The sequence below is a fragment of the Sus scrofa genome, chromosome 6, assembly GCF_054392235.1.
Source record: "Sus scrofa isolate SSC_HxYL_T2T_F1_AM1 chromosome 6, Sscrofa_HxYL_maternal_Yorkshire_Landrace_v2.0, whole genome shotgun sequence".
Lineage (NCBI taxonomy): Eukaryota > Metazoa > Chordata > Mammalia > Artiodactyla > Suidae > Sus > Sus scrofa.
Genome location: NC_139388.1, coordinates 87,277,278 through 87,384,309, shown reverse-complemented (window position 1 = coordinate 87,384,309; position 107,032 = coordinate 87,277,278). Strand labels below are relative to the sequence as shown.

The 107,032-nt window shown below is 44.9% G+C and overlaps 5 protein-coding genes across 13 annotated transcripts; 4 read left to right on the top strand and 1 right to left on the bottom strand.

Moving 5' to 3' along the window:
- Positions 1-5,087: 5,087 nt before the first annotated feature.
- RHCE (Rh blood group CcEe antigens) lies at positions 5,088-49,739 on the top strand (the record flags this gene model as incomplete). Its single annotated transcript, NM_214378.1, is given in 10 exon segments — positions 5,088-5,235; positions 15,674-15,860; positions 19,830-19,980; positions 26,672-26,819; positions 28,056-28,222; positions 30,529-30,666; positions 33,320-33,471; positions 39,659-39,738; positions 43,282-43,355; positions 49,546-49,739. Coding segments are annotated over 10 exon segments (1,272 nt in total). The 3' UTR covers positions 49,573-49,739.
- A 1,529-nt stretch (positions 49,740-51,268) lies between these two features.
- Positions 51,269-68,644, bottom strand: TMEM50A (transmembrane protein 50A). Of its 3 annotated transcripts, none has more exon segments than NM_001243626.1 (7): positions 51,269-51,744; positions 56,522-56,582; positions 59,712-59,804; positions 60,995-61,062; positions 63,197-63,309; positions 66,459-66,571; positions 68,555-68,644. In NM_001243626.1, coding segments are annotated over 6 exon segments (474 nt in total). In that variant the 5' UTR covers positions 66,552-66,571; positions 68,555-68,644; the 3' UTR covers positions 51,269-51,698.
- Positions 68,307-72,174, top strand: LOC146402611 (uncharacterized). The gene is made up of 4 exons (XM_084965700.1): positions 68,307-68,370; positions 68,435-68,889; positions 69,474-69,606; positions 70,730-72,174. The coding sequence occupies exons 1-4, from the start codon at positions 68,307-68,309 to the stop codon at positions 70,876-70,878; spliced, it is 801 nt and encodes a 266-aa protein (XP_084821826.1). The 3' UTR covers positions 70,879-72,174.
- Positions 68,843-79,386, top strand: RSRP1 (arginine and serine rich protein 1). Of its 7 annotated transcripts, XR_014804941.1 has the most exons (7): positions 68,843-69,239; positions 69,380-69,676; positions 76,363-76,948; positions 77,336-77,484; positions 77,866-77,910; positions 78,138-78,788; positions 78,926-79,386. XR_014804941.1 is itself a non-coding variant. In XM_084958453.1 (5 exons), exons 2-5 carry the CDS (start codon positions 76,423-76,425, stop codon positions 79,043-79,045), a joined length of 879 nt encoding a protein of 292 aa, XP_084814579.1. In that variant the 5' UTR covers positions 76,049-76,075; positions 76,363-76,422; the 3' UTR covers positions 79,046-79,386.
- Positions 79,387-87,200: 7,814 nt separating this feature from the next.
- SYF2 (SYF2 pre-mRNA splicing factor) lies at positions 87,201-94,074 on the top strand. Its single transcript, XM_021095593.2, has 7 exons — positions 87,201-87,262; positions 87,489-87,599; positions 90,204-90,329; positions 90,730-90,847; positions 91,199-91,289; positions 92,005-92,103; positions 92,832-94,074. The coding sequence occupies exons 1-7, from the start codon at positions 87,236-87,238 to the stop codon at positions 92,995-92,997; spliced, it is 738 nt and encodes a 245-aa protein (XP_020951252.2). The 5' UTR covers positions 87,201-87,235; the 3' UTR covers positions 92,998-94,074.
- Positions 94,075-107,032: the final 12,958 nt, after the last annotated feature.

The window sequence follows — 107,032 nt, the reverse complement described above, 5'->3', positions numbered from 1 at the left end:
GCCTGACTCCAAAGCTCATGTGTGTTAAATGAATAAATGATTGACTTAGCCACACTTTAACCAGGCCTACCCAGAACAAGATCACACCCTTGGTGTGGACAAGCTTCCAGAGAGGCGATAGAGTCCTACCCATGACTGAGTTTTACAATACTTGACTCAGGTGAGGAGGGTGTGGTGAGTGTTTTCGTAGAGTCCTGTTTTTACAGAAAATGCATGATTACGCATGAAAGCTGCAATCTCTCTGACTTGATTCATCATACCTAGAGGAAGTCTGGCCGCCCAGACCAGGATGTCACAATCATGGCACCACTTGCCCACCTTAATTTCCAACACGCAGGTTGCCAAGCATGCTTATATAGTCTCATATTCATAATAACTCTGGGAGGAAAGCAGAGCAGCTCATCTTATTTGACACATAAGAAAATTGAAACAGTGAGTCGTTTAGTTAATGGAAGGCAGAATTGCAAAGCAGTTAACAGCACAAGCTGTGGCATCAGATGAATGCGGGTTGGGTTCCAACTTAGCTGCTTATTAGCTGTGTGACTTTGGGCACTCACACCACCTCTCTGAACAGCAGTTTTCTCACCCGTGAAATGGGAGCGGTGATGCCCATATTCACAGGCTTGAGGGGAAGAGTAAGTAAAATAATGTATGCAAAATGCTTGTTCCAGTGTATGGAATTCCAGAAATGGCAGCTGTTATTCAGTCAGTAGATATTTACTGAGCACCTGCTACAGACCAAGCACCAGATGCTGAGGATACAACAGTCAAAAGTCCTGGTCAGAACGGCCATCATCAGAAAGTCTACAAATAGTAAATGCTGGAGAGGGTGTGGAGAAAAGGGAACCCTCCTACACTGTTGATGAGAGTGTAAATTGATGAAACCACTATGGAAAACAGTATGGAATTTCCTTTAAAAACTAAAAATAGGAGTTCCCACTATGGCTCAGCAGAAACGAATCTGACTAGCATCCATGAGGACACAGGTTCGATCCCTGGCCTCTCTTAGAGGGTTAAGGATTCAGCATTTCCCTGAGCTGTGGTGTAGGTCGCAGACATGGCTCAGATCCTGCATTGCTGTGGCTGTAATGTAGACCAGCAACTACAGCTCTGATTCAAACCCTAGCATGGGAACCTCCATATGCCGCAGGCCCTAAAAAGACAAAAAAAGAAAAAAAAAAAAAACTAAACTAAAAACAGAACTACCGTATGATCTAGCAATCCAACTCCTGGACATACATCTGGAGAAAACTGTACTTTGCAAAGATACATGCACACCAATGTTCATTGCAGCCAAGACATGGAAACAGCCTAAATATCTATTGACAAAGAAATGGATAAAGAAGGTGTGGTATATATACAGTAGAATATTACTCAGCCATTAAAAAGAATGAAATAATACCATTTGCAGCAACATGGATGGACCTAGAGATTATCATACTGAGTGAAGTAAGTCAGAGAAAGACAGTTTTACCATGTGATATCACTTATATGTGGAATCTAATAAAAATGATATCAAAAAAATACACAACAGAAAAAAAACTCACGGATTTCAAAACCAATCTTAGGGTTACCATAGAGGAAACTGTGGAGGGGAGGGAGGAACTAGGAGGATGGAAGTAACACACACACACTACCGTATAAAATAGATAATTAACAAGAACCTACTGTGTAGCACAGGGGAATAGTTTCTAATAGCCTATAGGGGAAAAAAGAATGGAGATATATATATATATATATATATATGCACATATATATTTGTATAACTGATTGGCTCTGCTGTACACCTGAACCTAATACAGCATTGTAAGTCAACTATACTCAGATACTTTTTTTTAAATATCCCTGGTCTCATGTCGCTTAGATCTGAGTTGGTGAGGGCAGGAGCATACAGATGTCTGCGAGGAGACCTGCTTTAGGCACAGGAAACAGCAGGTTCATACAGAGCTTTTCTCCCCAACATTTCATTATGAAAAATTTCAAACATACACCCCAAAAAGTTCAAGGCAATGTGCAGAGAATAGTCATTCCCCTGCCACCTAAAGTTAACAATTAACATTTGATTTATTTTATGACATTCCCGCCCTAGATCACCTGTGCTTTTTTTGTACCAGGGGACCTGCCTTGAAGATTTGGAGGCAGACTATCGGGAACTGTAGTCAGAGAACAGGGGCCTTTTGCAAGAGTCAGAGAGGGAAAGAGAAAACTTTCATTTTGACCATTATTTTAGGAGAGGCTACTTGTGGGGGGCACCTCCCTTTATAAAAGAAAGCCTTTCTGTTCAGAGAGAAGCTTGGCCCCCACCAAGCAGTCAGTCCCTCACTGAGACAGGATCAGAAAACACAGGGGTTTACGATGCCCCCATGGAAACCAGCTTGCCATCATCACTGGGTTTGCCAGCTAGTAAAAACAACCATCAGGGGTTCCAGGTACAGGGGCTGGCAGGGACTGGAAATCGTCAGTGCTCCTCTGCTTGACCTTTGCTGGCCCTGGGCAGGTGAGTCTGGCTGCTTGGTTTATAAGCAGCTGGTATAGGATCCAGGCCAGCAAGGTCACATTTACTCATTCCCCTCACTGAGGAGTCTGGTCCCCCCCCCCCCGCCCCCGCCCTGCTTAAGGAAACAGTTCATAACAAGTGCTGATGACCAGAAAAAAGCCAAAAATCAGAACCAAGGCTGACCACGAGGGCTGACTTCTAAAGATCAGGGCACCTAGGAGTTCCCGTTGTGGTGCAGCAGAAACGAATCCAGCTTGCATCCATGAGGATGTGGGTCTGATCCCTGGCCTCTCTCAGTGAGGGTTAAGGATCCAGCATTGCCGTGAGTTGCAGTGTGGGTTGCAGACTCCACTTGGATCCCAAGTTGCCCTGGCTATGGTGTAGGCCAGCAGCTACAGCTCCAATTTGACCCTAGCCTGGGAACTTCCATATGCTATGGGTGCAGCCCTAAATGAAAAAAAAACAAAAACAAAAAAACCAACCAGGGCTCTTACTCCCTTATATACTGTGAAGATAGCAGGAGACTTGGAATCTTACATTCCCAGACTTTGAGAAATAGTCTTCACCAAATAATATATCTTCTGTGCCATCTTTGATAAACCTGAAAGCATTTTCCTCTGGATTTTTCCGCACATTCAGTACCACCACACTGGTGGCAAGCTGTATGTCCTGGAGTTTACTTAACCATTTCCCAACTGTTGGACATTTAGGTTATTCTTCAGGTTTTCCTTCTTTACATAAAGCTGCGCTGAGCAAGAAGTGACGGATGCCAAACACTGTATGACTTTGGGCATGACCTTCTGGGTCTGAGTTTCTTCATCGAAAAACAAAATGACAAGATTCTACCAGGTGATTAAAATCTCCCATGATCCACATATGAATCACTTGCAAGACATCTCTGACAGCTTCTGTTTGCATTCTCCTAGTGACAGAGTGCTCACTATCTCATGAATGGTCAGAAAGTATCCACTCGTGTTGGGCCAACATCTGCCTCCCTGCACCTCCTCGCCTAATTTTATTCTCCGGGCCTCCATAAATTCAGTCTATACTCAGTGGCCAATGGCTGGGGCCAATGTAGAGGGTAGGAACACTTTGACTCCTCCCTTCCTTTCTTCCTTCCTTCCACCCTCCCTTCATCTCTTGATGGTTGTTATACATCAGACCTTCTGCTAAGCACATGCATTTGGTTATAGGAAATGTTAACTCCGAGGTCAGAACTAGATCCCAGGTGCCCTAAATCCTATTCCAGGACACTGTCCTCCACTATGTGGTGGGGGTGCTGAGGCCAGTGGCCTTCCTCAAATGCACTGGATTGCTTGTGCCCTCAGCAGAGTTCTGGGCTGTTCTGTGAGGGGGTGACCAGAGTTGGGGGGCTGAATCGGGACTCCTGCTGGGGTTTTACTAGAGCTGGACCCAAGCAGCCTTTCTTTCCCCCCTACCTGCCTATAGAGATTTGAAACAGGTAGATTTAATACAAATTCAAATATAAATAATTTCACCTGTGTAGCTCTGAGGCATTTGTTCTCTATAGGTCCTGTCTATGTGTCCCCCAGGACTTGGTCCTGTTCTTTGGTTTCATTCATTCATTCATTCTTTCCATACATCCTTTTTAAGAGCCTACTGAGCGCCCTCTCTGACATGTGATAAGGTTTTTTTTTCTTTTTCTTTTCGCAGCTATGGCATATGGACGTTTCCAGGCTAGGTGTCGAATCTGAGCCAGAGCTGTTGTCTATACCACAGCCACTGCAATGCCGGATCTGAGCCACATCGGCAGACTACATCGCAGCTTGAGGACATGCCAGATTCTTAACCCACTGAGCTATGTCAGGAATCCAACCTGCATCCTCACGGACATGACGTCAGGTTCTTAACCCACTGAGCTACAATGGAAACTCCTGAGCTAAGGTTTTAAAGAGAAATTTTGCCAGTCCAAAGCCTTATCTGAGCCTTGGTTTTCCCATCTGTAAAATAGCAGTTTTTATCTATTCTGTTTTGCAAGGATATGGTGAGGGCAAATGGAAATAATGGATAAAGGAGGATTCTTTCTTCTTCTTTTTTTTTTTTTTTTGGTCTTTTTGCCTTTCCTAGGGCCGCTCCTGCAGCATATGAAGGCTCCCAGGCTAGGGGTCTAATCTGAGCTGTAGCTGCTGGCCTACATCAGAGCCACAGCAATGCGGGATCCGAGCCTCCTCTGCGACCTACACTACAGCTCACAGCAACGCCGGATCCCTAACCCACTGAGCAAAGTCAGGGATCGAACCTGACACCTCATGGTTCCTAGTCAGATTTGTTAACCACTGAGCCACAACGGGACCTCCAAGGAGGATTCTTATGTTTGGGTGTTGATCCATGTTGAATGAATAACTAAATGAGTGATTGAATGAATCAATTAACATTGGAATAAATGCATTTCTCCCTTCTCGCTGTCATAGGCCTTCCTCTGTTCCTCTGTTAACTCCATAAACAGGCTGGCAGAGCCGGCCTTGCAGCCTGAGATAAGGCCTTTGGCGGGTGTCTCCCCTATCGCTCCCCCGAGTGGGGGACCAAGGGGTAGTGCCTGGTGCTGGTGGAACCACTGAGCAGACACAAGATGGGCTCTAAGTACCAACGGTCTGTGCGGGGCTGCCTGCCTCCATGGATCTTAACGCTGGAGGTGATTCTCTTTCTTGTCTTCTTCTTTTTCACCTCCTATGACACTTCTTCAAAGGCTCAGAAGGAGTTCCTGGGGACCTATCAAGGTGAGTGTCCAGAGGGGAGGTGGTCACCAAGGCGAATAGTAGGGATAGGGGAGGAGGAAGTCTGTGGTCCTCTAGGACCCTAGGTGTTCCTTTCCTCAAAGCCTCTGAGAAGGGCTTCCCTCATCTTCTTCCGTTCCTTGCACAAAGACCCAGCCAACAATGCAGTCTCTTCTTTAGCACCAGCATGGACATCCCCTCTTCCATGAAGGCTTCCATGATTTATCAGGGCAGAGTGAGGGGCTTCCTTTTCTGTGTTCCCAGAATTCCCTTTGCCAAATGGTCTTTATAATTCTCTGCTTCTCTGCTACTCGCCTCATGCCCTCAACAACAAGGAATTTCATGTTGTTGTTGGGTTTGGAGTTTTTTGTTTCTTTTCTCTTTTCTTTTTCTTTTTGATGTCTCTTTTTCTTATTTCTATACCACCTTCCTTTTGCAAACTTTTGTATCACTTAGGGGCTGGGAAGTCTGCATTCTGTCTGCAAATCCAGAGCCGTACGCTATGGCTGGAGAGGGAATGTAGGATGGCTGTTCTTTTACACGCATCTAAAAATATTCATATACTGTGATAAGGATACCTGTAAACAGGACAGATGTCCACAGTGGTGTGGCTTTTGCTTATTTATTTTTTTTTAAGTTGAGATGCATTTTCAAGTATATCAGTGGGCTGATATGTTGTTTCTGATAATGGCAGGGCCTCCTTGAGTGATGTCCCTGAGACAAAGCTGAAGCTTGAGCCTGGTTGAGAGTTTGCTTGTTTCTAAGAGATATTCACTAACCGGAAGCAAAGGGAAGGCATCCAGGGGACCTCAGCAGTGGAAAGAAGGACAGGAGATGACTTAAGGAGGGAAGTTCCTACCCTGCTTACTGGGTGAGCCCAAAGCGGTCCAGACTAGCAAGGCCTGGGTACAACTTTAATTCAGTTCAATTTACTTGCATTCTTTTTAATCCAGTACAATGTAATTCAATGCATTCATTCATTCATTCACTCATTCAAACCTGTATTACAAACTATGTGGGGTCCAGACATATACTAATTAGAGCTGATATTTATTGGTTACTTACTATGTACTAAGCAGGCTTCTAAATGCTTTACATGGTACCCTCACGATAACCCTACAAGATAGGTACTATTATGATCTCTGCTTTTCATATGAGGAAACCAGACACTTGGACATGGAGTGATTTGCCCAAGGTTGCTCAGCTAGCAAGAGCACAGCAGATTTAAACTTAGGCAGCCTGATTTTAGTTTCCATGCACTGAACCATGATGCTTCACGGCCCCATTTTAGGCTGAGGTTGAGTCGCTTGTCATATAACTAGTAGGTGTAGGAGCCAGTATTCCAATTTTGTAGTTTGGATCCAGAGTCCATGTTCTTTACTCCTAGGCTGTGCTGATAACATAGGTATAAAGTGTCCTCAGATGCTCACTTTATATGGGAGCATAGGGGAGGCAACCCAAGCAGGGAGATGGTGACGTCAGGAAAGGCAAGGGAAGTGACTGTCCAGCCAGGTCTTGGTGGCTCAGTAGGAGTAACTATGTGAAAATGGAGGCTCAAGAGCATAGCAGGAACCGTTGTGTGCCGTGCTCCTTGGACTGGACCAGGCTAGGGTTTAACACAGCAGTGTTGTTGGAACATAAAGAGGGAAGCAGGGAGTAGTAGACCCGTTTCGATGAGTAAGACGTTTGCCCTTCATTCTTTTGATCTGATAGGAAGCAGAAGTGTGATCAGCTTGGGTTTGGGTTACAGAGAAAGCCATTCCAGGGCTGGAATGAGGATGGGGAAAGGGGTATGACTTGAGGTGGGAGGCCAGTGAGGAGGCTGTAGCATCATATGGATCAGAGGGTTTCACACTTTTCTGGTCGTGCACAACACTTTTCAAGCATGCACTGTATTTATATGTTATACCTAAGTATTGCGACACTGATACATTTTGCACATTATAATACATGCACACAAACTAGAAAATTTCATAGCGATCAAAACGATATATAATATTTTCAAATTTCTGATCACGATGGTGTCAATCACTCTTAAGGCAAGGTCCATTGCGACCATTAATGATGGCGGATGCAAATCCATTCCTCAGAGTCTTCCTGATAATTTCAAATTATCCTGCTTGACTTCTTGTCAGATATGATTAGACTGCCTTTTTAAAAAAAAATTTTTTTTTTTTTGTCTTTTTACCTTTTGTAGGGCTGCTCCCACAGTATATGAATGTTCCCAGGCTAGGGGTCGAATTGGAGCCGTAGCCACCAGCCTACACCACAGCCCACAGCAACAGGGGATCCGACTGCGTCTGCGACCTACACCACAGTTCACGGCAACGCAGGATCGTTAACCCACTGAGCAAGGCCAGGGATCGAACCCACAACCTCATGGTTCCTAGTCAGATTCGTTAACCACTGCGCCACGACGGGAACTCCTAAAAAGTTTTTTTTTTAATTTTTTAGTTTTTTGCTTTTTAGGGCGACCTTCACGGCATATGGAAATTCCCAGACTAGGGGTCAAAACGGAGCTACAGCTGCTAGCCTATGCCACAGCCATAGCAACGCAGGATGAGCTGCGTCTGCGACCTACCCCACGGCTCACAGCAATGCCACACCCTTAACCCACTGAGTGAGGCCAGGGATTGAACCATCATCCTCTTGGATACTAGTTGGATTCGTTTCTGCTGCACCACAGTGGGAACTCCTAGAATGACTTCTTAACAATTTTGAATGTGACAGACACAGAGTCTGCAGAAGGAGAAGCATTGCTCTACCCTTTTGTTTCTGTATAGCTTGCCCGCCGTTATTGTTTTGTCTTCAATCTATGTTTTGGGGCAGGAGTTGCTTGAGACATTAGTCCATTTTGTGAAGGCTAGTTGAGCTAAAACTAGGTAACAATCTGTCAATCCACTTAATCTAATACAGTCCATGTAAATGATAAATTACTTAAACCAGTAAATTCTAAAAAAAAAAAGACATTTTTGAGACAATATGGAAATCTAAATAAAATGAATATTACATAGTATACAGAAATTATTGTTAGTTTTGTTAGGTGTGATACTAGCATAGCGGGTGCTTATAAAGGTCCTATATGTTAGGGAAGCATACTGAAATGGAATGATGTCTGGAGTCTGCTTCATGTCAGAAAAAAAGAAAAAAACAAATGGAGAAGGATAATAAAAATAAGACTGACTTTATGTGAAAATCATCAAAGCTGGGAATGGGTACATGAGGTTCACCATGATACTCACTCCATTTTCGTGTGTGCCTAAACTTTTCCATAATCAAGAGGTACATTTTAAAAAACAAAAACCAAAACTCTGTCACTAGTTGCCACATGATGACTACGGAGAAACACATGTCATCGCCTTCTCAGTGGCCCAATATTCCCTTAGGACACCTTCCAAAGCTAGGAGACTCCTCTGTCCGACATCCTGACCAAGTGAGAAGAGGTTCTGAATTAATCTGAACATCAAATGCTTGCAGAGTTGCAAACTTTGCCAAGTGCCTTTAGGGGTAGGAAAGCACATTTTTGAGATCATTTAGATTGATGGTCTCAAAATGCGATCCCCAGGCAGCCCACCTCAAGGTCCCCTGGGAACTTGTTAGAAATTCCCGGGCTCCTGCCTATACCTACTGATCCGAAACTCTAGGGTGGGGCCCAGCAATCCATGTTTCACCAAGCCCTCAAGTGACTCTTATGCTCTTGGAAGTTTGAGGGCTACTGGCACTGGACTGATTCAAATCTTCTTTTTGCCTTTTTTGGCTGCACCTGCAGCATATGGAAGTGCGGCCAGGGATCGAATCTGCCAGACCCTTAACCCTCTGTACCAGGCTAGGGATCTAACTGGTGCTGCCACAGAGACAAGCCAGATCATGAACCCACTGTGCCACAGCCAGAACTTCTAATTCAGATCTTGCCTCTGCCTCTTCTTAGCTGTAAGATCTTGGGCAAATCGCTCAACCTCTCTCTGCTTTCATTTCAACCTATGTCACTTGATGATAGTACTTAAGTTGTTGAAAGGATTGAAAGAATGAACACATTAAATAAGACTGATAAAAAAGAATGTTAGCTTTTATTATTATTATTATTTTGTCTTTTTAGGGCCACGCACATGCCATATGGAGGTTCCCAGGCTAGGGATTGAATTGGAGCTGTAGCTGCTGGTCTACACCACAGCCACAGCAATGTAGGGTCAGAGCAGTGTCTGCGACCTATACCACAGCTCCTGCAATGCCAGGTCTTAACCCACTGAGCAAGGCCAGCGATAGAACCCTCATCCTCATGGATACTAGTAAATTTCGTTAACCAGAGCCGAGACGGGAACTCTGCTTTTGTTAATAAACTTTAATTTCTTAACTTTTTTAGTAAAAGTGAATAGAACTAGAAAGCTGCTATCTTCTTCCAGCAGCCCCTGTGGATTATCTGGAACATCTTCTGAGAGGTGTGTTTCCTACTCTAATGACCAGTGGCCTGGATGACGTGTGATGAGGCCAGATGGGCAGGGGCAGGAGAGGAGAAGCAAAGAGTCAAATTCAAGAGATATTTAGGAGATAAATATCAGCTGTTCTTGGTGAAAATGAGGAAGGAGTCGAGGATGGCTTCAGATGTGTGATTTGGCAGATGGAGGTGCCCATTCCTGAGATGAGAAGCACAAGGGGAAAGGCAGATTTAGGGATAAATGAACAATGATAAGTTAACTCGAGGCTTGGGGCTGAGGTGCCTGTGAGATGCTTAGGGGAAGCAAGCATGTCTGTTATTTGCATAACAAACCACCCCCAAGCTTAGTGGCTCAAAATAGCAATCATCTAATTTGCTCCTGATCGTGATTCTGTGGTTCAGCAATTTCAGCTCGGCAATGCAATTCTACTGTCCATTTCACCTAGGGTCACCGTGCACCTCTAGCCTGGAGGTTTGACTGCAGCTGCACAGCCTCAGATGATCTCGTTCACATGTTGTGCTGGCTGGCGGGGAACCCACGACGTTCCAGCAAACTAGCCCAGACTTTTCACATGGCAGCAGCCAAGTTGCCGCAGTAAGAGAGGGCAAGCCCCAGTGCACGAGTGCTTTTCAAGCCTCAGCTTGCATCCTGCTTGCTAATGTCCCACTAGCCAAAGCCAATCGCCAGGCCCAACTCAGGTGGGAGGGGTCTATACAGGAAGGCATGATTCACCGGAGGCCATTACCATGACAATCTATCACACAGAGCCTGCTCCAAGTTGCCAAACTGGGGGACCATCCTGGGCCCTGCACTGTGACTATCACCCAGTTTCCCCCATACTCATTAGAAGCAGGAAGGAGCGCTGTCAAAAGAGTAGATGGGGAGTTCTCTTCATGGCTCAGTGGGTTAAGAATCTGATTAGTATCCATGAAGATGCAGGTTTGATCCCTGGCCTGGCTCAGTGGGTTAAGGATCCAGCATTGCCATGAGCTTCAGTATAGCTTGCAGATGAGGCTCAGATCTGGTGTGGCTGTGGCTGTGGCTGTGGCCGGCAGCTACAACTCCAATTTGACCCCTAGCCTGGGAACTTCCATATGCCATGGGTACAGCCCTAAAAAGACCAAAAAAAAAAAAAAAAAGGGTAGAAGGGCTTTACTCCCAAGTCCTGGTACCTTCCACATCTTAGCCTTGGCTGCCCCTTGGATTGGGCAATCTTTTTCTCTTCCAGGCTGTGTAGGAGAGGCTGTGGGAGGTGGGAGAGCAGCGTGAGGCTCCATGGATGGTCCCAGACCAGGGCTGCAGAGGGCCTCCTCGTCAGTGGTGGGGAGCACAGTGTGGAGGTCGAACCCAGGGCCTGAGGGCCAGGCCTCAGAGGTGATGTTGCTGAAACATCTGCAGGCTGGAGGGAGGGGCAAGGGTGGTGACCCAGAGCTGGACTCCCAGGCACAGCCAGGCTGAAAGAGTCGGAGGACAGTCTTGCCCAAAGTAGCTAACAAGTGGCAAGCTTGGGATAATAGTTACTAGCACTTACTATGTGCTCAGTGTTTGGCTAAGCGATCTGTAGGAGCCAGCAAGCCCACTACTCCTAACAAACCTCGGAGCAGGTGCCATTGTTTCAGACCCTCTTACAGACTAGGAAGCAAGAACACAGAGGTAGAGCCAGGCTCTGAACTCTTGCCAACCTGACTCAGAGGCCCACACTGTTCATTTGACCCTGTGAAGAGTGAAAGATATATGGAGACACAGGATGGTGAAGTGGCTAAACCCAGAGAGTCAGGATTCAGATCTGCAGCTACCATTTACTAGCTATGTGACCTGGGCTAATTACAGCACCTCTCTGTGCCTCCCTTTCCCCATTTTTAAAGTGGGGATGATAAATAGTACCTCCTGCATGGGGTCGTTGTAGGTTACGGCTGGCAGGCACTTGGAACAGTACCTGGCACGTGGAGGGCACCGTATATGTGACCGCTGTTACAATGATGGTAATTACTGCCCTGAAGAACTCCCAGGTTAGACTTTCTCTAAATCATGGGACTTTTGTAAAGTTCTGGGAGTTCCTGACGTGGCTCAGCAGTTAACGAATTTGACTAGCATCCATGAGGACACAGGTTCGATCCCTGGCCTTGCTCAGTGGGTTAAGGATCCGGCGTTGCCATGAGCTGTGGTGAGGGTCACAGACACGGTTCAGATACCACATTGCTGTGGCTATGGCGTAGGCCAGCAGCTACAGCTCCAATTGGACCCCTAGCCTGAGAACCTCCAGATGCCACGGGTGCAGCCCTCAAAAGCAAAATAAAAGGTTTTCCTAAAGACCTGCCTTAGACGGTTAAACTCCCTTCTGGGGCTCAGTCGTTGGGGCTCCTGCAGCCATCCACTCTTTATCACCCCTGGACACCTTAGAGCCCATTATCTTATCAGACCAGATGCTCAAGTGGGGCCCAGTGCAGGCTCTGAGAGGTGGAGGCTGACAGTGGGGATGCCCCCAGCTGGGACCCAGAGCTGAACTTGAGGACAGGGCAGGGAGGAGCAGGGATGGGCCAGAGCCCCAGGAAGCTGGGAGAGGGAGTGGGAGGATGCAGGGGGTGAGAGGAGAGGGGCAAGTTTGGGATAATAGTTACTAGAATTTACTATGTGGGTAAACTTACTAAACTGGAATTTACTGACCAGTTTGGGGTGAGTGGGATCTGTCGATGACTCCCAGAAACTCTCTGACTGAAGCACAACCCCTCCATCAGGGCCTTGGGTGAGGGGTCCTGTGTTCCTATACCTGGTAGCAGCTGGCCTGAAAAAACCCCCCAGCTAAGAGGTTCTGATGCTCTAATCTTTATTTTTTTTTTTTTTTTTTGTCCTTTTTGCTATTTCTTTGGGCCGCTCCCGCGGCATGTGGAGGTTCCCAGGCTAGGGGTTGAATTGGAGCTGTAGCCGCCGGCCTACGCCAGAGCCACAGCAATGCGGGATCCGAGCCGCGCCTGCAACCTACACCACAGCTCACGGCAACGCCGGATCGTTAACCCACTGAGCAAGGGCAGGGACCGAACCCGCAACCTCATGGTTCCTAGTCGGATTCGTTAACCACTGCGCCACGACGGGAACTCCTGATGCTCTAATCTTTAGATCCCCACCTCTGCCCTAATCCTGGTGACCCCCTCCCCACCCACTGATCCCCTCCTCTGAATATGCTAGAGCAGTAAGTCCTTAGAGGGTATCAGGTCTGATTCCCATGTGTTACAGATAGGGAAACTGAGGCCCAAAGAAGGCAAGGGACTTGCCTAAGGTCCCTTAGTGAGGTGAGGGCAAGCAAGAACAAGAGACAGCCTAGCTGGTGGAAGTACCAGGAGTCCAGACCTTGGCTCTCCTCCTGATGTGCTGTGTGGCCTTGAGGAAATCACAGGCTCTCTCTGATCCCCTTCTGTAGAATGAGAGGAAAATGGAAGGGTCCCCATACTCATGGAACCTTCATAAGTCCAGACCCTTTGCACAGAGCATTGCTGCAAAATGGTTTCTTTGAACACCAGTGTTTTAAGAAAAGATTAAACTTGGAGCTTCTGTTGTGGCTCAGCAGGATAAGGATCCGACATTGTCCCTGTGAGGATGCAGGTTCTATTCCTGGCCTTGCTCGGAATACTTAACATGGGTTAAGGATCCTGTGTTGCTGCAAGCTGCAGCACAGGTCACAGCTGTGGCTCAGATCCAGTGTTGCCGTGGCCATGGCACAGGCCAGCAGCTGCAGCTCCAATTTGAACTTCCATTTGCTGCAAGTGTGGCCTTAGAAAGAAAAGAAAAAAAAAAAAAAAAAAGAAAGAAAAGATTGAGTATCTAAAGTTGGGCATGCAGGCTCCAATTGGCCACAAGCCTCATCACTCCCTTGTACCCTTCATACATACGGTTTGCTGCTTTGCTCCTGAAGGAATTTGAGCCACCCCAGGAGGAACCCCTATACAAGATGTGCCCTGCCCATACCCATTCCAAACTGGATTCCTAAGGGGATGCAAGCCGAAAGCTGAAGCACTGCCTATACCTCCCCCTCTCTTCTGTCAGAGAAAAAGGTGCGGGGAAGTTGAATCCTCCTGAATATCCACTTCTCACCCACCCCCAAAGTCCCCAGACCCCAAGGAGGTGCTCGGGTCTCCTACAGCCCGGTGTTGTCAGACTGATCCGGGATCATCAGCACCCACCCAAGTCCTATATGCAAGATCCTAGTTATGTGTGGTTTTCAATGAAAGTGAATTTAGGTGTTAGATTGAAGAGGCTTTGGAGAGTTCTGGAAAGGAGAGCTTCCTCATTGTTATCAGAGCCAAGGCAGGAGACCAGGTGAGTTTTAATGCTGTGATGGTGGTGATGGCGGTGGTGAACAGCCCCCATTTACTGAGTTTTCTCTGTGTGCCAGGCCCTGTGCTAAGCTCTTGAACAAAATATGACTTCCTTTGGATCTCTCAGCAACCCCGAGGGGAGCATAATTGCCCTTATGCAGCTGATAGGGAAAATAAGCAACCCGCAAGGCTGTACAGCTAAGGGGTGGAAATAAAAATTGCTGTTTATATTTGCTCAAAATGATCAAATGTTGGCAATTTAATATGGCTTGAATTAATAGGGAATAATAGAGCCAGGGTTAAACCGAACTGTCTAACCTCAAAGCCCATGTTTTTTCCTTAAAAAAAAAAATTCTTTACTGTCTTTACACTGGTTGCATAAAATTTTAACAAAGTGAAAACTCCTAAACCCTGAAATAATCTCCACTAGTTGGGGTGGGGGGCGGGCAAATTCCGTCAAGATCTCTTGCCAGGCATTTAAACACATGTAAAAATAGTGGATGTTTGTTGATAAAATATAGTCTGTACTCTTCCGAGCAATAATGTGCATTATACCTTTAGATTCCGGCAGTGGGACAGAGGGAGGTATGATTCTTTTTCCCATTTAATAGGTGAGAAAACCACCAGGGGGCAAAGAGTGTGGTTGTTCAAGGCACAGACGCCAGAGCAGACCGTGTAGGTTTAAATTACTACTCTATGCACTGGAGCAAGCTACTTAATCCCCTGCGCCTCAGTTTTCCTATCTGTAAAATGGCGATGATAACAGCAGCCTCCTCGAAGGGTGGTTGTAAGACCCAAATGAGTGGTTCAAACAGTGTTGACCCTCGGTAAACGCTTAATAAATGCAGGTTGTTATTAAAGCTCAGAGACATTTAAAGAACTAGATTAAGCCACACAGCTGGGAAATGCCAGAGCCCTGATATGACCCCAAGCTTATCTAGTTCCAGAGCCTACACTGTGACCCATGTTTCAAACCTGGAATTGATTCAAAGCATCTACCCCTTTTTTTTTTTTTTGGCTGGTCCCCTCAAGAATATTAGCTAAGTCCCTTGCGCTCATCTGCCACAGCAGCCCCTGCACAGGGTCTGAGGCTGGGAAAGGCGAGGGTTATCCAAGTGGCCCTGGTGCTTTCTGCCCACGTACCAGGTCCCTCTCAGCAGAGGCCAAAGGGAGAGAGCTGTTTTCTGCAAGAACCAAAGATAATTTGGCTCTTGCGTATGAATCTCTGGACCCTTTTCTGCCTGCTATTTTCTGCATAACCTGAGCCAAGTCACCACCTTCTGTGGCCTTTTATTCTCATGCATGTGATCACGAGGTTGAACCCGATTCTCAGTAGCAGGAGTCATCACCTTTACTGAGTGTCAACGATGTGCCAAGGACGGGTCGTGACGCTCTACACGTGTTCATATCATTAAGTTTAATAATAACAATAATAGCTGCATTTCCTGAACACTCACCATGAGCCAGGCCCTGCATTGACTCAGTTAATCCTTCCCTCAACTCTGCATGGTATGTCCGTGTTTCCCCCATTATTCAGACGAGGAAACTGAGGCTCAAAGAAGGCCAGTAACTTGACCAAGCACCTTTAAACGATCCCTAATGTCCCTTCCAGGGGCAGTTCTGTAGAACTCTAATTTCACAAGATCCTCCACCTCATCTTCTTCCCTTCCTCCTTCCCAACATCTCTTCCCTGAGCAGGCTTCCAGGATGTGGTCATCATTGCAGCCCTTGGCTTGGGCTTCCTCAATACATCTTTGCGGAGACACTGCTGGAGCAGCGTGGCCTTCAATCTCTTTCTGCTGGCTCTCGGGGTACAGTTGACGCTCCTGCTGGATGGCTTCCTGAGCCCGACCTTTTCCAGGAAGATGAGCATCAATCTGACTAGGTAACTGGATGGATCCCTTCTGGGTCCTTGGAGATGTGGGGCCCAAGAGGGCAGATTCTCAGAAAAGCTTGGATGTCCCCTTCTCTTTCCAGCCCTGACACCATGCAATATTCAGGACTTTTTTTTTTTTTTTTCATTTTTTTCCTTTTTAGGGCCACACCTGAACCATGTGGAAGTTCCCAGGCTAGGGATCACATCAGAGCTGTAGCTGCCAGTGTACGCCACAGCCATGTGGGATCTGAGCCACATCTGGGACCTACACCACAGCATATGGCAACACCAGATCCCTAACCCACTGAGTGAGGCCAGGGGCTGAACCTGCATCCTCATGGTTACTAGTTGGATTCGTTACCACTGAGCCATGGCAGGAACTCCCAGGACTTCTTTATACTAACAAAAAATTCAGATTTCACTGGCATCCTCTGTCTCATCTGACAACTCTACTCTGTGGTCTAACAAGGGGCCCAGATCTACTGCCCTCACTGTGTCCTTTCTTTTTTTATTGATTTTGATTTTGTAAACTTTCACATTAAATATAATTTCAAAGAAAAATGCCTGGAGATAAGACCAAAAGAAATCTCACACTCAGAGAAACAGTCACTTGAAAAGTACTCTCAGTCCTCAAATGCTGGTGGACAAAAGAGCTATCCAAGTTAAATGAACTTTGATCTATTTAGCTAGCTTTGCAAGAAATTCTAAGAACTAGCCAAATTAACTTGTGTTACCAGAAGTCAGAATAATGGTTACCTGGGCAAGGTGTTCATTGATTAAGAAGGGGCCCAAAAAAAGCTTATGGGGTTCAGTAAACATTCTCTCTGTTACCCTGGGTGATGGTTACACAAGAGTACATGTGTACATATACACACATATATACATGCATGTCATTATACATACATGGATGCTATGGATCCGGTGTTGCTGTGAGCTGTGGTGTAGGTTGCAGACTCGGCTCGGATCTGGTGTTGCTGTGACCGTGGTGTAGGCTGGCAGCTATAGCTCCTATTAGACCCCTAGCCTGGGAATCTCCATATGCCTCAGGTGCGGCCCTGAAAGGACAAATGACAAAAAAAAAAAAAAAAAATCGTTTTTTGATTTTATCCAATTCTGAATCCCTATCTTGCCCAGATGATGGTAAATCCCATCTCAGGTGTCTTGGGGACCCCATCACGTTTCCAGGCCACTCTACCTTCCCCTCTGGGCACTGCTGCTGAACACCCTTCCATGAGCCAGGCTCTGTGCTGTGTTTGTAAAGTCACAAACATTATTTGTTTAACCCTTCTGAGTAGGGGGTCTGAACTAAATGCTCAGAGATCCTAAGACATTTGCCTGGGATCACACACCCAGCTGCGTGGTGGACATGGCTTCAGTTTTAACTCTCTGTAACCTTCCCCACACACTCCAGAGTGATCATGACAAGAAACATAATCTAGCCAGCTCCCTACTAGCCCAGAAACAAACTCCACCCGAGCATGATAATGTGAGAAAAAAGAATGTGTACATGTATGGTGACTAGGTCACCATGCTGTACAGTAGAAAATTGACAGCACACTGTAAACCAGCTATAATGGGGAAAAAAATCATTATATAAAAGAAAAAAAAATAAAACCACTTTAGAGCTGATCCCCATGGGGATTCAATAACCGCCCCCAGTAACCGCCCAGGAAGTGACAAAGGGCACTCTGGGGGAGCTCTGACAGGATGGGCCTCAGCTCAAGGCCACACATGCCTTTGGCCTCCTGCACTAAGTTTCCAGACATTTCCAGGCTGCCCTCTTCTGACATCCTGCCTGCAGGGATCCGTTTGCTCTTGACTCAATCTGGAAAGACAAGCAGAGGCCATTTATGGCCTGAGTGAACGCCCCTGTCCCGCCCTGACCACGTGGGTCCTCCCAGCTGTGACCCCCAGAAGGACTGGCCCCACAGATTTGAACAATGGGCTCCTTCCTGGCCTTTCCTGCTCTGGCTGGGCTGGTGGGCGGTGCCCGGGCTCACCTCCCAGACAGGCCCTCTCCCTCCCCCGTGGCCTCACCCACACCATGCGGCCTGACTTGGCACCGCCTTGGTTCTGCCTTGAGTCACCGACGACCAGTCCCTGCACGGCAAAGGCCTGTCTTATTCAGCTTTGTTTTCCTCACCTAGTAAGGACTTAGTGAATGGTTGTTGGAACAAAGATGAAAATAAAAAGAACCCTAGAAGGTGTGATGTTTTTCATGCCTTATGTTGAAAGGCCCAGGAGGGTCTGTCATAGCAATAACCAGCCCCCTTATTGGGCTTAACTCACTTTGCCCTCCCAACAGCTCTGTAAGCCTTGCCCCTGCCTCACAGATGAGGATGCTGAAACACAGAGTGGTGAAGTATTTGGCTCAAGACCACACAGCCAGGAAGTGGCTGGGTCAGGATTGCAACCCAGGAAGCCCAGACAGAGGCGGGTCCTAAGTCCTGTACTTCACGTTCTCCACACCGCCCTGATCCCATCTGGCCCCTGGGGGGCTGCAATCTCGCCACTGGCACACAATCTCTTGAATTAGACCTTTGCCAGTTAAATGAGCACTCCCCCAAAGGTATCACCTGACCAGCCACGGCAAAACACGGGGTGACCCTCCAGTCCAAATAAGTCCTGGTACCTGGGAGGCTTCTTCCCCATATCCTTCCCTGCAAAGTGCCTTAAGCAAGACACAGCATTGGCAGCCAACACCGGGAAGGCCGGATCCAAACTTCAGAGCACAGGCTTTGGATCCAGGGCAACTGGGTAGGTTTAAGCCTCACATTTGTCATTAACGAGCTATGTGGCCATTACCCAAAAAGTGACTCCTTCTCTTTTCAATGTCCTCTCCTATAGAATGGAGGTGCCAAATGGTACCCTAGCACCATTTACAGAGGGTTCCTTGGTTTCAAATATAAACGACCTGATGGATTTGCAAGTCTGTTGAACACAAAGCTGAATAGATGATGATGGTGATAGCAGTGGTCGTGGTTTGTCATCAACTCCCAGGGGGAAAGGTGCCCAGAAGAGGGTCAGTTTAACAACCATGGATTGTCTGGCTCCGTGCCACCTCCCCCAGGAAGCCCTCCCTGATGAGTCCAGTTTACAGTGCTCTCTCCCTCCAGTGACCCCCTCTCGCCTCGTGATATCACAGATGGTCTGAATCGACTGGGTCGTGATGTCAGCCTTGTCACCCCGGTTGAATCATAAATGCCTTGAAAACGAAAAGCGTTTTCTCCTTCAGAATCCCCACCCTAAGCTTGCTCATTCGTCAAGAGAAGGAGGAATCCGTAATAGTCCTGAGTTAGCTCTCTGTGCCCGTCATGGTGTGCTGGACACACATGCATATGACTCCTTTCTGATCCCCCACAGCCCTCCCATGAGATAAGTATGACCATCATTCTTCTTTTACAGATGGAGAAACAGGCTCAGTGAGATTAAATAGCTGCTCGAGTGGCAAAGCTGGACCTGGAAACCAGGCTTGTCCTGCTTCCAAACCCAGTCTCTTTCCACTACATGGAGAAGGAGAGATGAGGGTGGCCTGTGACTGAAGGACAGGCAGGCTGGCGAGTAAAGAGCGCCCTCTATTGAGCATCTGTGAGTGATGCCGCCCAAGAGATGGTGAGGGCGGAATCCCAGTTAACAGATCCCAGAGGGGGGACCCTCGGGGAACCACCAGCCTCTGTTAACACACCCTGACCTTCCCATGAGAACCTCAGCGCACCCTCACAACAGATGAGTGTGTGTAGGTCCATCTCGCAGAGTGTGGCTGCCACCCCAATGGGGGAAGGGGACAAAGGAGACCCCAGGCTGGGTAGCATCTAGCCTCATGAGAGTAGGAAGTTTGTCTACTCATTCTCTTACTCCAGTTTCTCGGACAGTGTTAGGCAGAGAGCAGGTCCTCAACAAGTGTTTGTTGAATGAGTGAATGAAGGCGCGAGAGGCATTCTTCCTCCTTAGTCATCGCTGTCTTTCCCCCCTCCCCAGTATTCAGAGAGCCACCGTGAGCGCTACGTCTGTGCTGATCTCAGCGGGTGCCATCCTGGGGAAGGTCAACCTGGTGCAGCTGGTGTTCATGACAGTGATAGAGGTGACCGCCTTCAGCACCACAAGGATGGTGGCCAAGAGATTCCTCAATGTGAGTCACGGCGCTTGGGAGGAGGGGCCTCGGGGATGAAGGGTGAGCAGGTGGGAGAGGAGGGCTCTGTCTCCATTTGGTAAAGTTTCTGGGACTAAAATAAAAAAGAGACAGGCCAAAATAGGGCTCTGAAAGTGTGGTCTATACCAGCATATAAACAACATCCAAAATATGATATATAAGATTGTACTCTTCAAAGGATAATTATGGGATGGATACAAAGACAGTTAATTCCTGGGGTCCCATGGGCAGTGGTCTCGAAGGTTACAGTGGCCAGTGTCTTCTTTCAAACCAGGCAGTGTGTGTCAGGAAGAGGACACACAATCTAACTGGGGGAGACAGTCAGAAGCCTACAGCTGAGGCCAGCTGTGAAGGTGAAGTTGGTCCAGATGGCTCTCCTGGCTCCTCTGCCATAGCCCTGACCCTGAGGTCAGGTACAATGAAGTGAGATGGGAGCTGATTGCAAGGGGAAAAGCAGATGCCCTGAGAGGGAAAGTGATGGCTTAAGAGCACACAGCAAGGTAGTAAAAGAACCCAGATGAGAAAAAGAGCTCAGCCTGGTTCAGGAGAAAGAGAGCTGGACTTGGAGTCAAAGATTGAGGTTGGTCTCCCAGCTATGCCCTCAATGCCCCCCGTGACTCTGGGATAGACAGGTTTAGCTTCTTCATCTGCAGTGTGAGGATACCATTGCTACCACATAGGGCTTGGGCAGTAATGGAATTAATTAAATGAGATGATGCATGCTTGTTCACTTGGTTTTTTGTTGTTGTTTTGGTTTGTTTTATTTGCGAGGCCTCAATATCCCAGAGAAAAGACTTCAGATTTTACTCTGAGAAATTCGGGGAGCACTGTGGGAGTTTTCAGCAAAGGAGAGATAGGATCTGACTTATGTTTTAAGAGAGTCTCTCTCTGATTTCTGGGTTCAGAAAAGACCATGAGGGGGCAAGGATGGAGCAGGTAGAGACCAGAGAGGAAGCTATTGCAACAATCTAGGTTTGGATAAGATGATAACCGTGAGGGTGGAGGAAAGGCTGGATCCCGGCCACACTTTGAAGGCAGGACGGACAGAACTTGCTGATGGACTACACTGAGTGTGAGTAAGAGAAGGGTCAAAAATGATTCCAGGAGTTCCCGTCGTGGCACAGTGGTTAACGAATCCGACTAGGAACCATGAGGTTGCGGGTTTGATCCCTGGCCTTGCTCAGTGGGTTAAGGATCCCACATTGCTGTGGCTCTGGTGTAGGCCGGCGGACCCCTAGCTTGGGAATCTCCATATGCCATGTGAGCAGCCCTAGAAAAGGCAAAAAGACCAAAAAAAAAAAAAAAAAAAAAGACTCCAAAATTCAAATCTGGAGCATCTGGGTAGATGACAGTGTCGTTTACTGAGATGGGGCATGTTGGGGTGAGGTAGATCCAGGGGTGGGGGTGGCATCCAGAGCTCAGCTTTGAGTGAGGTAGGATGAAGGTGAGGGCTAGAGACATGTACCATCATTCCAGGGAGTTGCTAAGTGGAAATATACAAGTCTGGAGCTTAGAAGAGAGCCTGGGGCTGGGGGTGTACATTTTAGAGTTGTTAAGGTATAGATGGTATTTAAAGCCAAGGATCGTAGGAGAGCCCCTAGGACCTGTGGGTAAACAGAGATGAGAAGTCTCAGCATTCTATGATAATCCAGGTGGGAAAAGAACCTGAGAGAATGGACATGTGCCTGTGTATGACTGGGTGGCTTTGTTGTAGAGCAGAAATGATCGCTGCCTTGTAAATTAACTACACTTCAATAAAAACTTAAACAAGAAGTCTTAGGACTGAGAAATGACCACTGGGTTCAGTTTGGGAAAAGGTCGGAGGCAAAAGCCTGACTTGATTATTTTAAGAGAGAGTTGGAAATGAGGAAATAGAGGCAGCGTGTAGAGGCAAACTTTCCAAGGAGTTTTGCTATCAAGGGGAGTGGAGATAAAAACTAGAGGGCAGAATGGGGTCAAGGGAGATTGTGGTTGTTCATTTGTTTACTTCCAAGATAGCTGATATTTCTATCCCAGCTGGAATAAGTCAGTAGAGAGAGGAAAACTGATAATGCAAAAGGGGAATGGGCTTTCCCTTTGTAGCTCAGCAGTTAGCGAACCTGACCAGCATCCATGAGGGCATGGTTTCGGTCCCTGGCCTTGCTTGGTGGGTTAAGGATCTGGCTTGCTGTGGTTGTGGCGTAGGCCAGCGGCTACAGTTCTGATTGGATCCCTAGCTTGGGAACCCCGTATGCTGAGGGTGTGGCCCTAAAAAGGAAAAAAAAAAAAAAAATAGAGAGAGAGAGAGAGGAAGTGTAAGATTTTAAGTCTTTGAGTTGGAAAGAGGGCGTGGGATTCTGGGCACCCGTGGCAGGTGCATGGAGAGCTTTTCTTCATAACAGGAGGGAAGTCTGGGACTGTGGGTCAGCTGGCAGATTTGGTGGTGTGTTCCACAGCTCCTGTCTCCGGCCAGGAGAAAATTCTCTACTTGCTGCTTGTATTTTCTCAAAGATGCAAGAGGCAAAGTCATCAGCTGAGTGTTGAGGGGAGAGGGGAGGTGTGGGTTTGAGGAGAGGTGAGTTGTGACATGGGCCTGAGAGTGGAAGACTGGGAGGACCAGAGAGATGCAGTAGGACTGCCGGGCAGCACCCAAGGTCCCCTTTGGGGTTCGTGGTCATGTGGGCGATGCACATGTGACCAGGGCTGTGTACAGTTTTCCTGCTCCTTCCATAGCTCTTTCCCTCCCTGCGAAAGAAGCAGGGAGTTGCATGTGACTAGCCTGGGGTTCTGCACAGAGAGAGCCAAGGAGACCAAGAAAGGCCAGAAATGGGGCTATTTGCAAGGGAGGGAATATGGTGGTGGATCACAGGATCTAACCTGGTTAAGGAAGGGGTGAGAAGGTGACTTTGATGATGGCCAGCAAAAGCCGGCGGCCTTTGGGTGAAGAGCACTCTGGAGAGATTCTGTAGCCAGTCAGCTTGGGTTCAAATCTCAGCTTAAGGGAGTTCCCTTAGTGGCTCAGCGGTTAACACATCTGACTAGGATCCATGAGGATGAAGGTTTGATCCCTGGCCCTGCTCAGTGGGTTAAGGATCCAGCATTGCCATGAGCTGCGGTGTAGGTCACAGACACAGCTTGGGTCTGGCGTTGCTGTGGCTGTGGCATAGGCTGGCAGCTACAGCTCCGATGTCACCCCTAGCCTGGGAACTTCCATGTGCTGCAGGTGCGGCCCTAAAAAAAAAATCTCAGCTCAAGCCACACTAGCTGAGTAATTGTGGGCAACTCAGTTGCCTCTCTGTGCCTCAGTTTTCCTATCTGCAGAATGGAGATAATAAGAATGCTTATTGGAGTTCCTGTTGTGGCGCAGTGGAAACAAATCCAACTACTATCTATGAGGATGTGGGTTTGATCCCTGGCCTTGCTCAATGGGTAGGGAATCCCGTGTTGCCATGAGCTGTGGTGTATGTCACAGACATGGCTCGGATCTGGCGTTGCTGTGGCTGTGACTGTGGCCAGCAGCTGTAGCTCTGATTTGACCCCTAACCTGGGAACTTCCATATGCCACAGGTGTAGCCCTAAAAAATGCAAACAAACAAACAAATAAAACCAAAAAACAAAAAAAAAACACTTACTTCCTAAGGCCATCATGAGGATTCAACAAGTTAACATACATGATGTGTTTAGAGCAGCATCTAGCAAAATGCTGTAACAGTGATGTTATTTTCATCATTGTTATCATTATTATCAGGATCAATTGACTAGAACTGTTGGCATGAAGATACTTAAGGAGGTGAGCTGGACCAACAGGAGGTGGTGATTGTGATAAGATGGGAGGCTTGAAATTGAGATTTTAAAGATTGCACAGTTACTGTTAATGACAGGATCGAAGGCTTGACAGTGGATGTGGGTGGAAGAAGTATACTGTCTTAAAAGATGTTAGAAGAATAAACGTCAAAGAACAAAGAGTAGGTTGCTGGAGGGACTAAGATGATGACTTGAAGGAGGGATGGAGAGAAAGACGGTAAGGCAGGCGCTGAAAACCTCAGGGACTGAGAGGCAGGTAGGTAACCTCGGCAAGGAGAGCAGAGTCTGCTGGTATGGTCTTCAAGAGAGCTGGGGATATTTGGGGAGGAAAAAGGAACAATGGTCTAAGAGGTAGTATGGGAATCTCTTATTATCTGCTAATTTTTGGTTCTTTTCACTTGTATATATGACTTTTTTTTTTTTTTTTGGTTGTTGTTGTCTTTTTCCTATTTCTTGGGCCGCTCCCGTGGCATATGGAGATTCCCAGGCTAGGGGTCTAATCGGAGCCGTAGCCACCAGCCTACACCAGGGCCACAGCAATGCGGGATCCGAGCCGCATCTGCGATCTACACCACAGCTCACCACAACGCCGGATCGTTAACCCACTGAGCAAGGGCAGGGACCGAACCCGCAACCTCATGGCTCCTACTCGGATTCGTTAACCACTGCGCCACGACGGGCACTCCTTGTATACATGACTTTATTTTAATCCCTAAATACTTTAATGTGTATTTCCTTTATGCAACGGTATTCTCTTACATAACCATTGTTCAGTTACCAAAATTGGGAAATTAACATTGATCCAATCTTCAAATTATTGTCTTATTCAAATTTCATCAAATCTCCCTCTCAGCCCTCCACTTGTTTCTGCATTTCTATGTCCCAGATCTCACAGAAAATGTGTCTTCTCTCTCAGAAAGTTTCAATTCTATAATCCAGGAAAAGAGAATCTGATTGGGCCCCTGGGTCATATACCTGCTCTGGTCCAATCAGCAACAACCAGCATGGAAAGTGGTTCCCACGGTAAAAACAGGGCTGTCAAGGAAAGAGGTTAATTCCCAGAGGTGAAACACTCCCTGGGGGCTGCGTGTTGTAAGTCTTTTCCTGCTTTGTTATGGTCTTCAGAGCAGTTGTTTTAAAAGGCTGCACTAATTCAAAGCCATCTCTGCTCTTCTCTGCAGCTTCAATGTGTTAGTTTAGCCGGTCCAAGGGAGGGTTTAGCACTGATTTTGTGCGTTCACTGCTTCTCCTCAAAACTTCAATTCAGCCTGGGTTTGTTGAGCGGAAGGGCTCAAGGGAAGCCAGAGCTAATTCAATAGAGGCAACTCAAGAAATGCGTATTCCGAGCTGATGATTCCCAAATGTGGTTTTTGGATTCCTGCAGTTCTTCAAAGAGATTGAGAATATAAGACCTCTTCAGTTCTTATAAGGGAATTCCACAGACTTTCATTTTTATGTGCGACTGAGATTTCCTTGCCGTTTGTTCATTCATTTCACGAATATTCTGAGCCTTTTATGCAATAGGCACTTTTCTAGGCAGTGGGAAAACGCCGCTGCCATGGAACTTCTATTCCAGAGGGAAAGAGCTGCCGTAAACACTAAACTAGGCAAAAGATATGTAGCATGTTAGATAGTGTCAAGTACCATGGAGAAAAAATAAAATGGAGAAAGGAGATATGAATGGTTGGAAGGGGAGCTCAAGCATTAGAAAGGGTGCCCAGGGAGGCTTCACAGGGCAAGTAATTTGTGAGCAAAGATCTGAAGGCATCAGGTGTGCAAGTCATGTGGATATCTGAGGACAGACAGAGGCAGATCAAGGGCAGGGCTGTGGAAGTGGTTTACCTCTTTCAGGAGGAGAGCTTATCACTGACCTGCTCAGAAATATTGGCACACAGTGATAATAAAAAGCAGACAGACTTTTAGTTGCTTTTCTTATTGTTCTAAATTCTCTACAGTCAACGCATCCCCTTATTGCCTGTACCCAGGGTGGACCACTGCCTCCACCCTGCCTTCCAGGCAATGGAACAGACAGTGCAAAGTGGTACTGCTGTGGGAACATGACTGGGGACTTGAGGAAGAGCAAGGGCAGTGTAGTGTGTACGGAATGAGCAGGAGGTGAATTCATAGAGGTTTGGGGAGGACAGAGGACCAGGATCCTGTAGGTCGTAGTCAGAACTCTGACATTGAGTGAGACAGGAGATTCTGAGCAGAAATGTGTCATGAACTTACTTAAGATTTTAACAGGGTCACTCTGACTGCTGCATGGAGAATAATCAGTTGGGGGACAAGGGTGGAAATGGGGAGGCCAGATGGAAAGTTATTGCAAAAATTTGGCAAAGCGCTGATGGTGCGGGTCTATGGGGCATGGTGGTAAAAATTCTGCCCAATCTGGATATTTTTTCTAAGGCATAGCTACCAGGACCCACCAGTAGCCCACTAAGGGAGTTATTAAGGCTTATGACATTTAATATTCATAAAGCAAAATGAGCACATAGCTGGAATTTTCTGAAGACTTTAGTTCAGTATTATAAGAAGTCTTGGCTGCTTCATGTTGTATAGGTTCTATCACTCATACTCCATGCAGAGTTGAAATTCTGCCAAAAAGTAAGAAGCAGTGGGTGCATGTCTACCTGACTTTTTCCCCACCTAGGTGGACCTCGACTGGAAGTATTTAAGAGCTAATGATGAGGCCAGCCAGCAACTTCCCTGGATTATATACACAGGACTCACAGGGCACCTCTGAACAGGGGACTGCTGGGCTGAGTCAGCCTCCTGACTTCAAGTCATGCCTCCCACATGAAGCGCAGAGCTTTGTCCAAGGAACATAGGGGTTTCCCTGTGGGCAGAGGATGCTGCCACTCACTGCTCCCGCCGGGTTTTGTTGCAGGTGGACAACCACGTAAACATGATGTACATCCATGTGTTTGCGGCCTATTTCGGGCTGACTGTGAGCTGCTGCCTCCCGAGGCCTCTGCCCACTAGAGGGAAGGAGAAAGACCAGACGGCCACGAGCCCCAGTTTGTTTGCCATGCTGGGTAAGAACGAGGCAGGTGTGGGTGGGCTCAGATCTGGGGTGAGCAAGAAGCTCCCAAACTGCTCTGTGGGGAGACCTTTCTCCTTTGCCAACCCTCCCTGAAGTCGCTCCCTTAGGACCCATCTCCTCAAATGGGGTTTGATGAGCCCATATCTTTGAAGGATGTGCTTCTCTCTAGGGAACTTCTCGTCATTCGTATCCAAAGGAGAGGAGAACCTCAGTGTGAACGGGGTTATCCAGTCCTTTTGTCCTCAACTTAAAGGAGGGAACTGGAGGGAGTTCCCCTGGTGGCTCAGCAGTAACGAACCTGACTAGTATCCAAAGGGGGTTCGATCCCTGGCCCTGCTCAGTGGGTTAAGGATCTGGTGTTGCCATGAGCTGTGGTGTAGGTTGCAGACACAGCTTGTATCTGGCATTGCTGTGGCTGTGGTGTAGGCCGACGGCCTGAGAACTTCCATATGTGGCCCTAAAAAGCAGAAAAAATAAAAAAATTAAAAAAAATAAAGAACAACCAACCAACCAAACAAACAAACCAAACAAACCCACAAAAAAACAGAGGAGTGATAATGTTGTATTTTGTCTTTTTTTTGGTCTTTTTCCAGGACCACACTCGTGGCCTATGGAGGTTCCAGGCTAGAGGTCTAATTGGATTGGTAGTGCCGGCCTACACCAGAGCCACAGCAATGCTGGATTTGAGCCGCATCTATGGTCTATACCACAGCTCACAACACCAGATCCTTAACCCACTGAGCAAGGGCAGGGATTGAACCCGCAACCTCATGATTCCTAGTTGGATTCGTTAACCACTGAGCCAGGACGGGAACTCCAATAATGTTGTATTTTGAAGAGCTCCAGTGAAAGTGTTAAACTTAGAGGCTGAGAGAGGATTAGAGAAAGGAAATCAGCCAGTGAGATTGCTAGCGGGTGGCTGAATCCCAGGCCAGGGGACCAAATGAAAAGAGACCCATTAATTTTTTAAAATAAGCATTTGGCCATCACAGGCAGAGGTCAGGAAGCCCAGAGTTTGGTGCTTTTAACTCTCTGGGCCTTGGTTTCCTCACCCATGAAGTATATTAGCTGGGCCCTACCAGCTTAAGAATTCAGGAAGGAGATGTGGCTTGCCTGAAGTCACAGGGCTAGAAAGTGACAGAGTTGAGACTTGGGATTCTCCTGTCTGATATCCCTGAGGCTTGGGCTTTGGGGCAGGAGTACTTTTCTGACCCTCTCTGACCCCCAGGCACCCTCTTCTTGTGGATGTTCTGGCCGAGTTTCAACTCCGCTCTGCTGGACATCCCAGACGAAAGGAAGAAGGCTATATTCAATACCTACTACGCCCTCGCGGTCAGCGCGGTGACAGCCATCTCAATGTCAGCCTTGATTCACCCTAAAGGGAAGATCAACATGGTGAGGCGGGGGCTGTCCGCTGGGCGGCACTTGGGTTCTCTGGGCCTGACACGTATCTTCATGCCCCCTCCCCCAGCATCAGCCCCATGAATTGGGACAGAGCACATGGGGCAATGGAGCCTTGTCTGCAGCATCATGGAGTATCAACCCAGACAGTGCTGGCTTGTCAAAATGGGCCTGGAACACAGGAGACTGTCAAATGATCAAAGGCTCTCTTGGGGAATGATTAAACTCATCCACGTTGACATCAAACATACCCTGCTAGTTATTAAAGGCAGCCCCCACGAGTGAGAGTCAGCAGAGAAAACTGGGATAGAGCGAGTCAGCCTCTCCCCCTTTCCCAAGAAATGTCAAAAATGGAATGTGTGGAGTTCCTGTTGTGGCTCAGTGGGTTAAGAACCTGACTATTATCCTTGAGGATGCAGATTGGATCCCTGGCCTCCCTCACTGGGTTAAGGATCCAGCATTGCTGCAAGCTGCAGCATAGGTCATGGATGTAGCTCAGATCTGGTGTGCCTGTGGCTGCGGAGTAAGCCTCCTGTAAGCTCCAGTTTAACCCTCTAGCCCAGGAATTTCTCTATGCCACAAGTGCGGCCATAAAAAAGAATTAAAAAAAAATGGAATGCACAGAATCAGAAATAAAGTACTAAGTTTCCCTAGCCATGTGACCTCTTAAACTTTTTGAGTCTCACTTGCCTGGTATATAAAGTGGCCGATTGAGAGACAACATACGTGAAGTGCTTCATGTGGAATCCATGCTGGGCAAATATTAGCTGCTCTTATTGGCATAGCTGGGAGACTGTGTGTATGAGTTTTGCAGGGAGAGACAGGTAAGAGGGTAGAGCGAAGACAAAACAAGTTCCCATGATGCTCGGGGCATGAGGTCAGCCAGCCAGAGAGGGCGGCGAAAAGCGTAGACAGACAGCAGGGGCTGGAGTGGAGAGAAGGTGGCTATGGATGACAGGTTAATAGCACGAAGGGGAGGTGAGCTCCATGGTGACAGGGAGTCTGGGATCAGACAAGGTGGGGACATCCAGGGTGGCAGGTGTAGGCTTTTCCGATTAGGAAAGCCCAGAAACTGGTCCCAGGCCCCAGAGCTCCAAGATCTGGGTAGAATTGAGAGGGGCAGAGGGCAGTAGCATAAGAGCAAGGTAAGGCCAGAGTTCCCTGGTGGCGCAGTGGGTTAAGGATCTGGTGTTATCACTGCCGTGGCTCTGGTTATAGCTGTGGCATGAGTTCGATCCCTGGCCCAGGATTTTCCACGTGTCATGAGTGCAGCCAAAAAAAAAATTTAAAAAAAAAAAAAAAAAAAAAAAAAAGCATGGTAAGGCCTCAGTTCCAGAGGAATGAAGGACAAAGCAAAGACATGACCCAGGAACAAGGGCCAGCTTACTGGGACTGGGTCCAATAATACAAGGTCACGTAGGCACCAAGCAGCCAAATAATAAAGACAAAAGTAGTAAAATCAGGAGTTCCCATTGTGGCTCAACAAAAACAAATCTGACTAGTGTCCATGAGGATGCAGATTCAATTCCTGGCCTTGCTCAGTGGGTTAAGGATCTGGTGTTGCCGTGAGCTGTGGTGTAGGTCGAAGATGCATCTCGGATCTGGCGTTGCCATGGCTGTGGTGTAGGCCAGCAGCTACAGTTTTGATTTGACCCCTAGCCTGAGAACCTCCATATGCCATGGGTGTGGCCCTTAAAAAAAAAAATGGTAAAATCAATAAGAACGGCTTTATTTATAGGGCATCTTCTCATGTTCAATACCAGGCATTGTGCTCAGAGTTTTACATACGGTACTTCACTTAATTCTCACAACAACTGTATCAAGCAAATACAATCAAAACTCCACTGGAATTCTTTTATGGCACGGTGAGTTAAGGACCTGAAGTCATCAATGCTGTGTCATGGGTGCGATCCTTGACCTGGGAATTTCCACATGCCTCAAGCTTGGCAAAACAAACAAACAAACAAACAAACATTCTTCTAGTGACAAAGTTGAAGCTCCGAGTTGTTAAATGCCCCAGGACACAGCACATTAAGTGTCAGGGTGGCCAAGATGCTGAGTAACTACACTTCCAAGCTAAATGAGCCACAATCAGGGTGACTGCTCCCTGAGCCTGAGAAGTGGGGTGAAATAAGACCATTGATGAGGTCCCAATGGGGGGGGGGAGGGGGAGGCTGGTCTTGGCATCAGAGAAGCAAGGGAGACATTACTGTGGTGTCTTGCTACCAGCTTTTCAGGTAACCTGGAGAGCTGCTGTCCCCTCTACCTCACTTCGTTCACGTGAAGCTATTTCTTTGCAGACTCACATCCACAATGCAGTGCTGGCAGGAGGTGTGGCTATGGGCATCCCCTGCTACCTGATCCATTCTCCTTGGCTTGCCATGGTGCTGGGCTTCATAGCTGGGCTGATCTCCATCGGGGGAGCCAAGATCCTGCTGGTAAGGAGCTGGGCAGCTAACACCTGCTGCCTTGGCTTACACCAAGGTCCAGGCCCCTGGGACCATGGTGGGCCATTATGTAATGCCATGGGCTGCCTTAGACAGCTGTTGGCACCTTTTCAATTTGGCTTCAGATCTTGGGTGAGGGAATGACCTGGGTTGGATGGTGCATTTGTTAGGATCTGGGAAGGAAATAACAGAATCCATTCAAGCTCACTCAGAAAGAAGGAGGATTTGTTTTAAGGCTACTGGGGTATTACAGAACCCAAGGACAGGAATGCTGCTGGGCGCCCAGGAATGGCTGGCACCAGGGGTGGGAATGTCGCGGGGGAGCTCAAGAAGTCCCTCCTCTTCTTTCTTTGCTTTTTCTGAGCATCTGCTTTATTCTCACTCTATATTCTCACTTCTCCTACTTCTACTCCACATGGTGAAATGTAGTCTCTCTCTTCAAGAGAGCAGCCAGGCAGAAGCTCTTGGCCCCAACCCCAAGGTCCTGGGGGAAGGGGCTCATTGGTCTAACTTGAATAACGTGGCCCGTCTTTGGCGGGGAGGGAGGGCACATCATATACATATGGCTGCTGTCCATGAACCAGTGAGAATGGGGGTGGGAAGGACAGCACCCACACAAGGGAGACTGGGCTGATACTCCAGGTCATGTCCACTTCTGATTGTTTAATTCTTCTTCTAAGTAGATGGATTTGTCTTCCTTTAATATTCAACAGATATTGATAATACCAGAATACCCCATTACAGCCAATTTGTTATAACACACTTCTAAGACAAATACTTAGGAACAGCAAATCTTCATAGGTTTGAAGGCTTGATGGAGGGAAGAAGAATAGAATTTTTGGGTGGCTTAAGAAGCTGAATTTGGATGAACTGTGGCTATTTAGGGAGGCGGTTTCAAGCCCAAATAAGGAAGCACTTACCAACAGTTTGATTTGACCAAAGATGGGGCAGTCTGCTTTTCATCTTTGGAGTGGAAACACCTCTTTTTTTTCCCCATTATAGCTGGTTTACAGTGTTCTGTCAATTTTCTACTGTGCAGCAGGGTGACCCAGTCACACATACACATATACATTCCTTTTTCTCACATTATCATGCTCCATCATAAGTGACTAGATGTAGTTCCCAGTGCTATACAACAGATCTCATTGCTTATCTATTCCAAAGGTAATAGTTTGCATTTATTAACCCCAAATTTCCAGTCCATCCCATTTCCTCCCCCTCCCCCTTGGCAACCACGAGTCTATTCTCCAAGTCCATGAGTTTCTTTTCTGTGGAAAGGTTCATTTGTGCTGTATATTAGATTCCAAATACAAGTGATATCATATGGTATTTGTCTTTCTCTTTCTGACTTATTTCACTTAATATGAGTCTCTAGTTCCATCCATGTTCCTGCAAATGGCATTATTTCGTTCTTTTTTATGGCTCAGTAGAATTCCATTGTGCATATATACTACATCTTCTTATCCATTCATCTGTTGAAGGACATTTAGGTGAAACACATATCTTTTATCTCCTCTGGCTTTGAGACCCTCTGATGAAAGCAAGACATGCACAGGAGTTCCTGTCTTGGCGCAGTGGTTAACGAATCCGACTTGGAACCATGAGGTTTCAGGTTTGATCCCTGGCCTTGCTCAGTGGGTTAAGGTTCCAGCATTGCCGTGAGCTGTGGTGTAGGTCACAGACTCGGCTCGGATCCCGTGTTGCTGTGGCTCTGGCATAGGCCAGCAGCTACAGCTCCGATTAAACCCCTAGCCTGGGAAGCTCCATATGCCTCGGGTGCGGCCTGAGAAAAGACAAAAAGATACACACACACACACACACACACACACACACACACACACACACACAAGACCATGGGGATTCTAAGGAGGGAACTAGCCTGAGCAATTTTGCGTTGGTCACCATCTCTGTTGGCTCATGGCCATCTGGGAAGTCAAGTGATGAAATGAAGGAGTGCTGAAGTGGAGTCTGGAGATGTGGTCAGATTCTTTTCTTTGAATCAACCATGTAGTCTCTTGGATGGCAGTTAAGTTTGGGCTAGACCAGTGGGTCTCCATCAGCCCCCAGGGACATTAGACAGTATCTGGAGACAGTTTTAGTTGACACAACTGGGTGAGGGGTATTACTGGCATCTAGAGGGTACAGGCCAAGGATGCTGCTAAACCTCCTACAGTGCACAGGACAGCCCCACACAACCCAGAGTTATCAGCCCAAAATGTGAGTAGTGCCCCTGTTGAGCAATGTGTGGACCAGCAGCATTAGCATCACCTGGGACTTTGTTAGAAATGCAGAATCTAGGAGTTCCCAGGTGGCCCAGGGGGTTAGGAGCCAGTGTTGTGACTGCAGCAGCTTAGGTCACTGCTGTGGTACAAGTTCAATCCCTGGTCCAAGAACTTCTATATGCTGAGGGTATGGCCCCCCAAAATGCAGAATCTCAGGTCCCAGATCCACTAAATCTGACTTTTGTACTTGAATGAGCTCCCTAGGTGATGTCACTGCACATTCAAGTCCAGAAGCACTTACTTCATTGAGCCCCAATGTCCATCCTGCCACTGGTGCCCCCAGATGCCAAGGGTCTGTGACAGGGTGGGTAAGGAGTATCAGTCCCACATGGAGATCTGCTGATAATGGTGTTTGTCCCCAGATGTGTCTTCAACACAAGCCTGACGTCTTTGGTATCTGCAACATCTATGACACATATGGCGTGCACTACACCTTCGGCTTGCCTGGTCTGCTCGGAGGGATCACCGACATCGTGCTGAAGGCACTTCAGGTCAAGTGGACCGAGGTTTCCATGTGAGTCTCTCAGCTCAGCCCCTGTCGCCCTATCCAACTCAGGCAGGAGTGTGCCCAGAGCCCTTGACTGGGGGGTTGGGGGGGCGTGCATTCAGGGCCAGGCACTCAGAAGGCCTCGGTGAATATTTCTGGACCAATTTATTCTGCAATTCTGCTCAGCCCCTAACTTGTATGGACTCATCACCTCTCCAGGCCACTTCTTTTTAAAGCAGGCGCTTAAGTGCAGGGCAAAGTCAGACAGTCCTGAGGCCTCCGAAAGCAGAGAGCAATCAGGTCCAAGCTGATTGAGTCCGGAGGTTTAGGCTGTGGTGAAGTGTGCCGTGGGGTCTGGTTGATCTTGTCCCCTTACTAACTAGGCCATGCTACCTAAGCTCTCCGCACCAGGGTGGCCCAATGGTAAATAGAGATAATGATAGGACCTGCCCTCATAGGTGCTGGAAGCTACCTGAGGCCAGGCAACCTGTGGTTAAGAGGCTTTAATATGTTAATGCAGGAAAAGGCTGAGCACAGCCAGTCACCCTTCAGGCCCCAGAGAGGGAAGGAGCTTGGCTGAGATCTCACAGGGAAGTGGGAACATGGGCCTCTGAACCAGAGTTGGGTCCTGTGTCCCCTGCCCAGCCCCTACCAGGCAATGGACAGCAATGACCAGGACCCTGGCCATCACCTCCCGGAAGTTGTTTCTCTACTGAACGTGGCTCACATAAGATGAAAGAGTGACTTGGACACAACACAGGGATAGATTTTTTTCCAGATGAAACAATATGATGATAATAATAGTATTACTGATGACAATCACTGATGTTTACTGACTGCTTTCTGAGTGCTGGGCATTAGGCTAAAATCATTACGTGCATCATCTCATTTAATCCCCACAACCTCCCTGTGAGATATTATTAACTTCCTCAAAGAAATGACATGCGGGAGAAGTTATCTGCCTATGACCACGTGGCTAGAACCTGCTGGAACAGTGGTGAGCACCTGCGCTGGGCAATGCAGGTTCATTGTGTTTGGAGGCATCTCAGAGAAGTCATGGAGGGCTGGGTCCCTTGTAGCTCCAACAACAGAGATGACCATAGCCCCAGTTTTAGGAACATCTATGAGTTGGTGAGACGTGCCTCCCTGAGCTGTCCAGGGTGAGGAGGACCCTCTTTGGAGGTGGGGAGGGGGCTGGTTTATGTGAAGCAAGGCATCTCAGGAATGGACTCCAATGATGTGTCTGCCATTGTTTTAATAGCTGTGTAACTCTCGGCAAATCTTTTCCCCTCTCTCTGAGCCTCTGCATTCCCCTCTGTAAAATGGGGGATTGGCCTAGCAGGGTCCTACATTCAGATGCCTGTAGGGGCCAGGCAGGTAAGGCGAAAAATGAGACCAGCGAGGGGAAGAAAGCTTGGGCAGTGGTTCTTCAGTGTCAGGCAGCTAGTACCATGCAGGGACCCGGGATCAGTGTCGCCAGACTCAAGAGGAGACAGAAATCCACAGTTATGCACATACTCTCCCAAGCATTGGCAAAAGATCAACGGAAACATCGTCTGAGCCAAATTCTGCACATGGACTCCCAACCTAGAACTTCTGGACCACCTACCCTTCTATCCCCCACATCCTATGATTCTGTGCCTCTCCTAGAACCGTGGTTCTCAACAGCATCCGTGTCACCTGAACCCATTAGAAATGCACATCCTCCCCACCCCAGACCCATTCGATTAGAAATCGGGGGAGGGGGGGGCCCTGCAGTCTGTGTTTTAACCAGTCCTCTGAGATTCTCTCTCCCATTTTTTTTTTTTTTTGTTGTTGTTCGTTTGTTTGTTTTTTTGGCCATGTACATGGCATGTAGAAGTTCCTGTGCCAGGGATTAAACCCGCACCACAGCTGCAACCCAAGCCACTGCAGTGACATGCTGGATCCTTAAGCTGCTGGGCCACAAGAGAACTCCTCTATGGGATTCTCATGCTCAAGTTTGAGAACTATTGGCGTACAGCAAAAACCAAAACCAAAGCAAAGCAGTCAAGCTACAGTGTGCCGCTAAAGGATTAACAACCAGCTCCCCAGGGGAACAAAGCCCTGACGTCTAACATGTGCTCATTTCTGTGGGACGAATACTCTCACCGTGGCCAGTTTCAAGCCACAAGGTGACATCACTGAACGTGGAGTTGAGACGAGATGAGAACCACTGAGCTGTGTGTCTGTGCAAGCTGGCTCCAGCTCCCCTCTGCAAGCCAGATCTCATCAGGATAAGACAACTGAGGACCAGGAAGTAGCCTAGCCTTGGCAGGAAGGTGGCAAAGGGAAAGGCACAGTGCCATCAGTGACCTCCCTCCAGCAGGCCTCTGGTCCGCCGGAAATAAAGGGCACAGGCTTCAGGGGTAAACAGACCAAGGTCCCATTTACCAGTTGTGTGGTCATGGGCATGACATTCAATCTCTCGTTAAATCTCAGCTTTCTATTTGTAAAATAGGCTAATAAGATCCTTGTCCCAGTGTTGCTGAGATGATTCAGCAACATATGCTCACTAAACGGCTCAGGACAGTGCTTGGCATGGAATAAGAACCTGGCCCTTTCTTCAGGATGGTTACTGATGCTGCTGCTTCCGTAGGAGGGGCATCTGGTTGTAGCGGAGAGATGGAGAAAGGACTGAGCTGGCAGGCAGACCCTTCCTGGGGAGTGTGGATCAGCTACTGTGTTAGCTCTGCGTCACCGGGCAAGTCAGCTGACTTTCCATTCATTCCACAAACAATATTTGCCCATTTCCTATTCGGGTGAGCAAGTGAATGTGTCAGATGCCATGCTCGGAGCGTGGATGAAGTGTTTTTTCACAAATGGTGGGATGTTAAGTGCTGCGAAGACACACTTAAAGAGCATTGACTCACACTGTGCACACACTCTTTTTTTCAATTCTCATTCCACCCCTTGATTATTTCAGGGAGGATGTCTCCCCACTCTTCCAGCACCCTCTGACCCCCGGTTTGAACAAGGGGGGAGGAACCGAGATTCGCCCAGGCTGCCACATCTGGGAGCCATTAAAGCAATGTGTTGTGTTCATTGTATCTTTTTTTATATTTATCTCTTATGTCTTTTCCATTTACATTAGTGACACAAAGTTTCCTTTTAAATACATTTATTTAAATGTGAAAAACAAAAGTCTATTTGAAGAAAAATATTTTTCTAAAAAATAGTATCTCTGGGAAGTTCCCATGTGGAGCAGCAGGTTAAGGAGCCCGTGTTGCCATAGCTGTGGCGCCGATTGCAACCGCATTTCAGGTTTGATCCCTGGCCCGAGCAGTTCCATGTGCCGCAGATGTGGCCAAAAAGAAAAAAGATAGCATCTCTGGAATGCTGATAGGGCCAAATTTGTGAAGGTAACCCTCGAAGGCTGAAATGTGGCCATCTCTGTGGGTAGACAGACCTGCCTTATTTGAATCCCAAGAGCCACCTGCTCCAAGCTCCACGGCAGTGGAGGCCTTGCTTCACCTTCCTGACCTGGACCTTGGCATGCAAAAGGGCTTGCTCACAGGCCTGCGGTGGCAAAAGGGCTTGCTCACAGGCCTGCGGTGAGGTTCACGTAAAATCAGACAGTAAACCACGGAGCCAAGCCCACCCTGTGTGGGGACTGTTACTATGACAATTCCGGCTTCATCCATGTCTGCTCTCAGATGGCATCAGGGCAGAGGGGATTGAGAGTTGGCAGTCAGCAGATTCAGGCTTAGTTTTTAGTCCAAAGAAATTTTTTAACTGTAGTATAATCTACAACCAGAATAGTCAAGTGTCATAAAGGTACTGCTCAATGACTTCTGACCCGTCCTGATAACCAGCATCCAGAACGCCTTCCTGTCCCTCCCAGGGGAATCACTAACCTTACTTCTAATAGGCATCAATCAGTTTTGCCTGCTTTTGTCCCTTATACACATGGAATCATACAGGAGTTCTGCTCTTGTGTGCTTGGCTTCTTTTACTAAGCATTGCCGTTGTGAGATTCACCCATGTTATTGAGTATCTCTGTAGATGGTTCATTTTCACGGGAGTAGGGCATTGAATTGTGCTTGGGTTTCATTTATAAAGGCAACTGAGTGACAACACGGAAGGTCAATGTTATTGAAAGGACGCTTTAATGTTGTTCATGGTTGCCCTGGAAATGAGAGGCATAGCATACTACGCAGGGACACATGATAGCTTATCACACGCAGGGACCAGGCAGCAGAGGGGCGGCAGAACGAGTCTTTAGGACTGTAGTGGCAGGGGAGTCATGCAGGGATGTCTCCTATTGGGCAGAAGTGAAAACACAAATATTAGCGTTTGTGGTTGGGGGGTTTATCATTTGAGTTTTGCACACCCATAAAAACTGACTTATAAGAAAGAGGGAGAAACAACTTTGGCCATAAGTTTGATCCTGTGGTAAGTGAGTGCTAAGTAAACAAATACAAAATCTAAGAAAACAGGAGTTCCCGTCGTGGCACAGTGGTTAACGAATCCCACTAGGAACCATGAGGTTAAGGGTTCAATCCCTGGCCTTGCTCAGTGGGTTAAGGATCTGGCATTGCCGTGAGCTGTGGTGTAGCTTACAGACGCGGCTTGGATCCCACGTTGCTGTGGCTCTGGTGTAGGCCAGTGGCTACAGCTCCGATTATACTCCTAGCCTGGGAACCTCCATATGCTGCGGGAAGCAGCTCTAGAAAAGGCAAAAAGACCAAAAAAAAAAAATCTAAGAAAATACAACATAGAGTTTCACTGTGTGAATATAACACAATTCATTTATCCATTATTGATGAGTATTTGGGTCATTTCTAGTTTGGAGCTGTTATGAACATTCTAGTGTTGCTGCTATAGCATTTTAGCCCTTTTCTTTTGAACATACAAATGCACTTCTGTTGAGTATGTGCCTAGGAGTGGAACTGTTGTCTCATAAAATATTCATCCGATCTGCTTCAGTGGATCCTCCCAGTTTTCCACTGGGGTTTGTGCAGTAGGACCTGAGAGTGCCCTTTAGCTCATACATTCTCTAACTCTCCCCTTTTCCCTTCTTTTTAATTTTAGCCATTTAGGCCTCAAACTCACTGTTTTAATTTTAATTTCCCTGATGACTAATTAAGTGAAATACTTTACATCTTCTTTTTTTTGGACCTTTGAATACCTTCTCTTGTGAAATGTCTGTGTAATTCCTTTTGCCCATTTTTTTGTTGTGTGTTCTTTTTCTTATTGATTTGTAGGAATTCTTTAAATATTCTGGATCTAGGTCCTTCGTCAGATATATGTACTGCCAATAGCTTCACACATTTTGTGGGTTGTGTTTCACTTTTGTCTTCTGATAAACGAAAGTTCGTTTTTATTTTTTATTTTTTGCTTTTTTTTTTTAGAGCCGTACTCATGGCATATGGAGGTTCCCAGGCGAGGGGTCGAATCAGAGCTACAGCTGCCGGCCTACACCACAGCCACAGCAACATGGGATCTGAGCTGCGTCTGTGACCTACACCACAGCTCACGGCAATGCTGGATCCCCAACCCACTTAGCAAGGCCAGGGATCAAACCTGCATCCTCATGGATACTAGCCAGATTTGTTTCCACTGAGCCATGATGGGAACTGCAGAAGTTCTTTAGTTTAATATAGTTCAGTTTATCATTTTTCTATGTTTAGCTCTTGTGTGTCCTGTTAAAGAAATTTTTGTCTCCTACTATGAGGTCACGCAGATGTCCTCCAAGGACCACTTAATAGTTTAAAGTGAAGCCCTGGGTTGTCTCGAAGGGAGCGGACAGGGAAGTATGTTCAAGGGGGTGGGCTGGGGAGATGGGACTGATGGCCAAGATGTACTCCATCTTGCCCTGATAGAAAAACAAGCTTCAGCTTTAATTGCCTAGTGAGGAAACTCAGGACTCTGAGAGAGTAAGTGCCTAGGGTCACATAGCTAGTGACAGAACTGGGACTCGAACTTGCGTTTTCTGACTTGAGGGCTTGTTCATGATCCATTGGGGTCTGAAAACTAAAGTAAGCCAAAGAGCATCTTGAAATCCCCTCCTTCTGCACCTCCGCATGGCTTTGTGGGAGAATGACAAGAGAATGGACCCCCTGGGGAGGGGACATGTGTTCTCCCGTGGCCCTTCCCTGATAACATCGCTATTGAAGCAAACAGTCCTTTTTGTCCCCAATGTCTTCTGCAGCCTGATGCCCAAATGTGACCACCTCTACTCTATCATTTCTAGGATCGGCTACCAGATACTCACTGACCTCGGGGTGCTCAGCTTCGTCATCGTTATGGGTGTGGCGTTTGGTCTTCTGACAGGTCAGTGTGAGACCACCCTTCCTCCACCACTGTCCCTGGCACAGGGTCTCCCCTAGAGTGCACCTGCCTCATGCCTGGACATGTGTGCACCCCTCCCCTTCCCCATGAACCCACCCCCTCAGCTCCAGTCAAATAAAGCAAAGGACTCAGACCTTGACTAAAAAGTAAATGAATGAAGAATCACAAAATGTCATAGTCGGTAAGGTCCTCAGAGGTCACCTGTGAGGTTATTGCAGCCTCCTGAGACCAGGGCTAGTGATTTTGCCAAATGTTATACAGCGGACCAAGGAAACCTTATGCTACAGAGCTTACCTTTTACTCCCTGAGAACACCTGCAATACTATTTTGTTCAGCAAATATTTGATCAATATCTCCTATGAGCCAGGCATTATTCTTAGGCACGTGGGATACAGGATGAGCAGACCAAATTCCTTGGCCTCATCGAGTTGACATTCTAGATGGGGAGGGGGCTTTTGCTATAAAGAGACAAACAAATACACACAACATCAGATGGTGATAAGCACTATGAAGAGAAATAAATCAGGGTAGGGGAACACAGAGTCCTTGTGAGGGTAGGGTGCTCTTTTAGAAAGGTTGTAAGGGAAAGCCTATCTAAGAAGCGGACCTTTAAGCGAGGACTTGAAAGCAGAGATGGAGACATACCATGTGCTTATTTGAGAAAAGAACATTCCAGGAAAAGGAGCAGCAAATGCAAAGGCACTGATGCAGGAGCAAGCTTTGCATGTTTGGGGAACAGCAAGGATGTTAGTGTGGGTGATGTGGGGGGCGTGAGGGGAAAGTGATGGGGGCTGAGGACAGAGGGGCAGCAAGGAGCCAGATGATTCTGAGAGATGGGAAGCCCATTAGAGATCCATAAACAGAGGACCGAGGTATGTTTTTGCTTCTGCAATATGATGGAACAGCAAAGAATCTTGGGCAGATACCAATTTGTCCGTCTTATAAGCTGGAGTGAAAATGTGCATTCGATTCAGAACTGTTCACTGTTAGTCTACATGCAAACCGCTTTTATTGGTTGGATGCTCCTATATTGGGGTCCTAAGCAGGGAGTGAATGCCAAATAAGACACAAACTAGCATAAGTGGACAACAGGGGTTATATAACATTGGGCATGTCACTTTACTCTCTCTGGGCATTGGCTGGCTTCTCTGGAAAATGAAAGGGCTGTGGTAACTAATCATTTGGCATCCTTTCAGCTCTAAAACACCTACTTTTTGTATTTCAAAATGAACTGAGTATCCCGTATTTTGTCTGGCAATCCCACCCCTGGGCTTTCACACAGTTCCCCACTGTCACTGGTGTGGACAAAGTGACATGGACTTGCACTGGCTTTTAAGCACCTGGGAGGACTTCCCACGCTTTACTGAGGTTAAGAAAGAGAGGAATTCCTGTTGTGGTTCAGCGGGTTAAGAACCCAACTAGTATCCATGAGGACTCAGGTTCGATCCCCGGCCTTGCTCAGTGGGTTAAGGGTCTGGCATTGCCATGAGCTGTGGTGTAGGTCGCAGATGCAGCTCAGATCTGGCATTGCTGTGGCTGTGGTATAGGCTGGCAGCCGCAGCTCCGATTCGACCCCTAGCCTGGCAACTTCCACATGCTGCAGGTGTGGCCCTAAAAAGCAAAAAAAAAAAAAAAATTTGGATAATGGGAAGTGTAAGAGGCCTCCAAGTGGCCAAGATGGCACCAAATTGACCCTCTAAAACCAAGCATTTTACTTGTTAAGAGACCTCCTACTGTGGAGCCTGTCTATATTACCTACGTATTTAAGAAACACTCTTATCAGGCATGATTTTGGGGTTTCTCAGTTCAGGAAGATTAGAAATAGCAGATCAGAGGAGGATAGGTTTCTAGAGGTAGGGCACACTGGTAGGAGTCAGACATGAAAGCAGAGAGCCTAAGAGGAGAAAAGGAATTCTTTTTTTTTTTTTGGTCTTTTTGCCTTTTTCTAGGGCCGCTTCCCACGGCATATGGAGGTTCCCAGGCTAGGGGTCCAATCCGAGCTGTAGCCACTGGCCTACACCACAGCCACAGGAATGCCAGATCCAAGCCGGGTCTGCAACCTATACCATAGCTCATGGCAATGCCGGATCCTTAACCCACTGAGCAAGGCCAGGGATTGAACCAGCAACCACATGGTTCCTGCTCAGATTGATTGACCACTGTGCCACGATGGGAACTCCAAGAAAAGGAATTCTTAAAACCAGACACAAGAACATGAGAAGCCTTGGCTGCTGGAGAACAGGCCCATGACCCTCAGAAGCTGTGGCCCTTCTCCACGTTACACAGCACATTTCTGGAAACAGTTCTAATGTAAAAAACAAACAACCCTCTAAGTGTGTTCAGAGTTGTCTCATAAGACAAGAAAATATAATACATTTTGTATAGATTTTCATAAGCCTCAACTATCTGGAAAATAGATGTAGGTGATAAAGATAATTTCTGAGTAATTCTAGCTCAATGCGTTGTGCTGATGGCACTCTCCATGCCAACGTTAGTTAAAGGCATGCACTATAAAAGGAAAATATGAATCAGCACACACCTACTCTTGTTCATCTTACTATTTAATACACTGAGGCTGATCATCATTAAAAATACACAGATAGGCGTTCTCATTGTGGCTCAGCAGAAACAAACCTGACCAGTATCCACAAAGACATGGGTTCGATCCCTGGCCTCACTCAGTGAGTTAAGGATCCTGCATTGCCGTGAGCTGTGGTGTAGGTCACAGACACAGCTCGGCTCTTGCATTGCTGTGATTGTGGCAAAGGCTGACATCTGCAGCTCCGATTAGACACCTAATCCAGAAACTTCCACATGCCACAGGTGTGGCCCTAAAAAGACAAAAAACAAAAACAAACAAACAAAAAACCCAAAAAACAAAAACACAGCTAAATCTCTCAATGGCGTTTACCTGCTTCATGGGAAAGGTTAGGCACTAATTTATGTACCAGAAATTCAGCAGACTTTGAGCAGCTGAAAGAATGTATAGGGGCCAAGTCCCCTGGGCAGGGGCAGGATGGATGAAAAGAACAGGTGCAGAAGCAAGTTGTTATAATCTACTTTCCTAACAAGTGGAATCTTGAGCTGAGGTCACTGGGACTTTATTGGAGCCAGTGAGGATGGACCGAAGGGGCGGCCAATTTGAGTTGCTTTCCATGGTAGCTCTTGCGTCTTAAATGGATCCGCTTTTAAGTAGGACACCATCTGATGGACCCCTTCTATTCCATCTTGAACCACTTGGCCATCCTGACAGCCAGACCCCTTCTATTCCATCTCAGGAAGCATACCTCTCTGTGTAATTTAAATCCGTCGAATGTAATTGCTCTCACCAGTTCCTTTTGAAAGATGTCTAGAGAATTAATTAAGCTGGTCCAGGAAGGGCAGTGCTTAAATTTGTCTATCTCCTGGTTGGGGAAGAAAAAAGGGTTTCTGTTGAGATACCAGAGGTGACTGATATTTTGATTGATTTTGAGATAGCAAATGCAATGCTCTAAATGTGTAACAAATAATTGTGAATTTCAACAGGTTTTCTCTTAAACTTGAACTGGTGGAAACCACCTTCTGTGACTAACTACTTTAATGACCAAACCTTCTGGAAGGTAAGATTTTTAACCTATTAATGTCATAGATTTTGAGTGAAGGAAGTTAAAAAGATAGCTGGGCGTATATATTAACTTGGTGTTTACGAGGCTAAAGTAAAAAACAAATGAAAATTAAAGAGTGTTGGAAGAGAAGCAAATCCATGGTGTGTGTGTGTGTGTGTGTGTGTGTGTGTGTGTGTGTGTGTGTGTGTGTTGGTGGGGGAGAGAATAAAAGTTCCCATTGCTCTGGTGCCTTGGAATACTGAGGATCAGGGGTTCGAGGACGGACTCACTGGCCACATGTCTCCTCCTGTCTGGAGCCACCAAAGTAAGCAATTGTTTGATGGGAAGGTGACAGAATCCTGCAGTGCAAGGACTGCAGGGGCCAGCGAGTCCAGTCCCCTCATTTGATTGACCTCCAAGTGGAGCCATGACTGTCCAAGTTCTCACAGGGAGTGAGTGGCAGAGCCAAATAAGTTACCGCTAGTGGACACGAGAGGACTTGCTGTCTAATGGCTCAGGGCATTTAGTCACGGGACATAAAGCTCAAAGAACTCAGCAGCTGCTGAGGGTCCGTCTGAAGTTGCGGTGTTTGTTGCCATGACTGGGCTGGAAAGAAAGTCAAGGCTTTTTCCTTGAGACCCCACTGCCCTCCTCCCTTTGACCTACACTCATAAATTGCAAAGCTCTCTGATGTGTGTGACCTTAGGTAATCTTCCAGTTGATGCTGAGGTTGGCTGGGTGAGCAGAGATGGATATTGCCAAGTTATAAATGGGAAGTGGGAGTTCCCATTGCCGTGCAGCATAAATGAATCTGACTAGTATCCATGAGGATGCAGGTTTGATCCCTGGCCTCACTCAGTGGGTTGGGGATCTGGCGTTGCCTTGAGCTGTGGTGTAGGCTGGCAGCCGTAGCTCCAATTTGACCCCTAGCCTGGGAACTTCCATATGCCAAGGGTGCAGCCTTAAAAAGCAAAATAAATAAATTAATAAATAAATAGGAAGTGGGAGCTGACAGAGGGCAGGCTAAGGCCCAGCATTATACCCTTGGAATGGAAGAGATAAGAACGGGAACCAGCCCTTCTGAGTCCCAGGCCCATCCTTTCTCCATCCAGCAGGCCAGGATACTGACGGCCAACAGGACAGAGGACCAGCCTTATTAGGGGCCTCGGCATTAGTGTCTGTAGGGGCCAAACAGAGAACCTACAGAGAAAACCCACCTCTTCTCCTGTACCTTGGTGTCTGTGGTCTTTCCTCCTCTTCCTCTTGAAACAGAGGAGGTATACTTGACCATGAACTGCACATATTGAAAGCAAACAATTTGATACATTCAAACTTTTTTTTTTTTTTGGTCTTTTTGCCTTTTCTAGGGCCGCTCCCACAGCATATGGAGGTTCCCAGGCTAGGAGTGTAATCGGAGCTGTAGCCGCCGGCCTATGCTACAGCCACAGCAACGGTGGATCCGAGCTGCGTTTGCAACCCACACCACAGCTCACGGCAACGCCGGATCGTTAACCCACTGAGCAAGGGCAGGGATCGAACCTGCAACCTCATGGTTCCTAGTCGGATTCATTAACCACTGCACCATGACAGGAACTCCACATTTAAACATATTGATACACTCCTGAAACCATGACCATAATAAAGGTAAGAACATCTCTATCCAAACATTTCCTGGTGCCGCTTTGAAACTGCTCTCTCCCTATTCCACCAGCTTCCGTTCCCAGGTGACCACTGAACTGCTTTCTGTCCCATAGGTTAGCTTACATTTTCTATAATTTTATATCAGATGGAACTACATGGCATGTACTCTTCTTCGTCTGGCTTCCTTTACTCAGCGTCATTATCCTGGGAGACCCCACGTGGTTGTGTATAAATCTGCCTCTTCTTGCACCAGCTTCTCTCTACAGCCCTTGGCTTCTCCCATTAGCCAGTCTCCCTGGTGCCCTGCAGGTGTTCTTGCCTCTTTAGCAGAAGCCAGGGTTATCTAGGGAAAGGACTCAGAAACCTAATTTAAACCCATCCATTTGGTCCACAAGTATTTATCGAGCAACTATTGTATGCCAAACACTCTGCTCATTAACCAGAGAAATCACAGATAGGACAAAAAGATCCAGCTCAGTTATCTGAGTTGTAGCGAATTCTCTCTGAATAAATGAGGGAAACCTGAGGAACCGCACCTTACACTAGCCCCTGCAGCAGCAGGTGAAATGGAGCAAGAAGACCTCAGAGTGACCGCTCTGCAAGGTACGATGTAGGCAAGTCCCGTGACCTCTCTCTCGCTGGTGAAATAAGAACAGTAAGCTTCGTCCTACCTCGCTGGGTTGTTTTGGAGATCATATGAAGTCCTCATGTCCGTAACTACATTCTATAACATGCAAACCAGCACGTGAAAGTGAAAGGTTATCACTAGGGGGTTAGACACCCACAAATGAATATGCAAGCCTGCTGCCCGCTAGCTGTCGTTTATTGCAAGCCTCCTGTTCCTGATTTTGTGCTGGGTGCTTTTCGACATTATCTTATTTTATCCTCACAAAATCCCTGTGTAAGGGTAAGTATCCTCAGCTGAAGATGAGTCATTTGTCCAAGATGACAAGGCTACTAAATGGAACAGAAGAAATTTGAATTGAATTGGTGTCTGTTTGGCTCCAAAGACACAGCAAGTATGTATGCATTGTGGGCAGCCGGAGAACTGTAATTTTTCCCCTAATCTTCTGAGATATACGTATGTGTATTTTTTTTTTTTTTACTGTTGATTAGAACCATTTTTTCAGCAGTATAGCACTTACAGCTTGCATTTGAAAAGCAAGAATACGAATTTCCAAAGTTGGAGCTCCTATTGTGGTGCAGTGGAAACAATCCATGAACCATGGATTGGAACCATGAGGTTTCGGGTTCAATCCCTGGCCTTGCTCAGTGGGTTAAAGATCAGGCGTTGCCATGAGCTGTGGCGTAGGTTGCAGACCCGGCTTGGATCTGGCATTGCTGTGGCTGTGGTGTAAGACGGAGGCTACAGCTCCAATTAGACCCCTAGCCTAGGAATCTCCGTACGCCACGGCGGCTGCCCTAAAGACAAAAAGATAAATTTCCAAAGCTGATAAATCCAGGGGTGACATTTTTTTTTTTTTTTTTGGTAAACCATGCAAAAGACATTTTATTTTTTATTTATTTTCTTTAGGGCCACACCTGAGGCATATGGAAGTTCCTGAGCTAGGGGTTGAATTGGAGCTGTAGTTGCCAGCCTACACCACACCAACAGCAATGCCAGATCTGAGCTGCGTCTGCAACCTACACCACAGCTCACAGCAACTTCAGCTCTCTAACCTACTGAGCCAGGTCAGGGATCGAACCCGCAACCTCCTAGTCCCTGGTCGGATTCATTAACCACTGAGCCACGACGGGAACTCCCACATTTTAAACACTATTGAATGCCCTTCTATACATCCTAGAATGAGACCACCGGAGGTTGGAAGGGGTATTTCTTCACCTGTTGCCCAGACCAGGCCCAGCATTTGGAGGGATGGGGGCACTCAGCACCCCCAAGGGCACCCATCGCATCTTTGGATGATTCTATTAAGACAGACTCATTCATTCACTAATTCCATAAATACAATGTCTGGTACGTGACAGACATTGTACGAGGAGCTGGAGAGACAAATCTAAAAAAATACTAGGTCTTAAGGAGCTGCGGATACTAGTCCTTTATCTTCCTGTAAATTACAACGATCCTAACCCAGACACCTATTTTCCAAAATCCAATTTATAATACGATTTTTCATATGCCTTCTGCCTTCACTAAAAGAATAAATTCTTGGCATTCCCTGGTGGCTCAGTGGGTTAAGGATCAGACATTGTCACTAGGCTCTGACAGTGGCTTGGGTTGCTGCTGTGGTGCTCCTGGCCCAGGAATTTCTGCATGCCATGAGTGTGGCCAAAAGAAAAAAGAATAAATTTTTTCAATTTTTATTTTCAATTTAATAAACCATGGATTTTATTTCATGCTTTCCAAGGCATAAGGACCCACTGACATCCACTTATTAAAATTAATCCCACCGTTCACCTTTCTGGAAAAAGTTACTTTTTTTGCAAGTCTCCTGTGGACAAGCCCCTGTTTGCGTATTGCATGGATATGAACAGAGACTGGAGGTCTCACCACGGCAGAGGACTGGATTTTTACCTGTGCACAGCTCTATCTATTTATTACTAAAATAGTAATCCTGGCGTTCTCCTTGTAACTCAGCAGAAACGAACCCGACTAGTATCCATGAGGATGCAGGTTTGATCCCTGGCCCCGCTTAGTGAGTTAAAGATCTGGCGATGCCATGAGCTGTGATGGAGGTCGCAGACACCGTTCGGATTCCGAGTTGCTGTGGCTGTGGTGTAGGCTGACATCTGCAGCTTCAATTCGATCCCTAGCCTGGGAACGTCCATATGCTGCAGATGTGGCCCTAAAAAGACAATAATAATAATAATAATAACCCCGGCAGTGCTGGCAGTGGCTACCAGAGGATTAGAGGAGGGAGAGGGCATGAGTTTAGTGACGTCAGGGAAAATGGAACTTGGAGTTGTGTTGGATTTGGCTAAATGACAGGAAGTGAAAGACATTCCAAGAAAGGGCAGGATTGTGGGCAAGAGCAGAAATGTGAAGCAACTGGCTCAGGGGCGAGGTGGTAAGGACCAGGACGAACAGTGGAGAGCCGCTTGAATAGTCCTTCAGGCAATGGGAAGCTCCTAAGGTAAGCGGAGAAATGGTGCCATGAACTGAATGTTCTAGGGGTGAGTGGTGATAAGATTAAGTACAGAGGATGAATTCTGAACTGACTGCAATATACTCAAGGTCCCCCATTGCTTTCTGAACAAGCATTCACAGTTTGTTTTTAAAACGATTGTATTGCCAAGAAATATAAACACTACTACTGTTCTGGCACAAAAACATGACAGGATGTGTTGAGTCCCTCTTGCTGTTTTATGCAAAACAGCAGAGCCTTGTCACACTGGTATCACCCCTGCTTCTGATTTAAAATAAATGTTCTAGACACACAGTAAGGGTCCAACAAATGCTCGTTCAATCAAAAAAATGAAGAGAGCTGGTTTTTAAAGTGAAGTAGGAAGACAAATCTGGAGCCTGCTGAGTCCTCCTGTCTGGGAGAAGCCCCATGAAAAGAACCTTGTCTGGGAGGCAGATCTGAATTGAGCCCTAGTTCACCCACTACAGGCTGGTGCCCTCAAGCAAGTCACTTTACCTCTAGAGGGTGGAGGGGGGCTCAGTTTCTTCATTTGTGACATGAGGTCAAATTCAACGTTCTGGAGTCAGACAGATCTGGCTCTTAGCACCCCTAGCTCTGTGATCTAGAACTTCAGTCTCCCCACCTCTGGAAATGAAGATAAATATGTCACTAAATTGGAAGAATTTAAAGGAGATAATGTGTGTGAAATGTTAGCACATTGGTCAATAGAAAATACCCCATAAATGTTAGCCACTCTGACTTTCATTCTAGAATTCTGGGATCCAAGGCTACTCAACATGCAGTGATGCTGTATGGCAGGATGGAACAGGGCACAGCCAAAGAAATGAGCATCTATTTATTTAGCTTGCAGAAGAGATACCCAAGGGAGACCTAAAAACAATCTTCAAATGCTTGGCTGTCATGTAGAAGAGGGAAAATATTCTTTCCCGTGCTTCTCCAAAGGATTTAACTGGGCCCAGTGAGCAATGCCATATAAATTGCTGACAATTTAGACTGTCTGCAAAATGGAATGAACTACTTCATATGGCAGTGAGTCTCCTGTCCCTGGAGGTATTCAAACAAAATCGACCTGTCAATGATCCATGTATAAAGCTATATGAAATGAGACCTAAGAGACCTTTCCATTTATATTTTTAAAATTTTTTAAAAAGAATTCAAGATTTACTTTAAAACTTTTTTTTTTCTTGGCTGCACCTGAAGCATACGGAAGTTCCTGGGCCAGAGATCCAACCCACACCATAGCAGTGACCAGAGCCACAGCAGTGACAATGCCAGAGCCTTAACCATTAAGCCACCAGGGAACTCTGCAATTTAGATTTAATGAAAGAACCTCTAAGGCCTTGGTGATGAAACATTTGGGCAACGTAAGTTTCAAAAGATCAAACCGGAATCAATATGTGTACAATTTTAAGAGTGTTAACGGTTCATCTGTAATAAAAATGTTTGCTTTCCTTTTACAGTTTCCACATTTGGCTGCTGGATATTAAGCAAAAGCATCCAAGAAAAAACAAGCCCTGTTTGAAAACAAGACAACTTCTTTCCCTGCTGCCCGCTATTTTTTGTGTGTGACAAACACTCATTAAGCCAAGTCTCCTTATGTACAATGAAACAAGGTCAGAGACAGATTGATGTGAGAAATAAAAGACTAAAACCTTAAGTGATAATTTTATAATAATTTTAAATAATTATGTTTGGCTTCCTTAAAGATGACACAATCAATATTTTCTTAGGTGCAGACACATAATTAAGGTTTTGGTTCAATTTTATTGACAATTCCTAGATTCTCTCTTGTGCTTAATAAAGGATTAAGCTGCCCAGTTAACTTGTCTGCATCCGCAGAGCACATGATGTAAAAGACGGAAAAATTCATAACTCACTCATATTTAGTTCTTGCGGACACTATGCTTTTATTCCACAGGTTTTACAAGGTAGTTCTTATCCCCTGAACACATCTTGAATTTAACTGTGGAGAAGACATTTGTGGTCAACTGTGGAGATATATTGCCTCAAGATTTTTTGGTTTTCGGGGTTTTTTATTCTTTAGCCGTATCCACAGCATAGGGACGTTCCTGGACCAGGGACTGAACCCAAGCTGCAGCTGCGACCTGTGCCACGGCTGCAGCAGTTCCCCATCCTTAACCCACTGTGTGGGCCAGGGATTGAACCTGCACCTCAACAATGACCTGAGCCACTGCAGAGACAAGGCTGGATCATTAACCTGCTGTGCCACAGCAGGAACGCCAAGATTTTAAAACGAGAGAAACATTTAAAAAATGACCTCAAGGTCATTTTCTGTGACCTTGAGGAAATCATTTACCTTTCCACGGCTTAGGTTTCCTTATCTGTCAAAAGAGAAGGTATGGACTTCAACCCCTAAGATCTCCTCCAATTCCTACAACCTACGGATCTGAACACTCACTGTGAGCGATTTACTGCGAGAGAGCAAAACAGAGTCATTTCTTGATGACCAGGCAACATTCAAAATGTACATCCTGGGAGAAAACTTGGCTGACACAGAAAAAGTACCCCAATTTCAACCACCTAAGGGCTATTCGGTGTTTAATGAATGGCTGATTGCAGCAAGTTTTATGAAAGAAAACACTTTAAGCTGTGGTTCTGAAGAACACATATTCCACAGTCAGTCAGTTCATTAAAGAAAAAAGAAATTCCCATTTTGCCAAAGTGGGGAGCCTGGGAGATAAGAGAATTCCAAAGAGGAACAGACCAAGCGGATTCCCAGTTGTTGACGTCTGCAATCACAAGGGAACTCTCAGGTCTACCTCGAGCTTTGTGGATCAGTACAGGGATACAATGAAACATGGAATCCAGTTTGTTATCAAGCCAACAACAAAAGAATTAGTCACCTGAGCAAAAACCAGTGTCAAGTCCCTGTCCTCTTCCTCTTTCTTCCCACGGTGGCTGTGGGGTGGCTGTCAGTGCCCCACCAGGACCGGCTGTCACAGCTGAGTTATTACCACTCTTCCCCCTGCCTCTAATCAGTGGCACTGGAGGGACATTTTTGAGGAGACTAGTGACTGGATCATGGGGCTTCCTCTTTCAACATGGTCACTCACCCCTTGGGGGTCCCTCAGTAGCTACTGACACTAAAATCTTTATAGGATTTTTGACAAAACCGTATAAACCAAAAGCAAAGTATAATGAGAAAGAATTCTGACCACTGAATAGCTTTTAAAAACAAGAATGTTTATATTTCATTTAGCACTTGACACAGAAGAGGCCACATTTAAATAAACACATTAAATCTTCAGAGCAGTTTTAATTGCATTTTGGACCTTGGACATGACAAATACTCATATAAGATGCTTCCATAATTTCTTTCGTGATTTATTTTTATTTTGACAAATTATACCATGATAAAACGTAATAAAAATTTCTCATGTGAAGTATTTTTCTTTAGCATTTTTACAAGTTCATCAAATGCATACAATAGAATTTGTTGTTTAAATAGGAAGTTCTCATGATTTTGTATTATACAAATTTAAGTTGAGACTACACTCAGAAATAAGTTTAGAAAATGGCATTACAAAAGACTGGGAGTGAGTAGTAAAAAATACCCATGCAGGGCTGCTGTGCAGTAATCAATCAGCTGTTTTCATTGCCATAAGTCTTCGGTGCGGCCAAACTTAAAAACCAGTCCTCTGTGAATGAAAGAAGAAACACCATGTGACCAGCTGAGTTTGGGAAAAGAAAGACTATGTGAGATTTCACACACAATCATGGGAAACTAGTAATAAAGGATAATTGATGAGCTGCATGAAAAAAAGAAAAAAAAAATGGGATGTTTCAGAACAGAAACTGATCATTCTAAGGTAGTAAATTCTTCCCTGTGCTCAACTGTGCTATTTCCCACCAGCTTCCTTGCATCCATAGCTTCTGAGTTTGGAGACATATGTCCTTCCTTTTTTGTTTTGTTTTTTTTTTTTGTTTTTTTGCCATTTCTTGGGCCGCTCCTGCTGCATATGGAGGTTCCCAGACTAGGGGTCTAATCGGAACTGTAGCTGCCAGCCTACACCAGAGCCACAGCAATGCAGAATCCGAGCCACATCTGCAACCTACACCACAGCTCACAGCAATGCCGGATGGTTAACCCACTGAGCAAGGGCAGGGATCGAACCCGCAACATCATGATTCCTAGTCGGATTCGTTAACCACTGCGCTGGGAACTCCCATATGTCCTTCTCAAAAAGTTAACCAGGAGTTCCTGTTGTGGCTCAGTGCTAACAAACCTGACTAGTATTCACGAGGATGCAGATTCCATCCTGGCCTCTCAGTGGGTTAAGGATCCAGCGTTGCCGTGAGCTGTGGCGTAGGTCACAGACTCTGCTCGGATCCCGAGTTGCTGAGGCTGTGGTGTAGGCCGGCAGCTGCAGCTCTGAGTCGACCCCTAGCCTGGGAACTTCCATATGCCACAGATGTGACCCTAAAAAAAAAGAAAAGAAAAAAACAAGAAGGAAAAGGATGGACGGAGGTGGTAACATTGGACTAACATTGAAGGCTAAGCAGGAGTTTGAATGGGAAGAGGAGCTGGGAGGCTGATGAAGGAAGATGTTCCAGAGATAGGAAACAGGAGATCAAAAGGCAAAGAGGAATAAAAGACCACGGGGCCTCAGGAAACGCCCAGGAGGTGGATGTGTCAAGAAATGCCCTCGGAGAGCTTACCACTGCTAAGTTTTAGGTTGGGAAGTGTTACAGACATATAGAAATATGTCCTCAAGGCTTCAGTTTAAGCGGGCAAAGGGCACTTATAAGAATATATATATTCAGGAGTTCCCGTCGTGGCTCAGTGGTTAACGAATCTGACTAGGAACCATGAGGTTGCAGGTTTGATCCCTGGCCTTGCTCAGTGGACTAAAGATCTGGCATTGCTGTGGCTGTGGCATAGGCCAGCAGCTACAGCTCCGATTAGACCGCTAGCCTAGGAACCTCCATATGCTGTGGTAGCGGCCCTAGAAAAGGCAAAAAAAGAAAAAACAAAAACAAAGAATATATATATATTCTTATATATGTCTTATATAAGATACACACACACACACACACACACACACTCAATGCAGATATCTGAGTAATCGTAGAACAGGCAGGAGGGAGTCCAACAGGGCTAGGTTATAGTTTGAGACAAGGAGGATAGGGAATGGAGGTGGTCCGGAAAGCCAATCGACCAGGGTGGCCTTTGGTGCCTTAGATGAGTCAAGGGGCAGGTGTACTCAAGGGGACAGTGGGTGCTCAGTCCCAGGCGATGCATGAGATGGGCACAAGGCGGAAATGTTCCCCCCACCCCATTAAAAGAAACAACTTCAACTCCAGCTGATTGTTGCCAAGCAGGGTTCAGGGTGGTCAGATCCTCCAGTTTTTCAAGAAAGGCCAAAAAAAGTTTGATTTGGGGGTAAAATTTCTTCATTTTTAAATGTCAGCTCAATAAAACAAAAAATACCTGGTAGGCTAAATGAAACAGAACTGTGGGCAGAAATTGGCTGAATGGCCACTAGGGGTGCTCTCCACTATAGACAGCTGGGAGTGGTGAAACATTTTAAGACGGGAAATGTCAGAATTAGAGCTATGTTTCAGAAGGGACACTGACCCAAGAAAACTGGGGCCCAAGAGAGGTACTGGTCAAGGATGTGAATGGCTCAGGAAGGGCTGAGGACGACTGAACATAAACACTGGAATGGACAAAGAGAGAACAGGCTTAGGACAATTCAGAAGCCTCATCACATGGGTAAGTGCAAGGGAGAAACCAAAGAGGGGCGCAAAGTCTCTGATGGCATCTGCTGGTTTTCATTTTGTTTTCTCATCTGCTTTCCAATCTCCAGTGTATCCTCAAGGTCAAGCCTGCAATCGGAATGGTCGACTGAAAGCAGGGTTTGTAGGCCTTTATAAAGGTAAACACTTGAATGCTTTTTTATGAAAACAAACAATGTAACTAGGGAGCCATCTATACTCTCCCTTGGACGTATGTGAATTTCTCTTTATAAAGGATTTTGTAAACCTCCAAAAGGTGATGTGATCTTTGCTCTTCTGGGTCATATCAAAACTAAAGCTCCAAAAAAGTAAAACCAAAGTCAGGTGTTAGGGGCCCCTACTCTCCAGATAGTTTAAAACACATGGTAACTTTAGGAGTTCCCAGCGTGGTGCAGTGGAAACGAATCTAACTAGGAAACACAAGCTGTGGTGTAGGTCATAGACATGGCTTGGATCTGGTGTTGCTGTGGCTATGGTGTAGGCCAGCAGCTACAGCTCCAATTCAACCCCTAGCCTGGGATCCTCCATACGCTGAGGGTGAGGTCCTAAAAAAAATAAATAAACATATACTACATTATCCTACAAAATAACAAATGTACCCAAATTTACCACATTTACATAAACTGAAGAATAAGATCTGTTCACTTTGTATTTTGCCAAGTATAGTGTTACACTCTTCAAGGTTAAAAAAAAAAAAAAAAGGGAGGAAGGAAACTGAATACCAAGCAACTGGCTGAAGACTCAACAAGAGAAGAAAATGTCAATTGAATTCATTCCAAATTTCCAATTTCATCCTCATAGTAACTGGAGCCTGAACGTCAGAGTCAGATAGCCTGAATTTTAGCCACGTCATCTCTGTGCCTGTTTCTCACATATAAAATGGGGATAATAACATAATAATGGAGCCACTTTCAGAGTTGTTTTGGGGATTAACTGAGAGCATACATGTAACATACTAGAATGATGCCTTTCATATAAAAACTGCTCAATAAACTTGGGTCATTATTATTTTCTGCACAAAAATCAATGGCTTAATATAAAAAAAAAAACAAAACACACTCGTTGGGTTTTCTCCACCAGTTTCAGGACACAAGGTACAACCCAAAGAGGGTATGTATCTTTTTTTTTTTTTTTTTTTAGCTTTTTAGGGCCACACCTGCGGCATACGGAAGTTCCCAGGCTAGGGGTCAAATTGGAGCTACAGCTGCTGGCCTATCCCACAGCAATGCAGGATCCGAGTCAAGTCTGTGACCTTTATACCACAGCTCACTGTAACACTGGATCCATTGATCCACAGAGAGAGGCCAGGGATCGAATCCGCATTCTCATGGATATTGGTCAGGCTTGTTGCCGCTGAGCCACAATGGGAATTTCTGAGGCTACGTATCTTGCCACATGTAAGTTCACATTTTCTTATTTCCACACTGATTTTGTAACAGTGCAAAAACGCTTTGTGGTGGAATGGAGTAAGTGTGCCTACTAACTGCTATTACTGAAGGTCAACCATTAGTACTTATGAATGATTCAAGTAAATATGAGCATCTATTTCCTTTTAGGAGGTGGTTGGTAAGGAACAGGGGAGGGTAAGTCCTAAAATAGACTTCCTGGAATATACAGCAGTTTTTTTAAAAAAACTTTTTTTATCTTAAGGAGATCTCTGAAAAATTGATAAAAGCCACAGACTCTTTCCAGAAACGGGCAGAAAAATCAGTGTCTTGTATACAGAAATGTCTGGTGGTTTCCAATCTTCAGAAGCCCACCCATGGAATGGGAGTTAAGAATTCCTGATACATAAGATAGAGTTTTGTTGTTGTTTTTTGGGCAGCTGGAGAGGGAGGCTAGGGATAGTGGGAAGGGCAGGCCCTAACTGTTCAGGAAAGACTGAACATTAGAAAAGATTACTGGGAGTTCCCATTGTGGCTCAGCAGAAACGAATCTGACTAGCATCCATGAAGACACAGGTTCAATCCCTGGTCTCACTCAGTGGGCTAAGGATCCGGTGTTGCCATGAGGTGTGGTTTAGGCTGAAGATGTGGCTTGGATGTGATGTTGCTATGGCTGTGATATACGCCAGCGGCTACAGCTCTGATTCAACCCCTAGCCTGGGAACCTCCATATGCCTCAGGGGCAGCCCTAAAAAGCAAATAAATAAATAAAGATTAGTGTTAAAAGTATTAAAGTTTTTAGTAATCTTTTGTCACTGCATTGGAAGGCTTAAAAAAATGTCATGGCTCTTCCTCCCCACCTCAAATAATCACACACAAATTCTAGTGACACCAACAACAGAAAGAACCATAGAATGCATCCAGAAACAAAATTTTAAGGAGATGTGGTTTTAAGCAGGCTTTCATTAAAAGCAATGGTTAGAGATACAGATTTAAAATGAACAGTGTCACTGTTATGTAACTAAATCTACACCAATCACAGTCTTTGTTATGGGAGGTGGTGGCAATTTTTAAAAATCAGTGTATGTTCCCAAGGTTGGCAGAAAACCAACCCACGTATTAAAAATCTTTCTCATTCTCATTCTTCACATTTTACGACAACAACACAACAGGGGGGAGGGGCATTAGACAGGGGTAAATTAAGCAACTAAATATAGTAAAGGACATAAAAGAAGCTATTATGTACATATAAAGGAAAAAAGATGGGATGAAGAATGAAAAACAAACTTACCCAAAAAAGATGAAGGCATTTTGGAAAAATACAGCAATTCCAGGGTATACTGTGGTTTTTTCTGTAAAAGGGATTATAATATTTAGTGGTTTAAGATTCTGAAACATTCAGTGTCTTTTTTTTTTTTTTTGTCTTTTTAGGGCCGCATCCTTGGCCTATGGAGGTTCCCAGGCTAGGAGTTTAACCAGAGCTGCTGCTGCCAGCCTACGTCAGAGCCACAGCAACGCCAGATCCGAGCCATGTCTGTGACCTACACCACAGCTCATAGCAACACCGGATCCTTAACCCACCAAGTGAGGCCAGGGATGGAACCCACAACCTCATGGTTCCTAGTCGGATTTGTTTCCGCTGCACCACAATGGGAACTCCAGGAAACATTCAGTTTTTGTTAAACTGGTGAATACCAGTTTTCTTGCCTAATAAAATTGATTTTTCTGGTAACTATGGTTGGTTTGGGTATTAAATGACATAATACATATGACAGAGTGTAGCACTGACTTAATAAGTGATAGCTCCCTTCATTATTTAACAAATACTGGTACACATGTGCCAGCACTGTTTAATGTGCTGAGAATATAGCAGTAAATAAAAGAGGCAAGATGTTCACCTTCATGGAGCTGGACAATACTGAAAACAAGTAAGAAAAAAGCAAAGCAGGAAAGGTATAGGAAGTGTACTAAAAGGTGATGTGTTAAACAGATGGCCAGGAAGGCCTCACGAGAAGGTGACTTCAGCATAAGGTCACGAAGAAGGAAGTGAGGGCAGGAGCCATGAGGAAGCAGCAGGACAGCAAGCACAAAAGCCTTGGCGTGGGAGCATGCCTGTACTTCAGAGGAGTGGTCATATGTGCAAAAGAGAGAAAAGCAGGAGACAGATCAGAGAAGTGCGAGGCGCAGGCTGGGGAGTCAAGAGCCTACAGAGCCTTGCAGTGGTGGTGAAGACTTTTGACTTTGACTCTGGGTGAGAGGTAAAGCCATTGGAAGGTTTTGGGAAGAAAAGTGACCTGAGCTGACTTTTTTTTTTTCTCTCTCACCCTTGGCATAAGGAAGTTCCAGGGCCAGGGATTATACCTGGTCAGGGATCAAACCTATACTACAGCAGTGACCAGAGCCACAGCAGTGACAACGCTGGGTCCTTAACCCCCTGAGCCACCAGGGAACTCCCAGATACATTTTAATGGGATCCTTCTAGCTGCTGTGCTGACAGCTGACTAAAGAAGATGGGGGAGGAGAGAAACAGAAACCAGTGAGGAGTCTAGTTTAGGAAATTAGACAAGAGACTAGATTGGACTGGACCAGAAGGAGAGCAATGGAGATTAAAAAGTGGTCAGATTCAAGCTACATTTGTTTTTTTGTTTGTTTGTTTTGTCTTTTTGCCATTTCTTGGGCCGCTCCTGCGGCATATGGAGGTTCCCAGGCTAGGGGTTGAATCGGAACTATAGCCGCTGGCCTACGCCAGAGCCAGAGCAACGTGGGATCCGAGCCACATCTGCGACCCACACCCCAGCTCACGGCAACGCCGGATCGTTAACCCACTGAGCAAGGGCAGGGATCTAACCCGCAACCTCATGGTTCCTAGTCGGATTTGTTAACCACTGCGCCACGACAGGAACTCCCTCAAGCTACATTTTAATGGCAGAATGAACAGGATTTGCTGATGGATTGGGGTGTGGGATGTGAAAGAGAGAGGTGCCATCTTTGACAGGCCTGGACTTCCCAGATTTCTGGTCTGAACATCTGAATGGAGAAAGTCGCTATTAACTAAGATGGGCAAGACTGCCAGAGGACCATTTCATCCCGATTTATCCTAGAATGAAGTGGAAATTCTCATAAATTTCTACTACTGGAGCTGTCAATGATTTCTCACTAATTGACAAACCAAGGCATGATGAATAACAGACAAATCATCACCTTTTCCTCAGAATAGCTTTAAATTAACCTGATGACCATAACGGCTTGTTTGTACATGCCTTCTCTACGAGAAGGCCACATGAACTATTTTACAATAAATAACTACTATCACTATGATGACTCATAAAGATCCTATATAAGGGCAAAAACTTTATAAAATTACAGATCTGCTGCTAGTAATTCTCAAAGCAAACCTCCTTTAGGAAAATAACTTAAAATTCTATCAGATGAACACATTCCTACAAAAAAGGGACTCTGCAGTAATAGTGGTGTCTAGGAAAGAAGAATTATCAATAATTTTATTTTCCTTTTTAAGCTTTTTATATTGTCAAGTTTTCTACAACAAACAAGCATTATGCAATTCACATGATTAAAAAAATAACATTTTTGTTTTTAAAATACCATGGTGATAGATTTTGTAGCAGCAAGAGACCTACTTACTGCATCATGTTAAATGCAAAAAGTCAGGTTCAAAATTACATTTAAACTTAAAAAGCACACACAAAAAGAAACAAAGAGAAATATACCAAACTATTGAAGAGCAGGTAATCAGTTTCTTTTTCTTTTTGTTGTCTTTTTTTCCAAGGCCACACCCGCAGCATTTTTTCATTTATTTATGTAATTTGCCATAAAACCATGTTACTAAAAATACACAAAAGAAAGACAAGAAAAGGAAACTACGGGAGTTCCTGTCATGGCTCAGTGGTAACGAACCCAGCTAGTATCCATGAGAACGTGGGTTCGATCCCTGGCCTTGCTCAGTGTGTTAAGGATCCACTGCTGCAGTGAGCTGTGGTGTAGGTAGCAGATGCGGCTTGGCTCTAGTGTGGCTGTTGCTGTGGTTACGGTGCAGGCTGGCAGCTAGAGCTTCACTTCGACCCCTAGCCTGGGAACCTCCACATGGCGTGGGTGTGGCCCTAACAAACAAACAAACAAAAAATTGCCGAATAGCTGAACAACATATATATTCCGCTTTTAATGTTTTTAGACGCTAAAGGAAGAGAAACAAGGTATGAAACTGTGTCCCCTGCCTCCCAGGCTCTAGATTAGAAGAAAGAATACAGAAAAAAGGAATATTAAACATGTACCAAACAAATAAAACAAATACAGATTGGGGAGGAGAGCTCCCAGGTACAAATGCCCTGCCAGTATTTAGCCAAACTATATGAAAAAAAAAAAACCAAAAAAACAAACAAAAAAAACAACCTTAATCTTAAAAAAACAACTTTCATGCAAAATGTCAGTATTTCACTGAAGTAAAATGTTGTGTTTTTTCTTACCTTTAGCAACGTACCCTCCAAAGAGAATCCACATTGATGCAATCAGAGAGCCAAAGGCCAACATGAAGCCAATGAACAGCCAAATGCGAGCACCTTAAGAGAAATAACAGTTTACCAGAATCTTTTCTCATATGACAGCAGTCAGTTCAATTAACTTTGCAAAAAGAAGAAAAAAACCCGAACAGAAAAAATGTGTAGTTGTCATTAAAGTCTAAGGACAGTGGAGGAGGATGTGCTGAGTGTTATCAGTACCCAAGTGGCCCTTTTTCCTCTTCACTGGTCTGTATGTTCTAAGTGCCTTCGTTTCCTTTCCCCAACCATGTACACTGAGGAAACTTTACTCACCTCTCCTATAAAAATTTCACAAAATATCTCATACCATACTTAGAAGCTCATCCTTCATATATCTTTAGACATTGTGCACTCCAAAGTTTAAAATCCGCCAAGAGAACTTTCAAACAATAACATAGGTACACTTAACAAAAAATTCATAGTCAGGGAGCTCCCATCTTGGTGCAGCAGAAATGAATCTGACTAGGAAGCATGAGATTTCGGGTTTGATCCCTGGCCTCGCTCAGTGGGTTAAGGATCCGGCGTTGCCATGAGCTGTGGTATACGTCACAGACATGGCTCGGATCCCACGTTGCTGTGGCTTTGGCATAAGCTAGTGGCTTCAGCTCTGATTTGACCCCTAGCCTGGGAACCTCCATATGCCACAGGTGCAGCCCTAAAAATTAAAAAAAAAAACAAAAAACACCCAGAAAACTACAATGCTAAGCTGATTTCAAAAATGCTAATTCAATCAAATAAGGTTGGAAAAAAGGGAAGAAAATAATTTATATGATATAGCTTCAGGTACTATAAATTCTATTTTGCATATGTACTCTTTATCAAACACTATTCTTTTTTTTTTTTTTTTTCTTTTTGGCAATGCCTAAGGCATGTGGAAGTTCCTGGACCAGGAACTGAACCCACACCATGGCAGTGAGTCCAGCCACTGCAGAGACAATGCCAGATTGTTAAGCCACTGTGCCATGAGGGAACTCCTCATATACTGCTCTTTACTGTATATTGTATACATTTACATCTACGTATTACTGCACAGCATTATATACGCAAAACTACACATTCTGCATTTCTCTGGCAAACTTTGACCAAATGCGACTTTTACTTTAGGAACCTATAACCTCTACTCAGATACTGAAGGTATCAGACAAGCAGCCCTCCCAAGTATAACTCTCATTTTAAGGGTGTCAAGTAAGATGCCGTTTGCACCTATTTACCTGTTTGACCCAGGCAACCTTCACTGTAGCTATCACCTCGGACTTGTCCATTCGATACTGCATTAATCCTGCATGAATACAATAAAACCAAGAGATCAGGGTCTCCGACTCTAAGAAGAAACTAACCATGACATCAAATCACCAGGTATAATAAGCTAGGGTTCTGCAGATTTAAGGTAAGTGTTCCTGAGTTTGGGTCATGGGTTCATATGACCTCAGGCAAGTCCCTTCATCCAGATACCCTGTAAAGCAATGGATATAGTCCCCAGACAGCAGAATCAGCATCACCTTGGAACTCTTTTGAAAGAAAATTCCCTGGCCCACGCCAATGGTGGAGAAACTTAATAAAGCAATAGGTATGGGGCTGGCAGTCTGAATTTTAACAACTCTTTGAGGTGATTCTGAGGCTTGTTAAAATTTGAGGGTGAAATTCTCAAAATTCTATCTTGCTAAGATTGGAACAATCTTTAGCTTGGTCCTGTCCAGTTTTCCATTTGTACACATCAGACTTACTCAACATAAAGAGATTAATAAAAAATCTTATTTTTTTCAATACCTATCACATATTCCAAACATTAGAAGTCTTTGGCTGACTTTTGCTCTGAATTGAGATAGCCTTGCTTTCTTTTAGAAGTATCCTTTTAAAATTCTGAAATGTCATGTGAAAATGTTCACGATATATCAGGTTAAGAAGTTAGAAAAATATATATATATACACACATGTGTCCATTTAATTATGTATGCGTGATGTGTGAGTATCTATCATTAGAACGTAAGCTTCATGAGGACAGGGGCTGTGTCTCATGTATCTCACTTTTTAGTCTCAGTGTCTAGCACAGGGCTTAGCACACAGTAGGTGCTCATAAATGTGCTAAATACATGAAGCCTAATTTTTTCACAATAACATAACATCTTAATTTATTCACTCAAATCTAAATTTTAGAATGATAAAATACTCATAATTATTTTCAGTGATCTCTAATTATTTGGTACATAAATACATCTTAAAACGAGCTTCATATTTTTAAACAATGCAGATGATCTTGGGTTAGTGGCGCTTGGCTCTTGAACACATTTCACATGGCTGTGGGACAGCCATGACCCTGCCTCGTCCGTCTTCACTATGAGGCATATTCTGGAATGAACAACCTCTTTTTTGTTCTCTGCTATGTTAGTTATACGCATAATCTCAATCTTATAGAAAGGTCAGCCAGTATAATTCAAACGAATCTGTTTTCCTGAAACATGTGAAAGTTGCCAACATGATGCCCCATAACCCCAGAAATGTGTATTTCCTACAAACAAGACAGTTCTACAGAACAAACAGCCATCAAGATCAGGAAATTAACGACGATCCATTACCCTTCTCTAAGCATCAGACCTCACTCAAATTCCCTGATTGTCCCAATAATGCTCTAAATAGCAGAAAGATCCTGTCCAGAACCATGAGGGACACTTTGTTCTCAAGTCTCTTTAGTCTCCTCAGTCTGGACAGATCTTCAATCTTCTCTGGCTTTTGCGACCTTGACCTTTACTACAGCCATGCTGGTCTCCTTGCCCTAGAGGCTCTGCACTTGCTCCTCCAACTGTGTGGAATGATCCTCTCTTAAATGTCTCCTTGATCAGTTGCTTCACTCATTCAAGACTTTACTTAAAAGTTACCTTTTTAGTAAGGCCTTCCTTGACTCTAGGTAAAATTTCTACACCCCCTGTTTGCATCTTGTATCTCCTTCATCTGCTTTTTTTCTCTAGCACTTATCATTATCTTACATGTTAGATACCTAATTTCTCTTTAGTTACAATCTGCCTCAGGCATTAAGGTATCAATGCCTTAAAGACCTTTACTGTAGTTCCTGTATCTAGAAGAGAGCCCGAGAATGTAAAAGCTTAATAAATATTTGTTGGATGAATGAATAAACAAACTCTTAAGACAAACTGCATGGTTTCTGAACCAAGAGTAAAATTATAAACACTAGCAGCACAGAAATAAAGAAGCTGGGAGGCAGATGTGGGGGAAGAGAGGTAGATGGGAGACCAGAAACGTTGCTTTTCTTTATAAGCCCTTCTCTATGACTTGACTTTTAAGCTATGTCCCACATGCTAATTTAGTAACATTTTAAAAATGTACCTCTACTCAACTATAGGTAAAACGTTTCTTTTGTGACCATCTATCCAAGCCGTCTCCCTAAGGATGACACTTACATTAGGAAGGCTATGGTTGCTATAACACCACAGGCGTGGTAGGAGTGGTTGAACTCTTCCATGCTGGGATAAATGACAGCGGCATCTATGATAATCCACCAGCCGGTAAAAAACTAAAACAAACAAATCACAAAAGGAGAAATCACAGTAATTTTGTACCTTACTGGCTAAAAAGAAAACAGGGTATCTAAGTGAAGAGATCCCTTCTGACAAAGCCCAAGATTTTCTTAAATGTTCCAGCAGTTTTTGCATATAATTGGCACACGGCTTAATAGGTGATGGAATATCAGATACCCTGATGTCCCACAGCAATTATTATTGATTAACATGAACTTCTTTTCTAAGTCTACTTCAGTCATTATTTTACACTGTCATATTAAAGTCTGTAATCTAATTTTGTAAACTAGAAATAAGTTGCCATATCTCAAGGCAGGGGAAAAGAAAGAGGTGATTCAGACTCCAACTGACCAGAGTGGTGGCTTGTTGCTGATATATTATAAGCCTCCAGAAAGATAGCATTATTGAAAATGAAAAAAAAAAAAAGAGGGTATTCAAAATAATATGGGGAATAATTATTGATAGAATTTTAGTTAGCCTCTTAGTGTTCTGAAATGAACAATAGCTCGGCAGTCCTGCTTTCCTTTTTGATGAATTATAGTACAGTCCACAGATGGTTTCAGGGGTTACACTAAACTGAATTTAAACACCACATTATGATTTATCTTAATTGATTTTGGTTCTAGATATTATCAAGGGCAAACATTATGAAAAAACATTAAAATTGCATACATTTTGGGGAGGCTGCACCTGCAGCATGTGTAAGTTCCTGGGCCAGGGATTGAACCCAAACCACGACAGTGATCAAAGCCACAGCAGTATCAGTGTTGTTTCCTTAACCTGCTGAGCCACCAGAGAACTCCAAAACTGCACAAATATTTTTTATCACCTGAGCAGAAACTTACAATTAGACGATATCAACCAAATTCTAACAAGTAGCTTAGAAGGTTTGGAAAGCAACCCCTCTGTCCTATTCCTATCCCCACTTCCAACCTTGACTCAATTAGCTCTGAGAACTACCATCTTCAGGCAATTATTTTAAAATAACTACTTTAAGCTAGTCAAATTATTTTTATCAGGTCATAGACAAATCCATATTCTATTAATGACATTTTTACAAGCTAGCATAAGTACTCTCTTTCACTGCTTTTTTTTTAACCCTTAGTTCAGTGTATTCAAGATATCTTCCTCATAGACTAAAACTTAAAACATTTTTTTTGATGTTTGTAAGAGCAGAATTTCTATAGTTTTATATTCTGATATTACTTTAGAAAAATATAGGATAATTATTTTTTATAGATTATAGCTGTCAGAAACTCAGCAAAGAGCACGTTTAAATTTAGATTTTTGTTTGTTTACTTAAAATTTACTCTTTAGAACATGTGACATGAGAGCACAAAACAACAAATATCAGATGCCTTGAAGGGTTTGTAATGTAAATAAGAATTTTATACTGTAAATTACTTCTAAGCAGTATTTTTTTTTTTTTTTTTTTGGTCTTTTTGCCATTTCTTGGGCCACTCCTGTAGCATATGGAGGTTCCTAGGCTAGGGGTCAAATCGGAGCTGTAGCCGCTGGCCTACACCACAGCCACAGCAAGGCCAGATCCGATCTGTGTCTGCAACCTAGATCACAGCTCATGGCAACACCAGATCCTTAACCCAACGAGCGAGGCCAGGGATCAAACCTGAGTCCTCATGGATCCTAGTCAGGTTCGTTTCTGCTGAGCTACAACTGGAACTCTGAGTTCTTTCTTTCTTTCGTTTTTTTGTTTTGTTTTGTTTTTTGTTTTTTTTAAGGGCTGCACCTACAGCGCATGGAGGTTCCCAGGCTAGGGGTCTAATTGGAGCTGTAGCTGATGGCCTAAGCCAGAGCCACAGCAACGTGGGATCCAAGCTGCATCTACGACCTACACCACAGCTCATGGCAACGCCAGATCCTTAACTCACTGAGCAAGTCCAGGAATCAAACCTGCAACCTCATGGTTCACAGTCAGATTCATTTCTGCTGAGCCAGAACGGGAACTCCTCTTTCTTTTTTTAATGAGACTGAGAAGGTTAACTTTGGACTGTGGAAAAATGCAATCATATCTCTTGAATGGTTCTGACCTGACTGTTTCTTGATGGGGTTGCTTTTTTTTTTGGTACTGAGCTGCAGAAGGTGTTTATAAATTTTGGAGATTAATCCCTTGTCAGTTGCTTCATTTGCAAACATTTTCTCCCATTCTATGGGTTGTCTTTTCATTTTGTTTAGGGTTTCCTTTGCTGCGCAGAAACTTTGAAGTTTAATTAAGTCCCATTTGTTTATTTTCATTTTTATTGTCATTAGGAGGTAAATCTGAGAAGATATTGCTGTGGTTTATGTTGGAGAGTGTTTGGCCTATGTTTTCCTCTAAGAGTTTTATAGTATCTGGTCTCATATTTAGGTCTTTAATCCATTTTGAGTTTATTTTTGTGTAGGTATTAGGAAGTGTTCTAATTTCATTCTTTTACATGTGGCTGTCCAGTTTTCCCATCACCACTTATTGAAGGCGCTGTCTTTTCTCCATTGTATATTCTTGCATCCTTTGTCATAGATTAGTTGACTGTGACCTGATGGTTTCTTAAACACTTCTTGATAACATATTCATCGAAGAGGAGGCATGACCCATGTAATGAATGAAAGTATAAAACATATAGTCTTTTTATAGATTTCTTTTCATACATTTAAAGAAAAACACTCAATCTACTAATCAAATGTCATGCCATAATGTCAACTCTTTAAATGGATTAAACTCCCTCAAAAATAAAACAAAATATCAACATTTATTTTAAAAAATTCAGTGGTCAGGAGTTCCCCTCATGGTGCAGCAGAAACAAATCTGGCTAGGAACCATGAGGTTGTGGGTTCGATCCCTGGTCTCGCTCAGTGGGTTAAGGATCTGGCGTTGCTGTGAGCTGTGGTGAAGTCGAAGACATGGCTTGGATCCTGTGTTGCTGTGGCTCTGGCGTAGGCTAGCAGCAACAGCTCTGATTAGACCCCTCGCCTGGGAACCTCCATACACTGAGGGTGCAGCCCTAAAAAGCAAATAAAAAAATAAAATAAAATAAAATTCAGTGGTCAAAGATAAGATACATAGTACACACCTTCAGGACACACAGAATTTAAAATACATAAAAACAAACACACCAAAATAACAAAGGCCCAAATTATCAAGGACACTTACTAGAACACCGGCGGCAATGGAAGCGATAGTATTTCGCTTTTCTCCCCAATCAATGCATTCTGAGCATCTCAAGCCTTCTAGAAATCCAGACATTTTTTTTTTTTTTCAGGTCACTTGAAAAAACAAACAAACAAAACCAACTAAAGAAAGTATTTCTATGGTGCCAGCACTGACCCATTGATCCCCCACCCCCACCCCCCAAAGAAACCAAGTATTTCTATTTATTTGCTTCAAACTTAACTTAGGCTTCCAGAAAATAATTAACTGTAATTTAATAAAAGTGAAGTTACAAATACTTGATTTGGCTACATACATCCCAGAATATTTAATTTAGCTTTTGAAGAATTTCCACCTAACTTTAGAAAACAAAATTTAGACTTTTTTTTTTAATTGAAAAGATGGTTTTGGTATATTTTAAGCAATAAACAAAACTGGGCATTCAAATATTGAAAAAAATTCTATGATTTTTAATTCCAAACTAATTTATTATATGATTTAGATATTTACAGTCCAGGAACACTAGCATAATGGAGAGACATGCAATAAAACGGGCTCTGAGTTAAAGCATGGACTCAGATGAAAAATATTTCTCTTAGCAATTAACACATTTTATCAAAGAACATGTTATCTCACACTCAGATTAGGAAATTAAACACTGTCCTCACATCAAATCCTTTCACTTCATTATTTTTCCTTCTCCAAGCCTGTCTTTTCATGTTATTTCTATGTAAAGAATACCCATTTAATTTTAAGCATCTCTGATTCTAAGATGTTTTCAAGTCAAATGAAAGCACAAAATTTAAGTCAATATTAATTCAGATAAAAAAAAAAGAAAATCCACTGCTAAATTATCATAAATTTCCACGGATAACAACTACATAAAACATTCCTTTGAACTGGGCTATACAGACCTGGTCTGAGACATATCCATATTATCACTATTTCAGAATATGAAAAAGTTTGCATTAAGTCTAACTTGTTAATAATCAAGCCAACTGGAGCTCCCGCGGAGGTGCAGCAATAACCAACCCTGGGAACTTCCGTATGCCAAGGGCACAGCCCTAAAAAGACCAAAAATAGTAAGAATAATCAAACACCCAAACTCCCGCAGCTAATTTTAACCGTCCGTGAAGCTAATCTGTAGCCAGCAATCATGGCTGCCCAAAAACACATCCTAAAAAAGAGCAATGAATCCAGCTGGAGCCTCCCTTTTAAAAATTAGACACTATATTGGAGTTCCGCTGTGGCTCAGTGGTTAATGAATCGGACTAGGAACCATGAGGTTGCAGGTTCGATCCCTGGCCTCGCTCAGTGGGTTAATGATCCGGTGTTGCCATGAGCTGTGGTGTAGGTCACAGACACTGCTCAGATCCCACATTGCTGTGGCTGTGGTGTAGGCTGGCGGCTACAGCTCCAATTAGACCCCCTAGCCTGGGAACCTCCATATGTTTTGGGAGCGGCCCAAGAAAAGACAAAAATAAATAAATATAAAAATTAGACACTATAAAAATTAAATATTAAAAACCGTGATTATAACTAGTGCTAATATGCCTTTAAGACAAGTCCAATGTTGAAAATTCACTCTTTTTATTCCTCCCTGGGAGGAAAAGCAATCAGTATGTTATTTTCGGTTCACTCCAGTGACCCCGCCCCAAACCATTTGTCTACGGTTAATTACCCGCACACTCAGGCCCAAACTCCGCCCTCCAGGCTCTGGGGATTTCAGGTGTAGAGTGGACTGGGACTGGGAAGAAGCGGGAACTAGTTCTAGCTCGGCCCCCTCCCTCGCTGAGTGAACCCGCAGGCTTACACTCCCTTCCGGAGTGTCAGTTCGCCCTAAAGGGGGGCATGGTGATTTTCAGGGATCCTGTGACGTCCTCGGGGAAGGCACGGTCGCCCCCTCCCGCCGCGGGTGGGACACGGGTGGGCAGGAAGTGGCCAGGAAGGGTCCAGGAAGGCACAGCCTGAGCCTACAGCTTCCCAGAGGGTGGGACGCAACGACCTGGTCAGCATCGGCCGGGCAGACAGTCCCGGGTCCGCACTTCATCCGGCCTGCGGCAGTGCCTCTCTTTCCCCCACTCCCGCCTGGCACTTACGTCCAGCCCCGCCCGTGCAGTCGGTCCGGAACCCGGTGTCGCCCCGCGCGGGGTTGCCCCACTTCCCCAGTTCCAGCCAAGAAAGCAAAACAGCCACAGGCCGCCGGATACCCGGATCGAACAGCACCGCCCCCGGGGCAGGAATGCGCATGCGGCTCCGGGGCGTAGGAAGAGGCCTGGGAAGGAAGGAAGATGGGCTCAGGAAGAGCCAGAGAGCCACGCCCACCACGCCGGTGTCTCTGCGCATGCTCGGAACGCGCCAGCTCGAGGGCCTATCCGCTGCGCTCTGTCCACAGCTGGATGTCGGAAATGGTAGTTGCGTGCAGCTTTCAAGGGTAGGTGTGAGAAGTTGCTCTTTGCTTTCAAAAGAAGGCGTTTGCTTGGGCTTTATATCCAGTCTTCAGAGAGGTGATTATTCTTCTAGTGCTGGAGCCCGTTCCGTAGTTGTCTCAGGTGCGGTGCAAAAGGTAGATCTGGCCCAACAGCTCTAATCCGGTTTTTAAGTCTTGTTTAAAATTTTTCTCAGAGCCGCCCCCGCCCTCGCGGAAACTTTGCATCTATAAGGGGCGGTTCCCGGAAGGCGGGTAACGCCGAGTTCTGCTAGCCTGCTACTTGGGAGACCCAGGTGCGTCCCGGCGCGGTGACCCACTTCTAGGAGTTGACGTTTTTTTCAGTTTGCTTGAAGGTAGGGTTTCTGAGCCTAGGTATTACTGACGTTTGGGACCAGACAATTCGGGGGGGAGGGCCTCTGTCCCGTGCTGCTGTAGCATGATTAATCTGCATCACCCGCTTTCCTCCACTTATAACAACCAAAAATGTCTCCAGACTGCCAAACACTCGCCCCTGGGGAAAAGCGACCGGCTTGAGAACCAATGTTTAGGAGATAATCTGGATTCTGAAGAAGTGACCCTTTTCACAGCCGGAGGCAATGGTGTCAGCTAAGAGAATGACTTGTGGCTGGGATCGTCCCTTCCAAGAAGCTCTCGGTCGCATTCCAGCGTCTCGGTGGAGTCGATGGTGGTACAAGAGTCATAGTCCGCTCCGGAGAAGAGGCAAGTCACAGTCTCGTTCCTGAAGGCGCCAGAAGAGAAATTACAGGCGCCGCTCGCTATTCTGCTGGAGGTACCTCTCTCAGGAAAGGTCGTATTACAGAAGGGCCTCTTTGATCACGCGCAGGCGATAGCACTAGGTCTTTTACCCTGTGGTGTATCCGAAAGAACAGAGCACCTGGAGGGAGAGTTCCAGGAAGAGGTCGCGGAGCAGAACCCGGTTTCACATAAGTAAAAGAGGTTAGGAAGGTTTTTTTTGTCGCTAAGAGAGGCGCACAGGTTCACCTCTTTTACATGTAGGGGTATATGTATGAGTAGACGAGGAAACCAAGGTTTTTGTGTCGTTTAATTTCTTTGATTTCTTTTGATGTATGAAATCTCCAGCTTTGGGTGAGGGATGGGCATTAGGTGATTAGTAGACAAAACTATGCAATAACAATCCATAGCCTATTTTTAAAGGGACATCATTCTTATTCCTTGGAATTAAAGAGTAATGGTGACTTTAAATGGTCCAGTGGAGGAATCTAGTGAGGGCAGTTCTTAATGGAACCTTTTAAATGTCTTTTTATTTTTTTTTTTTTGTCTTTTTGCCATTTCTTGGGCCGCTCTCGTGGCACATGGAGGTTCCCAGGCTAGGGGTCGAATCGGAGCTGTAGCCGCCGGCCTACACCACAGCCACAGCAACGCGGGATCCAAGCCACATCTGCAACCTACACCACAGCTCACGCCAGCACCAGATCCTTAACCCACTGAGCAAGGCCAATGATCGAACCTGCAACCTCATAGTTCCTAGTCAGATTCGTTAACCACTGAGCCACGATGGGAAACTCCTTAAATGTCTATTAATGACACAATAGTTTACCAGCTCTGAACAGCTTTAATTAATCTTGCCTTCAGCTTTTAATAAGGTAACTAATGACTGTGAGAGGAACGCATTAATCTTCCTTCCTCTTTGCATTTTCTGTCTCCACTCTTCTTTAAATTTACTGGCATAAGACTGTCAGATATTTTGTAAGTGAGCATCTTAATCTTGCTTGTGTAATAAAGTGCATCCTTAATTTGTCATTCTTAGCCTTTTGGGGGTATTCTATGGAATTAATGAGTGTTTGGTTTTTTTCCTTTGTAGATGAAATGGAGCTATTAGCACTAGCAAAAGCCTGCACAGCTAAATCCTTAGGAATAGCCAACCTTGACCTGCCAGCTAGTCTCAGAACTGTTACTGGAGTTAAAGAAACAGTGGAACAGCTGTACCAAATACCGCAAAGCTCGAAGTAAACCAGATTTATCCAAACAAAACTTTAAGAAAAACTACTCTTAGAAAGATCTGGTGAACCATTTTTGTTTGATTTACCTTAGGTTACACTCCTCAGAAAACCTAGCTGAATGTAATTTGCCAAAGTCAAAATAACAGATCTGAAAACAGTAGACAGGCTCTCACTCATGAAAGTGGAACAGTAACGAACTTTGTTTTGGGGAACCAACTGGAGCAGATTGGGACTGTTCCCGAAAGTCCCATTTTCTAAGACATCTGTCCTGGGTGAAAATGCCCTGGTTTTCAGCAGTGAGTGCAAATATTTGAGGGGAGCGCAGGGGTACAAAACCTATATTGTGGCCCTCCCAAGAGAGGCTGAAGACAACACCCTTTTTTATGAATGAATATGGTGATTGTCTGCCTTCTGTTAACCACTGATACCGGCAATCTGGATTTGTGTGGTTCACATAGTATATCTACATAACATAGCATTCTCTCAGAGCAGCTTAAATTCCAGACAGGAGCGTTAACAGGCCAGTTAACTTTTGTGCTTTGCATGGAGATAGTGCTCATGTAATTTTTAACTTTGTGAATATTGAGACCATGGTTTCTAAGAGTTCAGATATGAAAATGAGAATGAGTTCAATACCAATGCCAGCCTGACAGTACCAAAAAGAAGACTAAATGGCCCTGGTTTTTCTTTCTTTCTTCTTATTTCTTTCTTTCTTTCTCTCTTTCTCTCTTTCTCTCTTTCTCTTCCTCTCTCTCTCTTTCTCTCTCTTTCTCTCTCTCTCTCTCTTTCTTTCTCTCTCTCTCTCTTTTTAGGGCCACACTCGAGGCCTATGGAGGTTCCCAGGCTAGGGGTCCAATTGGAGCTGTAGCCACTGGCCTACGCCACAGCCACAGCAACTCCAGATCCGAACCTGTGTCATCATGAATACTAGTTGGGTTGGTTAACCACTGAGCCATGACGGGAACTCTGGCTCTGTTATTTTAATGACAGATAGAAGGACACTGGATTAGGGATGTAAATAATCCAGCATACTGTACAATATGCAGGAAAAGAATTTGGGGTTGGCCATGGTGGAGAAGGGGATGTGAAAACACGTATGGAGACTGAATCCCACAAGTCTGGAATGAGACAAGCAGGCACTTTTGAATCAATACAGTGTTTTCATTGCCCTGAAGGACACCAGCACTCAGTCAAAAATAGCAGCTGCTGAATTAGCTTGGGCATACCACGAAAGGATGAACATGCCTTGTCCTATTGCTCCCTTGATTGCTTAGTGAAACTGAATAAAGTTATATTTCCAGATTCAGAGGTTGCAAGTAAAATGTCCTGTGTGCGAACAAAAGGGGAGATCTTGATTACAGATGTGTAGGCTCCTTACGGTGTAGAGCTGATCCTGTCAGACCATGCTTTCTATGGTATTATCAAGTGATGTGTTGAATCATGGCAATAAAAAAGTGTTCCCCCTAGCTCTTAGGTACTTGGATTTGAGAAATGGAGTTTCAAACCATCTTCTTGATTTCTATGAAAATTTTAATGACACTTCAAAAAACATAAAACAGGAGTTCCCGTTGTGGCATAGAGGAAACAAACCCAACTAGGATCCATGAGGATGCAAGTTTGATCCCTGGCCTCAATCAGTGGGTTAAGGATCTGGTGTTGCCGGGAGCTGTGGTGTAGTTTGCAGATGCCGCTTGGATCTGGAGTTGCTGTGACTCTGGTGTTGCTGTGGCTCTGGCATATGCTCAGGCGTAGGCTGGCAGCTACAGCTCCGATTAGACCCCTACCCTGGGAACCTCCATATGCCTCCAGTGCGGCCCTAAAAAGACAAACAACAACAACAACAACAACAAAACAAAGTACCATATTTTTTATGTTTGAAAGAGTTTGAAAATGTTAACGTTGCTTACTTCTAAATTATGGGGAAGAAGAATGGAGGCGTCTTTTAGAGGATTCCATGCTTCCAGGGAATGGATTATTAGTTTTTTATGTATCTTTGGATTTCCTCATTTGTTACAAAATTAGCTGTCATTAAAATTAATTAGAAATTTTAATTTTGGTAGGGGAAAAAACTACTAAATCATTTCTTAACCTATCCCACAGCATATAATAAAATAAACATCCTATAAATATTTGTGGGAGAAGAGAAGGGGAGGAGGAACATTGAAGAACCTCTAAATGAATGGGCGGGAGGGAGGAAGAAAGAAGTACTTGATCAGACTGGCAGCATAATGGGAAAAAGTGAAAAAAAGCAAAGCAAAATAAAAAATAGGCATCAATGGAAGAGATAGGATCAACATTTCAGTTATTCCAATAAATGTCAGTGAGTTGAATTTACCTATCAAACAAAAAAAAAATCATTCCTATTGGATGTAAAAACTCAGCTACATGTTGTATAGCTTTCAAAACCTTTCTGGGGTGCCGTGTCTGGCACTACAGGGAAACGGGGAATTCTGGAAGAGGGACGGCGTGGTATAACAGAACACACAAGACTCTTACATTTAGAAAGTGGGGGACCAGGAGGCACTCTGTTCCCAGAACAAAGTTACCTAGGCTCCAGCCCATATCTTTTTATTAAGGAAGGTGAGGAGAGTATTATTGATGGGATTAACAAGATTAGTGGGCAGGGACAGGCATAGGTAATGACAAGATTATCTTCTCTGTAATATCGAAGGGGGTATCCTTAGAACAAGGGGGTATCCTTAGAACGGTAATGGAGCTGTTTATAGAATAACATGGTTAATGCATTAACAACTATAAATGTAACAAATTCATTGAATAATATTAAAAAACCACATGAAGTGAACGCTTAACAAAAAGGATCCTATTCACAATCTATAAATACCATCAAAATATTTCAGAATATACCTAACAAGACAAGTTAAGATGTGTTTGAAAAAAAGCTATAAATTCTAGGAGTTCCCTGGTGGCTCAGTGGGTTAAGAATCTGACATTGTCATTGCTGTGGCTCTGGTTACTGCTGTGGCACAGGTTCCATCCTTGGCCTGGAAACTTCTGCTTGCCCTGGGTGTGGGGTGGTGAGGTGGGGAAAGCTATACATTTTAGAGAATGTATTAGTTTTCTATTGCTTCAGTAACAAGTTGCCACAAACTTAGGCTTAAATCAACCCTAATTTATTATCTTACAGTTCTATAAATGAGATGTCTCACTGGGCTAAAGTCACGGTGTCAGCAGGGCTGTGTTCTTTTTAGAGGCCTATGGGAGAATCCCCAATACCTTGCTCATCCAGATGTTGGTGGAATTCAGTTTTGTGCAGTTGTAGGATTGAGATCTCTTTCCCTGGTGCTGTCAGCTGGTAGCTATCCTTAGCTTCTAGAGTCCTCTCTAGTGTCCTTGTAGATACTCGAGGTAACATTTCAGAAGCAGCAATAAGGTGTGGAATCCTTCACATGCTTTGACGTTCTCCTGTGATTAGACTGGGCCCATAAATGTCACTTTTTTTTTTGGTCTTTCCTAGGGTCCCACCCACAGCATATGGAGGTTCCCAGGCTAGGGGTCCAATTCCGAGCTGTTGCTGCCAGCCTACACCACAGCCACAACAACTCGGGATCCGAGCCTTGACTTTGAGCTACACCACAGCTCACGGCAACACCGGATCCTTACCCCACTGAGCAAGGCCAGGGATCGAACCTGCAACCTCATGGTTCCTAGTCGGATTTGTTAACCACTGAGCCACAACGGGGAACTCCGACTTTTTTTTTTTAGTTTTTAAAAATTTATTGGCGTTCCCATTAGGGTGCAGCAGGTTAACAATCTGACTCTAGTGGATTGGGTCACTATTGAGGTTCAGGTTTGATTCCCTGCCCAGTGCAGTGGGTTAAAAGATCTGGTTTTTGCCACAGCTGTGGCATAGGTCATACCTGTGGCTCAGATTCAGTCATGGCTGGGGAACTTCCATATGCTGCAGGTGCAGTCATAAAATACTTTTTTTCATTGACATATAGTTGATTTACAACGTTGTGTTAATTTCTGTACAACAAAATAAGGTGTGGAATCCTTCTCATGATTTGAATCTCTCCTGTGATTAGATTGGGCCCACTTTGTATAATCCAGGAGAAGTGATTTTGTTATCTCCGCCAAAGAAAGTGGCTTCTGTAAAAAATACCATTCTTGACTAGCAAAGAAGCTCAGAGAAAAACTAACTCTCCATATGGAAGTGGTGAAGTGGTTAGTTCATCCAGTGAAAACATATTTCAAGGCAATTGTCATAATTTATTACCAACCATAAGTTTGTTTGGAATGTAGTCTACTTTATAAATCTCTGGAAATAAAATAGTCACCATTGTTTAATTCCTGACACCAAGCACAGTCCTTGGAATAGACACCTCAGAAGTCATTCTGGCAGTTGCCATAATAGCGCAGTGGAAATGAACCCACTAGGAACCATGAGGTTGCAGGTTAGATCCCTAGCCTCGCTCAGTGGGGTAAGGATCCGGTGTTGCCTTGAGCTGTGGTGTAGGTTGCAGACCTAGCTTGGATCTGATGTTGCTATGGCTGCGGGGTAGGCCAGCAGCTGTAGCTCCGATTGGTCCCATAGCCTGGGAACCTCTAAAAAAGAAAAAAAAAAAAGTCATTCTCAACCCCTAGATTAAAGGTCAACTATGTGTGTCCTTGCATTCTTCCTGCACCTTTCTTACTTTTTCTAGCCAAAACTGGGGAGTGAAAAAAGGTTTTCTAAGATAATGCACTGACAGACAATCTGTGACTTTGCGGAGAAGGCGCTGTCCCGCTGCCGGGCGAGATCGGACCCGGTCGCTCTCTTCCACCCCCGCAGCGGGCTGCACACCCCTCCGGAGGAAGTGACCAGGAAGGGTCCAAGGAGGCACAGCCCCAGCCCGCAGCTCCCCAGAAGTAGAGGCAATGACCCAGTCAGGATCTTCGGGGCAGACAGTCTCAAGGTCCGGTGTCCACTGTAAGGAGGGTCCTCACCCCCAACCAGGTCCGGTGGAGAAAAACCAATCAGCCACAGGATACACCCATCGCAACCCAATCTGTGCAATTGCGCATCTCGGAGGCCTGTGGGCAAGGCGGAGGGTGGGGCTAAGAGAGAGAGGAGAGCGGCAGTTGGACGGAGTGGGGCCACGCCCACCGCGCCAACATCTTTGCGCATGCGCCAGGCGTCAGCTACTGGTATTTTCGGCGCGTTAGCGAGCGCACTGCTCAGTTCTTCTCTGGACGTCGGAGGTGCAGTTTGAGGCTCCGCGTTTCGAGAGCCGCTGCAAAAAGCCGCTCTTGGTGCTTGGTTTCGGCAGGAAGGCGTCTGTTGGGCCTTTCTCTCCTCGAGTGAGGCGTCGACGGCTTTTGGTGGGTTTTCCGGTGACCGGGTGGGTCACGCAGGTACCTCAAGGCGTGCACCGCGCGGCCAGTTCGGGCCCCGCCGGGCAGGGACGGTGGCGGGAAGGCCTGTGGCGGGCGGCGCGGCTCACTTCCGGGACCTCACTTATTTTGTGGTTTTCCCCCACTCGTTTGTTTTTAGGAAGTGAGTTTTCGGGAAGGGGTTCTCGAAGACAAAATAACTCCGAAGCCACCGACCGAGATGTCCAACTACGTGAACGATCTGTGGCCGGGCTCGCCGCACAAGGCCTCCCCTTCGTCATCGCAGTCGGGCCGGTCCAGCCGCCCGTCCTCGGCGTCCGGGAGCCGCTCTCCGTCCCGGTCCAGCGTCTCGAGCCGGATGTGGTCCCGGAACCGCAGCCGCAGCCGGAGCCCATCCCGGCGAAGGAGCCGGTCGGGGTCGCGCTCTCGAAGGCGCCACCAGAGGAGATACCGGCGCTACTCGAGGTCCTACTCGCGCAGCCACTCGCGGTCCCGCAGCCGCCGGTTCCGAGAGAGGCGCTACGGATCCTCCAGGAGGCCCGACCGCTCCCGCGGTCGCTCCCGCGGTCGCTCCCGCAGCCGCTCCCGCAGCCGCTCCCGCGGCCGCTCGTATTACCCGAGGGCCTACACCATCGCACGGGGCCGCCGCTACTATGGCTTCGGCCGCACCGAGCACCGCAGAAGCTGGAGGAGCCGATCCCGGACCAGGTCTCGGAGCCCAACCCCCTTTCGCTTGAGTGAAAAAGGTGAGTCGTCAAGGGAGGCTTTAGCAGGTTACTCGCTACGTTACAGTTGACGCCCAGTTTAAAATGGAGGGCATTCTTTCCCCATGGGATTGTCAACTGTGTTAACTGGCTCAGAGTGAAGGGCAGTTCTTGGTGGAGCCTTCAAACTCTTAGTGACTCAATTATTTACCCACCCCGGGCTTTTAATTGTTAGTTGTTCGGGCATATTTATTTTTCTCCTTAAAATAGGAAGGGAGCTTTATTTCCACGAACAGAGATGTATCTTACACATGGAGATGCATTAAGCGTCTTTATGTTACCAGTTTTTTTAAAATCACATATTTTGTGATTCTGAGCCTTCTTGGGTAATAATACAGGATTAATGAACATTTTGTGTTTATTTTGCAGATCGGATGGAGCTGTTAGAAATAGCAAAAGCCAATGCAGCGAAAGCTTTAGGAACAACCAACTTCGACTTGCCAGCTAGTCTCAGAACTGTTTCTGTATTTAAAGAAACAAACTCTGGAACAGCTGTCCTGAACGGTGCAAAGACTGAGGTAAGTAGTTTAGGTTCATCCGAATAAAATCTTCAGAAAATTACTGCCAGAAAGAGCTGATTAGCTTTTTTATTATTACTATTTGCCCTAGACTGCTCCTTGGAAAAGCTAGCTAAATATAATTTGTTAAAATATCAGGTCTGACAATACTAGACAAAGTCTCCCCCATGAAAATGGGAGACTTATAAACTTTCTTCTTAGTTGACATAGTATTACTTGTGTAATTATAGCTGGTACTTTGATGATTTTATATAGTTATCAAGTTTTTCTAGCTAGCTTTTACAGAGTATTTATCTATAGCTTTCATTTGCAGCATTAAGTTCCCACAGATTCTGTACTCAACATACAGTATAGTTTATCTGCTTTATTTCTGTCTTATAGAAATCATGAATGTGGTCTCCAGACATTGATGAAGAAAATCTGTTGGTAATTGATACATGGGCAAAAGCATCAGAGGTTTAACTAATTTGAAGTTTATGTGGACACACTGAAAGTTTAGTTTTTTGGTAGATCAATGTGCATGCTAGAAGTGGGGACAGGTACTATTTGGATAAGATACTAAAGACAATTTTTAAACTAAATGAAAGTATACTTTGTAATGGTGGGGCATCTGATATAGATGTCCCTTTCATAATATATGCAATATATTCCAGATGTTTTGAGAGATTACAGAAGAAGAGGCCTGCTTCACTTGCAGATAAGTTTATTATAATTCTCCAGAAATGTGCAGCACAAAATTCATTTAAAGGTTTAAGGTAGTTAGGAATTGACAGACTCAGTTAACAGGAAAGATGGGTTATCCTTGTCAATCAGACCCAGATGTGGGTTTGCATAAAATATTGGTGATGGACAAATAATATCTTAGTTGAGTTGCTTTTTCAGACCATTAGATTCCCAACTGGACTGACACATGCCCCAGATCTTGAAACTAGGTATTTTCTGGTATAACTTTATGTTCAAAGTTGTTTGATTTTGTTTTGAGGGATATAATACCGCTTTATGGGGAAGAGTGTTTTAAGCCTATCATTGAATTTATTTTGCTATGGGGAAAACTCAAAAGAGTATTATGTTGTTTATTTTAGGCTATAAATTATTTGGTTAAATCAAACTTGATTTGTGTTTCTACAACCAAGTTTATAATATATTTGGGCTGTTTTTTATACAGTTCTATAAACCCAAGGGAATTTTTTTTTTTAATTCACTTTTTCTTATCTCTCTAGCTGTCGGAAAAGTTGACAGAAAATGGAACTAAAAATCCCAATGGAAAGTCTTCCCAGCAAAAAAGCATAGCTTTTAGCTCTGATGTAAGTATATCTAAACATTGACCACTCAGAATTAATTAAGTTCTAATCTTAAATGGACTTATTTAATGTATTAAGTAAAAAGCAAGTATTTTAAGTATGTGTTTGGGAAGCTAACTTAAGAATTTGTTCTTTTACAGAATTCTGTAGCAAAGCCAGTGCTTCAGAAATCAGCTAAAGCTACTGCTGAAGAGACCTCTTCAGGAACCCCAAAGATAGATAAGAAGAAGAGTCCATATGGACTTTGGATACCGGTCTAAAAAAAGGCAAACCAGTGGCTAAAGTTGCCTAATGCGCACTTTATTGCAAGTTTGTGTTTCTAGCATTATTCTGTTTCGGTGCACCATTCACTGGTAATTGTTGCAGTGATAAATGACACAAGATGTAAATACTAATGTGTAAATATTAACATTTTAGATTTCTCTTGCAGATAGGAGATAGCACAAATGGACCAGAGGTTATGCACAGGTGGGGTTCTTATATGTATACTTGTAAATGTTTTATATAATACAGATTGTCTATGTAGAAAAGAAAATTTTAAAACAGTAATTTAACTGTGTTTATATATATTTTGTTAATAAAATGCATTTTGATGCTTTTAGTCTGTTTATTGTGTAAATTTTAGATAATGGGTTTTTATTTAGTTTTGAAAGAAATGAGCTTTCAAAGGGGCTGAAAGGGAATGTTTCATTGAGCTGTAAAGTCTGAGGTTTAGTTGCATTTTTTTCATTATGCTTTAAAGAGTTTATTCTAAGGAGTTCCCATCGTGGCTCAGTGGTTAACAAATCCCCGACTAGGAACCATGAGCTTGCGGGTTCCATCCCTGGCTCCTGGCCTCGCTCAGTGGGTTAAGGATCTGGTGTTGCCATGAGCTGTGGTGTAGGTTGCAGACTCGGCTCGGATCCTGAGTTGCTGTGGCTCTGTGGCTATGGTACAGGCCGGTGGCTACAGCTCTGATTTCGACCCCTAGCCTAGAAACCTCCATGTGCCACGGGAGCAGCCCAAGAAATGGCAAAAAGACAAAAAAAAAAAATTAGAAATATTTAGATGGCCTCTGCTGTTTGACTTTAATAGATCAAGTGTTTGAATTAAACATAAGAGGCGAGCTTAATGAATTTACTGTGCCTATGTGCTAGGCCTTAGCAATAGAGCATGTCTTACTAACCCTAAGCAAAAAATAAAAATCTTAGTAGACCAAGAACATGAAGTTTTAATTAAGTTTAGAAAATTGTGAAGTAGACTTCTAGTGGGCAGGAATAACAAGGTTAGAGGATAGAATGAGCATGATATTAGTGGCAGAACAACACATAACTAACTCAGGGAAACTAAAGCTGTGCTGTCCAGCATTTTACCTGCACTTTCCATTAAGACAGCCACTAGCCACATGAGGCTATTGACCACTTGAGCAGTGATTAGGCTTGAGGAATTGAATTTTAAGTAACCACTTAGTAGGAAGAGCAGATAATCTCTATCATAGAACATTGTATTGGATAGAACTGCTATTAAATTTGACCTAGCACTCTCTTCAGCTCTACAAAATCAAACTTTCTTGTTACAAGCACTTAACAGTATTGCTTGTTTGAATTAGTGGCTTTTACCACCACCCTAGCCTCACTCAGTGGGTTAAGGATCTGGCGTTGCCATGAGCTGTGGTGTGGGTTGCAGATGTAGCTCAGATCCCATGTGGCTATGGCTGTGGTGTAGGCCAGCAGCTGCAGTAGCTCTAGATTCGACCCCTAGCCTGGGAACCTCCATATGCTGTGGGTGCGGCCCTGAAAAGCTTTAAAAAAAAAAAAAAGGAAAAATAGAGCAAATGTTTTAACCTACCTTCTTCCAAGGAATATCTGCTTTTTGAAGGAGAGCATGGTATTTATAAAATGCCACTGGATGTACAGCAGAAATTGACAGAACAATGTAAATACAATAAAAAAAATTTTAAAATGCCATTGGAGAGTCAGTCTCCTACCCTCTATGCTTACTCCATAAATGCACCTGGGCCATGGGGTGGAATATGGGACAGATAAGCACCAGTTAATTGGGAATTCTTCTGGGGGGAGGGGCTAGGGTGAATTTCTAGTAGCCATTGTTACCTTCTTTTCACTCCTAACCATAGCTTACAAGAAAAATTAGTGCCAATTTAGCATCCAACCTCTGACCTCCCAAGTTCAATTCTAGGTCAGGTCAAACGTATGACAACCTTCAGCATGATGACTTGTTTGTATCTAAGGTTTTTTTTTTTTTTTTTTTTTTTTTTATCTTTGCCATTTCTAGGGCCGCTCCCAGGGTGTATGGAGGTTCCCAGGCTAGGGGTCTAGTCAGAGCTGTAGCTGCCAGCCTACACCTGAGCCACAGCAATGTGGGATCCGAGCCAAGTCTGCAACCTACACCACAGCTCATGCCAGCACCAGATCCTTAACCCACTGAACAAGGCCAGGGATTGAACCTGCAACCTCATGGTTCCTAGTCGGATTTGTTAACCACTGAGCCATGATGGGAACTCCTGTAACTAAGAATTTTAACCCTAACAGAGTGCAAACATTAAGCACACACTTTAAACAAAAACAGGACATTTTCCTAAAAGTGAATAATGTGTATGAAAATACATAGACATTTGTAGAATACTTTACAAATTATAAAAGAGTCCTGATTTACTGATACAATTTGGCAGTCAAAACAGTTCCCAAAGGAGATTAGACAGCAGTTCCTTTTTCCAAGTTTTGTTAAATTTCAGCTGTATTTTTTTTTTTTTTTCTTTTGCTTCTTAGGGCTGCACTTGCGGCATATGGAGATTCTCAGGCTAGGGGTCTAATAGCTACAGCTGCCAGCTTACACCACAGCCACAATAAGCCGAGTCTGTGATCTACACCACAGCTCACGGCAACACCAGATCCTTAACCCACTGAGCAAGGCCTGGGATCGAACCTGCAACCTCATGGTTCCTAGTCAGATTCGTTTCCGCTGCACCATGGCGGGAACTCCAAACTTAACTTTTTTCTTCTTCTTGCAATTCCCATTCCAAACAAGCTCTTTTAGCTTCCAGTTTGCAGGTAATTTAGGTCTTTTATCTTCCTCCATAATTTCCTGGTGATTTCATTTTTGAGCTTCATTCTACCACCAGGACACATAAAGTCTGTCAGCAAAAGTATGGAAACAAGTTCAAATGGATGTTACTTCTCTTGTTACACGGTAGGCCACCCAAAATGGACTTAAGGATCTTACCCTGAAAGGAAGGGCACCACACTGCGTGTGTGTACTGGGGAGATTTCATGTAGCGGGAGGAGATCCGGCAGACACCCAAACCTATACTTCTAAGGTTTCTTACTGCATCCAAGGAACCATGTGGTCAAGATGAAAAGAGCAATAATTTGGAAGTAGGAAGGCCTGAAACGGGGAGTTCTCGTTGCGGTGCGTCAGAAACAAATCAGCCTAGAACTCCATGAGGTTTCAGGTTCAATCCCTAACCTCCCTCAGTGGGTTAAGGATCCAACATTGCCATGGGCTGTGGTGTAGGTCACAAACGTGGTTCAGATCCTGTGTTGCTGTGGCTGTGGTGTAGGCTGGCAGCTGTAGCTCTGCTTCGACCCCGAGCTGATGAACTTCCATATTGCTGTGGGTGCGGTCCTAAAAAGCAAAAAAAGTAGGGCAAAAAAATATATACTGATTTGACTATTCCCTGGCTGTGTGACATAAGTCTCTCAGGACTGGACTGAAAGAACATTTCCCAAAGTACAAGTTCCACTGTACAGAGAAACTTGAGAGGATTTTAGGGATTGGCGAATGACACTGACTCACATACTGAGTCACCATTTTCATTCCTCTTTTAATTCAGATTGAGTTTTAGACAAAGTTTCAGTGACTAATAGCTTTAACACCTCTCAAAACACCTATCTTAACACGTCCTTTAATCTCCCTTTAAAAACAGGGTAGGAGGAGTTCCTGCTGTGTATCAGCAGGTTAAGAACCCAACTAGTATCCATGAGGATGCGGGTTTGATCCCTGGCCTTGTTCAGTGGATTAAGGATCTGGCATTGCTGCAAGCTGTGATGTGGATCAAAGATGTGGCTCAGATCCAGATCCAGCATCGCTGTGGCTGTGGGGTAGGCCATCAGGTGCAGCTTTAATTTGACCCTAGCCTGAGAATTTCCATATGCTGTAGGTGGGCCCCCCAAAAGACAAACAAACAAAAACAGGGTAGGAGACACCACCAGAATGCATCGGAATTCAAACCCAGACTGTGTGAAACTATAGGAAAAAAAAAATCTTTTTTTTTTTCCCCAACCTAGTAAACTGCCCCCCCCACCCTCCGAACCCAAAACTAAAGCTCACAAAACTGTAGAAACAAACAAACAAAAAAAAGAATGGAAAGAGAACCTAGAGAGTAAAAAGAGATTAAAATTTAAAATTCCCACATTAAATAGTAATATTACATTTAAATAGTAATTTAAAAAAACACTGAAAAATGGACAAATGGTGACACTTACGGTATAAATCATGAAGGTGGTATCCTCATTTCCCTACTGTCTATGAAGTTCAGAAAGTTTTAGGTCACAGTTACCGGAAGAGTTAGGCCAAGAACCCAAATTTCCTAATTTCTGGCTTTTTTCCCCTGAGCCGCATCTGCAACCTACACCACAGCTCATGGCAATGCCAGATCCTTAACCCACTGAGCAAGCGCAGGGATCGAACCTGCAACCTCATGGTTCCTAGTCAGATTCATTAACCACTGTGCCACGATGGGACCTCCATAATTAAAATTTTAATAAATATTATTGACTTTTTTTTTCTTTCTTTGTCTTTTTGCCTTTTCTAGGGCCGCTGCCACGGCATATGTAGGTTCCCAGGCTGGGGGTCCAATCAGGGCTGTAGCTGCTGGCCTACACCAGAACCACAGCAACGCCGCATCTGTGACCTACACCACAGCTCATGGCAATGCCCACTGAGCAAGGCCAGGGATCGAACCCGCAACCTCATGGTTCCTAGTCGGATTCATTAACCACTGAGCCACGACGGGAACTCCTGACTGACTTTTCTTAAAGGTAGAAATTCCCATTCCTACCAGCAATGCTTAGAAGTGCAGGTTTCTGGAATCTTCTCTATTATTTGTATTGGTCTTTTTATTTTTTGCCAATTTGAGAGAGGTACAACCACATGCAATTGTTTTTTCACATCCTTACCGTTGATATTAGTTTTCCCTCTTCTGTGAGATAGAAATCCAATTTTGTTTTGTCCAGATTTCAGCCAATCATGCAAGCAAGCACTATTCTATTCTAAAAGGTATCACTTTCTCGGAGTTCCCATCGAGGCTCAGTGGTTAACGAATCCGACTAGGAACCATGACGTTATAGGTTCGATCCTTGGCCTTGCTCAGTGGGTTAAGGATCCGGCATTGCCGTGAGCTGTGGTGTAGGTCGCAGATGCACCTCGGATCCCGCGTTGCTGTGGTTCTGGCGTAGGCCAGTGGCTACAGCTCCAACTGGACCCCTAGCTTGGGAACCTCCATATGCCGAGGGAAGCAGCCCTAGAAGAGGCAAAAAGACAAAAAAAAAAAAAAAAGTATCACTTTCCCACTAAATCCACTTGTGAACCTTCAATTCTGTTCCACTTGATTTATATGTCATTTTCTGTGCATTTAAAAATTTTTGTCTGAAGACTTTTATTAGGTTTTAATTCCTGGTAAGACAAATCTCTTTTCATCCCCCCCCTCCTCCAAATACCCCTGGCTATTTCTTCCATTCAAGTTCTAACCAGGCCTGACCCTGCTTAGCTTCTGAGATCTGATGAGCTAAAGCACATTCCCTGGCTATTTCTATAAAAAATTTAAAATTAACTTTTTTTTTTTTTTTTGTCTTTTGTCTTTTTGTCTTTTGTTGTTGTTGTTGTTGCTATTTCTTGGGCCGCTCCCGCGGCATATGGAGGTTCCCAGGCTAGGGGTTGAATCGGAGCTGTAGCCACCGGCCTACGCCAGAGCCACAGCAACGCGGGATCCGAGCCGCGTCTGCAACCTACACCACAGCTCACGGCAACGCCGGATCGTTAACCCACTGAGCAAGGGCAGGGACCGAACCCGCAACCTCATGGTTCCTAGTCGGATTCGTTAACCACTGCGCCACGACGGGAACTCCTAAAATTAACTTTTAATTTTGGAATTGGAAATATATTAATATGGTTCAAAATATTTTATATATGTATATATAAACACACACACATATAGTAACTCCCCACAAATAAATCACTTATATTAGCCCCTTGCAAACAAAAATATATTCCTAGTAACCCTAACCCTGTCCATTGTCCCTTAAATGTGGCATACTATAACTATATAACTATGCTATGTACCTTGCATTTTTCACTTAGTATATTTTGGACATTTTTCCAAATTATTATACAGAGAGCTGCCTTGTTCCTTTTTACAGCTTCACCGTGTTCCACTGAATGTACCATAATGTATTTAAGCAGTCTTCTATTGACAGATATTTGAGTTGTTTCCAATTTTTTTCTTTTACAAAAAACTGAAACAATTTTTGTTTTTGTTTTTATCTTTTTAGTGCCTTATCAGCTGCATATGGAGGTTCCTAGGCTAGGGAACTGAAACCTGAGACCTTCTGGTGCAGGGCTTGCACCTCGACCTCTCTTTGAGCAACAGCATACAAAGAAACTATAGGGGATTAAAAATAACTGGGGCAAATTGTGAACAAGATACAAAAAGACCAAAAACTCAACTGCCACTTCTGAGGTGCTGGGAGCAAAAGCAGAGTACTGTGCATGATCCCTGCACACAGCGCCACCAAGGGGCTGGGCCGACCACCTAGGCAGCCCCTTCAGCGGGGACACATGGATCAGCTCCTACCCTCACCCCAAATAAAGGACCAGCTCCCTGTCCCCCTCAGGGAACAAGCAAGGGCACCTATTTCTCGTTTTCACTCCTTCCTGCTGCAGTACAAATCCTAATAAAAGTCATGCCTGAATTTCTCATCTGTCCTCTTATCAATTTCTACTGATTACACAGTCTAAGAACCCTGGTCATTAACACTACCCGCAATATTTGTTTTGTTGTTGGTTGTTTTGGTTTTTTTAGGGCCGCACCCAAGGCATTGGAGGTTCCCAGGCTAGGGGTCCAATCGGAGTTACAGCTGCTGGCCTATATACCACAGCTCACGGCAACACCAGATCCTTAACCCACTGAGCGAGGCCAGGGATCGAACCCGTGTCCTCATGGATACTAGTTGGGTTCGTTAACCTCTGAGCCACGACGGGAACTCCGAACTTAAAGATTTTTGTCATGGTATTTTCCAGTTCCAAAAAACAAATCAATAACCCACTGAGATTCTGACAGAATAACATCACATTTATACTGAGATACCCTTGTACTATTATGTTTATATTTTGTCTTCCAACCAGAAATCCCTTCGTTATTAATGGAAATTTAACTTTTTTTTTTTCTTCTGTCTTTTTGCATTTTCTTGAGCCGCTCCTACGGCATATGGAGGTTCCCAGGCTAAGGGTCTAATCGGAGCTGTAGCCACCAGCCTATGCCAGAGCCACAGCAACGCAGGATCCGAGCTGTGTCTGCGCCCCACACCACAGCTCACGGCAATGCCGGATCCTTAACCCACTGAGCAAGGCTGGGGAACGAACCTGCAACCTCATGGTTCCTAGTGAGATTCGTTAACCATTGCGCCACGGCGGGAACTCCCTGGAAATTTAACTTTGTGTATTTCAAATTATTTCATTTCTTTCTTCCGGCTATCATTCAAATCTTATATCTAGGTATCTTTTCATTTGGAGGATTACTTTTTCATTTCCACCTCTAATTAAGTTTTAGTGAAGAAAAAATATTTTCGTATATTCCTCCTGTTTCCAGAATCTTACCGAATTATATTAATATCTTCAACTCTTATTAATTCTGGCTCAGTCTCCCTGCTAGGCACGGAAGAAGGAACAGGACGGGACAGGCCCTGCTCTCCTGCAGTTTATAACGTTGGGGGAAAAGAAAAAAGAACAGATGAGAAAAATATCTTAAAATACTGCCATATGACAGTTCCTAGGGCCTATGCGTATCAGCGTCGTCAGGGAAGACCTGCTTCGGAGGAGGTGACACGGAAGCTAAGCGCTAAAGGGAAAGCCCTTTCCGTTGAAGAGTACAATACACAGTTGAGGCGACTTTGCACCGTACCCCCATTAGGCCATTCCTACCCAGTCAATCTTTCCGCAACACTTCACACCCTTTTCCAACTCGCCCCTCCCCGTCCCCGGGCCTTTTGCGGCTGCGCAAAGCCTTGCCCAATAGAAAACCTCTCACGTCTGAAAGAGGCAAAGATTCGTCCCAATTGCCTGAGGCTTCCCGGAAGGGGCGGGACTTACGCTAGTTACAAACCTGTACTGACGCGGCAGTCCAAAGGCTGGCGGAAGTGCTCCGAGTTGTTGCCGGAAGTGGGAAAGGAAAGGCTGTAATGGCGGCTGCTACTCTGGTCGAGAAGGTAAGTGACGCCGGCCTTACCCAGGGGTTTTAGTTAGTGAGGGCGCCGGTGGTTGGCAAGGGCGAGAGGTGGAGGAGATGCTTGTGTTTCAGACTAGGAAAGTACAGCTACTGTGGGGTCTGGGTCGGCTCTGAGCTTCCGGCCTGGTGGGACTTGTGGGGAATCGCTTGGGCCTTCCGGGAAGAAGTCGAACTGGCCCCACTCTAGCCTGTCCTCCTCGCTGTAGGTGCCGGGGAACGGCGCAGAAGAGCAGCAGCCCCCACTGGGGCCCGAGGAGCTAGCCGCCCAGAAGCGCGAACAGAGACTGCGCAAATTCCGGGAACTGCATCTGAAGCGGGTGAGTAGCCAGAGAGGCCCGCTGAGACCTTTTACCCGGCCGGGCCCGTGCGCGTTTCTGGAGGGACGAGGAGGCCGCGCCCGCGCGTGTGACAGGCCCGCAGGGCAGGATAAAAGTTCCGTTCCGGTAGTTCTCAACCCTCGCAGTACATTGGAGTCACTTTTGGAAAGGGACATGCTCTCTCCAGCCCTCCTCCCACCCACATCTGTTTTAACTTAGTTGGGCTGGTTTGGGCATTTATCTTACTAACAACCTCCCTGCTGTGTGATTTGTATAAACTCTTCATTGTATCTAGGGAAATATATATGGAAGAAACTCGTCCATGTTAGCAAGAGTTGGTTGTCGCTTCATTGAAAAGTACTCAGCAAATCTCGGAAAGTCTGTAGGGTCAGTAGTTCAGCTAGTTGGTGGGGAACCAGATGAGTAAGATAAGGCCTCTGTTCTTAAGTCGAGGAGAGAATTTTCTGGCTAGAAATTACACTGTTGTTAAAAAATTATATTGTAAATATTGTTAAAAAATATATGTTGTAAAATTGAGATAGGAACAAAGAACCTTGGGAGTGCAGAGGAGGAGATATTGTTGCAGTTTGGGGGACCTCAGGGAGTGTCTCCTATAAGAGATGACACCTAAACTACTGCTTGAAAGATGATTAAGATATTAACAGAAAAATGAAATGTCCAAAATATTTACACAAAGGCGGAGTTCCCATTGTGGCTCAGTGGTTAACAAATCCGTCTAGGAACCAAGAGGTTGTGAGTTTGATCCCTGGCCTTGCTCAGTGGGTTAAGGATCTGGCGTTGCCCTGAGCTGTGGTGTAGGTTGCACACATGGCTCGGATCCCGCGTTTCTGTGGCTGTGGCGTAGGCCAGCAGCTACTTCTCCGATTCTACCCCCTAGCCTGGAAACCTCCATATGCTGCAGGAGCGGCCCTAGAAATGGCAAAAAGACAAAAACAAAACCAAAATATGTACACATAGGGAAGAAATGCAATGGAAGAGAATTCATATCTGAGATAGGAGTCCAGCAAACAATTGGCTACAGTTGGAGCCAAGAAACAAAAAAGCATTTCTTGACTGTTTCAACTCAGTGGCCTGACAGCTTTGCCATGGTTTCATAAAACTCCCAACATCACTCTATCAGAGTGTAACAAAAACAAGACTGTGCCAACCACAGAAATGACCACACAGCACCTTCTTCTGCTAACACCAGTGACAAGTACAACTAGTCTCACTCAGTTACCTTGGCTCCTATATGAAAACTAAAGATACCAATCATAGAATGCCCTGGCTTTCTTACAGTGCCTGATTCAGAGCAGAGCCATGCTTCTTTAAACCTTGTCCCCCTAGTCACCCAATACAAACTCAAACCCTGAAAATAGCTCCTTCTAACATCCTCTCACTGAAATGCCTACAGTTCTCCATGGTTTGCTGTTTCCTTGAGTGCAACACACACACCCCTTTGACTACATGTGTCTTTTCAACTGGAGGGCATTGCCAGAGTCAAGAGAGTGAGTGATGGTTATTGAGAAGAATCTCTCTCTTTACCTAGAAAAATTTAATAAAGAAAAAACAGGCTTAAATATTTACTCGGGAGTGTGTAAAGAACATGTGGTTGGAAATTAAGAGACATGTCTTCCTGGACTAACTGCCAGCAACCTGTGACCCAAGAAACATCTAACTTAAGTTGTCCTTAAGATGGTATACTCATTTTGCTTTATGCAGTTAAGATTATTTTAAAATAGACTCCTCATACAGTAAGTTAAATGGAAAATGCCTTTCTTTTTCTTTTTTTTGTCTTTCTGCCATTTTCTTGGGCCGCTCCCAGGGCATGTGGAGGTTCCCAGGCTAGGGGTCTAATCGGACCTGCAGCCACCAGCCTATGCCACAGCCCCAGCAACCGGGGACCCAAGCCGCGTCTGCAACCTACACCACAGCTCATGGCAACGCTGGATCCCTAACCCACTGAGCAAGGCCAGGGATCGAACCCGCAACTTCATGGTTCCTAGTCAGATTTGTTAACCACTGAGCCACGACAGGAACTCCGGAAAATGCCTTTCATTTGCCATAATGTAAAGTTAAAATATTTAAAGAGGAGGGGGGAGTTGGGAAAGATTTAATACCTACCTACTGAGATAGGTATTAAGGCCCCTAGCCCCAGATTGAGGCTTCTTCCTTGAATTAGGATTAAGGGAATTGAAAGTAGAATATTTTTCTCATCATGAGATGTAATGTTATTTCCTGCTATCTAAAGTCTACATAAGTGCCGCTGTAGTTTGCCTTCTGCATTTTGTGAAACCTTGTTCTGTCTAACTGTAAGGAACCTGCTTACAGGGACCACACAGGTAGATGGAGACAGAGCTGACTTTAACCCCCAGGCATCTGAATCAGCAAACCAGTGCAGTCCAGCACATTTCTTGACTGTATACAAATGCAGACCTAATTAGGCTGTTCCTGCTTAAAATTCTTTGATGGTGCTCTTGATTTTAGGATAACATGGAGTCCCCTTGTTAATGTGTCTTGCCTGACCTTCCTCAAAGAGGGAAGGATTTGTTTGGATTTATTTCCAAGTTTCAGCAGATAGTCTTTTTGTGTTTATGGTTTTAGAATGAAGCTCGTAAATTAAATCACCAGGAAGTTGTTGAAGAAGATAAAAGACTTAAGTTACCTGCAAATTGGGAAGCCAAAAAAGCTCGTTTGGAGTGGGAACTACAAGAAGAAGAAAAGAAAAAGGTTAGGAACTATTCTGCTGTTTTCATAAGTGGTTTATTCAGTCGTTCTGTTGTATTGAGACAGAAGAAAATGCTTTTTACCAGCCGCAGACCCTTTGGACGAGTAATTTAACCTCTCTGTGCCTATGTTTTCTCCTCTGTAAAATGGGGACTGTGATAATTGTTTGAGATTAATTATGAAATAAATGAGCCAGTGCATATAAAACAATTAAAAGAGGGTCTGAGTCCTGATAAATGTTGAAAAAGTATTATTTTTTAGATTGAAATACTCCATATATACCAGAGCAGATTTCCAAATTTCCTGGCTATTTTTAATGTACTGCTTGATATTTTTATTCAGTCTTTATTTAAAATAGATCAAATAATTGCATTAGGCTTTTTTTTCCCCCCCTGCTTTTTAGGAATGTGCAGCAAGAGGGGAAGACTATGAGAAAGTGAAATTGTTAGAGATCAGTGCAGAAGATGCAGAAAGATGGGAGAGGAAGAAGAAGAGGAAAAACCCCGATCTGGGATTTTCAGGTAAAACTGACCTTTACTTTATTGAATGGGGCTGGTGGATAAGCATTGCCTTCAAGTTTTTCTGGTTTTAAGAAAGGATATGCCGCTTCATGGAATGTTCTCTGAGAGGCTTACTCCCAAGAAAAATGCAAATATATCCCATAGGGCAGAAGTAAAAAAGGCTGTACTCAGTTGGATCCTTGTATTTGTTGTGGTAAAATTGAAGCCTGTGTTATCAGCATCTTCAGGATAGAACCTATGCGTAGATTATTGTCTTGTGCATATATTACTAATAATAATTTTGATTTTTTCTTTGAATAGTAGTGACCAAACAAGGAAATATATCATTTCTGATTCTCCTTTTATTTTTAGATTATGCTGCTGCCCAGCTTCGTCAGTATCATCGGCTGACCAAACAGATCAAACCAGACATGGAAACGTATGAGAGACTGAGAGAAAAGCAGTAAGTTGACGGGATTAGTGCAAGTCCCGACTTTGTCCTGAAATGATGTTGATGTATTTATTCGTGTATGTAAATGGACACACGTAAAGGCAGACACACTTGAGTGCCTGGCCGTGGGTTATCCAAGCTGTCTCAGAGTGGTTTCTCGTCTTGATGACACCATTTATTGCTCATCTGTAGCAGTTAATTAAGCCAACTCCTCATTAACTTTCTATCTGGGCGTGGAGAGTTTAATACCCAGCTTAATACTCAGATATTTTAGGAGGCAGGATGCTTTAGTGCCAGGGTGGGTGAGCTTGTGCTGTAAAGGACCAGATAGTAAAAACACTTATTAGGCTATGCGGTCTCTTGTGATGCGAAAGCAGCCATAGAGGCGACATGGGCATACAGGTGGGCTGTGTCCCTGTAAAACTGTTGACAAAAACAGATGCTGGAGTTTGCTGGCCTGCTATAGTGGAAAGAGAACCTGAGCCTAGAAGCAGGTCCTTTAACCCCTGGCCCTTGGCTCTTTCATCTGTAAAACAAAGGTGTTGGAGTAAGTGACTTCTTACTTCTGTCTCTTTAGGTTCTTTTTTTTTTTTTAAAGGTAAAGTAGAATCTCACAGTAAAGTTATGTAGGCATCTTACCTCTCATCTTGAATGGTAATTTAGTTTGAAATTTGAAAATGTGGCGCACTCGCAGTGTTATTCCAAGTCCATGTTGTCATATTTTCAGTGGAGAAGAGTTTTTTCCAACATCCAACAGTCTTCTTCATGGAACACACGTGCCTTCCACAGAGGAAATTGATAGAATGGTGGTAGATCTGGAAAAACAGTGAGTACTCCGTGCAGCAGCCCGGAATTTGAAATGTTTAATAACCAAATGGACATAATGTGCTTAGAATGAACTGAGAAGACAGATATCGTACTTGCCAATTTTTGACTTAGCATGTAGAGTGGTTTGGGGAACAGACAGCTCGTAGATGTTGAGTCCATATGATTTGAATGAGTATGCAAAATATTGATGGAATTGAGTTGTCAAAATCAAAAGTTATAAAATTAAGAAATTAGCCTTATTTTTACTTAAACTATCATTCACTCTTTGATTTGAAGAAGTATGAGTTTTCTCATGAATGTGCCTTTGTTGCATGTTTCTTGTTACCGATTTAATACTGATTAGGCAGAGCAGAATGGATTGATATTTTATGAGTTAATGCACTCAAGCATTAAGGGGAGTAATTTAGTACAAACTGTGTACTTTGTCCATGTTAGCTATGGTTATTATTAATTATTTTGTCATAATCATTTTTAAGTGATACTTCATGTGTCCGATTCCTAACAGTGTGTCCTTGCTCTTTGAGGAGTATTCTGAAGCTGAGTTTGTGTGTATTGAATTTCAGGTGCATGCCCAGGGTTGTGCTGTTGGATGGGCAGTTTCAGTTTTTTTCCCCTTGAAGGTGCTAGTTTAAGTGTACTGATGACATACTTAGCTATTTAGCCCTGTTTAATTCAGATCAAAAAAGAAGACAATTTTGAACTTTGTAAATTATTTTCTTCACCCAGAATTGAAAAACGAGACAAATATAGCCGGAGACGTCCCTATAATGATGATGCAGATATTGACTACATTAATGAAAGGAATGCCAAGTTCAACAAGAAGGCAGAAAGATTCTATGGGAAATATACAGCTGAAATTAAACAGAATTTGGAAAGAGGAACAGCTGTCTAATCCATTACTTCAGGAACTGTTTCGAGAAGCTTCAAAATGGAGGGGAAGTTTCTGTTAGCAAACTGATGTTGTCTTCAGTTATACCAGTGAGCCAGAGCTCCTTCTATGCTTTCCACTTAGCATTTAAAAATAAATGTTTTTTCTTAAACATACACTTCCACGTATGTTTTCCACAATTTTGTGCTTGGATATAAGATGTATTTCTTGTAGTGTACTTGTTTTGTAAAAATCTACTTTGTATAAATTCTAATTATATTATTTTTCTATGTATTTTAAATGTGTATGTTGAATCTTTGAAGCATTTTGGGTTCAAGAATGCCGGCAGCATATGTAAATGCAGTCATTGTTAACTTTGAATGTTGTTACGAATTTGACAAAGATCTGGAACGGGACTCAGGAACCATTTGGGGTTGTAGACTCTGAAGCTAAGGATGGCGGTGAGGGAGGTGGCAGTGGCTCTTGGAGGGTGGGTGCAGGCTCTACCCCGGGCTGCTTAGGACCAACTTGGAGAAGTAACAACTCTCCAGCCATGAATAGTGACCATGTACCGTCTCTCCTTCCCCACCCTTTTTTGGGGGTCATGCCTGAGGCACGCGTTAGTTCCTGGGCGAGGGATCCAACTCTTGTCGCAGTAGTAGCAATGGGTCCACCAGGGAACTCCCTGCAGTTCCCTTTTTAAAAAGTAAATACCTGTTGGAATAGAATACCCAGTAAATACTTTGTAAAACAAATATTTGTATTTGCCCATTTATATATAGACAGATATACACATAACATGCTTCCATTCTACAAATATTTAACCATTTTCTATTACAGGAAATTCCAAACATATTCAAAAGAAGACAGTAAAGTAGTATGAGTCCCATATACCTAGTACTCATCTTCAGTAATTATCAACTTAGGCCAATCTTTGTTTCATCTTTATTTCTATCTACTCTCTTAACTCTCATGTTACTTTGAAGGAAATAAATGTAAAATTTCATTTATAAATATTTCAGTATGTATCTGAAAGATAAAAACTTAAAAAGACCACAATACCATTATCACAATAGTTTTAATAAAAGTCAAGATATATAATTTTTTATATGGTATATTTTTTTTCTATGTGTTGATAAAAAGGCCAAGTACCTAAATTAGGACATTCCAAATTAATAAAAATCTGAAGCTCAGAGAAAATTTCACAGATACCAGCTTTAGTGTTTAATGAATATGGAATTACCACTGGTGATTATTCCCTTTAAAAGTTGATGTAGGGATTTCCCATTGTGGCTCAGTGGAAACCAATCTGACTAGTATCCAGGAGGATGCAGTTTCACTCCCTGGCCTCACTCAGCAGATAATGGATCCAGCTGTGAGCTGTGGTGTAGGTTGTAGATGCAGCTCGGATCTGATGTTGCTGTGGCTGTGGTATAGGCTGGCAGCTACAGCACTGATTCGACCCCTAACCTGGGAACGTCCATGTGCCGTGGGTGCGCCTCCCCCAAAAGTCAAAACGTTGTGAAACAGAATTTGGCAATATATTTAAAAGAATAGGGAGTTCCCGTCGTGGCTCAGAGGTTAATGAATCCAACTAGGAACCATGAGGTTGCGGGTTCGATCCCTGCCCTTGCTCAGTGGGTTAAGGATCTGGCGTTGCCATGAGCTGTGGTGTAGGTTGCAGACGCAGCTCGGATCCTGAGTTGCTGTGGCTGTGGTGTAGGCTGGTGGCTGCAGGTCCGATTAGACCCCTAGCCTGGGAACCTCCATATGCCCTGGGAGCGGCCCAAGAAATGGCAAAAAGACAATAATAATAATAATTCGCTTTGAGCCAGCAGGGTCTATTCTAAGAATGCAAGAATAGCTTGAGACCTGTTAGTTGCCTGTCCAATATCGATTCTCTTCATTACCATCCAGAACCCTGACTTTTTGTGTGTGTGTGAATTTGTGACAAAATCTCCAATTCAACATTTGCTTCCCCAAACTGACTGGTGTTCAGATATTACAGTTCTGGATAGTAAGACACAATCTGATTTATTCTGAGAACGCTCCTTTCCTGACAGGGGAGTTGCCACTCTCTGCTTCCCCCTTCCTTCTTCCTGCTTGGATTCCACATGTGAGGCCTGGAGTTGGAGTAGTCGTCTTATGCCATAAAGTAACAAGCATGAGGGCAAAAGTCATTGTGCTGAGGAGAGTGGAGCAGAGCTTGTGGCCCTGCTGGCACTGCAGAGCAGCTGCACCAGCCCTAGAAGCCTATCGTCTTCCTACTACTTGCTGTGGAATGAATGCATTTATGACCAATGTGTGCTTCCGTTTCAGGACAAATGTTATATATACAAAAATCAATAGTTTTTCTCCACGCTAGAAATAAGTACCTGGAAATGGAGATGGGAGGAAATCATTATTTGAGCAATAAAAATTAGAGTATATTTAGATACAAACTTAAAGAAAAAGCAGAGGACCTATGTGAAGACAATTATAAAATCTAATTGAAAGAGTAAACAGGAGACTTACACTTGCAGCCAAGATGGGGTGATGGGGATGGATTTACCTTTTGCCATTTGACACAAAAACAAGAAAACAAGGGGAGTTCCCGTCATGACTCAGCAGTAGTGAACCTAGACTAGGATCCATGAGGATTCGGGTTTGATCCCTGGCCTCACTCAGTGTGTCAGAGTTGTGGTGTTACTGTGAGCTGTGGTGGAGGTTGCACACGTGGCTTGGATCCCAAGTTGCTGTGCCTGTGGTGTAGGCCAGCAGCTATAGCTCTAATTCAACTCCTAGCCTGGGAATTTACATATCTTTAGAGTGCAGCCCTTAAAAAAAAAAAAAAAAGAAAAGAAAAAAAGCATATGTGAAATAGCAATTTCCAAGCTACTGGAGAGCAAGCTAGGAAGGCCAGTGGTTCATTAGGAGAGGAAACAAGCAAGGATAGCTCTATGATCACCCCCAGCTTACTGCCTTTAGAGAACTTCCTAGCTGTGCATGGGGGGAGAACCCAGGTGGAGCCCAGGGACACCTTTAGCAGAGGAGGTAAAACTGAAGCTCTGCAGAGATCCCAGTGGCAGGAGCTCAGGGTACAGAGTGCTGGAAAGAAAGGAGCTGCACCAACAACTCTGAAAATCTGCAGCGATCTCTTCAGGCATAAGGCAGAATACAAGCATGAGGAAACAACTTGAGGCTGAGGGAAGACGCACCTGACAAGATTAGAGGAAACAGCAGTCAATGCATTGGCAGGTACAGTGGTTTCTGCCACCTGAACTGGAAAACTTTCTTGGGCAGGTCCCCTGTATGGTTCGCCAGGATCGCCACAACACAATACTGGATGGCTTAAACTGCAGATGTGTCTTTGTTCACAGTTCTGGAGGCTGGAAGTCCAAGCTCAAGGTGTGGCAGGGTCAATTTCCAGATTCTCTCCTTGGCTTGTATGTAGATGGTGACTTTCTTGCTGTCCTAACGTGACCTTTTCTCTGTGCATGTGTATTCTTAGCATCTCTTCCTCTTCATATAAGGACACTAGTACTATTGGATTAGGGCCCCACCCCTATGACCTCATTAACATTTGTGACCTCCTTAAAGGCCACATCTCCAAATCTAGGCATACTGGGGGTTAGGGTTTCAGCCTATGAATCTGGGAGGACACAACTCTGTCCATAATGTCAGCCACCTGCTTTGCACTTCAGTTTCCCCAGCTCTAAAATCATTATTGATGCTTTCCTTGGAGCATCGTTGGGAGAACTGGATGAGTGTAACGCGCTTAGACATGTCTAGTTTATAGTGGGGTGGGGACCGTGTGAATTATAATAAGATAACAAAATGAATGAAGTACCATCCTCATACATTTCTTATATGTTGTCTGTTCTCTTTCCTCACCTCCAATTCAAGATAATGCCAAACTGAACACTCAGAAATCTCCAAGGGAGGTAGGATTTTCATGTGACTTGTTCCCTGCCCCCAAAGTCTTTTTTTTTTTTCTTTTTTTTTTTTTAAGGACCAGCAGAGACTTCCTCTTTTTTTGCCAGTCTGACGCTTTGAAGAGATAGGAAGCCCAGGAGCTTTGCAGCCCCCATTCCCCAGGCCCCTTCTCCTTCAGCACTGAGTGGTGCTCTGCCACACTGACCTTCCTCCTCCTGGGCTCTCTTAAGCTCACCGGTTATGCAGGATTAACCTTGCACTCTCCCTGGGCTGCTTCTTCAATCCAAGGCAGTCAGACTCAAAGTCCAGCTGCAGACAAATGGCAACTACTTGCCAAATCCAGGGATCTGAGGTCCCACCTGGCTTTTTGCTACAAAAGAACCAGCACTTATTGTCAAATCATTACAAAACAAACAAACCCCCCTTCTCTATAAAAATCATGTATGAATAGTTGAGCTTTGGATCCAGTCTTGCCCCTGTGGATGAGGTTGTGGCATTTTTGTTTGGAAATTTGCAGGCTTTTGGGAGCTTGACAGGCTGGAGGGACCACAAGAAACTAGGAGATACTGACCACATCTCACCTGGCTGAAACCTGTATGTGTATGTGTGTGTACATGTGTGTGTGTGTGTGGGGGGGGTATGTTCAGAAGGGCAGGCTTGTGTTTCTTCAGCTGGAAATGGCCCCCTGGGGAAAGATGCAGAAAATACTCAACAATCTCAAAAAGTATGCTCTACAATGTATGGCATCTTCCGTACATGGGTTATCATTCACCCCATATATGGAAAACATCTAAAATATACCACAATTTTGACAAAATCTTGCTTTGGCATTTCTCACACCCACCCCCCCTTTGCGTTTTAGTGCTGCACCTGTGGCATATGGAGTTTCCCAGGCTAGGGGTGGAATGGGAGCTACAGCCGCTGGCCTACGCCACAGCCACAGCAACTCGAGATCCAAGCCGCATCTGCGGCCCCCACCTCAGGTCATGGCAAAGCAGGATCCCCCACCCACTGGGTGAGGCCAGGGATAGAACACGCCTCCTCATGGATCCTAGTCAGATTCGTTAACTGCTGAGCCACGAAGGGAACTCCCCATACTTCTTGATATAATAGAAGCCCTCAGATAGGACCGGTCTAGCCCTCACCTCTTGCTTAGAGGCCAGTGTGAGCAGGGACAGAGCCTGAAAGCAGAATAGGGGTGGGGAAGGAAAGCAGCGACAATGAAACAGCCCTTTGGAGTGATCTCGGCAACTACTTAGCGCCCCCTTGTGGGATATTGGGAGCATAGCTTCAAAATCAGTCTTTTTTTTTTTTTTTTAACCCAAGAAGCAAGCATTAGATTTTTTCCTAGTTGTGGCATTAATCCAGAGTCACTCTAGAAAATTACTTCTTCTACTTGGGAGGTGGGGAAGGAAGTATGGAATTTTATTGGTTGATGAAGTCCTTGTGTGGGAACCACAGTACTGACTTAAACCTCTTTTTAAAAAACTGAGGTATAACTTACATGAAGTGCATACTTTTAACATGAATTTTTACATATATGTAAGCTTGTGCAACCATCAACCAGGTCAAGTCTAGGGGGTCCCTCATGACCTCACGCCATAACTGACCTCTCCCACCGATTAGTTTGCCAGTTTTGAGCTTTTCATAAATGGAATCATATAGGATCTAGTCTCCGGAGTCTGACTTTCCTCACTCAACACCGTGTCTAGAGTGAGATTTGCCCAGGTTGTGTGTGAGGTTGGTTTAAACTTTAAATCCCTTTCCAGCTTTGAGGTCTTCTATAAGGAGGGAGGAACACAATTGAGAGAGATCTTTGACCTAGTTTTAGAGAAGATGGTTTCAGGCTCTTGAGGAGAATGAGGAGAATGAAAAGGAGAAGAATTCCATGACCAGTCTTCTCATTGCCTATGGCTCCTGGGGGCAGGTAGATAACTGGTTTCTTTAATTGACGGCTCTTCAGATCCAGAGAAGCTGTGCTCATTGACTGTGCTCCAGAAGCCTCTTCTCCATCTGATTTAGATGAGATTCTGGTCTTTAATCTTGTGCTGTCATGGGATGAGACTTGGTGGTTCTGCAGAGGGGGCCTAGGGAGGCCAGAGGATGGGCTGTGGCAAGTTGCAGTGGCCAAAGAAACTACCCTACCTACTCCATTCTGCCTTCTCTTCTTACCGTCCATGGTCTTCCATCAAGAGGAGGTGGGTTAGTTTCCCAGGGCTGCTGTGATAAAGTACAGTCATCCCTCCATGTCTGGAGGGGATGGTTCTAGGACCCTCCATGATGCCAAAATCCAAGGATGCTCAAGTCCCAGAGTTTGCCCTCCATAGCTGTGGGTCCTGCATCCAGGGGTCTGGACTGAGGTACCACAAACAGGGTGGCTCACACCACAGACCCTTATTGGCTCACAGTTCTGGAGCCTGGATGTCTGAGATCAAGGCAGTGGCAGGGTTGGTACCTTCAGAGGGCTGAGGGAGAGTCTGCTCCATGCTGCTGGTCCAGCTCTGAGTGCTTTTCTGAAATTCCTTTTTTTTTTTTTTGCTGCTCCATGGCATATAGAAGTTCCTAGGCCAGGGACCAAATCTGAGCTGCAGCTATGACCACCTGTGCTGGGCCAGGAATCCAACCCTTACCTCAGCAGTGACCCAAGCTACTGCAGAGACAGTGCTGATCCTTAACCTGCTGCACCATATTAGGAACTCCTAATTTTTTTTTTTTTTGGTCTTTTTAGGGCTGCGCATGTAGCATATGGAAGTTCCCAGGCTAGGGATCAAATTTGAGCTGCAGCTGCTGGCCTACACCACAGCCACAGCAACACCAGATCCAAGCCATGTTTGCAATCTATACTGCTGCTCATGGCAATGCCAGATCCTTTAACCCACTGAGTGAGGCCAGGGATCAAACCCACATCCTCATGGATCCTAGTCACGTTCTTAACCCACTGAGCCACAACAGGAACTCCTGATTTTTTTTTTTTTTTGCCAGACATATGAAATGATGGGACTTTAGGAAATTCAATCATCTTTTCCTTTGTTGTGGATACGAACAACAACATCCAAGTTGATTAGGGTTTCATAATTGTTTATTATTACGGAAAAAAGAATTTTTGTTTCATTATGCAGTCTCACAAAAGTTTTCAGCAAAATTAACCTATACAAATAAGATCAAACTTATGTCTGTCCATTTTTCCAAAGAAGTTGCACAAAATGCCAATAAACACACAAAATGATGCTCAAAACCATTAGCCCACAGGGAAATGCAAAGTAGAACTGCACTGCGATACCACTTCACACCTGCTAGCTAATAATCAAAGAGGTAATAACAAGCGTTGGTGAAAAGATGGAGAAATCGGAAGCCTCCAGACACTGCTGGTGGGACTATAAAATGGGGCAGCTGCTTTGGGAAATGGTGTGGCAGTTCCTCCAAAAGTTAAACATAGGAGGTCCTGTTGTGGCTCAGTGGTTAGCGAACCCAACTAGTATCCCTGAGGACGTGGGTTCAATCCCTGGCCTCGATCAGTAGGTGAAGGATCCGGTTGCTGTGAGCTGCGGTGTACGTGGCAGACTGAGTTGCTGTGGCTCTGGTGTAGCCTGGGAGCTACTGCTCTGATTTGACCCCTAGCCTGGGAACCTCCATGTGCTGCAGGTTTGGCCCTAAAAAAAAAAAAAAAAAAAAAAAAAAAGGGTTAAACATAGAAGAGTTCCCGTTGTGGTACAGCAGAAATGAATCTGACTCGTATCCATGGGATGCAGGTTCGATCTTGCTCAGTGGGTCAGGGTTCCAGTGTTAGCTGTGAGTTGTTGTATAGTCACAGACTTAGCTCGGATCCTGAGTTGCTGTGGCTGTGGCGTAGGCTGGCAGCTGCAGCTCTGATTCGACCCCTAGCTTGGGAACTTTCATATACTGTGGGTACAGCCCTAAAAAAAAAAAAAAAAAAAAAGTTGAACATAGAGATACCATGTAACCCAATAATTCCATGCCTGGGTATGTGAGGAAGGAAGATGTAGTGTCACACAAAAAAATGCTAGCAAGTGTTCACAGCAGCATTCTTCATAGCAGCTAGAAAGCGGAAGCAATCAAATGACGAATGGGCAAAGATAATGTGGTACGTCCATGTAGTGGAATATTACTCAGCAATAAGAAGAACTAAACTACTGAGCCCTGCTACACCATGGATGAATCTTAAAAACATTTCGCTAAGTGACATAAGTCAGACACCAAAGACCACACGCATTGTATAATTCCATTTATATGAAATGCCCAGAATAGGCAGATCCATAAAGCCAGAAAGTAGGTTAGTGGTTGCCAGGGGCTGGGTGGGATGGGGGAGGGAGTGATGAGGAGTGACTGTTGGTGGTTCTGAGGTTTCCTTTGGGGATGATGAAAATGGCCTAAAATTATATTATGGTGATGGTTGCACAACCCTGTGAATATGCTAAAACCCACTGAACTCTACACGTTAAAAAGCGAATTTTATGGTATGACGATTACATCTCAATAAAGCTGTTCCGGTGTCTGTCTGTCATCATATCACGAGAAGACATCCATTGAGTTGGGAAGGTCTGTTTAAAGGGCAGGCTTCACAGAATTCACTTGGGCGTGATTTCCAGGAGGCTCTTGAGAAGACAGATTCCCAAGAGACACATGTGATGGCTTATCCGGATAAATATCAATGACTCAATTAAAATTTTCATTCAAAAGCTATACTGAGAACCTATGATATGCTAGGAAGTGTTCTAGAAGCTTGACTACATCAACAGACAACATTGAAGGGTTGATTTTAGTTGAGCTGCTTTTCACATGGGCAGTTCTAAACTGCTCTTTCCAGGGGCACAGGGGCAGTCGCCGCAGGTATTGATTGACGGATATTTGCAAGGATTTGTGACTTTTTCTCCTGCTATTCTGGAGAGATCTGGCCAATGTAAAGAAAAAAAGGAGATGTAAAGATATGGTATTTGTAAAAGTGTTTTTGCCATTCTTAAGAGAGTCAATAGCAGGTAAGAATGGTTTGGTCTAGAGTTCCCATCGTGGCTCAGTGGAAACACATCTGACTAGTGTCCATGAGGACCCAGGTTCAATTCCTGACCTCACTCAGTGGGTTAAAGATCCGGCGTTGCTGTGAGCTGTGGTGTAGATCACAGACACGGCCTCAGATCTGGCATTGCTGTGGCTGTGGTGTAGGCCAGTGGCTACAGCTCTGATTGGACTCCCTAGCCTGGGAACCTCCATATGCTGCAAGTGTGGTCCTAAAAAGACAAAAAAAAAAAAAAAAAAAAAGAATGGCTTTGCAAATAATGGAAATCCCAAGGAATGCTAGCTTGAACAAAGAGGAGATTGTTTTTCTTAAAAAATGCAGAGGTGGGCAATTGTTCAGTGGCTTGATGGGATCACCCAGGACCTCGGATTAGTCTTCCTTCTGCGTGTACATCCTCAGTGTGGTGGCCTTTTGTCTTTGTGTTCATTGCCTGTGGTCACCCGATGGTCCCCAGAACTGGCCTAACATCCTCTTATCAAGTGCCCATGGAGGAGAGGGGCAAGTTCCAAAAAGGTGTCTCCTCTGGAGGCTCGGTGTGTTCTGGAAAGCTCTCCTGGAGTATCACTGACTAGCCCATGAACATGAGTTGTAGCAGGGCATGATGTATAGAGAATGGAGTGGCCAGGGAGTGCTGATTAAGGCTGGGTGCTATTGGGCAGGCTCTGGACTTCAGTCTAGTCTGGGTTGGCTCCATGAATTTCCTGCTGGGGCCCATGAAGTCAAGGGGATACACCCAGGGCACAAGCACATGCCAAATCCCAGCCTGAATCATCTGGTGAGACATCCCATTGTCGAAGCAAGTCACATGGCCAAGCCCAAAGTCAGAGGGCTGGGAGACCCACTCAGTCCACTATGAGTCATGGTAGGGGTTGAAGTATAGTTCTACTTTTGGGGAGGGAAGGCCACACCTCCCTTTCCCTAGACCGGTCAATAGGGCTTGGATTGCCACCGATGGTTTAGACCAATCCTGGTTCATGAGATTGTAAGGTGTAGTGGTTAAGAGCCTGGTCTTTGGAGAAGGACTTTGGGGGTCAATCTCAGCTTCTCCACCTACCAGCTTTTTGACCTTGGGGCTATCAATTTCATGTCTCAGATTTCTCGTCAGTGAGATGAGGGTAATAACAGCCCCTGTTATGAAGACTTTAAGTCCTTTTAAAATGCTTAGCATGCAGCAGGGCTGCATAAGTGTTGCTCTAACCCTCTGGGGCCAGGACAGGGAGGGTCTTGATGCTCCTGCTTTGCCCCAGACTGTAGCTCTTTCTCATTCCTACCAAACAGCTCGCCAGCTAATGCACCACAATTGCTTTTTCATTAGTAGCCACGGAAGTCGAGTCCAGGAGCTCTCAGCCACTGACATTTGCTGTTAACGGTGGCCTCGTACATGGAAACATGAACCTGCACAATTTGCTCCAGCTTTGTGAGGCTGTAAGCAGCCGCTTGGATCAGGACTGTCCTGCAGGATCTGCTCTCCGGCCAAGCAGGAGAGAAAAAGACCGTATCACCAGATGGTCCACGTGCCGGGGCTCCAGACCTCTCAGGGGTTCCAAGTGTGTTCATTCCAGAGAATTCTCAATCAAAGCACAACCCCAGGCAGACACATTTTCACACTAGCATGCCCAGAGCATGTGTGGAAAAAAAAAAGGGAGGGATCCATGTAGATCTAAGTCAGACTAATTAGCTGTCAGCTGCATTGCATCTGGAGATCAAATATAAACTGTTGGCATCAAAAACCGTTCTGGTCCCTGTCATTTCCGTTCTCCTGGTACCACGCCATCCTTTGTAGCATGGCCCTAATATGTTTCTCCACGCTGACAGCAATCCAGCAGCCCGCCAAGCATGGAATCCCAAGTCATCTGCTGTTGGCAAGTGGAGCGTCCCTTCATTTTGTGCCAGGTGGAGTCAGATAAAACTAACAGGATGAATACAGGAGAGGGGGCAACTGCATTGTCAATAGGCTGGAATGCAAACATTTACACAGTTGCCCCAGAACACGGTTCTTCACCGTTGCTACTGTTCTATGTGAGCAAAGATCACAAAGTCCAGGGTCTGAAACAGACTTGTTTGGGTCAATCTCCTGCTGAATTTCATCAGTTACACCAGGTTCATCAATAGCGAGTTGGAAGGCTGGGGTGTGGATTTTTGCCTTTCAGGACAGATGTGTGCATCTGGCAATGGGAGAGGGGCCAGAGAACAGAGCCAGCGGTGGTTTTACTCTATTTAGATATTTAAAGTGTTTTTCCCCTGGTGGAAAATAATCTGTTTCTCGTTTAAGTTGATTTAAAATTGCTGCCATGTTATCGTAAACATGACACCTCACTTCTTTAAAGAAGCTTGGAATATGGTTGTGGAATCCCAAGTATAGAAGTGACAAATAAACTTTATGAATTTGCTTCTTCTCATGGCAAAATATGTGTAATTTTTAGTACTCTTTCAAGTCAGAATAGTTGGCATAGAGTTGGACTAAGAATTAAATAGTCCACTAGGTGGCAGTATACCTTTAGGGTTTTTTTTGTTTGTTTGTTTTTTTGTTTTTTTGTTTTTTTTTAAATTGTGTAACCCAGTGGTTGGCCAAGCCTGGTTCCCTGAGCAGCAGCATTGGCATTGCCTGGGATTTGTTAGAAATGTGTATCCCCTGGTTCCACCCCAGACCTACTGATTCAAAAAGTCTGGGAGTGAGTCACAGTAAACTGTGTTTTAACAAGCCCTCTGGGTGAGTCTGCTGTACTCTCAAGCTTGGGAGCCACTGATCTAACCAAGTTTGAGGTATTTTCTGAATCTGAAAATGCCACCATTGCAGGCCACAAGGTGTGGTGAGCTTTAGGCACAAGTGTTGTGACTGAGAGACACCAAAAGGCATCCATGTTTCAAGAATCTTTTATACCGGAATTTCCCCAGTGTCTAAAATGACTCCCATTGCCCATGACTTAGGGTTAAATTGTGAAAAGCCCCAGCAGAAAGCAAGAGCGTGAGCCTCTAGATCCACTATATTAACCATTATAAACCCCCTAACACTGGAGAACTATTTAGATTCTGGGCCAAATCTGCCCCATCACTTGCTTTTGCAAACAAATTTCTATTGAGGCATAGCCACACTCACTGTCATCTTGTCTACGGCTGCTTTCATGCTGCACAGGCAGAGTTGAGGTGTTGTGACAGAGCCGGTAGGGCCCACAAAGCCTGAAATATTAACTGTCTGATCCTTCACAGGAAGAGGTTTAGGTTGAGATAAAAGAGTTTTCTAGCAAGGCCTTGAGAGATTGGGTCGCCAGCCCCAGGACAGTGGAGGGCTCCAAGGTAGGAGACCTGGGGTAGCAATTTGGGCAAGATTGTCGAGGGTGGGGAGGAGTGGGGAGGGGCAGGATGGGGGAGGCCTGGGGAAGGTGTGCAGGGGCACTAAGATGAAACTATGTTAATACTCCCAAATCTAGGTACCAACCAGCAAATCTAACTAGACTCCTCTGTATATCACAACTATTTATTCATCAGGAATCAACTAAGATGATCCTTAGGGGAACTTTTCAGCCACTTACTTTTAAAAGACTTGGGATGTGTATGCAGATTAAAAGTGCAGTGAAAAATAAGATGTTTGGGAGTTGCCGTTGTGGCTCAGCAGCAACAAGTCTGACTAGTATCCACAAGGATGTAGGTTCAATCCCCGGCCTTGCTCAGTGGGTGAGAGATCCGGCATTGCCGTGAGCTGTGGTGTAGGTCACAGCTGTAGCTCTCATTCGACCCTAGCCTGGAGTTTCCATGTGCCATGGGTGCAGCCCTAAGAAGACACAAGAAAAAAAATTTAGATGTATGTTGGAGTTCCTGCTGTGGTGCAGTGAGTTAAGAATCTGCCTGCAGTGGCTTGGGTCACTGCAGAACCTCAGGTTCAATCCTCAGCCTGGCACAGTGGGTTAAAGGATCTGGCATTGCTGCAGCTGTGGTGTAGGTTCAATTCAATCCCAGGCCAGGGAATTTCACGTGCTGTGGGTGCAGCCATTTAGGAAAAAAAAAAAAAAGATGTTTGCTGGTAAAACCGAATGGACCACATTCGTCAGAACTCTGTCCATTGATTTGCATCCTCAGTCCCAGCTGCTATGCTGGAATGTCCTTGCTAGTGTTTCCATGTATTTTAAGCATAGTTTCTGGGCAGTTTTCATACTTGGCATCTGTTGCATTTCCACAACAACATTGACAAATACACCTTAATCCTGACTTCTATCAAGGGAGGAAACTGCTCAGAGAGGGTAACTCTCAGATCGAATCATCAGACCCTGGATTTGGAAGCCCCTGACTTAAGCTTGGCATTCGTCAGAGCTGGGGCCGCTATTCCGTGTTCCCTCTGATCCCACCATCTTTCTAATTGTGCTATTCCTGGTGCCCTTTTTATAAACTGGCAGCTAGGCCTTGCAGTCTTATTTAAGTTATTGTATTATTATCTTTCCTAGTAAGGCCCTAATTAATTAATCATATCAAAATGGTTCCTTGTTTAGTCCATTAAGTTAAATTGAGGTCTTTAGCGAGAGGAGCCAGAAGTCCCATCTGAGGTGTGGCGGTCTCAGCTGTGGCTCTGACTGAACATCTGGGAGACATGGGCCACAGCCACCCGAGGCAAGAGGCCAATGATCAGAACAGATGCACCTGCCACTCACCATTGTTGGGCAGCGGGCAGGAAATCCAACAAAGGCAAGCTCCAAGGGCCAGGATAAATTGTTAGACCCTGTTCTAGGTCTTGACTTTCAGCCTTGGCCTGTGGAAGAACAAATCACCCGGGCCTGGGAATGGCTCCTGATCCCCAAGTTCCGACTGATGCTGGCAGCTGGTGGAGGTCCTTCTGGTGAGCAGAGACCCATCCAGGGGCATCTGGAAGTGGCTGTGCCTAGGGGCATGAACAGTGCTCTTTTGTTCCTTGGCATTTTGTTTGTTGTCTTGGTAAGTGTCGACAGGTGTGCAAATCAGAAATAAGTGTGTGAGTTCCTGTCATAGCTCAGTGGAAATGAATCTGACTAGCATCCATGAGGACGCAGGTTTGATCCCTGGCCTTGCTCAGTGGGTTAAGGATCTGTCGTTGCCGTGAGCTGCGGTCACAGACACGGCTCAGATTCTGTGCTGTTGTGGCTCTGG

What these genes read in the sequence shown, in the direction of transcription:
- RSRP1 (XM_084958453.1), top strand. Translation starts at nt 76,423, where the DNA reads ATGTCCAACTACGTGAACGATCTGTGGCCGGGCTCGCCGCACAAGGCC. An exon ending in CTTTCGCTTGAGTGAAAAAG is followed by an intron (nt 76,949 to 77,335) that starts GTGAGTCGTCAA and finishes TTTATTTTGCAG; the next exon opens with ATCGGATGGAGCTGTTAGAA. An exon ending in GCATAGCTTTTAGCTCTGAT is followed by an intron (nt 78,789 to 78,925) that starts GTAAGTATATCT and finishes GTTCTTTTACAG; the next exon opens with AATTCTGTAGCAAAGCCAGT.
- LOC146402611 (XM_084965700.1), top strand. Translation starts at nt 68,307, where the DNA reads ATGGTGATTTTCAGGGATCCTGTGACGTCCTCGGGGAAGGCACGGTCG. An exon ending in GTCGCCCCCTCCCGCCGCGG is followed by an intron (nt 68,371 to 68,434) that starts GTGGGACACGGG and finishes CTGAGCCTACAG; the next exon opens with CTTCCCAGAGGGTGGGACGC. An exon ending in TAGTCCGCTCCGGAGAAGAG is followed by an intron (nt 69,607 to 70,729) that starts GCAAGTCACAGT and finishes TTTCCTTTGTAG; the next exon opens with ATGAAATGGAGCTATTAGCA.
- SYF2 (XM_021095593.2), top strand. Translation starts at nt 87,236, where the DNA reads ATGGCGGCTGCTACTCTGGTCGAGAAG. An exon ending in GGGAACTGCATCTGAAGCGG is followed by an intron (nt 87,600 to 90,203) that starts GTGAGTAGCCAG and finishes TTATGGTTTTAG; the next exon opens with AATGAAGCTCGTAAATTAAA. An exon ending in AAGAAGAAGAAAAGAAAAAG is followed by an intron (nt 90,330 to 90,729) that starts GTTAGGAACTAT and finishes CCTGCTTTTTAG; the next exon opens with GAATGTGCAGCAAGAGGGGA.
- TMEM50A (XM_021093419.2), bottom strand. Translation starts at nt 66,551, where the DNA reads ATGTCTGGATTTCTAGAAGGCTTGAGATGCTCAGAATGCATTGATTGG. An exon ending in CCATTGCCGCCGGTGTTCTA is followed by an intron (nt 63,310 to 66,458) that starts GTAAGTGTCCTT and finishes TGTTTGTTTTAG; the next exon opens with TTTTTTACCGGCTGGTGGAT. An exon ending in AATGCCTTCATCTTTTTTGG is followed by an intron (nt 51,745 to 56,521) that starts GTAAGTTTGTTT and finishes TTTCATTCACAG; the next exon opens with AGGACTGGTTTTTAAGTTTG.